The sequence below is a fragment of the Periplaneta americana genome, chromosome 16 (assembly GCF_040183065.1).
Source record: "Periplaneta americana isolate PAMFEO1 chromosome 16, P.americana_PAMFEO1_priV1, whole genome shotgun sequence".
NCBI classification, from domain to species: domain Eukaryota; kingdom Metazoa; phylum Arthropoda; class Insecta; order Blattodea; family Blattidae; genus Periplaneta; species Periplaneta americana.
The window spans coordinates 44828684-44952785 of NC_091132.1; the positions used below are offsets into that span (position 1 = coordinate 44828684).

Genomic DNA, 124102 nt, shown 5'->3' on the forward strand with positions numbered 1-124102 from the left:
TATTAAATTCTTATGTGTAAATAATAGTAATATGTATTTACTCACCAGATGAAAGAGAACACACCGTACTTGATTAATAGTTACAAATACAATTCAGTTTTGTGTTAGAAAACATAAAAGATTGAACGAAATGTTTATTTTTGGTACCAAGAAAATTTTTTCGCCCACAGAACTCACACTTTATAATAAATATGTTAGAATTTATTGAATAAATGAATAACCTTCCAACATAAAGTATGATAAGTAAATAAGTCATTTAGTATGAAGGATCGTGTGATATCTGGAAACAGTTGGCAACACTGATAAGACTCTAATATTTGCTGTTTAGGAACTGTTCTTATGTGACCCTCACTATACATACATAAATTGGAATATAAAATAAAGACGAGTGAAAATAAAACAGGAAAATGGAATTACCCAAAAGAAAATATAATGAGAAATGGAGAACAGAAGATAGAGAAAAGACCTTTGGGGGGCGAGGCGTAGATGGGAGGATAATATTAAAATGGATTTGAGGGAGGTGGGATATGATGATAGGGACTGGATTAATCTTGCACAGGATAGGAACCGATGGCGGGTTTATGTGAGGGCGGCAATGAACCTTCGGTTTCTTTAAAAGCCATTTGTAAGTAAGTAAGTATTAAAGAACAAATGGAAAAGGAGAAAGAAAAAGAAACAATACAAGGATTCAAGAACGAGAAAATGAAGAAAATAAAAAGAATTATTTCTGAAAATGAAGTCATTGACCACAGGTTTATTCTGCGTAGGAGGAAACTCCCCACTGTACAAGTAGTTTGCTCGTTGCAGTGCATTGAGATCGTAATATAGATCCGACAAATGGTTAAATTCACGGTTATTAGATGCAATGACACGTCTATCCTGCCAACCAGACTGGCGCCCACATGCCAGTTGAAGGAGCCAAAACCGACCGGTTACATACGCCGTAGAGGTAGTCAGGTTGGAGAATGGCTAATAATGTATCTCACTGTCTCGAGTAGCTGGTTCACGCTGCCATAACACACAAGTTTGGGACTCATGTTCATTTGCACGCCTGCTGCGTGGTACGTGCAACTGCATGACTTCTGTTTCCGGGTCCGGCAGGACAGGGGTTCTTAGTATCGAAGCCAGACCAGAAATCTGTGTTAAAAGATGTCCTCTCAACTTCACTCGTAAACTCACCTTGAATTTTAATTTTATAAACACATTTACAATCTAGATAATGAACTTAAATTGAAAACATCTGAATTTGCGGGTATACTTTTACTCTTTGAAACTTTTAAGGAAAAAATTATTTGGATGAACGAAAGTCCTCTTTAAGGAACACCATGATAGAGTTCCCATACATCCCATAATACAAACCCTAGTAATGCCGCACAAACCCTAGTAATGCCGCACTTCGATTATTGTGACGTTTTGTTAAGTGATCTAAGTCAAGTCAGTCAAGTTACAGCGAGCTCAGAATATGTGCGTCATATGCGTGTGCAACATCCTACGATATGACCACATATCACCGTCCTTCGCAAGTCTCTCGTGGCTCCGACTTAAAGAACGCAGAACTTTACACTCTTTGTCTTTACTCTTTCGAATTCTGCACACCTTAACACCAAATTACCTTTCGTCTCGTTTCTCTTATCTATACTCTAACCACGACGTAAATACCAGATTACTTATCTGTGGCACGCTAAGTATACCTCTTCATAGAACATCTTGTTATGCATCATCTTTTACAGTATCCACCTCGCGTCAATGGAATTCCTTGTCACAAAGTATTAGGGGCTGCAAGACAATAAACACCTTTAAGAACAGCTTAAAAGAGAACCTTATTAGCATTTCACTCCAATCATACTGATTTAAACTATCACTGACTACATTGTTACTTCTTTCTTTTAGACATCATCCTGATTGTGCTGTACTTTCAAAATTGTCTCATAATAATCTCTTTCTATTATCTAATATTATTTGAAATATATTAACATTCTATGTATTTTAGCTTAATTCTGCTACACAGTTTATTTCAGTGTTCAATTAATAGTTCATAGTATTTTGTTGTTTAATTCGTAAATAACTCTTGTATACATGTAAATCTAATCTAAATCAAATTGTTGAATTCTTTGTAAGTTCATGCATATGTATATACTCTTTTTGCTGGTTGAGTGGAAGAGAAGGCCTTACGGCCTTAACTCTGCCAGCTAAAATAAATCATTATTATATTATAATGTACGGGAATGTCACTTTTTTCGCTAATGTATCCTGCTATACCGAAAGATATCTTCGGAACATGTTTTTGATTCGTTGTATGTCAGATCATGCCCAGTATGTATATGTCTTGGCCCTGGAAACATTTTAATTTCAATTTTTCAGACATAGGACTGTCTATGTATGTGCAGATATCGTTAAAAATGTAACATGTATATTCTTCTCGTCAATAAGTTAAAAAATTAGATCTCCTCATCAGTAAGATAAAATATAAGATTTTCATATCAGTAAATCATTAAATAATATTTTCCTTCAATTAATCCTTAAATTGGCAAAAACTTGATTTCTCACAGTACTGCGTTGAGGATTTGATGCGGGTGTGTTTTTGAGTTCACGAATATTTCGTATTGTTCTAGTGTGTTTAGTTTCTGGTTTTTCGGTTGAAGATGTAGAATTTTCATGTCTGTGTTTATGTTGCTCTAGATGTGGTTGGTGTTTGTGATGTGTCCTGCATATGTGGAAGTGTGAAGTGTTTTGTAATTTTCTTATGGCTGCGATGTGTTCTTTGTAACGTGTTTGAAATGATCTGCCTGTCTGTCATATGTAAAAGTTATTGTAGGTGTTATATTTGAGTTTGTATACGCCTGTGTGTTTGTATTTGTTTGTTTGTGTTGTTTGTGTGTTGAGATGCTTTTGTAGAATATTTTGTGTTCTGTATGCGATGTTGTAATTTAATTTCTTGAATGAGGCTGCAATCTTATGTGTGTTTTTTGTTTTCGTATGTTTTTTGTTTGTTTAGTCAACTGCCCGAAGACACATCTGAACCTCACAAATAATACAAATAAGGCACTACTTATGAGGCAACTAGGCCAAGAGATAATAGGGTAGGGTGGCCCGTTCCTTTCCTCCTCCATTACATACATTGCCATTTATCTAAATTTTCGTATGTTAGTGTGATGTATTTTTTGTGTTCTTGTGTTTGTGTTGTATTCCTATGTCTTTTGTAATTCTCCTTTGTCTTTCTTATTATGTTGTCTATTATTTTAGGGTTGTATCCGTTTTTTGAGCTATGTATTTGATTATGTTTAACTCATCTTTGTAGTCTTGTTGGCTCATTGGTATGTTGAGTAGTCTGTGTACCGTTGTTCGATATGCAGCTTGTTTATTTTGGGTGATTGGATGTCTTGTGTATGTGTGTTGCTGTTGTTGTAGGTTTTCTGTAGATTTTGAATATGTGTTTGTTATCAACTTTTGATATTGCAATGTCTTGAAAATTTATTGATTTGTTGCTTTTAAATGTTTAATCTGTAGTGTAGCTTTGGGTGTATTTTGTTTATGTGTTGATGTAGGTTTTGAATCTTTTGTTTATTTTGTATAGTATTGATATAGCTCGCGCAAGGAACGATTACCGGAAACCAATGGTGGCGTTGCTGTCTGTTTTGACGTGTGTATGTAGGCACGTCGAGGAGGAAGAGGTGCGGGCCTATAGAAGTACTGTCTCTTCCATGAAGATGAACGAATGAGGACATCGCTGTAGAAATAAAGAACGTAGCAAGAGAAAAAGTCGAAGCTAACTAAACGCGCAACATATGTTTACGAATGAAATAATAATACTGTGCGATACAAGACACGCATTCACATGCAATGGAACAAACTAAAGTCGTAATGTAACTATCACAATGCAAGACTGATCCTATCGATGTCATTTCTCTTCCGACTGTACTCTTGAATATCATTCAAGCTATCTCGTGACATTTCCTGTCACCCGCTCTTCCTTATCGCATTGTTTCATTCGCATCCCTTTCGTCGGTATTCCGTGCTTGCGAGACCTATATGTCGTCTTCGTATCTCTGCCAATGCAAAATGGAATTTAAGACGGAGTAGGTGATGCCGACTTAAACCATACGTATAAATAATATTTAAATAGTGATTATTTATTAAAGAAATATATGTGAAAAAAAAACATACATACTCAGTTTATATTTATTTACAAAAGTGATATACACAGTGTACAATGAATGAAACTGTTAACAAGTATGAATTATATGAAGTGATATTTACAATGACCCTGCACGATGCGGTGGATTATGCTTCATGACATATCAAAATGTATAATGAATAATTATGACATAATGATTTGACCAGAGGTTTGGCACTTAATACTTTTTAAGTTTTATGTGATATGTTTGTTACTGTAAATAATATCTTGCCGCGACTACAAGAAATAGAATTCCTATACCGTATGTACTGTATAGAGACCATTCTGACATCCATCACAGACAGAAGAGGTTCAGAGGTCTCTAGACATTGTTACGATAGCGTTTCAGCCATATTTTAATTATATAAAATCATATTGCAAATGTGAGTTCCATGTTGGTTGCCTGACTCAAACGTGCTCTTCATTTACTGCTGGTGACCATAGCCTTCAGATCCGCCTCCGAAGCTGAGGCTGCTGTAACTTGCAGAAGAGCCTTCGGATTGAGTTTCTTGACCTTGAGAATATCCCTGAGAGGGTGCCTCGTAGTTAGAAGCCTGTTGAGAATAAGTATGCTGGGGGGCAGGCTCGTACGAGTGGTACTGGACGGGGTACACCACCTTCTTGACGGGTACCACAACTTTCTTGACGGTAGGCACGATCAGTTTCTTGACAGGGGCTGGATGGCTGGCGTGTCCGGACTTCTGGACCTGGGCGATGAATCCGACATGCTTGTCAGATGTGTACTTGACAGTGCGGATGGTGCCGTCGGGCTCCACCAGGGAGTAATAACCCTCCACCTTGTCCCCGTCACGCTTCTCATACTGCTCCTTAATGTCGTGGGTGTGTTCGTCCTTCACTGCGTACTTGAACTCATAGTGAGCTGGCTCCTGCAAAATAGTTCACATTTATAAATTAATATAATACGAGGATCACGCCAAAAGTAATACACAACATTTTATTTATTTATTTTTTACTAGCCGTACCCGTGCGCTCCGCTGCACCCGTTAGAAATAAGTATAAAGTAATTACATAATTAAAATATGACGTTTGATCCTGGGAACATTCGTGTTTGATAGAAGGATAAATCGTTTAATATGTTACTTAATTTAAATTACATCCAAATAATTAAAATGCGATCATTTTGGTCCAGAGACACGCATTTGGTGCAATGACAATTCCTTTAACATGTTTCTTAATTTTTATTACATGCAACCATAGTTTAATGAACATTGACAGCATTTAGATTTAATGTGTATATTTTATTTTAGTTGTTATAGGTTTCCATTGAATTATGGTAATAACTTAATTTTAACCCTTGTTTTCTACGTATTCAGTAAATGGCGCTTGGCCCACTATGGTTGTGAACCCTTCAAATAACTTAAATTATATTATATAATATTACATTACATATTATATATTATATTATATCACATTATATTATATTATATTATATTATATTATATTATATTATATTATATTATATTATATTATATTATATTATATTATATTATATTATATTATATTATATCATATCAGAAGTTACTGTAATAACATTATAGCATTATGTCCATCTAGAGAAACTACACTTTCCAATGGTGAAATAATAATTAATTATATAAATCGGTTAATTTAGCTTCCGATATTACTTCATACAAACACAGAAACATTCTCTGTAGGCTATCTTTCATAGCTTTCGATTGTTGTTGTCCAAGACCTCTTATAGACGAAGTCATTTGTTTTTTATTTCATTACACCACCTTAGATGGCGTTGTTATTGTAATTTTGAAACTCATTTATCTCATTAAATATCAGCCCTATCAAAATTTTGCACGGAATAAAACTTATCGGAAATTATTAAAAAAAAACTTTTGTTATGTAATATTTTTCATGAAAATTAATAATAAGGGAGATATTTCGATTTATTTAATTCAAGCCCCCTTTTAACCCCCCTTTTAAATCAAATATTTTGAATGCCATATAGCCTAAATTCTAAGTTACAACGACGTTAATTTATATTCAAATTTTCATATAAATCGGTTCAGCCATTATCGCGTGAAAAGGTAACAAACATACAGACAGACAGACAGACAGACAGACATACAAACAAAAATTTCAAAAAAGCGATTTTCGGTTTCAGGGTGGTTAATTATATATGTTAGGACCAATTATTTTTGGAAAATCGAAAATTACCAGAAAAATTTCGGCTACAGATTTATTATTAGTATAGATTCTACACCTTTGCCTTTATGAAAGTAGTGGATACATCCTTCTCGCTCATAGGCGGAGAGAGAACAGTTTCCTTGGGGTGCAAAGCAAAACCATAGAATCCCCATAAAATGGGGTTATGGGGGACATAATTTACCCCCTCCTCCTGTTATAGCTTGACCGTGATACAGTATATTGAAATATGACCATTTAATAAAGGTATTTTCGGAGGCACGTTTCTTACAGTGTAACATCCATATCCGCGATGTTTAGGACCGAGTTGTATAGGGCTTGAATTATAGAGTGGGTTATTTTACGACGCTTTATCAACATCTTTGGTTATTTAGCGTCTGAATGAGATGACGGTGATAATGCCGGTGAAATGAGTCCGGGGTCCAGCACCGAAAGTTACCGAGCATTTACTCATATTGGGTTGAGGGAAAACCACGGAAAAAACCTCAACCAGGTTACTTGCCCCGACCGGGAAGCGAACCCGGGCCATCTGGTTTCGCGACCAGACGCGCTGACCTTACTCCACACGTGTGGACTGAATTATTATAGGTCTACTACAAATTATAATAGGGCATAACTTAAAACAGTCTCCCTCTTTTTTTCTGTCGTACAGTAACACACGCATACATCAATAAAACTACGTAACAATGCTAACAGAAACTCTTTTAGACTATATGAAACTTATCTTCCTGAAGATAACATAGGCCTATGAAACGTAAACTCTTTATTTTATTTAATCTCATCTTTACGTTTACACATTATACCGGGATTAATTTTCTTTTTTCTGCATTATTGTGCAGTATGTTATTCATGTTTCTCCAAGTGGCGGCCTGAACTCTTGCAGACATTTAACACATGAGTACAGGCTGTTGCAAAAGAAACATTACAGTGCTTCCATTCCTCAAATGATGTATAGAAATTCTAATACATTCAGAAATTATAAATAAATATTACAGTCCAGATACATGATTTGAAGACATTAATTCATCAATTTAAGCACAGAAACTTAATCATAAACAAAAGCAAAAAAGATTGTTTGAATTCAATATTTTCTAACGTTAGTCTAATAGAAAAAAAAAAGAGTTGAGACAAGTTTGGGTGGGGGGCAGTGCCCGCCCATGCCCCGCTATAACTCCGCCTATGTTCCCGCTTATATTCAAATTTAATTTAAGTCGCTCCCGTGAGTGGTGCCATGATAGCACTCCTTCAAGATTGCTGTTCTACTTGACATTCGTCAGAAGCAACGTTCTTTTATCGAGTTCCTGTGCTGTAATAATTAGACAGTGGGAAACATTCACAAGAGGTCGAAAAAGGTTTATGGAGATGCAGCTGTCGATCTCAGTACGGCCAGTCGGTGGGCAAGCAGATTATCTGGTGAAAGAGGGCACGCCAATATTCGGGATATTCCTCGCAGCGGCTTTAGTGTTTTTTTTATCAAAACTGGTATAGGAGAATTATCAACACGGATAGAATCATTCTTTCCTACTTTTTCATTAGAAACAGCAATAAATTTTGCAGTAATATAGTGACTTAGGAGATCACATCACTCGTAAGAGAATTGTGACTTTGTTTTTCCCCTGTACTCTTCATAATTTATATTCACTAATACTATTTTCGTCTTATGATATATTTTAATTGATAATCTAATGACGCTGTATCAACTGTTTAGCTATCAAACATAGGTAGAAATGGTAATAAGTAGATCTTTTAAGGGAAAATTAATCCGAAGATACGTCGTGATTTATATATGACATTCTTCAAGACACAACTGCCTGAGTCAATAATTTGAACTTCGTTCCCAGACTAGTTTACTGACTGGATGTTCTCTTAGGCCTAATACGTTAAATAGTTTAAATAATTTGTTAACATCAATTTTTAACTGACAAAATGCTGAGTCATTATCTTTAAATTTTTTTAAGAATTCAGATTTATTAGGACTTAGATAAATTATATATAATAGTATTTTACTACGTGTCTAGAATATTATTATCCCGGATGTTTAGGCATTTATTTTAGTTAAAATAGGCACGCATATAGGCACTAAAATAGTAAAAATAGGCAGTGAAATGAGCATTTATTATTCATGGAAACAGACAAAAAATAGATAAATACTTAATATACTATCCCATACGGTACTCACTTTCCTGGTTACATGTCACAGCAAGATGCTTTTTTAAGTTGTCAACTGTCATAGTTAGCCGCCTGTCAGAGAGAACGTTTTTCATGGTGGGGAAAAAGATCTTTCTACTCCTGCTGAAGTGATTGGAGCAAACTTAAAACAACTTATTTCAGAAGGACTGTCTGTACTTTCTTTCAGAGATCGGGAAAACCGCCGTGTATTGTCTCAAAAAAGGGTGTGAGAAGGGATTAGAGACTTCAAAGTACGCGTGACTTGTGCGTCCAAACGAAAACAGCAACGGGACCTGGAGACTTGCTTTTAATACTTCCCTCATCCCCTTTCTTTCGCTGGTAAACTCCGAAGTGACCTGAGCGCTGAGGGTTATACTGTCCAAGCATCTTTGTTAAGTGTCATAAAAGATGGAATCAGTAGAGGAGAAAAGTTTACGACTTGTTGGAAAAATATGTATTGCTGGAGAATAAGATTCTCAGAAAATATTTGTGTGAGGTGAATATATATTTTTAATAATCCATGTTGAATCTTTCGTACACTACTTTTAACTCTTGAATATAAATAATTGATTAAATGGCGACCTTACTCGTGTTAATTAAGTAAGCATGTGCGGCTTACAGCTGTTTCGGTGCTACTATTGTTCTATGTGTTGAGAATTTCAGAACACACACTATTTGACACAACTCTTCATCACACGAACGCACCCACATAACAGGCAGCGAAGTTATATATATATATATATATATATATATATATAATGTGCGGTTTATTTTAAAGACACTAAAAATGTAGAAAAAGTACAATAACGACGTAAACGACGTAAAAAGGCTCAAAAAATCACTTAACCTTAAAATAGGCAACTGAAGTTAAAATAGGCAAAAAAAAAAAAAGCAAAATAAAAATTGGGCCTATCATCCCCAAATGTGTGGAAACGTGTTTATCTCTAATAGGTCTTTCATACATACACTCGGTTTAAAAAAGGCATTTTGCCTAAAATCTAGTCTCTAATTATAAGTTATGTATTTGTATTAATTGTACACCGGTTCAATGGAAAAGAAGGTCTCTGCGATGTAAAATAAAGTAGTTCTTGTCCAGAAATGACTCGGTGATCCTACCTTTCTTAACAGTATTAATATAACTTCCCCACATAGAATAGACACCAGAGATTAACTGTCAAATTCTCTGTTGAAGTAACTTTATATAAAATTCACATATAGAAAATGCTGTGTTTTAAGAGAATTTAAACCATTATGTTTTACGACTATAAAAATGATCACCAACGGCAATTAATTTTCCACAAATTTGCACAACTTTCAACGCCTGAACACATAAATAATACTCCTCTCACATTGCAGTGATAGGAATGAAATTAACTTGAGCACGCGGTACTACGGGACATTTGTGTGACACGTTGGCGGGAGTTAACAATGCGACATGAGACCACTTGTCTCTAGCCTGACGGCCAAGAAGAGAAATAATCGCTTTGTATCCATACTTACGTAGTGTTCCTGTTCAACTTGCTGGTGCTCCTCATACACGGGAACGGAGAGGGTAGATACAGCCAGCATAGCTACCAAACATACCACCTGTAGCGAAAAAGGTTATTTTGATTTAGACATTGTATCATTCTGTTCATTATTTCTTGCATATATCAGGTTCTTTAACGCTTTTAATTATGAAATGTTAATATTTCTATGTTTAATCCAATTGAATTCTTGGATTTTTTTATTTCGGTTATTTAACGACGCTGTATCAACTAGGACTTACTAGGTTATTTAGCGTCGATGAGATTGATGACAGAGAGATGGTATCTGATGAGAGGAGGCCGAGAATTCAACATATATTACCTGACATTTGCCTTACGGTTTGGAAAAACCTCGGAAAAACCCAACCAGGTATTAAACCAAGCGGTAATCGAACCCACGCCCGAGCGGAACTCCCTGTCGACATTATTTGATATTCGAAATCAGATCTTGTATGACACATCGTTATATGAAAGTTCTAATGAAAGTCGAAGCTTCTCTCAGTATATTAAGTCCTATACATTAGTCTCAATTTAGTTTGAAATGCTTTGATCGTTGTTGCTGTATTTTTACTAGTATACCTGTGTAAAATTTCGAGACTTCGGCACTTAATACAAACCACAAACCATTCATAGAAACTGCTGACAACCAATAATCTCATGGGGGCAGATAAAAAAGTTATTTTTTCTTCCACCATGCTAATGTCAAAACAAGTGCTTATAGCCTACAAGTTTTGGCCAATCGAGCGCAATTATATGGGATGTAAAAAAAAATAATTTTTCCAGAAATAGAACACAATTTCATTGAGCAATTTTATTGGAACAGATACAACAACTTTTGAACTATTTTTCAACATATTCTCCATTGGAATTGAGACATTTGTCATACCATGGGATCGACAGAGAGTTACAGACGACTGGTTCCGATCTCAGGCGGCATTTAAACACTGATAGCTCTAAAATTATGTAACATGTTGACGTGATCAGTATTTTTAAAATTAAACCTTATTTTACCTCTGATTGAGGTTCTGGCTGAAATGTAGCCTACATCTATTACACTGGTCAACAGATTTTAACAAGTTGAATGTATCGGAAGTAAAACCAATCAATTGCAGTGTAATTTGACCTCCTAAATTCGAAAATGATAACGAAAGTGCTTAGTTGGTTCTTGTTTTCAAGATATTTTGAACTTTATAATATATTATAAATTATTTTCTCATTCACCACCAAATTACAAGTAAATGTTTTTTTTTTCTTATCTCCGAGGTCAAGATAGCTGATTCTTATGGAAATTGATGTGCTGATTCCGAAAATTCATTGATTTTTTTTTCTTTCGGGTCCAGTTCAAAAGATATTCAAGAAAAGGTATTCAATAAAAACCGAAATTCTAGAAATGTTATATATTATATCGTATTAAGTACATACCTTCCAGACGTGGTTTTTTAGCCTTTCTCCTGTATTTTACTTATGTGGCATGCCTTATTACTGACCAGCAGTAATCAGAAATCATCGTACTGCTCCATTTACCCTAATATCTTATTTATAGACTAGCGATATCTTGGTGGAAACGTTCCTCATGTTCATCACTTACTTTCCCGAGATTTCAGGTAAGAAATCCAGGTGGGAGTGAAGGGAATGCATTTTAAGAGACATATTGCACCCCATTCTATTGTATGCCATCAGCATATTATCCACTAATTCTCTGTAATTTGTTGCTTTGTTGTTTCCAAGAAAATTATGTACAACTAAGTGGAATAATTCCAAAGCGGTTTCCTCCTTGTCTGTTAGAAGTTCATAAAAATGTTCATCAAGCATTAACTTTCTAATTTGCTGACCTATGAAGATTCCCTCTTTGATTTTAGAATCACTGAGTCGTGGAAATCTATGAAATTTGGAGTATATCCGGGTTATTTAAATTTTGGCCCTTGAAAGTGTCGAATCAAACGTCAACACATTCACAACTCGAATTCGGTTGAATATTTCCGTGCTTCGACAGAGGATATATCGATAACTTACTTACTTACTGGCTTTTAAGGAACCCGGAGGTTCATTGCCGCCCTCACATAAGCCCGCCATTGGTCCCTATCCTGAGCAAGATTAATCCATTCTCTATCATCATATCCCACCTCCCTCAAATCCATTTTAATATTATCTTCCCATCTACGTCTCGGTCTCCGTAAAGGTCTTTTTCCCTCCGGCCTTCCAACTAACACTCTATATGCATTTCTGGATTCGCCCATACGTGCTACACGCTCTGCCCATCTCAAACGTCTGGATTTAATGTTCCTAATTATGTCAGGTGAAGAATACAATGCGTTCAGTTCTGTGTTGTGTAACTTTCTCCATTCTCCTGTAACTTCATCCCTTTTAGCCCCAAATATTTTCCTAAGCACCTTATTCTCAAACATATCGATAACAGCAAAACTAAACTAATAAAATGCCTAAAAATAGATTTTAAACTCCAAAGTGTGCCCTTAAGTAACAATTAAATGACAAGGTCATCTTCTCATATTCAAATCGGAAGGATTTGTATCATTGTATCTGTTCCCACTTCCTAATTTCACAGGTTCCCTTAGATAACGTTATATCTCAGCTCTACTGTAAACTTACCTTCATGTACGCCATTGTTATCCTCTAATGTTCCTTGCAGATCGATACTTTAGACACGAGACTGAACGGAGTTGTGATAGAGGGTCCATACAGTAAAGTGCTTATATATGATACGATCCTTAATGGTATAACAAGTGAAACCAATGGGACACACCTCTCGATCCCATATGGGCTTCTCAGTAATTTGTGGCGTTTTGTTCCGACGTCTCAACGACCTTTCTTTTTTTTTTCCATCCCGGAGGTAAAGCATAGGTGATCCCCTTCACGTGTGCACAAAAACCTTCGGGCGAATTCCATTAGCATAGAGAACACTACCATTCGCTCGAGACAACTTCATTCGCGCTGTGTAGCCATTCCTAATCAAATCACTACACACATTTGCTCATCTTGACATCTCTGTTGATATATGAATAATTAAATATGTTTATTATATTATTGTATTTTTTAGTAGGTTTACTAAAAACTGACCAAACGAGTGTGTGCGAGTCATTTGACTACACGTAACAGTAGGTCTAGGGCAGCGTTCCAATTTTTTTGTGCTCCTGGTAAATAATCGTTGCACTTTCCCTTTCTTTCTGAATCGGGTGTGGCAGATGACTTCAGGCTTATGTCTGTGTGTTGGAGAATTACTCATTTAGCTGCTTTATAGCCGGTTACATAAAATGTCGCCAATTTATCAGATACTGTTTTTGTTCTCGATCAGTTTTATTAATCTTGTTTCACACCTCTTCGCTAGTATGTTCAAGACAATTACTGCCGATTTGTGGGGCGTATTACATGATGATATCATATGCACGAATCTCCTTCCTCGTACACCTTTTCCAACTTAACAAGCACGGGCCGCCTGTCTTGAAGTTAATTGTACAGAATCGTAATAAATAATTGTGCTGGTTTATGTAGTCCTATATAAAAGAGTTTCCATATAAATGTCACGCATTTCAAATCGAACTAAAACAGAGGCCAGCAATTTTACTCTAATTAAACTCGTAAAGTCAAAATGCAGGTGTATATAAAGAAACATAATTGCCTGAATATTTTCGCGAAAGGGCGGAATTATTCCGCTTCATTCCTCACGATCTTTTATGCAGCGATCGGCAAATGTAATAGTCATACATTTAGAACTTGTAGAACGGGACTTCTCAACCCCCATCCTCTATTTCATCTGTACCTGCATGATTTGTTGATATACTTCAATACATAGACTCGCGTACAGTAGTTATCAGCGGAGGCTTCATAAAAAGAATGGATCCTTCAAAGGAAGTAAATGAACCGAAGAAGGCAAGGAAATATTATTTCCATAAGGAATGGGGAGAACAACACTTCTTTGTGAAAAAGGGACGAACATTAGACGATGCTTTGCCAAAAATTGTTACTAGTTTGCTAAAATAAGAAACGTGCAGGGGCATTATGGTAATATGCAATGTGCGCATAACTTCATCAAAGGTAAAATGTTTCATTTCTCAATTAATTAAATTTCATTTATCTTTTTCTGAAACATGCAGCTCTTTTCTTAGATAGTCCACATAGTATAACATCTGTGAATGTGTGTACAGCTCGCGCAAGGAACGATTACCAAAAAGCGTTGCTGTCTGTTTTGACGTGTGTATGTAGGCACGCCGAGGGGACGAGAGAACGAGCCGATGGAAGTACTGTTTCTTCGAAGAAGATGAACAAATGAGGACATTGCTATGGAAATAAAGAACGTAGCAAGAGAAAAATTCGAAGCTAATTAAACGCGCAACATATGTTTACGAATGAAATAATAATACCGTGCGATACAAGACACGTATTCACATGCAATGGAACAAACTAAAGTCGTAATGTAACTATTACAACGCAAGACTGATTCTATCGATGTCATTTCTCTTCCGACTGTACTTTTGAATATTATTCAAGCTATCTCATGACCTTTCCTGTCGCCCGCTCTTCCTTATCGCATTGTTTCATTCACATTCCTTCCATCGGTATTCCCTGCTTGCGAAACTTAATACACATATTTTTTAGCCCCTCTGTATATCATTCCTTCTTACGTTCCCGGAAATATCGCGATTACAAAGTTGGTCGTTCGTCCTAAATTTCACAGATTCAATTCCAGTCGAGGGCGATAAATCCTTCGAATGGCTTCTTTCTCCAAGAATAATAAATCTGGGAGAACAGGGTTATAAATTTATGCCATGCAAAAAACCCTTTCCCTGATAGAGTGTTCCATGAAAATTTTTATGGCCATTTATTACTCTGTTGAATTTCGATGACAAGTAAACTGCAGTTTTAAGCGTCGTTAAATGAAATATTACTGTCTACTTAATTTCAGTAGTCTATTACTGGTATACATTTTGCATAATAAAAATAACCCAACACATCATTGTTTGTTCTGCAGCGAAAAACCACAACGGGTTATAAAGAACCTAATATAATAATAATAATAATAATAATAATAATAATAATAATAATAATAATAATAATAATAATAATAATAATAATAATTTTATGTAGACCTTCTGAACATTTATAGCCCTAATATATTTTCATTCTAGTTTACAAAAAATCATACAAGATGATTCAGGAGGAATATGAAATAGTTTTAGAGGTGGTAGTATGGACTATTCTGAACGAAAGAGTTCGTATAAACATGTGTCCAATTTTCAATGGATGTGGACATACAACTGTTTAATAGTTATGCATAACAAACTTAACAAATGGTGTGAAGGAAAGGCAAATGACTACATGATATTGACTACGTACAAATAAATATTACGTGTCGTTCTTCAGAAATCGTCTGAGGATAGTAATATTCATAATGTTCTTCCAGAATGACGGAGGCTCAGCACATTTTAGCCGTCACTTCATGTCAATATCACATTCCCCGAACGATGAATCGGTCGAGATGGTCACGTACATCAGCCACCAAGGTCCCCAGACCTTAATTCTGTCGATATTTGTCTATGGTTTGGATGAAAGGCGTAATATAAAGACAAGAGAGGAATTGATCGCTCGCCTTACGAAAAGTGCTGCCCTCATAAAAGAACAAGACCACTTCTGAAGAGCAATAATTACTGGTGTCAACAAAGCGGGAAAGTTCATTTAACAATTGAAATGTATTAATACCGTGTAATTAAGCAATAAATGTAGGTAATTATTACATCTCTTACATGTGTTCGAAACCGGAAAGATCTTTTGTAGCAGCCCTGTATATGGTTTTAAGACAAAGTTTTTTCTACTTCTGCATTTAGTATGTCAGTATTTTGTGTTCGTGGACACATTGGTCTACACAGAAAATTCAGTCATAAATGATTAGTATTAGTTTTAGTTTTCGGTGAACAATAATAATAATAATAATAATAATAATAATAGTAATAAATAACAATAATAATAGTAATAATAATAGTAATAATAATAGGCTAATAATAATGAAAGAAATAATAATGATACACCTAACAATTATGACATTTTTGTAGGTAATGTTTCATGTTATTATTCATACGAGTGCATGGGATTCCGCTGAGAGCTTCTGTGGAACACATTTTGAGAAACTCTGAAGTAAAAAGTTAATATTTTCGCCATTTGTTTATCAAACTTTTTCTGTGATGTTGTGGTAAAACTAATTAATAATACTCCAGTTAACCATGAACATTTTTATAAATGTAGGATAGTTTTTAGGTTAAACAGCAATAGATATAAACAATGAACTGTTAGAAATTCAACTTCATGTGATTTTTATTTGTTGAAATAATGGATAACAGATAAGGCACGGGCAGCACAGTGATGGTTGTCAGAATTTTCTTTCATCACAATCATTTTCGTCGTCGATGTCGACCTCATCATCATCGTTTCTTTATAAGTCTTCGTTATCTTTTAACAAATTCCGTAATATTATTTCGTTAGCCTGACTTCTTATCCCTTGCTCTGCTCCCTACCGTTCGTCATGTACAGTAGTGGCAAAAAAACCGGACCGACCCTTGTAGCTGATTTCAGAGCCTTGTTCACTCCAGAGCACGATAGACTGGTAACTAAGGCTTTCGTGGTTCAAATCCTGCCTGAGAAGGAAACTTTTTTTTTTCCTTAATCAAATTTATTCCCAATACTTTTCGATTGCTGGTAAAATTAATGTTCTGGGAATAATAAGTTAAATTAGTAGTAAAATATCGCTTCAGTCGAAAAGTATTGGGAATAAATTTGAATAAGGAACAAAAAAAAGTTTCCTTCCCAGGCAGGATTCGAACCACGAAAGTCTTAGTTACCAGTCTATCGTGCTCTGAGTGAACAAGGCTCTGAAATCAGCTACAAGGGTCGGTCCGGTTTTTTTGGCACTACTGTACAGTCAAGTTTCTATTCTAACTGCATGGAACCTTGACAGTTAATACATTTGCATTAAAGCTTCCGTTTCCAGACCTGCAGGACATCTCTTCTCGTAATTTGTCTCTCGAGTTTCAAGCCGTGCTGACACCAGCTGAGAGGACGGAAGTTCACATCCAGACCTGCTCATTAGAATAGCCCCAGGGATCTGACCTCATGCGTGCCCCTCGTAATAAAAATGACACTGGTTCTTTTTCACTACGAACAGGAAAGGCGTTAATTAATTTTAAGTACTTGATTTATTTCTGGTCAACACTGTCTCTTTTTGCTTCTCTTTGCTTTCTGAACGCAATGAAAGTAAGTAAAAAGAAATATTTAGCAATTTGCAAATTATGAAGTTATATTTTCTATTTAACAAATTGATAATATCTTAAACATTTAATTTCTTTTCACTGTTACATTTTGAATTAGATATCTTATTCTTCTTCTGATTATTTCTACATCCCTACCTAACTTAGACTTAAAGGCTCAGTCTCAATATATATATATATATATATATATATATATTAGTAGGTTATTTTACGACGCTTTATCAACAGCTTAGGTTATTTAGCGTCTGAATGAGATGAAGGTGATAATGCCGGTGAAATGATTCCGGGGTCCAGCACCGAAAGTTACTCAGCATTTGCTCATACTGGGTTGAGGGAAAACCCCGGAAAAAACCTCAACCAGGTAACTTGCCCCGACCGGGAATCGAACCCGGGCCACCTGGTTTCGCGGCTAGACGTGCTAACCGTTACTCCACAGGCGTGGACTATATGTATGTATGTATGTATGTATGTATGTATGTATGTATGTATGTATGTATGTTTTGTATGTATGTATATAGATGGATTCATTCAGAAATATACATACAGATGCACTACAATATCAGAATAACTAATATAATACATATACTTACTACAAAAGGAACGTTAAAAAAAAAAAAAAACATTAAATTTCCATCCGTCATCGTCATTGGTTAAGTGGTTATCGTGCGTAACATCAATAACATAGTCTAGAATCTTTTACCTATTCCTTCAGGAAATATTTTTTTCTTAACAAAAAATTTTAGGCAATTTAATATTGAAGGTAACGATTAAGAAAAAATATGTTTCTAGAAGAAATAAGTAAAAGATCCTAGACTATGTTGTTGATGTAGGCCTAAAACATTCCAGTAAAAGAATCATGCAGATATTTAATTAATTTACGTAAATGCTTTAATAATAATAATAATAATAATATTTTTTATTATTATTTATTTATTTACTAATTTATTTATTTATTTATTTATTTATATACTTATTTATTAGTTTATTTGTTTGTTTGTTTAGTTATTTTTTATTTATTTATTTATTTATTCATTCATTTAATTATTCAGTTATTCATTCATTCATTTATTCCTTCATATATTCATTCATTCATTCATTCATTCATTCATTCATTCATTCATTCAATTAATCTGGCAGAGCTAAGGCCAGTAGGCCTTCTCTTCCGCCCAGCCAGACTTTAATTCTAATTGAATACAATTGGTTATAGAGTTATTACAATAATATTTAAACCGTAAAACAACATGAAAGTGAATAATGAAAGTAAAATTAAATAATGAAAGATAAGTAACGTTAATGAGACAATAGTAAACAATGGTAAGAAATAGTAATAGTAATAAATAATAAATAATAATAATAATAATAATAATAATAATAATAATAATAATAATGAGATAATTTAAATACTTTTTTTCTGTGATATACATAAACATTAAACTTTGAACAACTTGTAACAGATATATTTATTAACGAGAATTGTTCGAAAAATATTTCCTTAGTCTATTCTTAAATTGATTTGATGTCTGACAGTTTCTGACATTACTCGGTAGGGAATTCCAAAGTCGAGGAACATCTATAGTGAAAGAGGATGAATATGAGGATGTTCGGTGGGAGAGATTGTATTGAAGAGTGTTGTGATCGTGTGTCTAGATTATGGTGGGGGGATAAATTTTGAAAACGAGACGCAAGATAGACAGGAGTGGAGAAATGCAATATGTGAAGGACGAGGGAAAGACAGTGGATTTTCCTACCTTCTAGACGGAGCCAGGACAACATTTCGAGCGATGGTGTTACGTGATCAGCCCGGCGAATATCTGTTTGAAAAAAAAAAAAAATATATATATATATACACATTTGATATTATTGTACAGGTAATTATTAGCCATTTTGATATTCTGAATAGTGTTTTATGAAGTGTAATGTATGTATATTAAACATGAAAATTTTGTTCATTTAGCTTTTATAGTAGCTGAGATATAATTTTTTTCTAGTCAATGGTATGCCTCTTCACTTAAACGCTAAAACATCTATTCTGTCTTGCGAAATTCTCTATAGGATTGCGCTTTATTCTTTTATTATTATTAGCAGATAGTGACCTTGTTATAAACTATGCGACTGGATCCGGTTGTAATTTTTTTCTCGCGTGTAAGGAAAGTAGTGATGGTATGCGTCAACGAACTGAATTAACTGGATTTAATAACAGACTTTATGTCCCAGAGGTGGAAACACTTCCTTGACACATAGACTTCGTTTTATTTTGCACTTACGTTAGTCACTTTCTTCATTTATTTTAAGTTATTATGCTAATAATATAACGTTACAGCTTATGGCTTCGAATACCGGCAAGAATAGTTGAAAATGTTTACAGATTGGCATTAGATTTGTCTCTGAAACGAGATAACGAGATTCCTCCGTCTGAATTAAGTATCTTTAAGATAAAATTTAAAAAATTGCAAATTTGTAAGTCAGAAAGGTACCAACTAAATTACTCCAAATGTCTCTTTTTTTTAATTATAGACACACTGTTTTGAAAGTTCGGAACCTCACATAGAAATGAAACTAGAATTATATATTTTATTTATTTAGAATGTGGCACAGATACATGTGTTTGCTAAATGACACAGAGCAATTTACAATTTTTTTCCCCGTAACAGATTGTATTTTATTAACGTATTTCAATCATTTTCCGGCTGCCTTCTTCATAATCGAAGACTAATCGCCGAGTTCGGTCGGTCGTTTTCAAGAGCATCAGAGAGCTAGCTATTGCAAGTGGTTGGAAGTCTGAAAAATTAGAAAAAGTATTAGGGTGAACAGTGGTTATTTCGTGATACTTTTTCTTTGCTCTTTTGTGAACTAACCAATGGTGTTACGAGATCCAAATTTCCGCCAAGGGATTGCATATGTTGTCCAGTTTCCAGAAACATACAGCTAAGCTTTGTGTGACTATTGTAGTTGCTGCAGTGAGCTTTTATGTTTGGAGAGAGCAAGTTTGCGTCGACTTCTCAGGCGTAAAAATTTTGTGGATGTTTGTAATTATATTACAGGCTTATTACTAAAGGTAAGCATATGATATTTGGTACAAAGATTTATAGTGCAAATTAAGCTTTCAGGAATAACTCCCTGTAAAGTTAATTTGAATAATTACGAGGAAAAATTGTTCCGGGGCCGGGTATCGAACCCGGGACCTTTTGATTAAACGTACCAACGCTCTCCCACTGAGCTACCCGGTACTTTTAACCAAAAGGTCCCGGGTTCGATACCCGGCCCCGGAACAATTTTTCCTCGAAATTATTCAAGATTTATAGTATCTTCATGAAATTTTAGGAGATGTTTTTGGAATTTTAGATATATCTGTAGTCGCCATATAGGCTTAGCTTTACTGATAGAAATCTTAGCTGTTTGAGGCGAAATTTTGTTGAGCATTAAGTGTTACATTTTATATTATTTTAAAAATTGTATTACTATAGGAATTTTAGAAATCTGAAGACAAGATGTGATAACAAAAAGAAAACGGAGACGCAATGGGTTCAGTGTAGCTTCTGTTTCAATTGTTATCATGCTAAGTGTCAATGATAAGTGCTAGATGACTTATTTGCAAGAATTGTAACAGAAGATGGAACATGGCTCCACCATTTTGGACCGGAGACAGAGGCAGACAATGGAGTGGCATCATGCAAATTCACCAAAGAAATAGAAATTCAAAAGTACACCTTCGGCAGGAAACGTTATGGCTACTGTGTTTTTCGATTCAGAAGGACTCTTGCTTGTGGACATCATGCCACATGGAACCACCATTAATTCTGACGGGTATGTTGCAAATCTCAAGAAACTTCAAGTTCGACTGAGTCGTGTTCGACGACATCAGGAGAAGCAGGATGTTCTGCTATTGCACGACAACGCACAGCCACTGTCCAGTGTTCGAAAGGAAAAGACACTTTTTAAGATATCATATCTCGGATTGCAATTTAAATTACTCCACACCCCTTTACCATTTTCTTAGAAAAAAATGTTGTTACAAACAATTCACAGAGTTTATACACCACATCCACGCAAGACTGTAGCTGTTAATTGTATATAAATTAATGATGTTATAAAATCCTAATGCACTATGTAAAACAAGGTGTCTATCTTTGGGACATAATAATAGTAATGACAACAATAACTATGTTTGTATTATAGATTTTACTATTGTTCAGTATTTGATGACAGGTATATAGTTTGTAACCATAAGTAATTTTGTTTTTATTTTTTCTTTACTATCGCAAACCAACTATATAATAGGTATTTTATTTGTAACTACGCCAATTCTGTGCATTATCTCATTAATATTGCTTAAAATTATGTATAAGATCACAAATTAATGTAATAATCTTGCAATTTCTCTACACCTTCGATTATAATTTCTAATTTTATTTCATTTTGTTTTAACTGAAAGTAATTATTGCATAACGTATTTAGTATTGTTTACTGTCTCTTAATTAGTGTATTTATATTGTAACTATGATTCACACCTACTATTAATTCTTTAAAATTGTGTATTATCACTACATAATGTATTTCACATGTAACAAACTACAACCCTAATATACCAAAGGTAAAATAGGGTTTCAATATTTGGATAACAATAATAATAACTTGTTTTCTTCGTAATGTCGTATCTATAACTTATGTACTGTAAGTATATTAACATGGGATAATATGTTTCCATCCACATTATATAACGTTTCTTCAGAGATCTTTAAGAGACTTTGAGATAATATTTTAAACTATAATTATCTATTGAATATCTCGTCAGAAGTTTTACGATATCGTTTTAGTTAAATTAAATTATTTATTTAATTCTTTATAAAAACTTCTCAGAGACGATAAAGAAACTTAATTGTAATAATTATTATAGTCATTTTGTTTACGGTATTTTATAAACTAGAACTAGAGACGATGATATATCATACCGAGGATAAAATCGGACAATATTCTTGTTACAATCACAAATAATAACAGCTACAACTCGAAAACTGCCTTCCTTTCGATTTGTCATAGAATATATCTCCGGTACGTCTGGCATCTAAGCCCACACCATGTCATAACCGTAACATACTGTTCGTTGATCAACTGAAGCAAAAATATTAAGAATATACTTTATATTCGATTTTGAAAGCATCAGAATGATAGATAATAAATATACAGCATAATATTCATTAGAAAGAGGCTAAAATCACGTAAGAAGTGTTCAAGCGCCACTCACGGTGTGATTATCAACACGTTTCTGTGAAAGTGCCCAAATGTGTTGACATGATATGAAGGCAAATCAAGTACCCTGTAATTACGTCCAGTGATTATGATAATGGTTCTGGAGTGTCATTAGCTTTGTGATTTACAAGCTGAGGCACATAATCACAAGATATTACATCATTGCATTCTCATCTGTTACGTATTTTTTTTTTCAGTTTCATGTTCAATCTAATATTGTTATGATATGTTCTGTTTTTATAACCATATAATTACGATATAGGCCTATTATACAGATTGGTAGAAGAGCAGTTTGGCTTCAGGAAGGGAAAAGGTATGAGAGATACAATTGAACTGCTACGAGCAGTCAGCGAAAGATACCTAGAGAAGAATAAAGAAGCGGATGTAGTATTTGTAGACTCAGAAAAGGGGTTTGACAGAGCGGATTGGAATAAACTAATGGGAATCCTGAAGAAAATTGGTGTGGTTAGGAGAAAAAGAAAACTTGTTCAGTAATCTTTATATGAAACAACGAGTCAAAGTCAGGACAGGAGAAGAAATGTCAGAAGGAAGTGAAATAGGGAGAGGAATACAAGGATTCCCTTTATCACCTACCCTTTTCAAAATCTACTTGGAGGATTTAGTGAAGAACTGTTTTTAGAACATGGGACGGATGATATTAGAAGGAAGAAGAATAAAGTGCTTAAGACTTTGTGGTAATAGGCCTATGGCGTTGTTAGCAGAAGAGGAGATGATACTAAGGGATATGCTACTGAAACTAAATGACATGCTGTTAGGAAGTCAAAAGGAGGATAGCAATATAAGGAGGTTCCACATTAAGTTTAAGGTTGTGATGTTGTTTACGGGTTCTCCTCCGAAAGAAAAAAAAAAAGAATCATCATCATCATCATCATCGTCCTTGCAGGTATTAGGCCTAGTGGCCTGTTACGGCCTCCGTCCATCTTTCCAGGGGGCGTCCCAAAGATCGTCTTCCTCACCACTGAACTTGCTACTCCTCGGCTAGCAACCGATTACTAGGACATTTATGTGCTTTTAAGTCTCCGAAAAAAAAAGAATCAACATCCTTATTTTAAAACTTTCGTACGTTCTATTGGTTGTGAAAAATACTTAAAAGTAAAAACAGAAAAATAATTACAGCATTCAAATGTAATTTGAAAATCAGGCTTAATTCAACGTCAATTCTTTATTTCTGGCACATGTTTAAATTACTTTAATCAGATTTCTGTATGAAAAGCAGTGAATTTGATTTGTTTGCGAAATATTTCTGACAATGGGTTGAATTAAAACAAAAAATAAAATATATATTGAAAGACTTTATTAAATGCATAGAAACAGTAAAAACACATGAAGTGAGATAAAAAATACAATAGCGACATAAAAAATTAACTGGCGTCTCGATTCGAGACATACAGAAGACCATAAAAACTCAGCATCTGGCTCAGAGAGAGTGCCGACAGATGTTAAGACAAGAAAATTGAAGTATGTTGGCATAAGGAATATTTCATATCCCCTTTCAGTACACCAGTCCGACAGCGTAAATCCATCTGTACAGGAAGTTAAAAATGGCTTTAAGGTCCTCTGTTAAATGTATCACAAATATGTCAATGTATACCGTGCAGTGAGAGTGTGGTAGCATGGAAACTAATGTGGTATGAGGGTGAGATGAAGATGAAGAGTATGTTATTCTATTTAGTGGTGGCCATGGTGTACCACGGGATGTACGGCGTGTCCAGACTTCTGGACCTGGGCGTGGAATCCGGTGTGCTTGTCAGCGCTGTAGTGGACGGTACGGGTGGTGCCGTCAGGTTCAACCAGCTTGTAGTAACCAGATACTTTGTGTCCGTCTCGTTTCTCAGCCTGTTCCTTGATGTCGTGAGTGTGTGGATCCCTCACTCCGTACTTGAACTCGTACTTGGGATGTGCCTGTAAACAGAGCAATAGATCTTAATTTTCATATATTCCTTAACTATTAATTACACATACAAGGTGATTCAAGAGAAATAGGAAATACTGTATTTTATGGGATTGTAGTATGGCGTATTCTGAGTAAAAAAAGTATATAAAATGTGTGTCCAATTTTCAATGAGTTTGTAGATAGATCTGTTTGAATGTTACCCATAACATACGTTACGAGTGGCTTGAAGGAAAGGCAAATGATAGTGATTACATTTATTGCTTGTGTACATGGTATCAATACATTTTAAAAATTCAGTGTACTTTTCCCCTCCCTTTACAACAACAAGTATTGCTATTCTGAGTTCGTTTTTTTCTCCTTTTATGGCCGCAGCACTATTCAAAATGCGACCGACCAATTCGTCCCTTGTGTTTACTGTACTTTGCTTTTCTAAACTTCGTCTCTCATCCAACTCTATAAACAATCATAAGTATGAATAAAGTCTGGGGACCTTGGTGGTCAAAGTCTGGGGAACTTGGTGGTCAGTGCACGTGGCCACAGCGAGCAATCCATCGTTCGGTGAAATTTTAGATTTTGATGAGGTATCACTAAACTGCTAAAATATACATGGGTTCTGATATACTGGAAGAATGTGACCATCCTTGTAATCAAGGGAATTACAATGGGCTGTTTCTCTACACCAATTATGAACCATGCTGTCCTCAGACACGTTCTGTTCATTTTACATAGTAATTTTTTGTTGCTTCTTATATTTTGTAAGGCTTGTTTTCTGAAACATTCAAACAGCTGTATCTCCACATTTTTTTTTTCAAAATTAGATAACTATTGGTAGGAACTTTTTACTCAGAATTGACCATACTACCACTCCCTAACTAATTATAGCTCCTTAATCCTGTGTGAGGGATATTGTGTTAAGTTTAGTCATTTTTCTTCTTTACTGTTTCATGGCACGAAGTGAGAAGGGGAAGTATTTTAATGCCAAAAAATATGAGTATAGATATATTGTTAACATAAATCAATATTTTCGCCACTCCCGACACCGGAAAATTTGTGTTTAACATACTGCTTTCCCTGTACATAGATTTCTCTGAAACTATTTGAAGGCGAAATTTATTAATATTTTGATTAACATTTTTGCTTCTTTATACTTCATCTTTCCATTCCCCAAAGGTTTAACACACTATGAATGTGTATATACAGTAGGCCTATATATATATATATATATATATATATATATATATGGGATGAACCGTAAATAATATCATTAATTTCAGTGAGTTATTCTTTGAGATATTTCAAACAAAATTTAACACAATTTGCTTGTTTTTGCTTTCTATTCGAGATAAAAACTGCTTTATATGAACAATTTTATAGCGTATTTTGGGAAAAACATTGATTGAATTGCCAATATGCTCAGTCAGTTTTAGAGAGCAATGCATTATGATAATAAATGATAGAAATAATTTTAGTTTTGTCTTTTAAATGTGCAGAAATTTGATCCGAACAAAAGTAACATTGAAAAATTTCTTTGCAGAATGAGAAGTTATAAGTAAGGCTTTTAGTATCGCTACCTTAACTATTTACAATAATTCGTTATTGTTGGTTTTAAAATATAATTATTTTTCGGCTCTTCTCAGACGTCGGGGTTTGTTTTTATTCCTTGAACCTAGCAAATAAGATATCTTCATAATGTAGACCGCTCTGAATATGCGAACATCCCGAAGCCTTGACTACACAGGACAATCATAAGACAAAGGACACAGCTAGTCCACATGGTATGATAAAATATTTCTTCAATAACGACGTCGGAATTGAACCTGGACGGCTTAATCACGAAGCGAGAACACTACCACTGATCCATAGGCTAATAGACGACTAATACACAATTCATGCTTTAATATTACAGTCGTGTATTGTAAATTAATCACATAAATATGTGTATAAAACTCGTGTAAATATTTCAGACTCCAATAAGAACATTACAAGAAACTAAACAAAAAATGTAACTGATGGTTTTTTTCTTGTGTCCTGTACATTCCTCAACTGAGCTTCCTGTTTAACCGGATTACAACAAAATGCATCTATTTATGTAGGTTAATTAACACCGATAACGTGATTCAGATATTATTATCTGAAGTGTTTCATTACGTACTAAATTAGTGTTAATTTCCCGGAACTTCTAATTGAACATAATGAAATGGAACGTATCCTATCGATTTCCGGTTTGCATGCGGGGATTCCCGTAAGGCTTACGTGAAGTGTAAGCGTGAAGAAAGAAGTTGTAACCCTTACGTCTATAAAGTAGCGTTCTTGTAATTCCAATACAGAAGCGGAAAGCAAGATATTTTTGTCACATTTACCAGTGTGTCAGTAGGAAGCAACTTGTTCTCAGAAGTAATAATATTTGAGGAATATTACATTTATTATTACACAGACTTTTAATGAAATAGCAGCATCTTCTTATGTCCATAATATAAACTTTTCTTTTCTTTTTATTTCTTCTAGTTCTTGTAATCCCTTTTCACGCTTTGCTTTTGACTTCCTTATCCATGTATTTCGAGAACTCCTTTTCATCTTCTTCCATATGATATTTCCCACCCGTTTTACCTGTCCATACCATTCCAATTGTCCATATTGAATTTTCCATATCCATTTTTGTCTAGTTACGCCATTTTTCATACTTTCTCGTCTAGTATATCTGGCTGAACGTCCAAAAAAAAAAATTCAATTTCCATTTATATCAATTTTGTCAGATAATTTTGTTTTATTTTCCATATGTCACTGCACTTCGAGTTATATGCATATTTTGTCTGTAAATACAATTTTTATCCCGTAATATCCCAATTAACAATGCTGTTGCCGATCCCAACGTATGTTTATTTTTCCTATGTTTAATATCATTTTGACTAGATTCATGATTAATTTCAATACTTAAAAATGTTGAAAATAATTGCGTCTTTAATGAGGCTTTTTCCATCTTGGAAAATTAAATCTGTAGTATTTTCACCACGTTTTATAAATTTTTTAAATCTATTTTCAATCTCCACTTGCCATATTAGTTTGTCAAATTTCTGATCATATATTCTTCATCTTCCTATTGTTCTATTAGTACTTGATATACCGCATACAATTCTTTGTGCGTGGTTTCTTCTCCACTGGGTACTACTATTTTAAAATATATTTTCTTCCATATTTCTAATGATTTCTGTAAAAAAATAGGGAGATATATAAAATAAAGTGGAAGATACCCTACATCTTTAACGCAACCAAAATATCATTCAAATAATTTTCCCATTTTTACTTTCGATATAGCACCATTGTAGAAATTCCTTATTGCAGCAATAATTGTGTCATTAAGTTTTATATCCTTCAGTAATTCCCCATAATTTATTAAACAGTACAAGCTTTTTCCATATCAACGAAAACGATTTGAATTTATCGCCCTAATGTATTCATATTTTTCTTTTAACTGTTTGACTATAAATACATGGTCAGCTGTTGTTTTCCTTGCTATAAATCTGCTTGAATCTCACCTCCTCCATTTTTGTATTCCTCGCCTAAAAATATTTTATGTATTCTCCCATATAAACGATTAAAATCTTCTTAAGAGTGTAAATTCCCCATTATGTTTGTACCATCTCTTTTTCTTATTTTTGTCAGTAAATGTTACGATCAATTATGCCCATTGCTGTAGTAGCTAACATTTTTATGCATTAAAATCTGCATAAACGCTGTAGAAGTTCGATTAAGCAATGGCTGGGAACCAGACTGTTCTAAGTCCAACTTTTTATGAGAAAAAAATCTGTGTTTCATTGTGTTTCAGTTCTTGTCTGCATATATGAATCGAACAAAATTGTACATATTCTTCTCCATATGGTTGCTATGAAGCGTTTTCCAAATTGTTTCATGAAACTTTGAATATCAGGAGCTTAAAATAGCTTTCCTGAAAAAAAAAATAGTAAAATGGACCTAGAACACTCTGGTTCTGAGTCATCGTAATATTAGTGATATTTTTGTCATTATAAAGTTTGTATTAGAATTAAAACATACCTTCAAAGTCAAAAGGATGTAATGAATTTCAGAAAATTCTTCACTTTTTGTATCATAAATCCAATCTGCATCAAGTTCTCTTAATTGTATTTACGAAATTGCGAGTCTTTGACAGAATATCAGATACAATTTTTAATTCACGAAAAAACAACAAACATTAATATAAATGTATGAATATCAATGATGAATTGTTCAAACGAGATGTAGCTTGAACTTCTTCCAAGTTTAGTGACGGAAAGAAAATCAAAATATTTCGAAGACTGAATCTGTCTTTGTCCTCAGACTAACAAAACGATAAAATAATATCCTATTGTTGTAATCGTTAAAGTTTTACAAAATACGTGTGGAATTTTTTCTCTTGGCACCGTGTCATAAACGTAGAAATATAGTCGTTAGGGAGTTTAGTTCCATACATTATTTTTGTAATCTCTTCTCGGACTTTCTTTCCATATGCTCATACTATTTCAATCTTTTCACTTCAGTGGTGTGTAACCTTCCTTTTATGTTACTTATTTGACACCCATCTAATCTTGTTATGCCACAGCATCTTCTCCAAGAAAAGGTGTAAGGTATAAATAATATAGAACCTATAAATCTTGAATGTAATTTAATAGGTATTAATTTGTTACCAACATTCACCTAAGAAATGTCATAATCAAATCACCCCCTAAAACCTTCCATATCTTTTGTTATCATTCTGTCTTTTCTTCTTTTATTCATATCGTATACTTCACCTCCGTAAGTACTTATGCTCTCAACGATACGCTTGTATACTGTGGTTACACTAAACTTTTCTATCTAGAGCAACAAATTATTTATCCTTTCAACGTTACTGATTCTCGAAGTATTTCCCATTAAATCTTATACACTTTTACATTCGGTGGAACCACATATCACAGCATTGTACAAACTTTTATACAGGCATTTCAGATACCAGCTCGCATGGTGCCAGATTTGGACTGTAGGGCGGATGAGTAATTAATTTCACATCCGAAGTGACTAAAAACTCCACTATTTGTTCCTGTATATAGTATGATGCTCTGTCGTGGTACAGGATGTCACGACTTCGAAGTCGTTCTGTACACTACGGTTCAAGAATCCGATCTTCTCGTACCTCGTTGAATATTATGATTATCTTTAATCTTATACACTGTTTAATGTTCAATGGCTGGCCCCTAACTTGCAGATATCTGCCCCGATTCCACGAGTATGGCTCATAGATGTCGCTAGCACCGAGAAGTGATCATCACTTAGTTCGTCATAAACTATTCAGAGTCTGGCAAACTGTAATGAAGTTGTTGTACTAGAAATTTCCAATATATCACAGCATAGCCATGACTCAGCTGATGGTTCCATTACGTCTTCTTGGAAGATCGTATCCGAGAAAGTGCCTTGGAATAATAAGTCTACATAATATCTTCAGAAATTTTCGGTTTACAGTGTCATCCTCAATTTCTTTTTAACTTTTTCTTGTCTTGTAATACTCTCACCCCGGAATAGTATCCGCAGTTCAAAAGATGAGTTAAATGTTTTTAAATACGCCGCTTTCTGTCTGGATCTAGAAGAATAATTAATAGCCTATATTGTCAACTCACGTGGTGGTGAACTTCGACCTCATGCTCTTCATGATGTTGCTGAGGCTCATGGCTGTACTGCACCTGTGGCACGTACTGCACCACCTGCTCGTGGTGTTGGGGAGCCGAGTAATGCACATCTTCGTGCACCTGGATGGGGACTGCGTAGGCGCATGCTGCCAGCAAGACCAGAGCTGCAACGATCTGCAACACACAGATTGTTGGTCGAGAATCAAATAATTTAAATAATTGTTACAGAGATTAATACATAACAAATAGTTTCAAATTTGAAGAAAAGTACTTTATCGCTACAATATCTGAATAATATACACAAAGTGCGTAAAAAATTACTGTTGCAAACTTTTTTGAGCTGATAGGTGGGATCAAAACAGAAATATTTTATGAAGTAACTGTGGGTCGGAAGTGTTTTCTTCTAATTTTTTTAACTATCCTTTAAGGAGACTGGATAGTGATTCTTATACGATTAAAGCATCTCAGTACAATATTTCTAGCTTTTTAATTGATATGGTTATAGAATGAATCATTCTGAATTCAGTGATATAAAATACAAAAAATTAGTTTCTCATGCAAGTACAAAAAAGAGATCCTAACTGATAACTTGTTTTCCTACTGTGGTAAATGTTTCTCAAATTGTAAGCGCACATAATTTTCTCCAATTTTTACTCATATTACTTGTATTTCTCTAAGTTATCGAGTAATGTGTGTTGTAAATTATAAAGTAATCATTAGTTAAACATTTCACCGTTAGTGAAATAGAATAGAAATTATTTATTGACAAAATGTTTGCCATTTTCCAAAATATATACGTTTTTACTTATGTTATACATGTGATAGTCATAAATCTGTAGGTCTACTTTGTGAAACTTAGGCTGCAGAAATTACTGTAAAAAAATCATATAAATAGATTCAGTATATTCAGAGAAAACTTATGTTTCAAAAATCTCAATTTACGGAAAACTTTTTAAGGAAGTATGTATGAATAACATATGCTGCCATTTTAAAGAGATCATTTAAAGGGCTTATCTACCACTATATATATATATTTGTACTTTTCTGACACAGAAAATAAAAAAATTGGAGTTTTCGCCTCAAATTACTACCCAGTTCCATTAAGGAGTATAAATATAAACTTTTGTACTCTACGATAAATCAATATTAATATTTTCACAAAAATATATGTTTTCAGCACTACTCTTACCAAATAAGTAGTTTCTGACATGTCTTCCTGTTTGTAGCTTATGGAGACGTTTCTTAATAAAGTTGTTGAATAATCATTTTAACCCCTTCAGTCCCAAATTTATATTAAAATTAAAAAAAAAAAAAAAAAAAAAGAAACTGGTGACATAATGATTCTGGGAATCCAAAAATCCCAAATCAAGTCTTCACAGCAAATCAAAATTTGGGAGAAATTTTGACCCGTGGGGCCCCACAATTTAAAAATTTATTTTTAATTCAGGTATAGAAATGTTTCAAAAATAATACTTCCCATTTCTATCACATTGAATTTTTCAAAATATTTGAAAGTATAGAAGACATTTAAGAAAATAAGAGAAAAAATGTATAGTATAATGTACATCAGGTCTGAAGGGGTTAAAAAATAACCAGAGTGAAGCATTTTTTCTAAATTGATTCTGATAATAAAAGTTAACAAGAATCGTTTTATTTTCAATATATAGTTTGAAAATAGTAAAAATGTACTTGAATCTTGACTGAATTTCTAGAAGTGTTACCGTCCCTCGGAATTAGAAAAGTATAACACAAAAAAGTCTACGAAATATCATGTACCCATTTGGTGAAAGTAATGAAAGTTGAGGGTGAAATATACCCTCATGGACATTTTCTGTAATTGTTCTCAACGCACGAATCAGCAAAGACACTTAAATGAGAAAAAAAGTAGGCCTATGGCTGAGGTACTTTGTCTCAAGCAGCAGATGTTACATGGAATTCAACACTTGAGCGCAATTACAAGACACTCTCAGATATAAGCGATCTTACTGCGTGTGAAGTGACTGTGACCGACAAAGCCATTAGAGGGATATGTTTGCCGCGATTTTACTACTTTCCCTGCTTTATGATGGATCTGATTCAGCAGTTCTCCCACTGTAAAATGTGATTCAGACACGGAAGTTACCACTTTAATATAAGTGAATTTATATTGTTGTCAGACGTGTAAATTATAAGAAAACAAGATGAGACGTTCTTCACGTTAATTATGTTTCTAATCTCTGGTGCGTAAACTCCAAATGCCATAATTTCTACTTAATCATATGTTGTACATTTGGCGGTAAGTAATACTTTCATATGCTGTGCAATACAAGATGTGGCATTACTGTATAAAATTCGAAGTAAACAATATAGGCCTGTTGTAGGGATTGCGGAAACAGTAAATTACCTATTTTATTTGTTCACTATTTTCTTTTTCAAACTCGGAAGTTACTGTTTATAATAAGAAAAAATATGTAAAACTCGCAAGAAATTATAAGAATATTGTTACCGGTCTTTTTAAATAAAAATTGCTTTATGAATTTGTTTCTGCATACAAGTGTACTATTATAGCTCGCGCAACTAACGATTACCGAAAAACAGTGGTGGCTACTGTCTGTTTTGACGTGTGTATATGTAGACACGAGGGAGCGAGAGATACGGGCCGATGGAAGTACTGACTCTTCCAAGAAGATGAATAGATGGGGACATCGCCTGTGGAAATGAAGAGCGTAGCAAGAGAAAAATTCGAAGCGAATTAAACGCGCAACATTATGTTTACGAATAAAATAATGATACTCTGCGAGGGGAACGCTCCATCACTACATAATAAAATAAACGTACTTGGAACAAGACAGATATTCACATGCAGTGGAACTGAAACTAAAACCGTAATGTAACTATCACAATGCAAGACTGATTCTATCGGTGTCGTTTGTCTTCCGACTGTACTCTTGAATATCATTTAAGTTATCTCGTGACCTTTCCTGTCGCCGGCTCTTCCTTATCGAATTGTTTCGTTCGAATTCCTGTCGTCGGTAATCCCTGCTTGCGAGACCTATATTTCAGTCCTCTTAGATCTTGTGATTCATTAGAATACCGTGATAAGCAGGTGTGACTAATATAAATAAGGTATACGCATAAAGATCAATAGTTCATCTGCTGCTAGGCTTCACCTGCTACTGAGTTACAATACAAGTTTGTATCATGTAGCTGTACCTGATAATGCACATTCCCGACGTACAGTAGACAAAAAATATAGTGTACTATGATCATAGGAAATAAAAAGTAATTTGGCTTGGTTTTTCAAGGCCAGAGCTGAAAAGGAACTATGCACGTATAACACTCATTGGTACATTGTGCACTCCATATGCAGAGTGGAAGGGAAATAATCCTGCAGATTGAAAGGGGCGATAGGGTACACTTAAATAAATAGAAAATCCATAAGTACGTTCTGTGATTAAAGGCACAGCTAATTAGAAAATTAATTTGTAAGTTTCAGCAGACTGGCAACATCGCAACTAACACACTGCTCTTTCTTCTCGTAATACAGACGTAAGGTGTCAACGAACTCAGGTATGTCTCCCTAAGTGAACTATCTCCCAATTCTCTCTCTGCCTACGCTGCAATCTGGGTGCATCGTTCATTGTCTTGAAATTAGTGGTTTTTAAATTAAATTTACACGAAAACCATCCGCGCTATTGAAATACGCCAGAGGGATAAATGATTCTTTATTAGATTTTCTATCGATTGGATAAAAATCACGATCCTATAATCGAAATAGTTACCGAATAAGAGGGTGTTAAACACTTAAAAAAAAAATTCTTTCGAGAGACTTTACGCTTTGTTGTTACATACAACATGAGCTTTTCGCTCTGAAAGTCTGCAGGATTATTTCGCTTACACCTTATATAGATTGCAGATAATTATTAATATCTCTTAGATGAACGCTTTTCTATCGATATAAAGCAATCCGTCTTGGATGTTTCTATTATAATATTATACAATTTCTAACTAGGAAAATAGTTTTGGCGATTTTTGGAAGGGATTTCATTGTCTGCGTCTGCTTTTACATCAAGGCCAAACGTTTTTACTAAAAATTGAAGGATTCAGAGCCATAGTGGGCCAAGCGCCATATATTAAAAGCTAGAAAACAAAGGTTAAAATTAAGAGATTACCGTAATTCAATGAAACATACAGCAAGTAATATAAAGTATGGACATCAAAACTAAATTATATGACAATCTTCATTAAACTATTGTATTCGTTTAACTTTAACCCTCGCTTTCTCCGTTTTTAGTAAATGGCACTTGGCCCACTATGCCTCTGAACCCTTTAATTATTATATTTAATGTACGTCATTTCCTAATGAATTGACTTGTAGATACTGATGGACAATATATCTGAATCACCACCAAGGCTGCGCTCTTACGTAAGTTCATTTCCCATTTTTGTTGCGTTTAGTTTTCTAGACATAATGATATCAACTGTCTAACTTACACACGGACCTACTGAAACATTCCGCGATATGTATTTGTCACTTTCACCGTTCTACATACTTTTACTAGTGCAGTTTATAACTTTTACCAATTTGCTTCTATTTCTATTAGGCCAGCTCGATGTTATGATCGCTTTATGTAACTTATCCCGTACACACTTCACTTTCTCCATTCATTAAATAATACGGTTAATTTACTAGTGTAGTATTTGCACTTATTGAGCGCGATTTGTGTGCATTAGCTGAGTATAAACAAGGGGCACTCTTAGATAATAGCCAAGTTCTAATTTATGACTGCAAGTTTCAATGAATCCCTGATGGGTGTGTTACCATGGTACTAATAACTGTAAACTCTTGTTGAAGACACGTTACTTGTAATTTCACTATATATTGAAGTAATTATTATTAACACAAACTTTAAAGCTAGCAGATTTTTTTTACAACAAGAAGATCTTGTAAAAGTTTTTAATGATACGGAGGATATGAAACATGTTTTTTTTTTTCTAAAACTTCCGTTGCAACTTCGATCATGATACACATTGCTCAAAATTGCATACATTAGTGAATAATGTCTGCAGTTTGAAACCTACGATGACTAGATTCTTCTAATTAAAATCATATCTCTGAACAGCCTCTGTAGTTTGTAATTAAAATTACAATTATCTCAACGTTAAATCAGATATGAAATTTTCACATCAACAAAGTGTGGGATTCTTTATTGTCTTGTCATAGTTAGAGAAGCATTCAACATCAAGATTCCATGTATCACCTTCATCTTTACGGCAGACAAAGAAAGAGGGGCCTGTCTTTTGAATCTAAGTCGGTCGATCTTTTGTACATTTCTCATAACAGATGGGTTCCCAGTTTCCTACTTACCTATAATAACCCTTAAGCAGTCGCGCCTAACTTTGTAACATTAAGAGTCGCGCGGTGTATTGCCGACACGTCAAATATAATGGTTTCTTACGGTTTTTTTTATAGTGAATAACCTCCTGGGTCATATAGTATACTACACTTCATACATGCATTTAGTTTCAAATTTTCCACTAGGCGGAATCGTTATCGATCACATATTTTCAGTACTTGTCAAGCTCCTGATATCTCTTGGGACTTACACGAAACATAAGAAGATCGATTCGATCATTGCAATGCGTGTTTAAACTATTTGTAAATGAAAATGGCGGCAGCAACTCAACGCCAAGGCACCGTAGGACATGCTTTTGAAGTAAACACACAGTAAACGTTATATTTTAAGGGTAAAAAAATTGTGATACAAGATGTAATATGTGCAGAGACCCGAAGTGTAGTATAATATGCCTACATTTGTGCTGTAACCTGCAGAATTTTTTCAGCATTTTTCCTCATTTCAGTGACTTCTTTTTTAATGTAGAATTATATTGAACTTTAAAAATAAAACAAAAATGTCTCAAGACTCAGGAGGATAATGAAAATATCACTCTTTTTTATTTATACAACTATATGAAATACTTTAACGCCTATCACAATGTTATAATTAATGTAAGTAATAGTAATATTTATTTCAATATAGGTTCACATGTAATATTCGAATGTCTGTTCACTTCTAATCATAATTAACGTTGTATTTTCCTTTCCAGACCACTTTCTTGTTTTTTCTGTGCGCACAGTTACTACCTAACATCCGTTGTTAGCTATTATTTGTTACACAAATATGGTCAGCTTAGTCACTGTCACTATTTACAATAGGAGCATTGTTGTAACACTTCGTCACTCCACACCAAAGGCCCAATTGTATAAAACTCCCTGATTAAAGATCAACTTTGATCGAAGATCGGAAAGTGAACTGAGTTCAGACACTTCTTCTATTGTATAAAACTCTTCTGCGATCAAATTACCTTGGTTCAAATGCAATCCAAGTTCACGGGAAAAGGATTTGGCAACATCGCATAAACAGGTGCAGTATGTAATGCGCGGGCCATGTTGTACAGGTTTCTTCAGCGTTGCCAATTTAGAGACTTTAACTCTTTTTCAACGACAATTTCTTTTAACTTTTATATTGCTTAAATAGGGATTTAGCGACCTTTTTAGCACCCCATAGTGACAAAATTTAATCTTTCTTTGTTGATAACGAGAAATCTAGCGACTTTCTAGCTACTTTTTGGCGAATTTCCTACACTCTGTTGGAGACACTGGTTTATTTTGTGCATTGTGAATAATGGCGGACAATAAGAAGGTTGACCGTTCTCCAAATTGTTATGTTATGGTGTTTGATACTGCTAAACACAATAAAGCTTTATAAAACGACCATTTTCGTTTAAAAATATATATAAATGTACCTACCACATCTATTAATATTAATAATAATGGTTATTCTTTTTGCACAATCTGCCACTCGTATATTTCAAACAGAAAAGAAATAAGTGAACTTGGATCATCTAACTTAATCGGAGAAATTTCTTCAGTCAAAGTTGACTTTAGTTTAAGACAAATTAATCTCAGATTAGACTTTATACAACAGAAAATTCCAAGTTCAGCTAGAACGAGGATCAATTTAACCTCTGATCTAAGATTAAATGGTTTATACAATCGGCCCTTAAACCGTTATTATCTAGAGTATGAGAATTCCGATTTCAAACATATTTACGGTTATTGTTGCCATACCAATTCTAAGAAAGGTACTGGAAGTTTCAGTGGTACAGTTTTACTCGATATGTAGTTAACAGCTCCGTATATGTGACTGGAGTGTTGACAACTCCCCGCGCGGCTAGTTAAAGCCTTGGTTTTTCTGAACCGATGTATGCGACGTGCGAGATGCGAGGCCCGCCTCGCACAAATCCGGACTAAACGAGAGATAGTGAGTGGTTTTTATAGCTGCGAGATGCGCAGACCCCGCACGTCGCATGCGTCGGTTCAGAAAAACCAAGGCTTAAGGGTTAAGGAAACAATACGTAGCTCCGCAACGTTAGACTTCCCTGTATATATTATTTACAAAATAATGAAAGTTATAGAATAAATTTAGATGTTTAAAGTAAAAAAAAAGAAAGAAGAAGAATTAATTTAAAAATGTTCATGGTAGAAAATTGTTAAAAGGAGTAGATAAATAGGTTTTAAAGTTTTAATAGTTATCATGCTTGGTTTAAACATGCACTAAAACTATACGTAAGTGCAAGTTCGAACAATTAATTACTGAGATTTGCGATAAATTAATCAGTTTAGGAAATTGTATATTTATTATGCATAACTACTTTTGTATATAGATTTTTTTTTAATTATTAAGTTTGTACTTTTGTGAACTAATATCAATAAATCTATCACTATATATTATTTCCAACGATGCAAACGCTCAAATTCTCTCAACAGTTATCTGTTTGCAGTTTTAAAGGTACATAGGCTCTGCAGTTTAAAAGTACAAATAATAAATAAGCATACAGTACTTCCAACACGCGAAAAAAGTTTACCAGATGCCCAAAAAGTACAAGATTTTAAAGTAATTTACAAGGAACCTAAACAAACGAAGTGTTTAAACAATTTAACGTGTCTAAATCATTTATAAGATGGCTTAAACAATTTAGATTTAATTAACTCAAAATTTTCATGATACGTTTAAATTTCACTATTATTATTGTTATTATTATTAGCATTATTATTATTATTATTATTATTATTATTATTATTATTATTATTATTATTATTACATATCGAAATTCAAGGACTGAACTCGAAAAAAAAAATTAGATAGCCATTCCGAAAATCAGATGTTTAACGCAAAGTGTGTAATATTTGACTATATATTAGCGGGGAAAATCACTTTTGAAACTAGTGCAAAAAATATTATGAACACTGACTTTCTATCGTTTGCGTCGAATGTCAATTGAGGGGCTTAGAATAAAAAGCAGGTAAGTGACGGAAATCTAGTTTTGAGGAAATTACAGTTAAAGTTCTACATGCAGTGAAATATTATACACTAGTTTGGTGAAATGATGCCCATATAGCAGCACTGCACAGTGTGATCACTTACCTGATTTTATCCCAAAGAAACATCCTTTTGGGCTATCACAACACGCACTTACCTCATTTTTTTAATAATGTCACTTACCTGCTTTTTGTTCTAAGTCCACACGTTAGGAATCTCAATCGATCAATAAAACGTGTGAAACAATCGCAGGCCTACTTCTAAGGACTATCTTTTGGACTAAGGATGTTTCTTTTGCTTCATCGGGAGTGCCAACCAAAAGTGTACTATTACTATCTTTCAAATAAAATTATTATTGAAATAAATTATTATATATTTAATTAATCAAGTACAAAATTTGAGAAAACTGCTTCAAGAGTTATTTTTATTGATTACTATATGAAACAATTTGAAATTAAATGAAATTATAGGAAATTAGGAGGCACCCGGACTTGAACCAGAGACTTCTCGATCTCCATTGCAATGCTCTACCACTGGCTTACCAACGAGAGAGAGCTTGTATGAATTGTATAAATATTTCTGTAAGGAAAGAGGTATGGAAGAAACTAAAATAAGAGATGATTTAGATATGCTAGCTGCACATTGCAGATTGAAGAGGGAAGTACAACTTAGGAAGGTGAACAAATACTGATTGTATCTACATTCTAGAACGAGTTGAGTCTTGTACAAAACTAAAAGCAAGTGCAAGATAAAACAAATTTTGTAAATATGTAAACTGTAGAAATTGTATTTAAATAATACTATATCTTTGTGTAAAATTGTTGTAAAGTGTGTAATGTAAGAGTTAAATTGATTTACTTGTATGTACTTTGTCTGTGATCTATTATATAATAAATATCAATTCAAAAAATGCTCTACCACTGAGCAATATAATAATTTTTACAAGGTGGATGTGTGATAATAATAGTCTAGTTTTTCAAATCGAATTGAATTTTCTTGCATGTTCACAGTAAACCCAAATAAAGTAGTTCACAGCAGAACACACGTTCAAACACGAGAGGAATTTTGATGCGCTAAGAAACGGGCGGACAAAGTGAAGGCTAGTTCACAATAAACCGTGAACGGCAACGAGAACGAGAACGGAAATAATGTTAAAATAAATGTATTTAAATGTGAGCATTCACAATAGTTAGTTCTCAAGGCTCACATTTAAATACATTTATTTTAACATTATTCCGTTCCCATTGTCGTTTTTGTTCCCGGTTTATTGTGAACGAGCCTTGATTGATTGACGCTCATGATTAGTAAACGCGAATCGATGTAAAATCGTGGAAGAACAAGGCTAGTTCAGCTTACCTGACTCATCTCTATCTGTTTGTGAGAGCTTTCCCCGGTGGAATCGCTGAGAGAATAACTGCCCCACACGCTCTACCGTCTTATATATATCTGTGCACTTCCTATCCTGACACACGCGAAGCGCAACCTCTACGTTTTGTTCTCTTTTTGTTTACTTTCCGCCTGTTCGGTTTCCGTATTTTCCCCTCATCCCTTATTCCATTTTCCCTTTTTGTTGCTAAAACATCGCCGTTAGCACGGAATCACGGTACTGCAATCTCCATTGATCTTTATGAGAAAGGTACTGTCACAAGAGAAGGGGCGGGCAGAGGAAAAAGTTGCATAGCATATATGCGCATAATAACTGGTCCTTCATCAGAGTCTGCTCAAGTTTATTCCGATGAAATAGTTCACGCTTTCTCTTTCCGTTGGAATGATGTTATGAATGAATGTCTTATATTAGGTTTCAATTAATTATCTCTTGTTTTGATGTCGTTAAGGATAATGTACCAAGTAGGCCGATATGGTATTCAACCACAGTGCCAGCTTCTTTTCAGGGAATAGTTTTGATTCTTCTATATCAGCGACTAATTAGACCTCTCTTACTGTCCGCATACCTCACATGTTCAAAAATGTTTTTCAGAGCCCTTGAAACGTGTTTCATTCAAGTAAATGCGCGCGACTTTCCTAATTTACATATTCTTAAGTGGACACTCAACTTAAAAATTGGAGAAAAAGTGTCATAGAAATGAAAAATTAAAATTTCTACACTAATTTACGAGACAGAACTAAATCAATATGCAGAATTCTTCCCCTATTCATTGAGAAGTCACAGTCAAATGCACAAAGCCAAAAAATAAAAAATGATAATTAAAAGTGATATTTCAATTAATGATTCAAATCAAGATTTTCAGGTATAACTCCCTGTAAGGTTGATTTGAATAATTTCGAGGGAAAAATTGTTCCGGAGCCGGGTATCGAACCCGGGACCTTTGGTTTGACGTACCAACGCTCTACCACTGAGCTACTCGGGAACTCTAACCGACACCGATCCAATTTTTCCCTCTATATCCACAGACCTCAAAGTGGGCTGACAACCGTCAAGCAACCAACTTCGAGTGCACACTAACTCCGTGTGACTTAAATTGTGGTTTTCTGTTAACGAACAGTGACGTGTATTATGCAAATCAAGATTTTCAGGTATAACTCCCTGTAAAGTCACTGTTCGTTAACAGAAAACCACAATTTAAGTCACACGGAGTTAGTGTGCACTCGAAGTTGGTTGCTTGACGGTTGTCAGCCCACTTTGAGGTCTGTGGATATAGAGGGAAAAATTGGATCGGTGTCGGTTAGAGTTCCCGAGTAGCTCAGTGGTAGAGCGTTGGTACGTCAAACCAAAGGTCCCGGGTTCGATACCCGGCTCCGGAACAATTTTTCCCTCGAAATTATTCAATTAATGATTGATTAAAAATTTTATTTTTAAAAGTATTGGATCTAATGTGCTGAGATTTTGCATGTTACTTTCCAAATTTGAAAAAGATTGGTCAAATAGGAAAAAAGTTCCAAAATATAGTTGAGTGTCCGCTTAAGCAATTTAACGATAATTTTATATTATAGTCGCGACGCTGTTATTCCCGGCGTGACTCCTCCTCTTTGCTTATGTCTTAGGAAGTGAAGGCTCTATAAAGTCTAGGTAGGTAGTATCGTTCGCCATTTTTGTTCTTTCGTTGCCGAGCTACCAGACGAGGGATCTATTTGCTAAACCGTTAAACATTATCATGTCGTAGCTCCTATGATAATAAATCAAACGCACTGTAATTCAGCAAATAATTGAGCGGCAAATAACGTCCTCGTGTGCTTTCTGCCAACACCAACTAAAGAGCGAAAATGGCGGGCGATTATATATTAAGTATTTATCCAGCCGTAGGAAATGCTTTACATCTTCATCAGCGAATCACAAGACGCACACGTTTAAATGTAGCCGACCTGCAACGTGATTGGCTGCCGGAAATTAGAGCGACGGGACTATAGTTCCTGTAATGTTCTTCACACCATTAAGACACCCGTGGCGAAAATGTGACTCGCGAGCACATTGTGGCTCGCAATGATAGCTATGCATTTCTCTTGCTTCCTACTTCCCACAACTCCCACCCTCTCACTCACTGGAGTCAAACTCCGTTCCGTTTGTATTTGTCTCTGACCTGCGAGTGGCGTATCGTCGCAATGTCTCTCTCGAAACCATGTACCTCTACAAAAACTAAAGTTTCAAGTAGGATGGAAGTACGCTTTTTTTTTTTTTTTTTTTTTTTTTTTTTTTTTTTTTTTTTTTTTTTTTTTTTTGCTGACAATATGATGAGAATATTAAATGTATGATTTGTTCACAAGTATTACAAAAAAAAAATGTTGTATAACATAAAACTGCACTATACTACACGTCACTCATGAAACATTAAAACGTTGTGTTATTATTATTATTATTATTATTATTATTATTATTATTATTATTATTATTATTATCTGTACGTCGATCCTTTTTCAGCAGATGTACGACTAATGCGGTTACATCTTCAATTTGAACGCACAGATTTACAATATGATGTTAAATGAAAGCTAGATGTAAGGACTTGAGAAATGTTGAACTTTTCAAATCTTTGCCAAAAAAATAAATATTCGAAGATTCGTTCTTCGCGTGAAGCCATGTTCGCTACAACTTACGTTTGTGAAAAATTATTTTCAACAATGAAAATAGTAAAAACCAAATTTAGATGACGACTTACAGAGAAATACCTTCTTGATCAACTACGACTTGCAGTAAGTGACATAATTCCTGATTTTGAAACTCTGTCGCAGAGACATTCTGAAGACAGTTAATTTTAGGTTGTGATAATGTGTCCTATGTTTTCTTATTCATTTCTTTCTTCGTTACACGTACTAAACATTAGTTTGTAACCTTGTACTGTATAAAATTATATTTAAGTGCTTGACGTAAGGAAAATGAAAATCCGTTGTAAGTCAGACAGTTGCTTCACTTCTCCTTCGGGTGCTATGCACGTTGCAGGTTACACAGTGGCACGGCGCACGATCACATTTTCGCCACGACTGCATTAAGACATTCATAGTACCTTATCCATTCCAGTTCCCGATCAGATTTTTTAGATCAATTTTTGGTTTGCATACTCGATGATATAAGAATCACTTACTCCAGTGGTTCCTACCCTTTCTACAGTTGAGGACCCCTTGAATCTCTTATTTCACACTGGCGGACTCCAGAAATATTTTGTATAATTTTAGACTGATATGTTTTACTCATCAAAAATTTGCATAATGTAGTGAACTGAATATGCTAAATAAATGCAAAGGAATGTTAAATTTCAGTTTTAGCTTTTGAATATCATCTCAAAATACATAAATACAAAGTAATTTGAGGTTATATCGTGTCTCTGCTGTGAAAAATGAAACCAGTCCCTTAAACTTACCGTCAGATTTGCTGTGTAAAATTAAAGCTTTCTTTTAGATGTACCACTAGGTTATCAGTGTGGTTGGCTGATGTTGGCTTGCGAAGTCTGGCTCAAAACGCCCAAAAAAAATTATTTTACAAGAAATATTTAATTGCATGTTTTGGGAAAGCCATTAAATTAATTTCCAATATGCTCAGTCAGTTTAACAGAGCAGTATTTTATGACATATGTACATACGCTAAATAGAAATGATCGGACGAAATTCAAATACAAACTTCTGAGCCATTTATACTCGAACCCACACTTTCTGAAGTCGAAATTGCGATAGAAAAGCTGAAAAATTATGTCTCCAGGTATCGATCAAATTTCAGCAGAATTAATAAAAAGGGTGGAAGCGCAATATCTAACGAAATTTATAAGCTTGTACTTGCTATTTGGGAAAAGTAAATTGTACCGGAATAATGGAAGGAGATCATAATTGTACCTATCTTTAAAAAAAGGGGACAAGACTAACTGTAATAACTTTCGAGGAATATCACTTTTGCTGACGTGGTATAAAATTATGTCCAATATTCTTTTGAGAAGATTAACTTCGTATGTAGATGAAATTATTGGGGATCATCAAAGTGGTTTTAGGCGTAATATATCGACTATTGATAAGATTTTTTGTATTCGACAGATATTGGAGAAAAATGGGAGTATAAGGGTACAGTACATCAGTTATTCATAGATTTCAAAAAGGCATATGACTCGGTTAAGATAGAAGTTTTATATAATATACTTACTGAATTTTGTATTCCCAAGAAACTAGTTCGATTAATTATAATGTACATCAAAGTACGTATAAGCCAGTTTCTGTCAGATGCTTTTCCAATTCACTGCGACTAAAGCAAGGAGATGCACTACCACCTTTACTTTTTAACTTCGCTCTAGAATATGCCATTAGGAAAATCGAGGATAACAGAGAGGATTTGGATTGAGCGGGTTACATCAGCTCCTTGTTTATGCGGATGACGTGAATATGTTAGGAGAAAATCCACAAACTATTAGGAAAACACGGAAATTTTACTTGCAACAAGTAAAGCAATAGGTTTGGAAGTAAATCGCGAAAAGACAAAGTATATGATTATGTCTCGTGACCAGAATATTGTACGAAATGGAAATATAAAAATTGGAAATGTAGCTATCCTTTGAAGAGGTGAAAAAATTCAATACAAATTATAGTCAGGAGGAAATTAAATGCAGAATAAATATGGAAAATGCCTGTTATTATTCGGTTGAGAAGCTTTTATCATCCAGTCAGCTCTCAAAAAATCTGAAAGTTAGAATTTATAAAACAGTTATATTACCGGTTGTTCTTTATGGTTGTGAAACTTGGACTCCCACTTTGAGAGAGGAACAGAAGTTAAGGGTATTTGAGAATAAGGTTCCTAGGAAAATATTTGTGGCTAAGAGGGATGAAGTTACAGGAGAATGGAGAAAGTTACACGTCGCAGAACTGCATGGATTTTATTCTTCACCTGACATAATTAGGAGCATTAAATACAGAGGTTTGCGATAGGCAGGGCGAATCCAGAAATGCATATAGAGTGTTAGTTGGGAGGCCGGAGGAAAAAGTTCTTTAGGGAGGCCGAGTCGTAGGTGGGAGGAAAATATTAAAATGGATTTGAGGGAGGTGGGATATGACGATAGAGACTGGATTAATCTTGCACAGGATAGAGACCCATGGCGGGCTTACGTGAAGGCGGCAATGAACCTCCAGGTTCTGTAAAAGCCATAAGTAAATATGTGTATTATTGTATTATGATAATAAATGATTGAAAGAATTTTAGTTTTGTTCTATAAATGTACAGAAATTTCATCCGAGCAAATGTAACATTTTAAAATTCCTCTACAGGACGAAAAGTTAATTTTTAATCTCAAAATTATATATCCTCTCATTAAGGATTAACTTTTTTTTTAAAGAGGAAGAATCGAATCTCGTCTGTGGATTTATTTTGTGAATGAAGAAGATACACTAAATAAAAATTGAAATTAAAATCATCCGGTTTCTGAATAGATTGTGCGGTTGAAAAATTAACGCTGTACCAACTACGCTACCCAGGCCGACGTTTGTTTGTTTGTTAGTTAATCATTGACACTATTTAATGTAACGTTTTGTGTTAGATCCACTACAGTTGGATTCATGCATGCGTAACGGTATTTTGAAGCAGACAGGAAATGAAGTCTGAGAGCAGTACCTGCTGCACTTCCGGTGTCATCTGCGTCGTTCCAGAAGTTCTTGTCTTCCATAGGAATCTCACGTTATTCTAGACGTCGTCACGAAACGTATTATTGCATGTCATGGGCTAGTGTTCCGGCATCTTCGTCTTCATTCTCTTCTTTTATTAAGCGTACTGTTTTATTAATAGTGTAAGGAGATAAATAACTGCCTGTTATAGAGAACGATTAACAAGAATTAGGCGATATTGCGTTAATCTATCTGCAGTAGTTTGAAGTAAAATAGTTCTAACGACGTTGTAAATTGTTTCAACTTGAGTTTTGCCCCAGATTACATTGTATCAGAATGCTTAGCCTTATAGGCTTTAACGGCAACAACTTTTATCAATTTCACTATGCTGCCATCTAGCTACTGCGTAAGAAGTCACGTTATAATTCTTATTTGAATTGCATGGAGCAACTGTACTTCCATCTATACTTGTTTTTTTTTTAAAGATGGGACTTGACAGTTAAGCGGCCGAGCTTGGAACTACAGTGCTATGTTGCCAATATGGACTACCACGCTGCCAGCTGATGGAAGCTAGCAATTGACGTTAAGATGGCTGACGTTAAAAGATTCACTGACAATTGACGCAAATGTAAGAAAACAATATAAAAATCGAAAGAGAATCAAACACGAAACGTATCAATGCTAACACTGAGTGCACAATAAATGTCGCCAAGAGAGCTATTAAGCACTCGCCACGTGGGAATGATAAGTTTGGCAACTCAACCGTTGTCACCATAGCAACAGGCCTATCACGCTATGTGACATTCAATTGTTTTTCCTATCGCAAAGCTCCTGTCATGTCCCATATTTAAAAAAAAGCAAGTATAGTGGTCGTTCTCAATCGACGGTGGCGATCCTGGTGGTTGTTCTTTTCCACATGTTGCCGTTTTAACATGGGGATGGCCAATCTGTTATATATGTGACCAGGGATTTTGCTGTAAAACTTGACACTGCAGATAACATAATATTCATACTATTAACAAGCTGGTTACAGCAAAGTTGCCAAATCTTCATTACAGATGTACTTAATTAAATATTATACAGAATTAAAGTGATTTAACTGTGCAGATTGAAGGAAGCAATAAAATATATTAAAATAAATAAAAATCTATTACGAATTTTGTAATTAAATGCATGGTCTATGCAAAATTTGTGACAATTTCAAATGAGGAAATTTATAATAATGATACAGATTTTGAGATAGATAATGCTTGTATAAAATAAATAAACTATGTCGTCATTGTTTCTGCAGAAGAGGAACGAAGTTTTTCTAGATGTAAGGCTATGTTTTCTAGCAACTAGTAATCATTCTCCTTTGAAAATTTGAAAATGTGGCTTGTAATTCACTGCAACAATACATGAAATGAAAAATTATGTAAACAAAAATGTAATACACCATCATATTAACATAGTGAAATAATAAGGCTGATGCTTATCAATTTTATATTAGGTGTATTTTCTACAGACAGAAAATAAAATATCTTTAAAATAGTGAATTTTTTCTTTAACAAATAAAATGACGTCTTTAAATTTTTATTTAGCAGGTAGTTGTGTTTCGAACTGAAAGGAGTGGCTTTCAACCACCCAAATGCTGAGGACTAACTTACCGTGGTGATAAGCATGAGTTCAAACGAACGAAAGACACTGCTTTAACTCACCCAACTCTGAGACGTACTCAAAGTTAGAGGCGCACGAAGCGCACTGTGTATAACGGCATATATTCCTCAGGCCTAGTTATATTACTTTCGCTCTGTAGTCTACACAAATACTCAAAATGTGGCAACACACCCGTGTGAGATACAGATACACGCGATCTGCGACCAATATATTCGTTAAGATAATGGATGTTCTCTAATGTCGCCTTCATTATTATTATTATTATTATTATTATTATTATTATTATTATTATTATTAACTTACAAATGGCTTTTAAGGAACCCGAAGGTAAATTGCCGCCCTCACATAAGCCCGCCATCGTTCCCTATCCTGTGCAAGACCAATTCAGTCTCCATCATCATATCCCATCTCCCTCAAATCCATTTTAATATTATCCTCCCATCTACGTCTCGGCCTCCCCAAAGGTCTTTTTCCCTCCGGAATTCCAACTGTCACTCTATATGCGTTTCTGGATTCGCCCATACGTGCTACATGCCCTTTCCATCTCAAACGTCTGGATTTAATGTTCCTAATTATGCCAGGTGAAGAATACAATACGTGAAGTTCTGCGTTGTGTAACTTTCTCCATTCTCCTGTAACTTCATCCCTCTTAGCCCCAAATATTTTTCCTAAGAACCTTATTCTCAAACACCCTTAATCTCTGTTCCTCTCTCAAAGTAAGAGTCCAAGTTTCACAACCATACAGAACAACCGGTAATATAATAGTACATTATGCAACGAGCCTATAATGATAGTAATTAAGAAGCGAGTTTGGATGTTTATGAAACTCGCTTGCGCTCGTTTCATAATTTTCATGCGAGCTTCTTAATTACCATTATAGGCGAGTTTCATACGACTTTTTATGCTCGACTATATTTCTAACTTGAAAAATTCAGATGTATACATTTTATTTGTATCTGACAAGATCGGAAGTGACCTTGTTCTAGGTCGTGAATTGTGAGATGTGCGCAGACGCGAAAGTATTGATTTTTTCCGATGAACAATAATGTCTTTGACCTTGATGTAATCCCGTTAAACTTGATACAGCTAACCTTGATTATTGAATTCGACATTAAAAAACGAGATGACAAATTGAATTTATTTGAATATTATTTATAATTAACGCTAATTATTATAGTAACAGAACATAACCTTCTGCGACAGTATTGGATTTCCAGCCTCCGTGACTTTTCGCTAATTCTCTTTCGATTGCATATCCGAGAATAATCGATACTTGCGGTTTTATAACGGTACAAAGCTGACTTGTCATTGGCTGAACACCTGTAAGCTGAGTTGTCATTGGCTGAACACCTGTACTTTAATGAGTAGGTGTACTTTAATGACATGCATTAAAGGACCAGGTGTATAATTACTACATTTCGGCATGGTCGAGCATAAATGTTTTATAAATTCAAACTTTCGGATTTTTTGACAGCAGACTAGATCACAGAAGCTTCTCAACCGAATATTAATGTGCATAGCCCATATTTATTCTGCGTTTAATTTACTCCCGAGTGTCATTTATAGTTGTTACTGTTACTCCAAGATATTTGAATTTTTCCACCTCTTCGAAGGATAAATCTCCAATTTTTATATTTCCATTTCGTACAATATTCTGGTCACGAGACATAACCATTATTAAATTATATTATATTATATTATATTATTATTATTATTATTATTATTATTATTATTATTATTATTATTATTATTATTACTATCATCATCAATAGCATCATCATCATCATCGTCACAGATCAAGAATATACCCGTAAAGTTTTGACATACATTTTAGTTACACTCTGTATAGGGCGCACAATGGAACAAAGCTTGGCTAAGTGTACGGATCGTCCCGAATCCAATCCTCGTAAAGCCCGGCCAAGCCAAGCCAAACCTGTATCAAAGGAGGTGGTGAAATTGACAAAGAAAGAAGTTACGTCGATACACAATTAGCTGTTCTAACGACACAGAGGAAAATGTAACTGCATGTACAATATGTAGCAGAGTTGAAAGTAGCTATTCATTGAGTTACGTGATCTCAACACATAATCATAAAGTGCACGAGTTATAGCAGCATCAGGCATGAATGGAGATGGCATTGCTAACTAGTGTACGTTTTGTAATTCAGATTGCTCGGGGCTGGAGCAGAGTACAGTGATTATAATCACGCGTGGTTCAGATGACTTCAGATAAAATCTGCGGTCTGTGTGGTTACGTTGCATTCCTGTATTACATAAAGATTGCATAGTCGATCAATCGGTAGATCGATTGCGGAAGAGAGTGTGTGTTCGATTATGGGTGGAGGTAGGACTTCCCCAATGCCTATCTATGGGATCAATTTCGCTTGTATTTATTTTTAGTAGTTTATTTTACGACGTTTTATCAACAACTTAGGTTATTTAGCGTCTGAATGAGATGAAGGTGATAATGCCGGTGAAATGAGTCCGGGGTCCAGCACCCAAAGTTACCCAGCATTTACTCATATTGGGTTGAAGGAAAGCCCAGGAAAAACCTCAGCCAGGTAACTTGTCCCGACCGGGAATCGAACTCGGGCCACCTAGTTTCGCGGGCAGACGCGCTGTCCGTTACTCCACAGGTGTGGACATTTCGCTTGTGTAACATTAATTCTTTTGTATGTAATTTCCTCTTAAAATATAAACATGTAGCATTTCTTAATATTTTCCTTCCATTTCTCTTTATTTTTTTTCGTCATTGCGTCATTCCACACAATTCGTCTTGCTCTATTATCTTTAATTACTAGGTATGGTGCACTTATACTACATACAATAGTACTTATTTATTGCTTAAGCCCACCCTTATCTAACTTAAAAGTTACATAATAAGTATTCATCCTCTTTCACAGTGTCAGTTTGTCGCCTATGGAACTCCTTACCTCGTCATGTCAGGGATTGCCGAACGGTTAATCAATTTAAATTAAGAATTAAGAATTACATACTTTTACATGAAATTGGTTTGTGAGTGTAAGCCGATTTTTTATAGATTACTCTGTGTGTATACAAATTGTCATTTAGGTCTATCACAAATTAGAATTAGTATATGAATTGTAAATAACTTAATTATGTATCATGTTAGTTAATATTTCATTATAGCCCATGTAAGCTTGTTAATGTGAATGGGAATTATTTCTATTTTTAAGTATGACTTTCGTATTTTTGTCATTGTTTTATTATGTATTTTACTTCTGGTAGTGTGGAAAAGAAGGCTTCATGGCCTTAACTCTACCAGAATAAATAAATACATAGATAGATAGATAGATAGATAGATAGATAGATAGATAGATAGATAGATAGATAGATAGATAGATAGATAGATAGATAGATAGATAGGTAGGTAGGTAGGTAGGTAGGTAGGTAGGTAGGTAGGTAGGTAGGTAGGTAGGTAGGTAGGTAGGTAGGTAGGTAGGTAGGTAGGTAGGTAGGTAGGTAGGTAGGTAGGTAGGTAGGTAGGTAGGTAGATAGATAGATAGATAGATAGATAGATAGATAGATAGATAGATAGATAGATAGATAGATAGATAGATAGATAGATAGATAGATAGATAGATAGATAGATAGATAGATAGATAGATAGATAGATAGATAGATAGATAGATAGATAGATAGATAGATAGATAGATAGATAGATAGATAGATAAATTAAACAAACAAACAAATAAATAAATACATATATAAATAAATAAAGTTTCACGCAATCCAAAGGACTTTATAGATTCTCTGTCAATTTTTTCATAAAGTCACTTTCCGAACACATTTTACAGTACTAGAAAAGAGTAATAGACCGTTTGAATATTCAAAGTCCCAGATAAAAGACAATGCGCATGCTCAGAGACCTAGAGCACAGATAGACAAGCTATCGCTAACGGAAGTATTAAAATTCGTTCTATTTCAAATGTTGTCGTAACTCGTTCTGAAACACCCTAGAAAAGATTCGAAGAAAATTAATTTGCTGTAAATAATATATGGTTATATGATGATATAATTTGTGAAGTAAAATGGAAATTTGGATCTTTATGAGGATGTTAACATGCCGTGCAGAAGTGAAGCCTTCTGTTTCGTCTCAGTAGCTCAGATGGCTCAGACATCTGCGTGTAATGCGGAGGGGAGCGGGTTTGGGTCTCATCCCAATGATTTTTTTTTCTGAATAACCTTAAAATGTAATTTTACAAAGTCTTGGGACCGATGTTTCAGTTTTTTTAACAAAAAATGGAATAATACTGCCGAACTACTAGTACAACAATATTATTAAGCTTTATCTGGCCAAAAAATAAAACTGTTAACTTCCTCAAACAAAATAAAGATAAAAACAATTTGTGAAAAAAAAAAAAAACAAAAAAAAAAACAAACAAAAACATGTTCTCTGAAACTCCATTTTAACTTCATTTCGATTTTAAACTAATCTGACTAGAGTAAGTTTGTGTCCACTCGTAGGTACTTGCTGATAATGTCTCCACTTTTCGTCTCATAGATTTCTTGCTATTCCCCTCAAACAGGTTCCTAGAACTGCTGTGAACAGGCGTCAGTTCAGGAAAGATACTGATATTTCACAAGGTCTAATAATTGTATTTAACACAATTTTCCGGGAAAGTTACAGTACAACTCAACCACTGATTGTTCTTAGCTAAAATTTTCTAAGACTTCGATTACATTCAGTCCACTTTTAAGTTGCCGCCCCCAAACCTGAATATATATAATCAGGCTTAGGATCCAAGAGAACTTAAGAATGAAATGAAATTAACAGTGTAACAGAGTATAGATGGAATGAGGTGGCGCGATGAGTTTTGTTTACCTGTGCGTTAGAGTACAATCCGGTTCGTGATCAGAGGTACAGTATTCTTCCGTTTCTCCCTACGAAACGAACTCAGACGATCATAGTGCATTTTCAATATATAATGAACAGTTTTTTCGAACTAGTTGCAAGTATGTAGTACATGGTTGTTCATTATAACGACTTCCATGTCGCCGAGAGACATGAGAACTTGTGAGGTATGTATCCTACTTCATTTTCCATCGTCACTAGATTGTACTGTTAACAGTACAATATAACGAAGCACATTGACGTCGTTGTTTGCATTCACAGTATGTCTGTCTACTATGTACTATAGTCAAGTTGTTCATACATTGGTTTCTAAAGTGTCACGGATCCTAAGCCTGTATATTATATATAAATACATAAAATATAAAAGGTATCTCTGTAAATGTATATCCCAAAGTGGCGAAAAGATGCAGCTGAATTTTCTACTGCTATTCCTTGTAACAACAAAATTTGGTATACCAGAAAACATTTGTAGACTAATTAAATTTATGTATGAAAACTATACTTGTAATGTCATACACCAGCGGTGACGAAAATGTAATCGAGCGCCGAGCCACTGTGTAACCTGCAACGTGCATAGCACCTATGGAGGAAGGCGGACACCCGAAGGGGAAGTGAAGCAACGGATTTTCATTTTCCTTACGTCAAGCACTTAAATATAGTACCAAGCTACAAACTAATGTTTAGTATGTGTAACGAAGAAAGAAATGACCTATAAATTAACAATATCACAACCTAAAATTAACTGTCTTCAGAATGTCTCTGCGACAAAGTTTCAAAATAAGGAATTATGTCACTTACTGCCAGTCGTAGTTCATCACGAAGGTATTCGTCTGTCAATCGTGATCTAAATTTGGTTTTTACTATTTTAATTGTTGAAAACAATTTTTCACAATCGTAAGTTGTAGCGAACATGGCTTCAACAGAGCAAGCGAAAGAACGAAGCTTCGGATATTTATTTTTTGGCAAAGATTTGAAAGTTCAACAGTTGTCAAGTCCTTACATCTAGCTTTCATTTGACATCACATAGTAAATCAGTGAGTTCAAATTGAAGAGCTAACCGCATTACTTGTACATCTGCTGAAAAAGGGTCGACGTACAGAGATGATGATGATGATAACAATAACACTTAATCTTTTAATGTTCCATCAGTAACATGTAGTATAATGCCGTTTTATGTTATAAAACCGTTTTCCTCATAATACTTGTGAACAAATCATACATTTAATATTCTCATCATAATGATAGTAAAAAAATGCGTCTTCCCATCCTACTTGGAACTTTCGTACATGGTTTCGAGAGAGACATATGCCACTCGCAGGTCAGAGACAAATACAAATGGAACGGAGTTTGACTCCAGTGAGTGAGAGGGTGGGGGTTGGCGGAGGTTAGAAGCAGCTATCACTGCTAGCCACAATGTCTCGCGAGTCACGTTCTCGCCACGGCTGTCATACACAAAGATATGCTGTCAGAAAATACAACTACATGCGAAGTGAAACAGGGTTGTATTCTCTCTCCGATCATATTTCTGATTATTATGAATGATGTTATGGAAAGGTCTGTTGGCAATGCTAGAAGAGGTATAAGAGAGGGGATTAAACGATGCCTTGGAAGTTCTGGATTTCGCTGATATCTGTTTGCTCTCCCATAGTTTTGGTGATATGCAGAATAAAGTCAATACTTTATTAGAAGTAATAAAAGGGGCTCATATGAAAATAAACGTAAAGAAAACTAAAGAAATGAGATTAAATAGTAAAAAGACAGATAAAGTTATAATAAATAATGATACCATTGATACTGTTCAAGAATTTAAATATTTGGGTAGTATAATTGACACAAATGGTGGAGCCTTTGAGGATGTAAAAAACCGAATAAAAATGCAAATAGTGCATTTGTCCAGTTGTACCCAATATGGAAATCTTATATTAGGGTATATCTAGATCTACAAAAATTAAAATCTTTAACAGTAACGTGAAATCAATCTTAATATATGGCTGTGAGACATGGAAAACAAGTAAAATTATACAAAATAAACTGCAAACATTTTTTAATAGATGTTTACGAAGAATCTTAAAAATTAGATGGCCAGATATAATCACAAACTCAGAACTATGCAAGATAACAAATCAGAAAGAAATCACAATAGAAATCAAAAGACGAAAGTGGAATTGGATAGGGCACACAATCAGGAAAGAAAATGGAGCAGTAGAAAGAATGACTTTGGATTGGAACCCCCAGGGTAGTAGAACAAGATGAAGGCCAAAAAATACATGGAAAAGAACAGTTTTGGAGGAAATTGCTAGGTAGGGGAAAACATGGAGCGAAGTGAAGAAGTTGGCTACAAATAGGGTCCGATGGAGGCACTTTGTGAATGCCCTATGCTCCTCATGAGGAGATACAGGAGTTTCATTGATTCCTTGTAAAATTACTTCAAGGTCACGCCAAATAATAACGCATAAGTTGCACAATAGTCATCCCATCGAAGTCAGATAGGCTATTTGATCAATTTTATGTTACATTCTTTTCTCCGGGGAGATCTTCAATTACAGGATAGAGTTTATCATATTTAGCGATAATCTTAAAGGGATATTATTGATCTGATACTGAATTCTTTAACAATTAATGTTATAGCTCCCATTTCACATTGCATTGCGGAGAATGAAATGCATGCATGCAGCCATTTCAGTTAATGTTTAAATGCATTGGCAACGTATTTACCTCAAAACAGTTTGGTAGTCTCAAAGCTGCTCCAGTTTATGCCACTTCCGATTTCTAATTAGTGATAATCTGGACCGCCTCATGGGTGTTGTTACGCACTGCCGCCTGTCGCGGTCTATTTCCTTAAGAATCATAATTATTCCCATGTGTTTGTAAACTTTATTTCCGCCCATATTGTTGACATTGCTTCAAGTGTTTTACTCTGTTATGGGTAAACATTGAGTAATATCAACTCTATTATGAAATGCTTCCTGCCTCTTCCACCATTCTTGTAATGCTCTGTTCGGTAATCCTAACAACTTATGCTACATTTTTTTGTTTCCCATTAATATATAAAAATTATTCAAATAACATAATATTTTTGGAATTCATAGCTATGGGAATGCTACGAAGTGGGCAAAAAAAGTGCGGGAAAATGAGTTTGAGAGTTTGCATACATTTTACACTTAATGGACGCAGCTTTTTTAAAGTGAGCGTAAATAACAATATGACGCAACTGCAGTAGGGTTCTAAAAAAAACGAAAAATGTTATTTTTTGGTTAAAAATTACAAAATTTTCACCCTTCTCCTATCTTAATAAAACTCGCTAGCTCTCTCAGACTAAGCCTTTTTATTTTTTTCTTTGTGCTCACAAAATATAGTACCTAAGCTAATATAGACGTTTTCATAACGTCATTAAAACTATTTTTATTGAAACTTACTATCCAAACCCGACCTGTACGATCCTCAGTTGGCGAAATAAGCGCTGGCCTTGAAGCTAACATTAAACACAGCGATCCTTGTTTTGTCAAACCAAAAATAAAAGCTGTGACTGAATTTCTGTGTTAGAAAGTACAATTAAAGAGGAATGACAGGATTGAATAATACATTTCGACCTGCAGGTGCTGAGCGGTTCAGCAATCGATATTTACGAGAGAGAGAACCGAGTATCTAATGTTGAACATGCCGAAAAGCTACAAGAATTGGCTTTCCATAAAGAATTGCAACATTGTTCAGAATCTCATTATAAATCTTAGTTACAGTGAATCTGATGCCGATAAATAAACAAAAAGAAGAAGATGATGATGATGATGATGATGATGATAACGTCATTCCGGTGATTTTCTTGTTGCGCCGTTTGTCATTTTGTGTAAATAAGATAATAAATTAATTTGTTCTGATTTCTTTTTCAAGAACATCTCATATTTTATATTGACTATAAACGTATCCGACAAATTTTTTGTTTTTGAATTTTTCTATTCGTCGGATATCTCGCAACATTACGCAGTGGAGTAGTCCAGTTCATACCTTACTACACAGGATGGAAATGAAATAATCTTGGAGATAGAAAGGGACGATAGGATACACTTAAATGAAGAGAAAACTTATATTACGTTCTGTGATTAAATTCACAGTTAATTTGAAAATTAAGTTGGAATTTTCAGCAGTCTGGCAACATCGCCGCTAACACACTGCTTCTTATTCTTGTAATACAGATATAAGAGGTCAACTCAGGTCTGTCTCCTAGGTGAACCTCGCCCTCTCTGACTACAACGTTGCAATCTGTTCACATCGTTCAGTGGCTTGAAATTAATGGTTTTTAAATTAAATTTACACGAAAACCGCCCACGCAATGGAAATACACCAGAAGAATAAAATTATTCATTATTAGATTTCCTGTCGATATGGACAAAAATCATGATCCTACTCGCAATAGTTACTGAATAAAAGAGTGTTAAACATTTGGGGAAAGACTTTTTTTATGAGAAAACTGTGAACTTTCCACCAATATGATATTACACTTTTTTGTTACATACAACATGAGCTATTTGCTCCGAAAATCAGCGGTGTTATTTCACCCTATACAGGGTATTTCCGAGGTGGTGTTACAAACTTTCAGGGATGAATGGCGAAGGTCACATGTATCAATTTGAGATAAGGAACCATGGTCCGGAAATGACTGAGTTGAAAATTATAAGCAAAAATAGTTTTGTGGAAATGGAATTGTAATTTGGTACCACGTGCTCTCCTTCCTTTAACTTTTGGAACAGTCGTGGAAAGATGGCACGGGCCGGATGTCTCCTACGTAGGTACTTCACGCGATATAATCTGTGAGTTTGTCTACTGTTCCCATTGGCTCATCCGTATTCGAAAATCAGGTCTGCTTATTCCGCTCTCGTGTACTCCTCCATTTCACTAGGACTGACCGACTGGACACTGCAACTTGTACACATACACTGCCGTCTACAGATGTGCATATCAGGACCGACCATGTCCGTTACACATTACGCTATCTGTATTGCTTTAGTGTAGTTTCCTGTCCCCATCCCTCAGATAGCGCACTGAATGGGATACTATAAGCAGATAACGTAAACAACGTCAGATGAATATAGTATGTGTAAGATGTATACACATAAATAAGATGTACAGAGGAATAAAATTATTTCATTTCCACACAACTAATTTTGCTTGTAACTTTCGACTCGGACCAGGGTTCCTTATCTCAAATTGATACATGAGCCCTTCGCCATCATCCCTGAAAGTTTGTAACACCACCTCAGAAACACCCTGTATAATTTAAAGGTGCAGTATAAGGCAGAGAGCAGCTACTATCTTCCGTCTCTGTTGCTCTCGCTGTGTTGCTGTCTCTCTATGACATTACACCTCCATCAGAATAGAATTTAATTAACTTATCAGACACATGTTCACATGACATTTTATGCTCAAAGTGGCCTATAGAACTGATTGTTAAAGCTCGGGTTATTAGTGTGAATCACTCTGTATAATATAGAAACAAGAACAGAAAGAAATCGTGTGCGGTATATCGTAATAAATATTAAACAATAAACCTTGCATTAATTAGTCGTCATAACTCTTGTAAATCAATTTTTACGTTCATTTACGCAATGGTATGCAATTGTAAATGCATTTTTCTTGACCTGCAAGCTGCTTGGTTTAATACAACCACAGAAAGTAAAACTGCAAGCGGACAGAAATTTTATTGGAGAATTTCTGTATCTGATTAACATCCCGATCTGTAAAGAAATAAATCATATTCTCTTCGTAACTACATCGAAATGAAGTCTTAATATTGAAATTTGTGATGTAATTTGTGCTCAGGAACGAACTTCCGTAATGTGTTTCTGTTCTTTATTTAAATTCATTTCGATGCATTTCTCTCCAATACATTGCACTCTACAAATACCTTTAAATGATTTATATTAAAGTTTAATAGATGCAATTTTACATTCTCTTTCTCCAAGACGGAGATTTTGTTGGCATTTTAATTAATGCCAGATGTCAATAATGTGAAAGTTTGCAAGTGATGATTTCAACGAATCTCGTAATAATATTGCTTCCGTGCTTAATTTTAACAATTTAATGGTATAAAATGCATATTCCCATACCAAACATGGACTGTAATTATTTTCAAAACAAAACTTTGCAAGTTTGGACACTGTTCCTTGTTAACTATTATTCAAATCTAGTCAATGAGATAATATAAGACCAGAATTTATAATATTAGCACAGTGAAGTAATCATTTCTTCAAATAACTTCAGTTCATCGGTAATTATATATAGTGGAAGCTCTTAAGATCGACAGAAAACAAGTTCGACATCCTATAGTTCGACTGCTTACGTAGGAGAATTAGACACGCCCCTATAAGGGCACTAAGAAATGGGTTTGCCATTTGAATGGGAATTGGTTCTGTCTTGTCGTGATACTTTTGTTAAAGGAAAACAGAATATTTTATTGATTAGGGCATCCATATTGATCACTGATTTTAAATTAATGAACTCTTCTTTTTCTATTTGAAAATTGTGCTGTTTGTGAGACGGAACTGTCGAAACCCACTGTGGTACTAGAAGCGCATACACAAGTCTCGGGGCGGGCAGGAATGCAAGTACAGTACTGTATTCGTTGATGGATAACCAATAAGAATTTGTATTCATTTCACCTGCCACATCTACTACCCTTATTGGACTGAAATTTCAATTCTGTTCAGTCGAACTTAGGAGAGTCCACTGTAAGTGGTAAAAGAGTGTGTACAAGAATGAAGAAATAAGACGATATCAATTTAAATCTTCATTGCAATTTGGAAGTCATAAATAGGTTGTCAAATTAATGTGTACTGGTAACTACCACATAAACTCATAATAGTCCTCAGTTAAATAACATGCTAATATGCTTGTCACTGGGCTCGAGGTACAGGAGTTTATACTCGACGGAGAGTGATGTATTTTTAAGGGCAATAATTTTTTTTTGGAAGGGAATAAAGTTGTCGTAGATTTAAGGCACGTAGAAGAAATCTGTACCTGAATGAGAGAGTTGTAAGTAAAATTTGCCATCCATTTTTCACCCAAGGCAAAATCCAGCTCTGCTGATATCACTGCGACCTCGTATAATTGACCGAAATATATGCGAGTTCGTCAAATGTAATCCTCCAGTCATTGCAAGGTGTTAATGTTAAAAAAATAAATAAAATAAGTAAATAAAGTAATAAACAGTTATTTTGAATGATAGATGCGATTTATTAGATGGAAAAACACACTTTAACATAACAGAAAAATCACAAACATAACAGAGTACATTCTAACACTGAGAGATGAAATAAAGAGTGTAATATTTACACACGCGAGAAATTCAGCATTCCACGTCAAAAATTTCAGTATAGCACTGACAACCTTCACCAAACGCAACCTTGGAGTGCCACAGTGAAGTTTTCATTCTTGCATGAAACGGATTCCTCGGATAGTTTCATACAGGAACAAGATATGAGCGTCATGAAGTCGATGGATGGAGATAAATTATAATGAAAGCAATGGTCGTGAACTTATGGTGCAGTGATGAACGAGTTGAGATGTATTTAATGGTGGTGGTGGACGGGGTGGGTGGCGTGTCCGGACCTCTCAACGTGGGCGTGGAATCCGGTGTGATGGTCAGCGGTGTAGTGGACAGTACGGGTGGTGCCGTCGGCTTCCAGAAGCTTGTAGTATCCCTCAACCTTGTGGCCGTCACGCTTCTCATGCTGTTCCTTGATGTCGTGGGTGTGTTCGTCCTTCACTCCGTACTTGAATTCGTACTTGGGGTGAGCCTGTAAGAAATTAATAATTTATACAATACATTCCATTACATTATGGATGACATCTTTCTAGTCGAATGAAAGGCTAGAAATGGTGCACATATTAACATTTGGTATAAAAACTATCTTTGGAAATATTAATCTATTACAATTAATCAGATCACATCGAATTCTTCATTATAAATGCCAAAAAAGTCTTGCAACTCCATACATCACTAATCTCAGCAGAAATCTTCCATATCCTTTCCGTGGTAACTTCTATTTATCAAAAGTTAAGAATAAAGTTATGTCGATTTCTGACATGATATACTGTTATTATTAAAAATGGATGTTTTACATGAAATCTAAACTGTTTTAATTTCTTATACAATTCAATTCAAACATGGAACTTGTTTCCAGTTACAGAATGCATCGCACTTCTCCATAATCAAACCGCTTATTAGTTTTGTGCCAGGAACTACTGTATAAAAATATTCAGTTCTTCATTTAATGTTACATACTATTCCTTCTGTAATTTTCAAAAACTTTCGGAAAGTAAATATTTTGTTAAAGGTCGTAATATAATGTTCATACATATTAAGAAAAGTTGCCTGAAAATTTGGAAACATTGTATTTTATGAATGTTGAGAAAATGCTCCTTTTCTTAAATGAAAAGCTAAACATAGAATAGTAACTGCTATATCACTGAGTTGAATGATGAACCCGCATGCTAAGCGACCGGTAAAAGTCTGTGTAACGTCATTTATTCCACTTTTGGTAACATTTGGACCAGAAAACTTTCACCAAAATGAAAATTTTGTGTTTATTTTGAACATAAACTATAACTTATACAAACGTGACAGATTTAAATAATAATTTACGCTTTGAATGCAAAGTTTTTTAAACTTAATTTTATAAACTTATAAGTTGAATGTTATATTAATAATACATGAAATGAGAACTGAGGTATTGCATACTCTATTGCAAATTAATCATTTAAGATTTCAAATATTGGAAAGAATCGCTTTATTAAAATTCTTTTGAAAGATTTCAATGGCATCTTTCAGTTACTTATGGCTTCATTTTTTAAACTTCAAATTTTGGAATTATAGACACGTTGAATCAATCATCTAACGTTATTAAAAGTGGTTCGATGTTACAAGAGTATCAAAAGTAATTCAGATTAGAATAATATGTGAATTGCATATATGTACTTCAATTCTTAAATGACTTGCGTGAAAAAAAAAATATATATAAATTTTTAAAAGTTATTGTTCAAGATGGAGAAACGTTTCATATCATCAATAGAAAATTTTATTACGCTAATTTAATATTAGACTGATAGCAGTAAAATGTACTACTCTTAACAAAACTCATCATATTATGACTTAAATACACTTGTGGAAATGTACAAGTGGCCACATTTGTTCAAAATCCACGATATAAAAATAATTGCAATCATTTCATTATACTAGCATCTTCTTTAGTTTGAAAGACTCGTTAACAATATTTTATTTTCTTGATGCCATCGCTCAGTTTCTTCCGTGGAAGTTTCGTTTTCGTACTCTCTCTTTCACTATCGCGTCTCTGGACCGAAAACTATGCGATATCTTTCTTGGGATCTCACTCCCACGTACCAGACAGCGTAACAAGAGATTTCAACATTCTTCCCAAATCACATTGTAAGCTAACAAGTGTGTCTTGTATGTTTTTAGGCGGTAGAAGGGGATGGTTTCTTTTATCTTCTTATTAAATTTCATTACCAAAGATTTTGTTACGCTGTAGTGGAGACTCAAATGCAGCTGATGGCTTGTCAGCAAAAGGAACAGGTTTCGATCCTGAAGGACTCGTGATGAACAAAGCTGTTAAAAGGATATTTCCGATTTTCTTGCGGTAATTAAGATTTTCCTAATACTCATAAGGTAGGACTATGTATTCAGCTATGATTTTAGAAGATTTTTCTCGAGGAGGGGTGGAAATCAAACAGCGATTGGGGGACTGGTGAAATAAATAAGATAATCGATAATTTTTTATGATAATGATTTTCAGTTGCAGTTACGCATTTTTTTTTGTTATTTTGTTTTTTTTTAGTAGTAGTCCAATATTTTAATCAATGATTTAACGACGCTTATCATCTGACAGCAGGTGGATTTGAAGGTAGCGAGATGATAATTTCGTGAGATGAATCCGAGGGTTTGTCATGGGTTACGCTTGGCATTTAACTTACAGATTTGAAAAATCTCTGAACACAAGTCCCTCTGACTGTTAATCCGGCAGCATACTGCATCGGACATTCTGTCTCAGACAGGACGGTTTTGTCTCGGACCGTTCGATGTGACGGTGATTACACTCATTCTTGTGAGGCTGCAGTATACTGCACCGGACATTCTGTCTCAGACAGGACGGTTTTGTCTCGGACCATTCGATGTGACGGTTATGACACGCATTCTTATGAGACTGCAGCATAGTGCATCGGACAAATTTCTTAACTATTGGAGAGAGCTAAGAGTACCGTTTTTGGGGTGTTCTGTATAACATGAATTAAAACAAAAAAGTAATTATGCCTATATATTAATTTAACTCCTTGGTGTTAAAATTAACTAAAGTAGTTTTAAATTAAACGAAAGTATTTATACGTAGGCCCTATCTGAAATTTCCGGATAGAAATTTCACACTTCTTAAAACCCTTCTGTTTTATCACTGAAAATATTTATGTTTTGTCATCTAGACACCATTTAATTGATACAGTATTGACACATTTAACGAAAAAATTGTTACTTACGTGGTGGTGTTCTTCCACATGATGTTCAACAGGGATGGGAGCATAGTGGGGCAGTTCCAGGTGGTGGTGCTGGGCAAAGGCAACCACAGCAAGGGCGGCGAGGACTACTGCAATCTGTAATGAAACATTTCATATATTGCAAATCTTTTGTCATTATACAAGGTGTATCAGCGACCACGTTAACAATTATTTTAAACCAAATATAGGAGGAAATTTTGTGAAAGAACTCCGTGCCCGAAAATGCCTAGGTTTGTGCAGAAGATTTCTCTATATGAAGCTCACCTGAATTCCAATGACATTCCATAAAATTCAATGTCTACATTCCGAAAATAGGGACAAGAGATACACACTGTATATAGTGTATTAGTGAAGATGTTACAATCTATTAGGACTCATATATGAAATCTAAGAGTTCACGCCAGGATTTTTGCAATTACCATCATAAACGTTTTTACTTAAATACCAGAAAGTCAGGCAATTCTTCTAATTTACTTGTAATAAAAATATATAGAGGGTTATACAATCCATATGTTTCGTAATCGTTACTTTATAACTTTGAACAGACCTTAATTAATGTATTTTTTTTTTAATTCTCGATGTAACTTAAAAATAAAGTGTTATAAATACCGTTCAATTGGTTCGGCACCTTAAACTACATTCAAACATTCAAGCATCTAGTCTACTGTACTGTTCTTATATGGAAGCAATTCTGATCGACAGAAATGTTTGTCTCATTCCCATCTAGGTCTCTTACGTCATAAAGCTTGTATAGATTATAAACAGTCCTTCCAACCTAAAAGTTTGGAAATAGCTGGTTTATATCTTTGAACTGGAATTGAATGTATTTTGAACATCTCCAGTAAAACAAGAATAATAGCATACCCACAAGGAATAAAATATGATTAGTACATAATGGTTTTTCGGTATCATAAACTATATTCTAAAATGTAAGCATTTTAACATTCTGTAGTGTTGTTTTTCGACCCATGATTACTTTCTGTAAACGTTTGTCTTGGTCGAATCTGTTACGCCATAAAATTTATGAAGAAAGTTTTTCTCCAACTTATACTTATAAACTATGAATTTCGGTAAGATACGAACTATGTACCATGCTTGTATATCCAGATTACTATATATTTTATGGTTTGAATAAAATTTTATTGAACAACTATCACTTTTTTGTGTGAATAATCTGTACTATTCACGAGCATCTTAGTAATGGGGAACTGCATTTATAAATGAATCATTTATGAATATGAAAACAGTGGTTTTTATGTAGTTTTGTAGTACCGTGGTTATGTAATTATACCAGTAATCATTCATTAAACAAATAGGGAATGAAAACTTAGTTGATGTTACATAATGGCTTTATAATTATGTAATTCATTACATACATTATAAAAACAACTAGTCACCAATTCAATTAAGTAGGACAAAATGGTAAGACATACGATTTCTGCACGACAATGTATAACAATATTCTGTATGAACACTAGCGCGACAACCATGATCTCTGATTGGTGTATATGATATTTGCTGCTTCTATATAGAACCCAAACTTTTAGAATAATGAAAACTGCCAGGATAACACATTTTCAACTAATTTTTAGCCGGGATTCGAACTCCTGACCATGCAATTCTAACCTAATCCTATCAGTTACAACAGATAGAAGTAATAGGCTTGATGGTCGGAGCAAGAGGATCCATCCCGAAACAATTTGTTGATTTTTGCAAGGGTTTTCATTTGCCTTCATCTATAATTACCAATGTTTGTTTACTTGTGTTGAAAGGTCCGATTGCATTGTTAGGAAATGAACTCAGGTAAGACATTGCACTGTAATTTATTTTTTGTGTCTTGCATTGATTTTGTATTCATAACAAATTATCCATGTAAAATGTACTATTCAAAATTTTCTTTTGTAAATGGTATACTTTGTCTTCTAGGCAATCCCTGTTTAGAGAAAGTGTTTGATAATAATAAACTGTAAATTAGCTATTCCACACACCGGAGTGAGCCTATAATAATTTATGAGCAAATTGGAATGTTAATTATTGAAATTTTTGGTTAACTTTGATATGAGTTTAAGGGGTTAGGTACAGCTTACAGCAGTGCAATCTTTGGCCAACATTTTTTTCCTTCATTTTTATCTTGTAAATTGGTATATGTATAAAACACTGTCCTTCTGCTATATAAAACAATATTTTTACGATTAAAATTTTTTTTTTTTTCAAAATTCAAAATGTTGGCAGTTCACTGTGTAGTGATCAAGTGTTTCCCTCATAACTCAAAAACTTAAAAATTTTCCATGTTCTCTCTCTTTTATTTTATTGCTGAAACTCGTGTTTACAATATCATGCTCTTTCAACTACATTCCTTAATAAATAATATTTTATTTTATTTTGTGTAATAGAAAATACTGATATTTGACCATTTTTTGAAATGAATTTATTTTTTATCAGACAATTTATCAAAAGTATTGTAGACATGGCATGCATAAATACACACAAAAAATTTTATCACAGAATGTTTGATAGTTTTTGAGTTATGTGGGAAACGCATCATCACTGCAGAGTGAACTGAATTTTGAAAAATAAAAATTTAAATAATTTGCTTCAATCGTAAAAATATTTTTTTCCTATAGCAGAAGGACAGTGTTTTACACACACTAATTTTCGTTATTGTACAAGATACAGTAATGGAGAAAAAAATGTTGAACATTTCCAAAATTTTACTGCTATAAGCTGTATCTAACCGCTTAAAGAAAACATTTGTATCCATTTAAGCCAGTAGCGAGGAGACCGATTCTTGATATCTGGGGACGATCTGAATGTAACTTGTGGCAAGATAACTATTTTTCACACGACTCTAGTAGCCTTACCTTCAGAGAAGCCATTGTAAGTGTGTGATTGACTGTTGCTAAGAGCGAACTGTGATTCGAAACTCTGTTCTAGCCTCTTTTATACGTGATTGACACTGATTCATAAACCGTAACTTACAACCTCCCCTAACATTGACAATCCAGAATATGTTAATTTTAGCTTTACTTTCAAATTTTCTTGCAGTTTTTCCGCGTTCCCCTCACATTCCACGTATAAAAAATACGAAACGTTGTAACAAAGCGAGCTCTGACGCAGAACCAACTTTCAGCAAGCTGCTGGGGTTGAGTGGGGGAACGTGCAAATCCACCAACTAAAACACGGCAAGACAAGTTTGGCCCCACTAATTAGAGTCCCTATCGATTCGAAAAGTAATGTACTTTCTTTTGTATAATTGTTTTGATTAAAACATTTAAAGATGGTAGGACATTATAGGTATTGGTAAGGCAATTAAAATTAATTTTGTGTTCTAGTTAGTGCATCATCGTATTGTCACTATACTATCACTAATCGTCATTATCATTATCATCATCATCATCATCGATGATTTAAGCATAAGACCTTACAGCCTATATCTCTTAACAGCCAGCAATTTACAATATATTTAAATAAAGTACGGTTGTGAACTATGACGTTAGTCAAATTCGAAAGGTAATTCACATAAAGTACAACATTATACGACAGTGAAAATGAGTTTGAATTTGTGTATTGTTCTAGTAAGAATCATCAGTCATAAATCAAATACTGAATGTTTTAGCAATAAGAGTATTTGTATTGTATGTACAGTCTGATAAGTTTGGGTATGGATAATATTAATTTATTATTATAAAGCTATTATGATAGTAGGAACAATTTCTTGCTGGTTATACTATGATTAAAAGATGAGAGTTTCCATATATTCAAATTCAAATTTATTTACAATTTACATTTGAAATGAATACATATGAATACATACCCGAAATGAGCATATGCTCGTGCTCGGGTACAGTCCACTAGTCTACATAAATTTGACAGAGATCAAATAATAATGTTGATAATAGAAATAATAGTAACAATAATAATAATAATAATAATAATAATAATAATAGAATAATCGTGACGGAGATGCTACAAAGACAGTAATACAAAATAATTAATTAATAATAATAATAATAATAATAATAATAATAATAGTGATAAAACAAAAATATTCACAATAATAAAATAAATACTAAGACGGATAAAATAAAATATAAAACCACTAGCGAGAGTTAACACAACTTAAATAAGCATATAATAACCGGAAAAAAATGACGAACTCGAAAATCAACATAAAAGTTCGTTGTATCGCAGACGACAGCAGCCGCCGTATTGACATTGTGTTGTGCATTAATGGTAGTAGGGGGGAGCCGAAAGTCTACGTAACTGACGTTCTCTTCGAATCTTCTCTTACAATCATGGGACGTTAATGCTGCAAAAACAAAATGTCTACGAGTCAAACTGTTCATTATTACCAGGATAAATACAAATAATACTGAAATATATTAATCAAGTTTCAGTTATAGATCTCCCCTTTTGTGCAAGAGGTATCGTATCAAAATATTTTATCAATGGCGGGGAAAATATAAATTTCAAGAACTCTCTAGTGACAAGTACGAGTACAACCAAGTGTATCTGCGGCGATGCTAAGAAATCAATTATTGGAGATATAGGGAGATAATTAAGAAAATGATCTATTTATATTTATTACAATGTCTTATCTTGTAGGTTACATGCATCAGATAAATACGATAAAAGTTAGTACCATATAATGCTAGTAACACTTAAAAAAAATAATAAAATTTATCAAATATCATACAAATATTTTCACTTTATAAATGACAATCTACAATGCATAATCTGAAAGGACAAATGAAAATCGTAGATGATTAAAATGGCGACTACAAATCAACAGCGGGCACAATATGTTGTTTGGTATGCTAAATTTGAGAGTGTTAAAAGTGTTCAAAGGGAATTTCGACGTGAGTATGGCGTGCGTAATGTACAGTAGTGGCAGAAAAACCGGACCGACCCCTGTAACTGATACAAAAGAATCCTGTACTGTGTATTGTGTCAAACTGTGGTAATTTCAATATGGATAGTGAAGCCAGAGGTATGTACTGCTATTTAATGTAAAAATACGCAGTTATCTTTGCCGAATAGAGATAGAAATGTAATATTGATGCCAGATGAAAATAAAACTTTCAAAGTTTTTTTCGTCTGTAGGTTTTAGGCACTGAAGGAAACAAAAGACGGTAAGAATCGAACAAATGCAAAAATTTCATTGTTGCAATTAATTATACAAGATGGATGTGTTTTGTGACTAGCAAAATTTGAGTCTGTGACTCTGAAATCAGCTACAAGGGTCGGTCCGGTTTTTTTTTTTTTTTTTTTTTTTTTGCCACTACTGTATTTCAATACGATTCCATTCATTCATTCATTCATTCATTTTATTCCATAGATCTTACATGAGCAATGAAGCTTTAAGATGTGGAACATGTCAACATTTTACAATATTACAATTACAATTTTTACAAATTTTTATAGTTTTACAATTTAGTAATTTTCTACAATTTTTACAATTTTGTACAATTTTTTTACATTTTTTTTACATTTTAGCGAGATGTAGTGAGATGAGATGAGGTCCGAGGATTCGCCAAAATATTACCCGGCATTTGCCTTTTCGGTGGGGGAAACCTCGGAAAAACCCAACCAGATAATCAAATCAAAAGGGTTGATGCCAAGGACTCGCCATAGACCATCCGGCTTCAGTCCCACGGCTGGGGAAAACCTCCGAAGAAACCAAAGTCCAAAGGGGGATCCAACCCAAGCCCGAACGCAGCTCCGGATCAGCAGCCCAGCGAGTCTGTCGACTGAGCAACATCGATGGCTCTACTAAAAGTATACAATACATAGCCAATCAGATTATTAAATTTACAAACGCAAACGATCATTCATAAGTTGAGCTATATTATAATACAAAACAATTTAATTAAATTTAAGGCATAAACAATTCAACCAGTTGTGATATACAGAAATTGATAATACATATCATGCAAACTACTTCAAATTACAAACACAAACAATTTATCAGTAGAGCTATATAGATTACTATTCAATTTAAAGCATATACAATTCATCGGCCATCAATGTTGTGGTATCGAACATTTGTAGAAACAGATTCTGTATTAAAAAAACCATGCAGGAGATCGCAGGCGAAACCCAGCACTAGAAGCAGCTATCTGTTACCGTGGCCCCCAAACTCCCCAGACCTAACCCCTCCCGACTTCTTCGTGTAGGGTTTTGTTAAAGACATTGTCTATTCACGGAAACCCAGGAACATTGATGAACTGAGAGTAAAAGCTACTCAAGCTTTTCAACAAATCACGCTCTCATGTTACAACGGACAGGGACTGAATTGAATCACCGTTATGAGTTGTGCAGGGTGCGCAATGGGATTCATGTTGAGCTCTGAGGAATCTCCAGTCTTTCAGTGTTGTATGCACAAAGTTTCAACATATAAAGTTCAGTAGTAAATGTTTTACGGTGTTTTTATTTTATCCATACCCAAACGGATCACCCTGTATAACCATTTAGAGAGAACAAAAAGTATGGAATATTACGACTTATAAATTTTTAATTTGAAATTTTATTCAAAATGTTGAAAAATGTTAAGCAAATAAAAATTATATTTCCTTCCGTATACAGAGTGTGACAAAATACACATTTCTCTTAAATTATAGTCTATATTTTATTTTTACATAATTTAAATCTGCTGAAAATTTCGTCTATGGAAAGTTAATTTTAATTTTTCCATTATTAGTATGCTTCGTCGACCTTGCCAACCCAAACAATGGTTTCTTCCGTAGCAGTGAATTATTTTATTTCATTTCACTGCAGCGAATTAAAAATGTTAAACGAATCTCTCCCTGACAAACAACTCATTACCAATAAGAATATCCTTATTTTCATTCATCATTATTACATACAAATCACGAGACCAAGGTCGTGGATACAATACCTTTGTTTGAATCCAAGTGTTTCACGAGTAATCAGCCATGATAGCAATATTGGTCCTAGGATTTATAAGAATTTAGTTAGAGAGAGAGAAGGATTTGATTGAATCATCAGCCCTCCAGTTAGGGTGACCACAAGGATCCTAAATACAGAAAAGTTATGTTTTTAAGTAGACAGCTAAGGAAGAGACGGCTAAGGACTCAGTAAATAAAGTGATATGTGAATTAGAGGAGTGGAAGAGGAAGTTTAATTGTAAGTAGATAAGACGACTGAGTTAATGAAAATAGGTAAAGAGTACTGTATGGTGGAGGAGGCTAGCTAGGATGGCGAAGTATAATATGTAGAAAATTAGTGAGATCGGAATATGAAAGGTACGTAGGAAACGGACAAAATTCGAGCATATTGACAATGGTGTAATATATTCTAGTAACAATTAGTATTACTTGAAACAGTGTGTCGGCGGTATAGTCTAACTGAACTGAAAATCAAGAACAGCGTGATAAAGTGTCAATTGTGAATGAACTAGAGAAGTGGAATAGGAATTAAGTAAAGCGATAGAGATAAAGAAAATAGGTGAGGAGCATGGCGGGGGAGGCTAGCTAGGATAGTGAAGGATAATATGTAGAAAATAGTGAGATCTGAAAATGTAATGTACACAAGAAACAGACATAATAACGAACTTATTGGAAAATGGTGTAGTACGTTTTAGTAACGAGTATTATTGAAACATGGTGTGTACCATATAAGTGTACTGAAAATCAAGAACAGAGTCGTAAAAGTGTAAATTTTGAATATTAAGTTGTTATGATTTTAAGGGAGAATACTAATCAATTTAAATGGCGTTGGAAGTCAAGTATAAGAGCGTCTACAAAAGGTATATCTGTAACGAATGTAATTGTGGCACCGGATACAAAAATTGTGAGGTCCACATTACATGGATGTAAATATTGACATCAAATATGTCATATATCATATCATATCATATCATATCATATCATATCATATCATATCATATCATATATCACATCACATCATATCATATCATATCATATCATATCATATCATATCATATCATATCATATCATATATCACATCATATCATATATCATATCATATATCATATCATATATCATATCATATCATATCATATCATATCATATCATATCATATCATATCATATCATATCATAACATATCATATCATATATCACATCATATATCATATCATATCATATCATATCATATCATATCATATCATATCATATCATATCATATCATATATCATATCATATCATATCATATGTTTTTAAGTCGATTAATTAAAAAAAATACTACATTTTGGATTCGGGATTCGCTTGATACCAAAATGTCATATTGACAAACTTATTTTTCTTGAAAATATAAATAATATTGTGAAGAGTCCCTAAGAATTTGTAATAAGATGTTTTGTATTTAAAAGAGTTTAAATCTTAATTCCACTAGTAGTTGGTAGGTAGACTGTGGAAGGAAACCTCTCGCTCCAAATAACATACCTTTGACGATCCACTGATTAACAGGTATGTTATGTTTAGAAGAGAGGAAAAGTAGGCATGGTTCATATATTTCTTGTTTTTCCTTGTTGACCTCGTCCGCTTGTGAGAGTTTTCTCTCAAAGCGGATGGTTGGATCTAATACCGTGGCCTTATCCTTAACCCTGTCGATGGCTATGATGTCCGCGCGGCTGTTGGAATCTGCGGCCGAAATGCAATGAACCTCTTCATGAATCTCCCAACCAAGGTGTCTTAGGACTTCTGCAATACTTGTCCTCACTCTATGATGTCTGTTGTTCCGTAGCAGCTCTCTTTTCCTGCAGAATCCCAATACGTAAAATGTATGTAAGCACGTTGTTATTAGTGAATACTCGTATGTATTTTTGTGCGAGATCGTGCGTATTTGCTTCGTTTCCGCAAAAAAACAATCCGCGGAAAGTCTAAAATTCCACATTCAGTATTCCCAACCTAACACACATAACAATTTCCCTCTTCTTACCGCTTAAGTGGCATATTGATTTTACTGCTTTAGGCTTTTAACATATTATTTTTAGAGACGTTCAATATAGTAATAATTATAAATTGGAAACTTAACACTGCAATTTCACCTAAATTGCACTGTTAATTATTGTTTTTAAATATTTGCAAAAATTAAGTAAACTCTACAACTCCATTACAGTTACTGCATTCGTGATGCAAGTAACATTAAGGAAGCCGTGAAAAAATCAACAAGATTCCAGACTCATTATAGACTGGGGGAAAAAAAAGACAGACGTATATCACGGCCTGCTGGAGTATAGTAAACACAGAAAAAATTTTAAAGCAACAATATTGAAGATAGATATTTTTGTTTTGCAAATTTGTCGTCATTGAACAGAAACCAAGATGGAGATTTCATTGCAACTAATTAGAAATTCCTCTTTCAGGTATGTAATAAACGATCTTCGCACAAGATAATGTACGATACACGAGCGGTATGTTTTCTTTCAATTCTCGGAAATTAAAAAAGCTCAACTACGTTTCGCTTTTTCAAACTTTTCCTCGAACATGAAAACAATATACCGCTCTTGTAACGCATATTACTATTAGATGCTATTTATTGTAATTTAACTTTGCAATTTTTTATTATGTATTGAATCCTCCCCTGAGCACAAAATCGCTCTCTTTCAGGAAATGCTAGAATTTTTTTTTTATTTGCAATTTCTTTGTATATCTTCTATACCAATAGACATTATTATTATTATTATTATTATTATTATTATTATTATTATTATTATTATTTATTCCTTCATTCATTCATTCATTCATTCATTCATTCATTCATTCAATGATTATTGATTCGTTGATTCATTGATTCGTCCGTCCATCCATCCATCTATCCATTTGTGTATTTATTTATCTACCTCTTCTTCACAAGGATGATAATTTGCACATAAAATCTGTTTACTCTCGTATGCCACGCAATATTTTGTCCATTTCTGGTAGGTTGAACTGGCCGAGGGGAAGGGAGCCGAGGAAATAAGAGAAAAGTTATTCATTGGTGTTGTAATGAGTAGTATTAACACTGAACGAATGAGGTAATTAGGGGATAATATTATTTTTGGATTTATTGTGTCTTTTTTTTTTCTATTTGTATTTTATTGCGAGCGTATGTGTTTTTATGTATTATCTTTATATTTATTAGTTGGATTATTTCGTGCAGTTTCAATAAGGAATTGAATTGTTTATGTTTCACCGTGTTTTCTCTCTTTTCATATCTTACATTTATTTTATTTTTATTATTTTTGTGAAATTTGGTATGAAGTCAGATTAGTTGTAATTGTGATAATTAATGATAAAGGTAGTAATAATAACTGTTGTTTTACTATTTTATTATTAGTAGTATTATTTTTGTTTTCTTTGAAGATTCAAACTGTGCATAGTTATAGCCCGAATGGCCGTACGGGCTCGTGCGAAGGATCTTGTGTACATGAGTTTGTATAATTTATTATGCATCAATAAATGCACTTATCTATTTACCATTTCTGGTATATAAATTTAATTTTAAATTATAGGCTTTTTTGAAATATGTTGTTTTTGAAGACGTCACAATTGAATAAATATTTGGATTTTATTGTTGCTGATGTATTGGTTTTATGGAGAGTGGTTTAATGATACTCATCCTCTTTCACAATAGCCCTGCCAAAACTCTGGAATTCGCTATCTGCTAGCATCAGGGACTGTCGAAATAAAATTGAATTCAAACGAAAACTTACTAGGCACTTGGTCAGTAACTGAGACTCGTTCAGATATGGCTTCTTATAAATAGTTATCTTATTCTAGCACAAAATATTTCAATGTCCGGTAATTTTATCAAGGAGTGTTAAATCTGGAGATCTGGCCGGCTATTCTACTGGTCCACGCCAACCAATCCAGTGTCCAGGGAACTGTTCGTCCTGTCTGCTGCAACATTTCTGTGGCTTAACCCACCATATAATTTTATTTTTCTAGATTTAATTTGTACTTCAATAAAAAAATCTTCTTTATTCTTAACTTTTATTATAAATTATCTAGCCTTTATTAATCAGGTAACCTTTTCGTACTTTGATTTCTATTGTAATTGTAATTGTAAATTTGATATTATTTGTAATTACAATTGTAATTGTATTCTTCATATTGTAGTTTTAATCCCAGGATAGAGGGCAAGAGAAGGCCTGATGGCCTTATCTCTACCAGGTTAAATAAATAAATAAATAAATACTTGAATACTTACATTTAAAAAATTTTTTAATTCACTGTTATGAATAAATCCATTGCTTGGGTTGCTAAGGACGGTGAAATAAAGACCAGTTTATATTTCGTTCCTTAATATCTGACAGGCGACATAAATATTGCCGGCAAAGGAGGAGAGTTTCGCTTTGAGAATACACATTGTAATAATTGGTACAACAATAGATTTTGTTGACAGTTTGACAGATTAAATACAACTAATCTCAATTTTTCTTTACAGCATCCTTTCTCAACTCATGCTACCATCTACGAACTTCAGATATCCAGCATATCGGTGAGTCAACTTATATTTATATTGGTTTTCCAGTTTTATTACACTTTTTGTTCAGAATTATATCTTTGTTTCCATGTCGAAATTTTGTACTGTCATCCGTTGATGAAAACACGCCGAACTAAATGTACCGCTTCTTTTTAACTGCAAGGTGTTACATCTAATTGTAAGAATCTAATATTTTGGAAGAAACCATCTTGTAACTATCTCTTAAATCACATCTAGTCTTCACCTTTGTTACGTCTGAATTTTTAATGCCTTCAAATTCTTTAGAATACGCATACATATGAGCATCGATAATTTTTTACTAATATAACGATGTTACACAGCTAATCATTGTCATCTTGCGTAACTTCAAATAAATTTAACAAATAAAGATCAACCTCTGCATATTGCGTAAGTGCATAAGCTTCTTATATAAGGGCAACTTTATTTACAAGCAAAACCTAACTAAATTGCTGTTGAATTAATTTCTCTCAGATCGATATCAGGTTTAGAATGATCCGCTCTCTTTCGCCAAACCTCGAACATGCTGAGATATATTAATTGCTGTTTAACATTGTTATTAACCATATGTGTACTAATACCCGACTGGCCACTGCATTGGTTTTCCATAATAGGGAGGAAGCTGGAATACTGAGGTTATACGTAAAGCTTGTAGCGAACACTACTCTTTTGTCTAATCGAGTTTCTCCACTTTTCAAGACATTATTAATCTGGTTTTAAGAATACTAAAATCGATTATAATTTTGTAGAGAGAGACCGGTAATTATTGCACCAAAAGGAATTTGTAGAATAGATGCCTTCAGGCTACATTCATGTGAAATACCTATAAAGTCTAAACCGGTATACTAGTACTTTAATCCTGAAATTACGTGTTATTGAGAGAAGAAAGGTTATGACAACTATATTTCTGTTACTACACTATATTTTACATTTTCTTATAGTTTTATAGGATCTCATTTCATTAGTATACGAATAATAAAGGAGATAGAATTATTGTGGTGCTCCATAGCTTTCGATATTTTATAGAAATTTGTATTAAGAACAGAAATAGCACATGAACTTATTAGATTGTTGCACGTACTACTTGGCTGCATTTATATAATCAGCTGTGAACAAAAGCCGAGGATAAACATAGTTAACATTATTTATAATTGGGGCGGATGTTGATGTAATGTTATCTTTTTATTTTTCACATTAGGACGATGCCTGTTAATATAGAAATCCTATCTATGTTAATATCAACGTAAAAAAGTAATTTCTTATATTGTATTTTTTTGACGTTTTTGAACTAATAGGTCATTTTTATATTTTTTTTCGGAATTTTTGGTCATTTTTAATACTTTGAAGAACTTTTAGATCATTTGGAATGCATTTTACTTTCTTCTTTACCGATAGGTCTGTTAAATCATTTTCTAACCAAATAGGTCAGTAGTAACTACCTACTGAATTAGTAAATAACAGTGAAGTTTGAGTTTTATAGTTCGAAACAGACTCTAAAGTCCATCCCTCATTCCACTGAAGGCTTCACGTCACACAACGGAAGTAATATAAAGTGTAATATAATAGTACATTATGCAACGAGCCTATAATTATAGTAATTAAGAAGCGAGTATGGATGTTTATGAAACGAGCGCAAGCGAGTTTCATAATTTTCATACGAGCTTCTTAATTACCATTATAGGCGAGTTTCATACGACTTTTTATGCTCGACCATATTTCTAACTTGCAATTATTCATTTTATTTGTATCTAACTGACCTTGAGGAATACCTCGTAAATTGTGAGATGTGCGCAGACGCGAAAGTATTGATTTTTTCCGAGGAACAGATGTCCACATTGATCTTGATAGCCTATAAGAACCTACAGAGTAAACTAAATATTAACTTTGATATAAAATTGAAATTAAATTAGACATTGAAAAACGAGATGACAAATTGAATTTATTTGAATATTATTTACAATTAACGCTAATTATTATAGTAACAGAACATAACCTTCTGCGACAGTATTGGATTTCCAGCCTCCGTGACTTTTCGTAATTCTCTTTCGATTGCATATCCGAGAATAATCGATACTTGCGGTTTTATAACGGTACAAAGGTGACTTGTCATTGGCTGAACACCTGTAAGCTGACTTGTCATTGGCTGAACACCTGTACTTTAATGAGTAGGTGTACTTTAATGACATGCATTAAAGGACTGCTACCAGGTGTATAATTACTACATTTTGGCATGGTCGAGTATAAAGTAATATATATATATATATATATATATATATATATAAATAAGTAATATAAAATGTCAGCAGCTTAGTTTAAGTTAGGACTTTGACCGCCACTGTTCTTTTGTCGGTACGAGGCTGTCTTTAGAATTCATATTTGGAAGGGGGGGGGACTTTTACCAATGTCCTGGACAGGACGTTGTGTCCTCAACATGATTTGGAAGGTATGTCTACTGTAATAGATAGTATTTTTAACACAAAGATTTCAAGAATGCACGCTGCGCCCACAATTTGTTTTGTCATTTACACTCCCTCATCTGTAAGATCTGATAACAAAAGTGAAGCGCGGAAGGAGGAGGAGATGGAGAATGAAGGCACTGACGTGGACTACCCCTGATTGAAACACATTGTAAACCCTCATTAAAATCTAAAGTTTTCCTTTAAAACCTTCATTTTGTTGCATGTTCTTTTCCTCTATCTTAGCCAAATTCCAGAAAGTTGCCTTCTCTCTTCGAGTTTTGCAGGGCAGTCATTGAAACAAGGTGATTAATTTTTAAGAAGTTGTGGTGCAAGTACAGTGAATAATATTTAAATGTCATTTTCTTTTAATTTAATATCATTTTCCCTATTAGCTTAAGGGAATTTTAATGATCATTTTAAGTAGATTTTTAGATCATCAATATCCGCCCCCTATTTATAATGTTAGATGCTATAGCTCTACACTTTTATTTACCGTTTTTAGTAAATGTAACAAATTATTTCACAACAGAACAAATTATCCAGATTTGATTTGATTATACTTAGTTGTCTCAAGTTTGAAGTTCACGAAACAAGTTTAATAAATAGTTAAAAGACATGAAACGAGTGAATGGGTAAAATTTCTACACACACTCATACGTAAAATTTTAATGGAGATTCGGAATATTTAAATTTTAATATAAGGCGCGATTTAAAAAATACATATATTGAAGTTTACTTTCACATCCAGTATGTCTGAATAACCAACTTTTTTTCAAACACTGGTATCATTTCGTATGGTTTATCTCCAACAGCTTTTGTATAAAACTTTATTTTCGTAAAATTTAAATATAAAAAGTTATTAGCAATATTCTATACTTATTGTTCACTCGTTATAAATACTGCAGATGTTGTAGTTGCTTAAAGTAATCCCTTGTATAGAAACATTACTGGTAACACACTTCCCACAATTTATGGTATCGTCAGACTTATGTTTCAAGAATCCTATCAATTTATATTAAATTACTATCTTTATTATTCCTGACATATAGAAAATTTTAATCAGAATAATTTTCCCACAGTGTCCAAAATTTCCAAATTTTCGACTATTCTTCAAAATATGCAATTTATACATTTTTTTGTACTTTTTACATTACTTATTTTGCATAATTCCATAAAACTGTTGAATGTTATACTCTATCATATTCCTTGCTTGATTTCGCTGATAATAATTCCTATGTTATTCTCCCTTGAGATTTTTTTATTTCTCTCGGTTTCTTTTCAGAATTGTTCATTTTCGAACGTCTGTTTGAAACTCCAGCCATAATGTTTCATAAATATATACCGCCAGATGGTGTGCGACACCTGTCACTTGAATCAATGCTATAAACTGCAGTTCATAAATTTATCGCAATGTAGCTGATCCAGCAATTTTAACTAACATTTATATAAATAAATTATTAAATTATCCAATGTATTTATAAATATTGAACGACTATGTAAAAATAGTGTTCAACACACATGTCCAAAGTGATTTCATTTTGTTCGTAGGCTTTCCAATTTTGCCTATAGCCCCATTTCGCAAACAAACCTACTCACAAAATAAAATAACCACTTTTCACAGCTATATAGTAAATAACTTTTACAGAATTATATATTTTCTGTATGTTTTGCTATTGAAGAAGGTTTGTTTAAAGAATAAATAGATTCTAAAAATTCGAATTCCAATTTTTATTTCGAACAAAAAACATTCAGTAATAAACACAACTATAATCATACAGTATATAGATAACAAGTGTAGATACGAAGTAAATAAAGATAAATTAAATCATAATTATACAGATTATTGAAAACATGATGTGGTGTGATGTAATTATGGTGTGGATGTAGACGTTGAAATTGTTTACTGCAATTTCAGTTGAGCAAAATAAGAAGTTATATGTAATTGAAAGTGAGATGGTAGAATGAGTCGTAAGGAGTAACAAGTATGAGGGTAAACGAGATATGGAGATGAGGACAATATGGACTTTATGAAATGTGTTCACTAGCTATTGCATGTTAGTGGTGATGGTGGACAGGGTGGACGGCGTGTCCAGATCTGACAACTTGAGCGTGGAATCCGGTGTGCTTGTCAGCGGTGTAGTGGACAGTACGGGTGGTGCCGTCGGGCTCAACCAGCTTGTAGTAACCTTCAACCTTGTCACCATCACGCTTCTCATACTGTTCCTTGATGTCGTGGGTGTGTTCGTCCTTTACTCCGTACTTGAACTCGTACTTAGGGTGAGCCTGTGGAAAGAAAGAAATATTGTGATAAAAAGTCTGTACCGCATCGTATATTATTCTTCATAAGGGCTATTTTTTCTTTAGAACGAGCAAGAAATAGATTATTGTACTTTAGACCGAGCAAGAGGTGTCATTTTGCATTGCTACAATATCCGAAAATGTAGTTCCGAACGACAATTAATATCTAGTATAAAAATTCAGAATGAGAAAAGATAATTTTGATAATTTTTTTGTTTTTGCGTTGTCGGTTTTGGTGATTTGTAATATATTTAAATTCGTAGCTTTGATGTTCAGCCATATTTTTATGTCAGTTTTAGTGGTTTTCTATATAAGCATTGTCAGTTTTGACGGTTTGAGGTATTTATATTCCTAGTTTTTGTGGTCTGAGATATTTATATGTCAGTTTCAGTAGTTTTCGATATTTTCGTCGTCAGTTTTGGCAATTTGCGCTTAGTTTTCATAGTCTGTGATATTTGTATGTCAGTTTTAGTGGTTTTCGATATTTTCATTGCAAGTTTTGACGATTTGCGATATTTATGTTCTTAGTTTTGGTGGTCTGTGATATTTTTATGTCACGTTTAGTGGTTTTCGATATTTGCATTGTCAGTTTTAGTGGTTTTCGATATTTGTATTGTCAGTTTTGACGTTTTCCGATATTTATATTCTTAATTTTGTTGGTCTGCGCTATTTATATGTCAGTTTCAGTGGTTTTCGATATTTTCATCGCCAGTTTTGGCAATTTGCGCTTAGTTTTTATAGTTGCGATATTATGTATGTCAGTTTTAGTGTTTTTCGATATTTGCATTGCCAGTTTTGATGATTTTGAGATATGTGTATCCTTAATTTTTTATTGTCTCCTATATTTTCATGTCAGTTGCAGTGGTTTTGCGATATTTGTATTCTTAGATTTGATGGTGTGCGATATTTGTATGTCAGTTATAGTGGTATTTTATATTTGCAGTGTCAGTTTTCACAGTTTTCGATATTTGTATTCTTTGCTTTAATGATCTGCGACTTGCTGATTTTGGATTATCGTTTTTCAGTTCTGTGTTTTTCGACATTTGTATTGTCTGTTCTCATAGTTTTTTTACATTTGTATGTGGGCTATAAATTTACAAATATTATCGGAAAGATGTGCATACAAATAACTCAGTTAATATTACAGCGTAAATTTAATAGTGCCAAATATACATTCGCATTTGATGAAGTATACCTAAGCATTTAAAATGAGAAGGGTGTAATATATAAGATATAAATTCTTTTTACCCTCGAGCGGTATTGCTGATTGATGAAATTAGTTATGAGCAATGTTCGATTGTGCGCTATTAATGACGCAACATATTTTCTTTGTGTTCTTTTTCTCCTAGTTGGCAGCCAATTTTGATATTGTAAGCATATTTGCAGTGTTGCTAGGTTTCTTTTAAATATAAGAGCGGAAAACAAACTGAAATTTACTGTAGTAGGTTTGTTCTGCATTTGCTTCAATTTTCGTTCCTAATAATCATCAACTATCACGAAATAGACCTAAATATATCTGTATTCACATCATCTTCATTGGTCTTCAGGAACGAATGCCTACCAGTAAGAGTATGAATTACAATAATTTATTGTTCATTCAATATACATGTAATCCATTTTTTGTAGCTTTGAATTTCCTCTGCATGTGATGTTACGTTCAATTGTTTTAAATTTTTCCTTTTTCTTTTTGGAAAACAGTGAATAAACTTGCCTTTAACTACATCATTCCTGTTTTGTAATTGACAGAATTATTTGCTTTATTCTGAATCTTCATCGAACCAAGCATCTAATTTTTCGCCGTTACGGACGTACATATATTAATGTCTTGTAATTAATCGTATTTAGCGGAATGATTCATAGAAATCATATAAAATTATACTTGCATTAAAGTTTCTATTGTAGCCTATATTAGGCCTTAGAGATCTCGGGTATTTTATTTTAATGTGTTCAAATTTGAGTTAAAATTTTGAGGTTCTAACATTTCTGTTAATTTCGTAGCTATATCTTGAACGTGCAACAAGTTTATTATTTTTATTTTTAATGCATTATTTTTCGACGTTGTATCAACATCTCAGGTTATTTATCGTCTGAAGGGAATGAAGGCGATAATGCCGGCGAAATGAGCCCGGGGTCCAGCACCGACAGTTACCTACTATTTTCCCAAATTGGGTTAAGGGAAAACTCGTAAAAAACAGGTAACTTGTCGGATTTGAACCCGGTCCACCTGGTTTCACGGTCAGACGCGCTAACCGTTACTTCGCAGGTGTAGACGCAACAAGTTTAGAGAATTATAGTTTTTGTAACGACTGAAATGTTGAAAATATTACCAATCTGCTTATTGTCATAATCTGACTTCGTAGGCTATGTTTTACCATTACAACTTTTCTGGGAAAGAAAACTTATATTTCTTTAGTTTTTGCTTCGCATTCTTGTTATTAAGTAATAAGAAATCGACTTTCATATTACTATCAAAAGAAACAGTTACCATAGCAACATAATCAGTGTTATGTAAAATCTATTATATAAATCAGCCATGTTAACAAAATTTGTAAAACAAATTCTTTTAATGAATAATTGAAATTGTTACTAATTAAGTACGATATTTCCTTTTATGAAAACTTGTTTTAGTGAAGTAATTAATTCGTTACAAGTAAGGAGTATGAAGATATTTAACATGGTGATAATTGCTACAACGTTTTCCTTAATAGTTTTGAATCGCTGTTTAATTTTACGACAGCTTTCTATTGTAAGTTATCGTACATTGAAAATGCGCATTTCTCTTTTTTCCGTATAAAGATACAGCGCAAGAGGACCTAGATTTGGTCCCTGCTATTTTGTTTCGCCGTTACGCAAAGCAGTCATGAAGAACTATTTCTCTTATCAATCTGATAACCAATATTTTTCGCATTCTACTAAATTTGTTTCATCATGATAACTGTATATTCTTGCTTTATGCTCTCTCTGGCTGGATGAAACGGTAAATAATTGCAATTACAGGTACAAATTATTCGTTTTCGAATAAACGAGTAGTTTAAAAGAAATGCTAAATGCAGAAAAGTGTGATAATAACTTCATTACATCAGAATTGATTTTGTTACTTAAGAGGGACGTTTGGAAAGTAGTTAATAGTTCTTTATGCAACTCGTGTGTAAAGTGGAAATTTTAGCAAGAGTGGAAAGATTCTGAACATGAACCGTAGGCTACTGTTGAATTTACACGAGTGCAAAGAGGTTACGTCATATACTCTTGCATATATAATTTTATTTTTTGTACACCAGCATTATAAACTTTATTCTTGGTCAAAATCGTGCGCAATATACCACATTATTACACCAGTACCATAAAATATTACGAAGTCAATTAAAAAGTAAATTGAGGGGCTGGGTGCAAGAAGGGCATTTTAGAGGATATGCCCTTTTTGAGTAAAACGCTTTATTGTGTTCTCTGATCTGTTATGTACATGATCACCAAGTTTCAGTTCAATACTGTGAACACAGAGGTCAGGAGTAGCCAAAATGTAAAGGCGTGCATAGGTAACATTATTACGGTTTGAATTTTCAACATAAATTTTCTCAAAACTTACATTTGAGAGACGTGCCTTTATTGCACCCAACCCCTCAATTATACCATAAAATTAATAGTATTGAACGTCTTTCCTTGCAAAAGTATTTGCTATCACTGCGACTCATTCTTCAATGGTTATTTCTTTATTAATTTGTTTAATAATGCTCTCATACAAAAAATAGTGTATGAGAGACGTTTTTAATGTTATGCAGTTATTTCATTCATCAAAATTATGAAAATCTCTTCGTTTCATTTCTTAAACATTGACTCATGCAATAAAGTATAATCACAGTCTAGTATTTACAGTCACGAAGCTCAGTACGTAGGGAATATGCATCCATAGATAGTTGCTAACCACTAGGATCGCTACTGTCGCCTTATCACAGACAATGGAAAATAATACCGCCACAGTCTATTGTTCCTAGTACTCTCATCAACTCAACCTTCGTGACTCTATGTACTAGACTATGGTATAACATTATAAACTAATTTTATAATATGCTACTATTATTACAATAACAAAAAGACTTGTCACCTTAGAAACATAATACTCACACGGTTTATGTTATATAATACAGTAGGCCATGAAGCGTGCGATAATAGTTATTATTTACGTTACAAGACCGTTATGTAGAGCTTAACATGCGAGCATGGAATTAAACTAAACGAGCGATAGCGAGTTTAGTTATCCATGTGAGCATGTTGAGTTCTTATAACGGTTGTGAGTTGTGCAACGTTTTATGATATTTTGAAACGTATATCTTAAGAGATAATAAATAAATAATATTGTATTTTGCATGTTGATGGAACAGAAATTATAGATAATTTTTAGATAAAATAACAATTGAGAAACGTCTTAATCAGTTGCTATGATAGGGAACACGTCATAATCGGTTACTGTGGCACGAAAATAAAACAAAAGTGTTTGTGCGAGATCGTGCGTATTTGCTTGGTTTCCGCACAAAACCAATCCGCGGAAAGTCTAAAATTCCACATTCAGTATTCCCAACCTAACACACATAATAATTTCCCTCTTCTTACCGCTTAAGTAACATATTGATTTTACTGCTTTAGGCTTTTAACATATTATTTTCAGAGACGTTCAATATAGTAATAATTATAAATTGGAAACTTACCACTGCAATTTCACCTAAATTGCACTGTTAATTATTGTTTTTAAATATTTGCAAAAATTAAGTAAACTCTACAACTCCACTAAAGTTACTTCATTCGTGATGCAAGTAACATTAAGGAAGCCGTGAAAAAATCAACAAGATTCCAGACTCACCATAGACTGGGGGGAAAAAGACAGATGTATATCACGGCCTGCTGGAGTATAGTAAACACAGAAAACATTTTAAAGCAACAATGTTGAAGATAGATATTTTTGTTTTGCAAATTTGCCGTCATTGAACAGAAACCAAGATGGAGATTTCATTGCAACTAATTAGAAATTCCTCTTTCAGGTATGTAATAAACGATATTCGCACAAAATAATGTACGATACACGAGCGGTATGTTTTCTTTCAATTCTCGGAAATTAAAAAACCTCAACTACGTTTCGCTTTTTCAAACTTTTCCCCGAATATGAAAACTTCAACATACCGCTCTTATAACGCATATTACCATTACTTTACATGTGCGATAAAGCAGTTTATTTCGTATCACGGTGTTCAGATATGACCTAATTTTCATATGCAATGTCTTCATGACATTGTTTAGTCAACAAACGTACAGTAGTGGTTAGTAACGGGCATGTGGAAGAATATTGTTTCGGAGTATACCGCGACGTAATAAGAAGGAAGTGTTAGGTTTTATGACTGCGCGGCCTGACCTGTACGACCCAGCCCGCCAGTTGTGATGAGTAACTCGCTCTAGTCTATCTACTTAATTTTTACAAGGGCCAAATCCCTGAATCAAGCTGTACAATTTTGTTATGGCTGTGATGTGTTCTTTGTAGCGTGTTTCATATGATCTGCCTGTCTGTCCTATGTAGACGTTGTTGCAGGTTTTACATTTGAGTTTGTATACGCCTGTGTGGTTGTATTTGTTTGTTTGTGTTATTTGTGTGTTGAGATGTTTTTGTACATAGGACAGACAGGGAGATCATTTCAGACACGTTACAAAGAACACATCACAGCCATAACAAAATTACAAAACACCTCCACATATGCAGAACAAATCACAAATGCTAACCACACCCACAGAGACATCAACACAGACATGGAAATACTACACATCCAACCAAAAAGCCAGAAACTAAATACACTAGAACAGTATGAAATATACAGACACACGAAAACACACCCCAACGAAATTCTCAACACACAACTCAATTTCAGAACACACACACTCTTTGACTCTACATAAAACCACACGAACACACCCTCACAGGAAACAAAACAAGAGGCGCCAAGACCAACAACGACCAGTTCTGAGGATGACCCATAAATAGGTCGAAACATTTAAACAAGGTACGTTAAAATTTAACACAAGAAAGTTCTCATCATACATATTCCGAAGTGATACAGTGTTAAAAGTTGTGTACTGTTCTCCAACCAGGAGATCAACCGTGAAAGGAATGTGCTTACTATTGCCTCATCTGTTGGAACGAAGTAGATAAATAATATTACCGTTATAACGCCAGTTTAAAAACCATGCGCTCTCCTGCATATGTTATTTCCTGTATGAAGAGATTAAAAGACCAGGAGATTAACTGTGATCTGATTTTGTAACTAGTGTAGTATCAATATGTCTGTATCAATGTTATGGTTTGTGCTGTGAGAGCTAGCCAATAGAGACAAGAGTATCCAAGTAATCAAGATATAAAATAATATTCAATTTAGAGTGATGATTACAATCATTTCGTTGTCTTTCTAATGACCTTTTTAGAATATTTACTTACTTACTTACTTACAAATGGCTTTTAAGGAACCCGGAGGTTCATTGCCGCCCTCACATAAGCCCGCCAGCGGTTCCTATCCTGTGCAAGATTAATCCAGTCTCTATCATTATACCCCACCTCCCTCAAATCCATTTTAATATTATCCTCCCATCTACGTCTCTGCCTCCCTAAAGGTCTTTTTCCCTCCGGTCTCCCAACTAACAATCTATATGCATTTCTGAATTCGCCCATACGTGCTACATGCCCTGCCCATCTCAAACGTCTGGATTTAATGTTCCTAATTATGTCAGGTGAAGAATACAATGCGTGCAGTTCTGTGTTGTGTAACGTTCTCCATCCTCCTGTAACTTCATCCCGCTTAGCCCCAAATCTTTTCCTAAGCACCTTATTCTCAAACACCCTTAACCTATGTTTCTCTCTCAGAGTGAGAGTCCAAATTTCACAACCATAAAGAACAACCGGTAATATAACTGTTTTATAAATTCTAACTTTCAGATTTTTGGACAGCAGACTGGATGATAAGAATTTCTCAACCGAATAATAACACGCATTTCCCATATTTATTCTGCGTTTAATTTCCTCCCGAGTGTCATTTATATGTGTTACTGTTGCTCCAAGATATTTGAATTTTTCCACCTCTTCGAAGGATAAATCTTCAATTTTTATATTTCCATTTCGTACAATATTCTGGTCACGAGACATAATCATATACTTTGTCTTTTCGGGATTTACTTCCAAACCGTTATATTATTAAATGAAAATCAGTGCTTTGTGTCTGAATATGATTATGTAACATAAAAATTGTAATAAAATATCACAATGGCATATATTTCAAGATATTTAACTGATTATTAATTCTAAGTCACTCCTAATGAGTGCACCTCTGTACACAGTGTTGGACATTGTGCCACTGTCATACATTCTGTGACACAGTACATGAGGGTAGGCCACCAAAGGGAAAACTGAGAGATAGAACTTAAACTGAGAAGGATTCAATCCGGATCGGAGCTAGAATCCGGTGTAGCTTAGTAGATAAAGTGTCAGCACGTAGAGCTGAAAAGCCGGGTTCGAGTCCCGGTGCCGGAGAGAATTTTTCTCCGTTCTACCCATTCTTCACTAAAAAGAACGTTAAATAAGTAATTGTATTTATTCCTATATTCTATTAATATCCTTCATAATCTCGAAACGTAGATAAAGAGGAGAGATTATATACTGTTTTACAAAAATATTAAAATTTAATTGTACATACATGATGATGCTCTTCGATGTGGTGTTCCACGGCTGGAAGGTGATGCTCCACAGGGGCGTAGTGCTGGTATTGTGCGACAGACACGGCGACCAGCATCGCCAGGAGCATAGCAACCTGTATCGTAGCAACAGAATCACATTAAATCAGACAATAGGTATAATTTTATTACGATTTATTTCCTGACTAGCCGTACCCGTGCGCTCCGCTGCACCCGTTAGAAATAAATATAAAGTAATTACATAATTAAAATAGGACGTTTGATCCAGGGAATATTCGTGTTTGATAGAAGGATAAATCGTTTAATATGTTACTTAATTTAAATAGCATCCAAATCATTTTGGTCCAGAGACACTCATTTGGCGCAATGACAATTCCTTTAACATGTTTCTAAATTTTTATTACATTCAACCATAGTTTAATGAACATTGACATCATTTAGATTTAATTTGTATGTTTTATTTTACTTGTTATAGGTTTCCATTGAATTATGGTAATAACTTAATTTTAACCCTTGTTTTCTACGTATTCAGTAAATGGCGCTTGGCCCACTATGGTTCTGAACTCTTCAAATAAATTAAATTATATTATATAATATTACATTACATTATATTATATTATATGATATTATATTATATTATATTATATTATATTATATTATATTATATTATATTATATTATATTATATTATATTATATTATATTATATTATATTATATTATATTATATTATATTATATTATATCGGAAGTTACTGTAATAACATTATAGCATTATGTCCATCTAGAGAAACTACACTTTCCAATGGTGAAATAATAATTAATTATACAAATCGGTTAATTTAGCTTCCGATATTACTTCATACAAACACAGAAGCATTCTCTGTAGGCTATCTTTCATAGCTTTCGATTGTTGCTGTCCAAGGCCCCTTATAGACGAAGTCATTTGTTTTGTAATTCATTACACCACCTTAGATGGCAGTTATTTTAATTTTAAAACTCATTTATCTCATTACATATCAGTCCTACCAAATTTTTCAAGGAATGAAACTTATCGCAAATTATTTCTAAAGAAACTTTTGTTATGTAACATTTTTCACAAAAATCAATAATAAGCGAGATATTTCGATTTATTTAATTCAGGCCTCCTTATAACCCCCCTTTTAAATAATGTATTTTGAATGCCATATAGCCTAAAATCTAAGTTATAACGAACTTAATTTATATTCCAATTTTCATCGAAATCCGTTCATCCATTATCGCGTGAAAAGGTAACAAACGTACAGACAGACAGACAAACAAAAATTTCAAAAAAGCTTTTTTCGGTTTCAGGGTGGTTAATTATATGTGTTAGGACCAATTAGTTTTGGAAAATGGAAAATTACCAGAAAAATTTCGGCTACAGATTTATTATTAGTATAGATGTCACTAAATTCATTGCACTGTAACGTTTGTTAATTTTAGAGGTGTCCAAATTCATATTTCTGCTCATAATTCATGCAATCTTATGTACCAGTCAGCTTTATTTAGTTGTGGGGCTCTGAAACAGTAATTTAAATTTGTATTGTCTAATTATTTATTTCGAACTCGACGTCATGAAGTGTAGAATTCGTCATATATAAGGCACGAAGTAGTTGTTGTGATAGCGGGAGTTTAGAATACAACTCTGCAAGTATGGAGACTAAGGCGAGAAAACATTGTAGGGCATAACGATAGGCCAGTTCAAAAAGGAAACAACTCAAAATTTTCAGAAGACAGGTTTTTAAAGCTGTGAAAATTCCAATTAACATCACTCTAAATAGAACCTACAGTATATATAGAACACCATTAACACAATTTGGAGTAATTTTAAGGGGACACTTCACTAAAAATGAAAACTTTTTCCTTATATTTTTTCAACCAAATTTTGAAAGCACGTTTACTATATAAAGAACTAACAAGATCCATATTTTCAACTCCCAAAATTTTGGGTTTGATTTCTTTCTCTGTTTTTTAGAAATATTTTCAAATTTAAGTTTTAGTAAAATATTTCAATTCTTAAACTTTGTTTCTTTTTTTTCTCTTTGCTTACATTCACAAGAGATAGAGAAATATTACTATGCATTCATTTTATGAAAGTCTGATTTATTCACTTTGGAAAAAATTATTTAAATTAAAAAAAAATGTTATTTTTCTATAATCCTTGAAAAAAAAATTAAATTAACTAGCGGTATTTCTCACAAAATAAATGCATAGAAACATGTAGCTACCTTATAAATGAGCCGTTCAGAGCAAAAGTGGTGTAAGTCAAAATTGGGTAATGAGGTTTAAAGTAAAAATTCTGTAAAATACAGCGCAAAGTAGCAATTAATATGTCCTTCTATCTATCCACTGACTACTAATAGTTTAAATAAATTGAATATTAATTGCTACTTTGTTCTGTATTTTACAGAATGTTTACTTTGACCCTCATTACCCATTTTAGACTTACACCACTTCTGCTCTGAACGGCGCAAATATTTCTAGCAAAAATTTAACCCGGATTGATTAATATTTGACATAAATGAATCAAGAAAAATAAACTTACGGATAAATGGATTTCAAAGTAAAATGAATATTGACGCAAATTAAAATTCTCCTTCTCTACATTCATCTAGTAACTTTAGGAGGCCAACTTTATAACAAGAAGTTACTAGATTTGTAATCAGGAATTTATAAAAAAAATAATTCTTTGGTGAAGAAATAATTTTGACAGCTCTTTAAATGCCACGCCCCCTTACAGCCTTAATTAAAATAATTGAACATATTTATAATCAGAGAACTAAATCCATTTGGGGTATGTAAATATAGGCCTGGTTGGTTCCAGTTCTGAGGATAGTCTACAGCAGACTGAAACTAGTCAACAAGGTACTGTACCTAATATTTAACACGCGAAAGCAATAAACTGCATATTCCTAAGTGATATAGTGTTAAAAGTTATGTAATCAAGATGTGTGTTTTATTTCTTGTTTTAATGCATACTACCTCCTTTCTAAATATTGGAACCTTTTTTCAGAACACTCTTTATATAAATCATAACTATGCAAATGTCAAGAAAAATAAAATTTCCTTTCTGTCACGTTTCTAATACAGAAGAAATATGGCGAGGAATTGCTAGGAAAATCCAGAATATTTCACTGGATATTCTATGTGATATATTAGATCAGCGTTGTCAGACATAGCCTAAACGGAGCGGAGCGCTCCACTATAACTCGTTGCGTGCTCCGGTGCTTCCACAGACATAAGCAAGTTCACGCTCCGACTGGACGTCTCTAGCACCACAACCGGTTTCGGAGCTTACAACTCTGACACTACTGTATTAGATTATGGATATAATCTGTAAGAGATTAAAGAACGAAATGGAAGTAATATTGTCATATTATATTTTTATATTAATCCATAAGAACTTAATAACTTTGTGAAGGAAAGCGTTTTTCATTTTCACGCAATTTTTCTTACAATACCTCAACGATTTCTCGGTTAATGTCCTGACATTTCAGCGACACTGTATATAACTTTTCGTAACCAAAATCGGAAACCTAGAATTCGGGTTCATTACAAAGGGAAAGTATAATATTCAAGTAGTCTGTAAGAAGTACTGCATATATCTATGACATGCATGATCTACAAGCAATGCAATATCCAGCTGAGATAACGTATAGATCTGCAGATCACACATTCAACTTCCAGCTGGGACATTATGTATTTTTCACGTTGCATACTACATCATAGCCTTTTACTCTGTTAATAATATGTTTATCTAGTTCATTACAAGTGTAGGTATTTCATTTTACAATGTCGCACAAGCTTCTGTTTACTACTATACGAGCTTGTTGATATGAGAAATGTACTTTTCTTTTATTAAAAGTTTGTAAGAATATTTCATTGTACAATATGCGCTAAAACAAACAATACTGATATTATCTCTCAGTTGCTGACCTTGTTTCCCCAAAAACTAGGTAGCCTCTAGCATAGTTTGACATATTGTATGTTCAGTGTTGGGGTTACTGATGAAATTTATTGTGGTTCTCTCAACGGATGAGAAGGTGTTTATAATCGAGCATTATTTCCGGACACTATCATATACAATGAATAAATATTTGGTTGCTGGGGAAACATGGACAATAGAAGAGCTGTAATTTCAGTATTGTTTGTTTTGCCGCAAACTGTACTAGCCTAGTGGCATAACTGTACAAGATAACACAATAAACACCAATATTAGGTAACAAAAGTATTACTCGACCAAGGCCAGTGGAGTCCTGCAGCCTGGAGCGCCACTTGTATTTATCCTGCGTTCGTATAGCGTCATCGCGCTAGTTCATATTACGCCCGCGTCTTCACTCGCCTCGGTCGAGTTATGAATAGAAACGGATGTGGATGGGGCACACACATAAGAACCAAATGAATGGTTAAAGTGATGCTGTTCGATTGGAATCTTCAAGTTAACAAAACATGATGCGCCCACAAAATGCAATAGACGTAAATTAAATAGAAGCAAAAGACGTGAGATATAAAATTTGAATTGTTTAAAAAATGGTGCCCAAAATAGAGTTAAATGGACACAAATTTTCGAATATGTATGCTCTTAAATAGAAGGTAAAGAAATATATTATTATTATTATTATTATTATTATTATTATTATTATTATTATTATTAATTCGTTATCCGTGTACAATATGTTGATAATGAGAAAAATGTTTAGATAAGAACAATATATTGAAAGTGATTTTTTATTTCAAAAATATTTATTATTCTTACATTTCCTTCCCATTTTGAATGGGATCTCGATATCACCCTTCGATATATCATTCATCTCCTGCAATAGACAAGACATCTCTAAAGTAAAATACTAAATGGTCGAAGACACTGCCATCTATCAGAAGAAGAGTAGGGTAGGCGTGGGACAAATAGCAGAAGTCCATACCTGTGGAGTAACTGTCAGCGCGTCTGGCTGCGAAACCAGGTGGCCCGGGTTCGAATCCCGGTCGGGGCAAGTTACCTGGTTGAGGTTTTTTCCGGGGTTTTCCCTCAACCCAATACGAGCAAATGCTGGGTAACTTTCGGTGCTGGACCCCGGATTCATTTCACCGGCATTATCACCTTCATATCATTCAGACGCTAAATAACCTAGATGTTGATACAGCGTCGTAAAATAACCCAATAAAAAAATAGCAGAAAACATGGATGCGCCGGAAAGAAATGTGTTTATGGAAACTTAACAGTTTGAATCGATTGGACTCTCCTAAGTTCGACTGAACAGAATTGAAAGTTCAGTCCAAAAAGGGTAGTGGGTATGGCAGGTGAAATGAATACAAATTCTTATTGCTTATCCATCAACGAATACAGTACTGTACTTGCATTTCCTGCCCGCCCCGAGACTTGTGTATGCGCTTCTAGTACCTCAGTGGGTTTCGACAGTTCCGTCTCACAAACGGCACAGTTCTCAAATAGAAAAAGAAGTGTTCATTAATTTAAAATAAGTGATCAATATGGATGTCCTAATCAATAAAATATTCTGTTTTCCTTTAAGAAAAGTATCACTACAAAAAACAGACCAATTCCCATTCAAATGGCAAAAACCCATTTCTTAGTGACCGTATAGGTACGTGTCTAATTCTCTTACGTAAGCAGTCGAACTATAGGATGTCGAACTTGTTTTCTATCGAACTTAAGAGCTTCCACTGTAAATAACTTCTATCTTATGAACGAACTTGTCTATGTAATTACTTCCAGTATTAAATTTTTAACCACTAGAAAAAAATACTAATATATTTTAGTTTTAGAAATTCATGTTTTATTAATTTAATTTAATTTATAATTAATTTAGGTCCAATTACATTTTTTATTTTTCGTTCTTAGCTGACTTTTGTATGTCTAAACTTCTAAACTTAACTGTTACCAAACCATTATAATATTTTAACGAGTTAAATACGTAATATATCAAGGGTAGCTCAGTCGGTAGAGCATTCGTTCGCTAAGTGAAGGGTCCCGGGATCGATACCCGGCTCCGGAACAGTTTTTTCCTTGAAATTATTCAATATATCAAGGAGTTTGAAAATTCAGTTCAAGTTCAGTGTAAAAATTCACACTTTCACGTCCAATATCACTCGGAATGCTGTAGGCTACATGTAACTTACATTAATACAACTATTCGATATTCAAATTGCAGTGCATTCAGTTCCTGTAAATAAGTGCAAGTGATTACATCACTCCGTCCTTTGCGTGATAGCCTTGCCTTTCCTAACCTGCAAACTGCTGCGTTCGTGCATAATGAAGTCAATTTTTTCACCGCTGCACGTTACCTAACTGTACTGGTTGTGTGAATCTCAGCTGCAAGTTATTTTCACTTTCACACATAAAATTTGAGGAAGGAAGCATGAACTGTATCGAGGAACGTAGACCTTGATATTACAATATTGAAGTGGCAATTTTATGCCATCATTTTAATTTGTGCACATTTGTGAAAGAAGTTAAATTAAAATTGGTCTTCAAATGGAACATCAACTTTATTTTTCGTTTGAACTAATAATAGAAGTAAATGCTTAAGATTTTAAAGCGTATATATATATATTTATTATTTATTTATTTATTTATTTATTTATATGTTTGTTTGTTTATTTGTTTATTTATTTATTTACTTACTTGTTTATTTATTTATTTATTTATTATTTATTTATTTATTTATTTATTTCTCGTCTACTTTACCTACTCCCATTTATAGCCTATCAACTTAGAAGATAATGTTGTGTAGGGGAGGATATCTACACCTGGTGACTTACTTAAAACAGACCATCTCAATAACACTGACATTTTTAGTGATAGATGAAAATTATCAAGACAAAAGTTGCTTGGCTTCAAGAGGAACAAAAAATATTGATAGTTTTTGATAGGTGAATGTGTAGAGGTGGTATAAAAGTACACTTTATTATTTTTAACGGATTGACATGTTTTATTATTTACCTATTAAGAATGAGTTTGAAGATTCGTGTGTTTGAGGGACATTCGAAGTCTTTGAAAGTCACTGGTGAACAAAACTTTTATCAAACAACAATCAAACATTTTGGTAAAATGGTGACCATGAGCATACTACGAGTTGAATGTTTGTTTACATTCGATTTGTACGGTAGCAACCGTGCAATAGGTAGCAAAGTAGATCTGTTCCTTGAAGTAAACAATTTTCTTTAGTCATTGACTTTCAGCTAGCTGGAATGATCATCAAAACACAGTCGTTGTATCTGCAAACGGACTATTAAATGTTAAATTATAAAAAATGTAAATCCATTTAAAATAACGAACCTGACTTTCATTTCTCCTTTACATCTCCTTACTTACTTAGAAATGTCTTTCAGATAACACGGAGGTTCATTGCCGCCCTCACATAAGCCCTCCATCGGTCCTTATCCTGAGCAAGATTAATCCAGTCTTTAGCATCATATCCCACCTCACTCATATTAATTTTACTCTTATCCTCCCTTTTACGTCTCGGCTTCCCCACAGGTCTTTTTCCCCTCAGGTTTTCCAACTAACACCCTATATGCATACGTTCTACATACTGTTCCCATCTCAAACGTCTGGATTTAATATACCTAATTATGTTAGGTGAACAATAAAAGTCATGCAGTTCTGTGTTATGTAACTTTCTCCATTCTCCTGTAACTTCATCCCTCTTAACCCCAAATATTTTCCTAAGCACCTTATTCTCGAACACCCTTGACCTCTGTTCCTCTCTCAAAGTGAGAATTTAAGTTTGATAACCAGTAATAGAGCTCTCCCTCTATAGGAGGAGGCCTTTGCCCTTAACGGGACACTTTTAGGCTAATCATTTCATTTCATTTCAACCATACAGAACAACTGGTTATATGTAACTCTTTTATAATTTCTAACTTTCAGTTTTTTTAAGCAGACTGGATGGCAAAAGCTTTTCAACCGAATAATAACAGACATTTTCCATATTTATTCTGCTTTTAATTTCGTCTCGAGTGTCATTTTATGTTTGTTACTGTTGCTCCAAGGTATTTGAATTTTTTACCTTTTCAAAGGATAAATTTATAATGTTTTATTTCCATTTCGTACTATGTTCTGGACACGAGACATAATCATACACCTCCACCTATGAAAAATGGTTAATATGACTTCTTCCCCTTGAAACCAAGGGACTTTTGTTTGAAGAATTTTCTTCTAACATCAAAACTGGCTGTGTTGATCAGGTGGTCTGTTTTAAGTGCCTCACTTTTTATAAAGCGCTCATAATGTGGCATAACTTTCGAATGGTTCAAGATAAGTGAATAATTTAGTATGTAATATTCTCCATATATAGGAGAGCATTTTGGCGAAAGAATTTTTACCCTAGGTCAATTTATAATGGAGTTTGTTCCGTCCAAAATGTTGTTATATTTTAAAATGAATTTTTGGGGCCCTCAAATTCGATTTTCAAGTTTGAATTATATGAATTGCTTAGTTTACTCTGAAGAATTATGGTACTAAAGTTTGAAAGACATTAAGGAAAAAATGTGCATTTTTATCCTAAAAATCGATGTATATGGTACCTTAAAATGTCAATTATTTAACGACATTGTATCAACTGCAGCTATCTAATGTCGGTGGAATTAGTCACACCGAAATGAAATTTCTGCCAGTTTGAGTTTCAAGATTCACCACAGGATTGTCTGACATTCACCTTACAGTTGAATAAAACCAGATAAAGATCCGAATTTGGATTCGAACCCATGCCTGGCATATTTTCGGTGCACAAGTCTACCTCGTTACCCCTAGACTATACCGATGACGTGGTAATTTAAATATTTGTAGGTGAAATTGATTATGATAATGATGATTCTTGAAATTGTCCGCTGATAACTGGATTTTTCTTGTCCGTACTGATACGAAATTTGGCACAAAGTTCCAGTGTTAGTTGCTATTTCTTACCTTGTAGCAAGCCATTGCTTTGATTGTAGTGTGTCTCGATACTTCACTGTTGTAAGAGATCTGTTGTATTTCGGCCATGAGACCCTGTCTTTATATATACCGATGTGACACTCCCCTACCAGCCCGAGCGTGGCCATATTGCTTTTACTACACTTATCTTGTTTCCGTATTCTCCACGCCTGACATTAATTTGTTAGCCGAAGAACGCAGGCGATGTAGATGTGATATAAACTCGGAATTTGAAGAGGAGGGAGTCGAAGAAGAAGGAGATTATGGTGGAGCTTAAAGAGGAAAAAAAATTGTTACACTTTAGCACGCTTAATCTGCTTTGGATATTGGTGTCACATTCTATAAAAAAATACGTACTTTCTTTTTCGTGTGTTACCTTATTATTAGGTCTGACACCTCGGACATTTTTTTTTTTTTGTGATTGTAATGTTGTACGTTTTGATAGCGTAAAGGAATGTCTGTTTATGAACGACTATTAAAACCAAATATTTCACCTATAGATGTATTGAGACTTATCCAACCGGATATTCGATTTACAGAACGTTATAAAAATGTAGCAGAACACGTTTTAACAGAAAAAAACAGGTTATTTTAATTATCCAAGAGGATACTTCGTAGAAATTTCAGTTCCAGTCTAGATTTGTGAAGGAATATAAACCCATTAGGTTATATAGACTCTACTGAGAAGTAGTATAATCAGTTCTTTCTATTTATTCTTGCTACATTCAAATCAAGAACATCTCACACAAGTTTACTGTCACGAAGATATATCATCACCATCATCATCATCATCATCATCATCATCATCATTCAAATTTCAATTGGACAGTATAGATAATCCCGTCTAATGCAGTTACTTATTTTATCTCATCTGGTATATCTTTTATTTATTTTATTGAGTTATTTTACGACGCTGTATCAACATCTAGGTTATTTAGCGTCTGAATGAGATGAAGGTGATAATGCCGGTGAAATGAGTCCGGGCTCCAGCACCGAAAGTTACCCAGCATTTGCTCGTCTTGGGTTGAGGGAAAACCCCGGAAAAAACCTCAACCACGTAACTTGCCCCGACCGGGATTCGAACCCGGGCCACCTGATTTCGCGGCGAGACGCGCTGACCGTTACTCCACAGGTGTGGACTCTGGTATATCATCGGCCTACTTTTAAAACCCCGTAATTCCAATTTTTCTCAAAAGTTGAAATCTGCGTGTATTTTCAAAGTAAGACAAAGTATATGATCGTGTCTCGTGACCAGAATATTGTACGAAATGGAAATATAAAAATTAGAGATTTATCCTTCGAAGATGTGGAAAAATTCAATTATCTTGGAGCAACAGTAACAAATATAAATGACACTCGGGATGAAATTAAACGCAGAATAAATGTGGGAAATGCCTGTTATTACAAGTATTCGTTTGAGAAGTTTTTGTCATCTAGTCTGCTGTCAAAAAATCTGAAAGTCAGAATTTATAAAACAGTTATATTACCGGTTGTTCTGTATGGTTGTATAACTTGGACTCTCACTTTGAGAGAGGAATAGAGATTAAGGTTGTTTGAGAATAAGGTCCTTAGTGAAATATATGGGGCTAAGAGGGATGAAGTTACAGGAGAATGGAGAAAGTTACACAACGCACACCTGCACGCATTGTATTCTTCATCTGATATAATAAAATTAGGAACAGTAAATTCAGACGTTTGCGTCTAAGTGAATCTGCTATTCGATCTAGTTACAAGAGTGGTTTAATAGGGAACAGTTTGCGGCCCTTCACGACTTCACTGAAGGAGAGAGAATTCGTGAAGGAATGTTTGTTTCCTTGTGACAATACTCGCTATTATCAGAGAAGTAGCAAAGAATCTTCATACGTGTCTCAGCACTTGATTCGAAGTAGCAGTCGCAGCAGCAGCAATATAATAATGATGATGATGATGATAATAATAATAATAATAATAATGATAATAATAATAATAATAATAATAATAATAATAATCTACACTAAATGTCTACAAAATAATTCTTGGTCTAAAATGTAAATACTGTAAGAGATTATTTTGTTAATAAACTAAAATGATGTAATAAAATCTGTCACCAGCACTATTACTACTACGATAATAATAATAATAATAATAATAATAATAATAATAATAATAATAATAACAATAATAATAATAATAATAATCTACACTAAATGTCTACAAAATAATTCTTGGTCTAAAATGTAAATACTGTAAGAGATTATTTTGTTAATAAACTAAAATGATGTAATAAAATCTGTCACCAGCACTATTACTACTACGATAATAATAATAATAATAATAATAATAATAATAATAATAATAATAATAATCTACACTAAATGTCTACAAAATAATTCTTGGTCTAAAATGTAAATACTGTAAGAGATTATTTTGTTAATAAACTAAAATGATGTAATAAAATCTGTCACCAGCACTATTACTACTACGATAATAATAATAATAATAATAATAATAATAATAATAATAATCTACACTAAATGTCTACAAAATAATTCTTGGTCTAAAATGTAAATACTGTAAGAGATTATTTTGTTATTAAACTAAAATGATGTAATAAAATCTGTCACCAGCACTATTACTACTACGATAATAATAATAATAATAATAATAATAATAATAATAATAATAATAATAATCTACACTAAATGTCTACAAAATAATTCTTGGTCTAAAATGTAAATACTGTAAGAGATTATTTTGTTAATAAACTAAAATGATGTAATAAAATCTGTCACCAGCACTATTACTACTACGATAATAATAATAATAATAATAATAATAATAATAATAATAATAATCTACACTAAATGTCTACAAAATAATTCTTGGTCTAAAATGTAAATACTGTAAGAGATTATTTTGTTAATAAACTAAAATGATGTAATAAAATCTGTCACCAGCACTATTACTACTACGATAATAATAATAATAATAATAATAATAATAATAATAATCTACACTAAATGTCTACAAAATAATTCTTGGTCTAAAATGTAAATACTGTAAGAGATTATTTTGTTAATAAACTAAAATGATGTAATAAAATCTGTCACCAGCACTATTACTACTACGATAATAATAATAATAATAATAATAATAATAATAATAATAATAATAATAATAATAATCTACACTAAATGTCTACAAAATAATTCTTGGTCTAAAATGTAAATACTGTAAGAGATTATTTTGTTATTAAACTAAAATGATGTAATAAAATCTGTCACCAGCACTATTACTACTACGATAATAATAATAATAATAATAATAATAATAATAATATTAATAATAATAATAATATTATTATTATTATTATTATTATTATTATTATTATTATTATTAAAATATATTATAATACTAGCCGTACCCGTGCGCTCCGCTGCGCCCGTTAGAAATAAATATAAAGCAATTATATAATTAAAATAGGACATTTGATTCAGGGAACATTCGTGTTTGATATAAGGATAAATCGTTTATTATGTTACTTAATTTAAATTGTATTTGCATAATTAAAATGTGATTATTTTGATCCAGAGACCACTCATTTGGTCATAAAAAAAATTTTAGAAAATACAGGAAACGAATGTACAGAATAGCCTATCAAGTTTCCTGTGCATAAGAAGCTATTTTAATCTTACCTGTCCTCGATTCACTCAGAAGTTACTGTAATAACATTATAGCATTATGTCCATCTAGAGAAACTACACTTTCCAATGGTGAATTAATAATTAATTATACAAATCGGTTAATTTAGCTTCTGATATTACTTCATACAAACACAGAAACATTATCTGTAGGCTCTCTTTAATAGCTTTCGATTGTTGCTGTCCAAGGCCCCTTATAGACGAAGTCATTTGTTTTTTAATTCATTACACGGCCTTAGATAGCAGTTATTTTAATTTTAAAACTCATTTATCTCATTAAATATCAGTCCTATCAAACTTTTTCAAGGAATACAACTTATCGGAAATTATTTTTAAAGAAACTTTTGTTATGTAACATTTTTTACAAAAATCAATAATAAGGGAGATATTTCGATTTATTTAATTCAGGCCTCCTTATAACCCCCTTTTAAATAATGTATTTTGAATGCCATATAGCCTACAATCTACGTTACAACGAACTTAATTTATATTCCAATTTTCATCGAAATCCGTTCAGCCATTATCGCGTGAAAAGGTAACAAACATACAGACAGACAGACAGACATACAAACAAAAATTTCAAAAGAGCAATTTTCGGTTTCAGGGTGGTTAATTGTATATGTTAGGACCAATTATTTTTGGATAATCGAAAATTACCAGAAAATTTTCGGCTACAGATTTATTATCAGTGTAGAAGATACGCAAAAATCAATTTGTATTAGCAGCGTCATTGTTTGTGTCTAAAATTAAGATACGATACAGGTGAAAGCACTTCTCCACTGTCTAAACCACGCAACATAAATAGTAGAGGAGTATATAGTGCTTGCTCCTTAGTGCTTCGCATTGATGACCCCTGTTTATAAGTCATTTTTTCAGCAACACTTTTCAGTCGATCTTGTATCCCATCCCAAATTCTTCATTTCAACTCTTCTAGATCTCATGATCGATCCTGATACACCCTCCACTTTAAATATCCGCTTAAGAAAAAAATTAATAGGTTGAAATCACCTTAGTTGCTATTCAATACTTCAATTTTTGCATTGCATAGTCTAGTAAATTTTTTGTTTTAGTAATTCATCGCTTTCCTTCCATAATGTGTAGGAGCACCATCTTGCTGGAATAAGATAGAGCCTATAGTCTTGAATTCCTCTTCGTTCTCAAGGAAGTAAACTGCAAAAATTGTTATTCAAATGTTTTTATTAGATTTTATACGGGGTGTTAAGAAAAAAGTATCCAATATTTTAGGAGGTGATAGTATGCATCAAAACAAGAAAATAATGTCTAATAAACATGAATCTTAAAACACATACTTTCTTAGATCTGAACACTTGCTCATAGGAGGTGCTCAATATGACGTCCATTCATGATAATGCATTTCTCTGCCCTACAATACAGTAGAATACCAGATATTCATACCGTAGTTGACACCCCTGGCATGGAATAACGATGCGTCACAAGGAATACTGAAAAGAAAAGTCTGGTTGCGGATATGAGCGAGGTTCAGCAGAGATGGTGTTGTTAATTTTCGTAATCAGCATGTGTGGGCTGATGAAAATTCCCATGCAGTTGAAGAAACAAGGCATCAGCGCCGATTCTCAATCAACTTGTGGGCAGGCGTTCTTGGTGATAGATTAATAGGGTCATACGTGCTATCACAGACATTAACTGGGGATCGTTATCAGGACTTTATTATTAACGTTTTAAAACAAAGTTCAAAGAGTGCGTGATTCCTTACGCCGAAGGGCAAAGGAATGCATAGCCATGAATGGACGTCACATTGAGTACTTCCTATGAACAAGTGTTCAGATCTCTGAAAGTATGTGTTGTAGGACCCATGTTTATTAGACATTATTTTATAGTTTTGATGGATAATAGCACCTCCTAACATATTGGATATTTTTTAACACTCTGTATATGAATGATAAATAAGAATTTATATGTTTTGAGACCTAGAGAATCCTAAAAGGAAAAAAGAAGTGCATTGTGCGTAATAAAACAGATTTATTGATACAATCTTTATTAATGAAAAATATAGTTTTTCAAACGTTCAAAATATTTCTTTTTTTCACACTAAATAACTTTTATATAGAGAGTTTCTTAATGAAATTAATATAGGAAAATTAAAAACATTGTTCCTTACTTTTCATTCATCCTATATGAACTGATATCCAAAGAAATTTTGAACAAAGACTGCTGTGTACAGATATGTATTTCAGTTGCACGCGTTTTGTAAAGGGACATCATTTTATTTTTACTAACATTTATAATATTAACCTGGCTATACCTGTGGATTAACGGTTGAGAACCGTTTGCTATCCCCTTCCACGACCAGAGTTTGATGATACTGACCTAAAATACAAACAAATCACTTTACTAGGTATAGGAGGGAAGAAAAGCAGTTCGTCCATTTACGTGAACTAGGAAATATCGCGATTTTGAGTTTGATCATTTTCATTAGGTTTTTGTTTAATCAAAATACAGTACAGTATTAACAAGAAGTGTTTTACTGACGAACTGAGCTATTCATTCGGACGTGTTCATTATGTAGTGTCTATTAGGCCTATACTGTCTACAGCACATTAGCGTACAATATAGAGAATGAAGTTAAATTGAAAAATAAACATAATATGGATATTTAAGCACTTTTTTTTTTAAATGGTGGCCGTTGATTTCGATACAAACTTCAATTCTTTTGTGTATATTATCGCACTATAGAAAATTGTACCTAATTCCAATTACCAGTTTCGTCCTTCATACTAGTAACTCATGCTGAAATAATGCTGTACCTAATCTATAAAAGAATAAGTACCTTACGTACTGTAAATTTAATCTTCACTTCTGCAAGATCCGAAAAGATAAAATTACTCAGACATGCTATCTACTGTCCGTCCAATTGGTTTTGTCGCAGGGTCGTAGAAAGGGGGGAAATCACGTGACAGTTAATTACTTAACGAGACTCTTTTAATTAAGTTCTTTTAAACAGGTGTATAATGTTACGTATACATCCAATTCCTAACAGAAAATGTTTTCAGAAAAGAGCTAAGACAATCCAGCCACTAGCCTTTACAGAGAGGCGAGCAGAAGCGGGTGGGAGAAACCGGGATACGACGTAGGCAAACGGACGACTGTACCTATGCGAAAATATGATTTAATATTGTAAGCTCTTTCGTCACTGGGAAACGCGAATATATTTCTGGAACGTACTATACTCACTAACTCAGTAGTTTACTATGACCGTAAAGCGAATCTGACTGCATACGCTGCCTTGGTTCTGTGTAGAGAATGGTTGGAAGTTTACTAGTAGAGGGGGTGAGAGTGAAGTACATTAAAAAACTCAGGTACAATAAAAATTGAAGTAAAAATAAAGTAATGTCCCCGTACAAATCTATTGCATGTAGCTTTTAGCCAGTAAAGCTGTGGAGGAAGTGTGGTGGCTTAGTGTTTTGTTTTGATTTTAAACGTGTGTTAGGTAATCCACTTTAACATGCATCTGGATATCGAGGTAAACAGAAGCGGGCCAATGTTAACCTTTCACTTAGGTCTACTATTCAGCTTCCATAACAGGATCGTATGTCCATCATGTGGAGCTCTCGTGTAGGCGCACGAGCTACAAAAAGTGAAATTACGGACTGAACTTCGTTTTAGTAAAGTTTCGTTATTTACTAATGGATTTAAACCCAATTTTACACATTGCATGCAGGTTGAATTTCATTATATTTTATGAGAGGACTTCATTATAAAAATGGTTTTACGAGTAATATTCTGTTCGCAGTATAATGTAATTTTAGTGAAAACCAGTTGTGATCTCTCACAAAATAGTCTTACTTTCTCTGCTTCAATAAAGAAAACAGAGTTTTATGTTCATAATATGAAAATGTATATTATTATAATGTACCGATGTGCCCCTGGTAGAGGGGCAGAGAAGGCCTGACGGCCTTATCTCTACCAGGTTAAATAAATAAATCTAATCTAATCTAATCTAATCTAAATCTAATCTAATATGATATTTCCATGCATATATTCTGCGTCAACACACGATGAAAGAGTAATGGAACGTATTCGTCGGATCCTGGCCAACTAGTCACTCATAACGAGTGCACCTCAGGACATGTGTGGACTTCAGTCCTACGTTCATAGACATCTATGACGTAGTGCAGAGGGCGGCCACTAGAGGGAACCCAAGAGTTGGAGCTTAATCTGAGACGATTCTGTCCGACGCCGGGGTGGTATCCGTGTGGCTTAGTGGATAAAGCATCAGCACGTAGAGCTGAAAACCCGGGTTCAAATCCCGGCGCCGGAGAGAATTTTTCTCCGTTCCATTACTCTTTCATCGTATGATGACGTAGAATATCTGCATGGAAATATCATATGTGCTTCTGTACATTAAAATAATATATATGATAAGCGTAAATTACTTCGTGATTTAAGACGACGCTTATTCCGTCGATCCCGGCCAACTAGTCACTCATAACGAGTGCACCTCAGCACATGTGTGGACTTCAGTCCTACGTTCATAGACATCTATGACGTAGTGCAGAGGGCGGCCACTAGAGGGAACCCAAGAGTTGGAGCTTAATCTGAGACGATTCTGTCCGACGCCGGGGTGGTATCCGGTGTGGCTTAGTGGATAAAGCATCAGCACATAGAGCTGAAAACCTGGGTTCAAATCCCGGCGCCGGAGAGAATTTTTCTCCGTTCCATTACTCTATCATCGTATGAAAATGTGTTTAATAGAACTTTGCTAACACATATTAAATCATCTTGAATTTCGAGATTATTGTGAATATTCCATTTTCGTCATGTTGTTTTCTGCATCAAAACAGACCGTTTATTCATCTCGTCATTTGTCGTCCTACGCATGTATGACCAGTTGGTTGTTAGTGATTTACGATCAGAAAATTGTGTTTGAATATTACTGTATGTCCTATGGGTTAAGTAAGGAACAGAAATCACATCATTCGACGCCATTGATGTAAATGTGTGAGCACACTCCAAAAGTATAATAAAAACAATAGAAAGTTGCACTAAAAATGTGTGAAGTAGGAACAGTTATTTCGGCGATACCTTACTATGGCGGCGAAATTTGTGAAAGATACCGTGCAACAGCGGGATGCCATGGAAGCCTGAAGGGTGACCTGAAAAGTAGAAAGACAAGTAGAACTATCGCGTATGAACGTATGTTGCTGTTAAGTTGTTGAAGGAGCAAAAACTGCGATGTTACATAAACAATATAATCACTATAACACATAATCCACACTGTGGAGCATGTACAGACAGCTGAAAAAAAATGTTTGTAATTCTTCCTTTCCTGTTGCACGTTTTTATAAATTCTCTTGTACTTATTTTAATAGATACTCTTCCTGCTGTTGCCACATCTATATAGGCCTATACATTTGCTCCTGTAATTTTGATGTCGCTAATTATTTCTGCTGTTTAATACTTCATTTGATTCTGCTACTGCTGTTTTCGTTCCATTTCTGCTTTGATAACTGCAGCTATAGCAGTTTTTCCTATTATCCATCGTATTTTATGTATAACTGCAATTTCCATATTTAGGAATACAGTATATGGTGATTACTTCCATATTTCCATATTTAGGAATACAATATAATATGGTGATTACTTACATATTTCCATATTTAGGAATACAATATAATATGGTGATTACTTACATATTTCCATATTTAGGAATACAATATAATATGGTGATTACTCCCATATTTCCATATTTGGGAATACAATAATACTGTGATTACTTCCATATTTCCATATTTAGGAATACAATATAATATGGTGATTACTTCCATATTTCCATATTTAGGAATACAATAATACTGTGATTACTTCCATATTTCCATATTTAGGAATACAATGTAATATGGTGATTACTTCCATATTTCCATATTTGGGAATACAATATAATACTGTGATTACTTCCATATTTCCATATTTAGGAATACAATATATGGTGATTACTTCCATATTTCCATATTTAGGAATACAATATATGGTGATTACTTCCATATTTCCATATTTAGGAATACAATAATACTGTGATTACTTCCATATTTCCATATTTAGGAATACAATGTAATATGGTGATTACTTCCATATTTCCATATTTGGGAATACAATATAATACTGTGATTACTTCCATATTTCCATATTTAGGAATACAATATATGGTGATTACTTCCATATTTCCATATTTAGGAATACAATATATGGTGATAACTTCCATATTTAGGAAAATAATAATATTGTGATTACTTCCATATTTCCATATTTAGGAATACAATGTAATATGGTGATTACTTCCATATTTCCATATTTGGGAATACAATATAAAACTGTGATTACTTCCATATTTCCATATTTGGGAATACAATATAATACTGTGATTACTTCCATATTTCCATATTTAGGAATACAATATATGGTGATTACTTCCATATTTCCATATTTGCGAATACAATATAATGCTGTGATTACTTCAATATTTCCATATTTAGGAATACAATATATGGTGATTATTTCCATATTTCCATATTTGGGAATACAGTATAATGCTGTGATTTCTTCCATATTTAGGAATACAATATACGGTTATTACTTCCATATTTTCATATTTAGGAATACTATATATGGTGATTACTTCCATATTTCCATATTTGGGAATACAATATAATACTGTGATTACTTCCATATTTCCATATTTAGGAATACAGTATATGGTGATTACTTCCATATTTTCATATTTATGAATACAATGTAATATGGTGATTAATTCCATATTTCCATATTTAGGAATACAATATATGGTGATTACTTCCGTATTTCCATATTTAGGAATACGATATAATATGGTGATTACTTCCATATTTCCATATTTAGGAATACAATATAATATGGTGATTACTTTCACGTGTTAATTTCAAGTAACTTTATAAATGGGCCTACCTAGTTGACTAGTTTCGGCTTGGGTGCCATTTTCAGAACTGCTGTGATCCTTGCTTCTTCCGGTGGGGTGCCTTTGTTTGTGTAGTGTGGAGTCAAATAGTGTGTGTGTTCTGAAATTTAGTTGAGTGTTGAGGATATGTTGTGGGTGTGTTATTGTGTATCTGTATATTCTGTATTGCTCTAGTGTGTTTAGTTTCTGGTTTCTCGGTTCGATATGTAGAATTTCAATATCTGTGTCTATGTTGCTGTAGGTGTGGTTGGCATTTGTGATGTGTTCTACGTATGTGGAAGTGTAGTGTAATTTGGTTATGGCTGTAACACAGAATGGGTTGTTTTCGATCTCTGATAATAAATTTGAGTGACATCATGTGCGTCAGAAGTCACACGACAGCTGAACTGTGGCGCGAGGTGACAGACCAGTAGTGAGTGATCTCATAGTCAGAGTGCACGGCGACTCACAGCAGAAATTCCCAAGAAAATCTTGCCTTTTTGGTAGGGATTCATTACAATCCTTTCCAATGCCAAGTACAGTTAAGTGAAAATAAAAGAAGCCTGTAATAAACGAGGTTTCGTTATTTCTAAGAAAGACATCTTCCGTGTATTTAATAAGATTGGTAAAGCTCGAATGGAATTAATTTGTATCATCTCATATAAACTGAATGAAAAGTAAAATTAGTTATAATGAAGAACAAAATCTGTCAGAATGACAGCTGAATGTCAGTTTAAAGGACTGCAGCTCCACGCACGGGCTGGTCCCTTTAAATTTTTCGTGAGGGGCTTTAAATTATCATAGGACCAAAATAAGTAAAGATTTAGAAAACTGAAACATTATTTTATTTTTTAGAGTTAAAAACATATGGTGCTATTCACAGACTTTCGCTAGCCCACACTACGAGCGTGCTAAACTAGCCCCGGCTATCGACTGATTACTTGTACAGGATTCATATCATATCATATCATATCATATCATATCATATCATATCATATCATATCATATCATGTAGGAAAGAGAAAACGGATGTAGGTAAATTCTCATTTTTAAATAGAACTGTAAGTGATTGGAATGACCTACCTGCAGCGGTTTTGAGGGCTGTTCTTCCTTAAGGAGATTCAAGAATAACTCAAAAGGTTGTGCATAAAGTGCAAATTATAATTAAAGTGACATTTAACATTTAATTTTTTAAGGTGACATGTATTTATTTAGCCTGAAGAGTTACTCCCTTGGTTTGAATTGTAAATTATTTAAAAAAAAATAGCGTGTAAGAGGGCCTTAGACTAGAAATGTTTAGCTTAAATGTAGTTCTGTTTATAAGTATGCATAAGGGTGTAATTATCTGTCTTATTTGAACTGTTGTATCAGTGAAGCGAGGTGAGTCAGTGAAGTTATGGTTTTACAGTGCAGTGAATAGTTCCGATCAGTGATAATTTATAGCGTCAATGAAATACGTGTATGTTCTATAGTGTCAGTGAAATGTGTTACAGAGTGTCAGTGAAATGTGCCCTAAAGTGTCAGTGAAATGCGTCATAGTGCCACTACAGTGAGTGAGATGAGAGTAAAGTGAAAGACTATTGAAACTTATGTAGGGCCTAAACATAATTATGTAGGTTGTATTGTAAAATTAGATTATTTTATGTTTTATTATTAATTGTAATTATTGTGTTCCTATTGTGTATTCTTATTGTAATGTGTATATATTTGTATTGTGTATTGTATAATTGTATTGTGTATTGTTTATATTGTGTATAGCACTGCCACCGGGTGCTTGCCCACTTGCAATGTCAATAAATACATATATCATATCATATATCATATCATATCACATCACATCACATCATATCATATCATATCATATCGTATATCACATCACATCATATCATATATCGTATCATATCATATCATATATCATATCATATCATATCGTATATCACATCACATCATATCATATATCGTATCGTATCGTATCATATCATATCATATCATATCATATCATATCGTATATCACATCACATCTTATCATATATCGTATCGTATCATATCATATCATATATCATATCATATCACATCACATCACATCACATCATATCGTATCGTATCGTATCGTATCGTATCATATATCATATCATATCATATATCATATCATATCATATCATATCATATCATATCATATCATATCATCATATCATATCATATCATATCATATCACATCATATATCATAGTATATCATATCATATAGCATATCATATATCGTATCATATCGCTAACACTGGTTTATGAATACGAAAAATGTTAGTTCGCTGATCATCCAACGGAAGCCCGCGCTAAGAATGTCTATGAATACGGCCCAAAGTGTCTTTTTTTAATATATATATTTTTTCGTTATTTTCACCAATGTGTACACCGCGAAGGAAGGCTGAATTTTTTCCTTATTTTTCGATTTATGTTTATCTTACTTTTAATAATTGAGTGATATTAATTCTTCTGTGCCAGAGCAGGTGCGACTTTTTTTAACAGGAAATTGGAGACCTGTTAATTTTCAAAGGACATATCCGGATTTGCTACATATAATCACGAGCCGATATTTACGTGCCGCTTGATGGCACTAGTTTTTGTGATCTCCGTTGCACAACACGGTCCCCAAATTAAATGTCTGAAAAATGTTAGCGTCAGGCAGTTGTATAACTGCGTCCTGAATGTCACTGAGTGAACAACGCGCAGCAGGATGGCGTCTTTTTTGTACAGATTCTGCATCACCCACTTGAATTTCTGTTGGCTGAGCATTGGAGTCACTCTTACGAGATGTTGCGTAATAATATGTAGGGAACGAGCTTGTTAAGTGGATCGGGCGGCAGGTGAAATGAATTAGTTTTCTTCTTTCGCTGCAGGAAGACGCGATTCTCCTTGCGAATTTGTTGCGGATTGTAGTTGGAGAATGTTAATGAGCACGTTTCTTGCTTATAGCTTGGTCTTGTCTGATGTTAATGCGAGTGGCAGGCTTAACCAAGTTATGCGCAATTACCTTGCACAGCGTCGTTCCTAATTCGAGTTAAGAAAATATATGTAAAAGTGTGAAATATTTGTTATGTGCCCAGTAGAGGAAAACAAACAATTCCTAACGGTTCGCATGCGCTTTGCTTAGCCAGCTGGTCACATGTAACGATTTGATTGTGTTTCGAGAGTGCGGGGTTCGATTCTAGAGGTCATCACTTTCATAGAAATGTGTTCTTGTTCCTTGTTGCTGGAAAATTTCTGAGTTTTCTCCTTCACTTCATGGTATAGGCAGCCACCTACTGTACATGTTCCGCCTCCAAAGCTCTTCCAGCCATCTCACCCTTAGTCTGCCTGCACATCTGTTTCCGCTAGGTTTTTATTTGCGTATTTGTGTGGTCTATCATGTTTCTAGAATTCTTTCTGATTGTTCTTTTCATTGTCGTTTATAATCTTTCAATCTATCATTCATGTTAAAAATTTGTAATTTTTCTCTTATGTGTTCACTTTTTATTTGAGTACTTTTCTACATCTTTAACTCCTCTCAAAACCTTAATTTTCAGGCTTGTAGTTTATTTCGTGTTATTTTTTTTTTGTCGTCCGTACTTCTCTTCCGTAAGATAGTAGGCCTACCTATAGTTGCAGTTATAATTTGTTTCTAGAAAATTTCTGATTATTGTAGTGAATTGGACGACGGTATCTTTTAAATCTCCCCCACACCAGTTAGAAATAATAATTTAATCAGTCAGTGCAGAAAAAAACTAAGTCCATTTGTACAACTTTTCAGGAGACGCAGAAAACTGTTTTACTTGAAAACTATTTATTTTGATGCAATTATATTTTTTACACCGATTCTCTGAGCTTTTTTCTATGCTACCATGCACTATTTACATTTAAAAATTTAACATGGTGCCCGACAAAAAACATTTAAAAAATTGACTTAGTTCCTTTCTGCTCAGTAAGATTTATTTGCATGCATATTTTATTAATATTTTAATATATTATAATGTTATAATAAAACAAACAAAATTTGCAAAAGTACACTTCCAAGAAAATATAACGTTTAAACATCAGCATGCTATTGACAAACATGAAAAAATAACATTCCATACGCTGTGTGCAACTGAAGTTTTTTTTACGTAACAGGAACTACATACATAAGTGTTCTGCCCATGGACAGGTCTTTCACTCCAAACCCAGCATTCTCCAATCCTTCCTATTTTCTGCCTTCCTCTTACTCACTGCATATGATTCACCTGTCTTAATGTCGTCAATCATCTGATATCTTCTTCTCCCCGAACTCTTCTCCCTTTCACCATTCCTTTCCTTCCAGTTCATTGTTCATTGGGCAGTTTCTTCTCAGCCAGTGACTCAACCGTTCCTTTTCCTCTTCCTGATCAGTTTCAGCATCTCTCTTTCTTCACCCACTCTTTCCAACACAAATTCATTTCTTATTCTGTCTGTCCACTTCACGCGCTCCATTCTCCTCCACATTTCAAATGCTTCTATTCTTCTCCTTTTATTTCGTGGTAATGTCCATGTTTCTGCTCAATACAATGCCACATTCCTTGCAAAGCACTTCACTAGTCTCTTCCTTAGTTCTTTTTCCAGAGGTCCGCAGAAGATACTCCTTTTTCTAATAAAAGCTTCCTTTGCCATTGCTATCCTTCTTTTGACTTCCTGGTTACAACTGATGTTACTGCTTATAGTACATACCAAGTATCTGAAGCTCTCCACTTGCTCTACTGCCTCATTTAGAGTTCGCAAGTTTATCTTCTTTATTTTTCTTGCGACAACCATAGTCTTCGTCTTGTTTGCATTTATCTTCATGCCATAATGCTCACAGTTGTCATTTAGCTCCAGTAGCATATCCCTTAGTATCTTCTCTTCTTCTGCTAACAACGCCATATCATCAGGAAATCTTATGCACTTTTTTCTTCTTCCTCCTACTTTTACTAATGAGAGGTAAATGGAACTGACAAACATTTTCTTAAAGCAAAACATTTTTCAATCTCAACATTACTTTAAAGTAACACTTTAACACTGAAAAAAATTTTATCATCTTCATCGTGATAGAAATTTTTTATATATCACATATTTTCTTTTTATTTATTGGTACTCTACCACCAGGAAAAGCTTCCTGGAGGTTCATGGAGAATCGTGTGGCATTGTGTATCTTTCAAAGGTCAAAAGTATGACAAATATCACTGTCAATTAGTGATGAGTCGTTCGCGAACGAACTGACTCTTTTGAACGACTCTTTCCTTCGAAATAGTAACGAGCTAGCTCGCTCGTTGAGAGCTAGTCGTTCGCGAGACACTTCCAGCTCCTTCAGCTCGCGACTCTGAACCAGCTCACAGCTCGTCTCACGACTCCCGCTCTCGAATAACCAATGGCATTCAATGCATGATCACGTGACATCTGCAGTTACTTTGAGAAAGACAGAGAAGGTGAGTAGCGGACGGATGTGGTACTAATATTACGCGGCTTTCTATCAGCTGATGTGTGTGTAGAAAAATATACGTATAACATTGTATAACGTTTATGTTGCAGGCTTTCTTTTTTCGTCTATTTTTTTAACATAATACGATTGTCCCTGTTATCCTTCTGACTCCTAATGTCATAGATTACACTATTATTGACAGTTTCGATATGTCACGCAACCAGCTCTTTGAACGATGTCGTTCGCGAGTTGTCTAGCCTCTCGTGGACGACCGAGCTGGCAACCAGCTCGCGAACGAAGGAGCTATCAACCAGCTCGTGAACGAACTGACTCTTTTGAACGACTCTCTCTTGGGAGCGCGAGGCAACGAGCTAGCTCGCGCCTGAGAGCCGGTTGGACCCATCACTATTGTCATTGTATAAGTGAGCTTTAAGTATACCGCGACTCTGATAAATCAAACATTTTGAACTGGGACACTGTGAAACTGTTTTTCTGTCTTTCAAGTCTTGCAGATTCATGTGATAAAACCTATTTCTTATAATAGGATGGCCACCAACTGTCAAAATCCATGATCATATCAGTGTTTACCATGACAACGCTGATTTTATTCTGCTTAAGTGCACACTCCAAATATGATGTCACGTCAATACAGTCTATGAACCACTAACCTTATCTCCGTACGTCCTGGATCAGAATACTGTGTCTAGTGATGACTTTGGGACGTTCCCTTATCAAATGTCCGTTCATGATGATGATAATGAAGATGATATTAATGATTAATACAGTAATTGAAGGACTATTTATTATAAACGGTATAACGAGGAACAGTCATCATACTAGCAGTATGATGGATGTACTTTCTTTTTAAAACTGAAGTTGCTAGATATTATGGCCCTTCATTAACATTACATTCAGCCACTGTTTTCTCTCACCCTTGACACTTGTACTATTCTTCATGTACGGTACAAGCTGCACAATCAAGATCAGGGTTGCTTCTCAAGTATTTGGAGCACAACGAGGAAAAGGGAAAGGGCAGGAATTTTAAGATTTACTTGTAAGCTGCTTTCTAAACCTCAACAGTGTACAAAAATCTCGTTTGGAAATATGAATGAAATAAATTTACACTTGGTCAGATAATTTAAAAGTGATGGATTAAGACAATATTAGTCACTTTCTCCCAATAATTTTTTTATTTTTTATTTTTTATTTTTAAATCCACCACCAACAGAAGCAGGCTTCCAATTACAGGTGGCTTACACAGATACATACACAAAATACATAATAAGAAAAAAAAACAAAACAAACAACACAAACGAAAGAAAGAAAACACATAATGGTAATAGATGCTAGAATATAATATTACAGTTAATATAGTGCCAAATGTCAATATAATGATGCAAAATTATTTAAAAACTAGAGTAAAAACATTATAATACACTTCTTCATAATTTAAATATCTAAGGAAATACAATACTTTTTAATATTGTATGAAATTTTTCAATTGTTAAACTGAAATCCAATTGAGAATCATAGTTTAAAGACAGAGAGTTGTAAGTATTACACATAACAAACAATAGAGAATTCTTGAAGAAAACAGTTCTAGGAATAGGAATAATAAAAGGTTGCCTATGACGTAATTCTGTTCTTTTCACATTGAACTGAAGGAATTTAAGAAAATCACAGTTATTCAGTATACCGTTAACAGTCTTATAGAGTAAAATTTGGCTATTTATTAATCGTCGAGATTTTAAAGTTTTATAATTAAATTCAAAAAGTAACTGATTATATGAAATTTGCTTGTCATAAGACGACACGTGATGTTTTTTTTTTAATATAAAAATCTTTTCTGTATCCTTTCTATTTGCATCTGAGGTTATTTTAAATTAAATTAGCTACGGCTTCATCATAAATGTTAAATATATTTTTAAAGAGATAATAATTGAGAAAATGTAGGTAGCCTATTATAAGGAGAAACGGTATTCGGACTAGAAGTCTGATAGCGAAGGTAGATCTAAGCTATTTTCTATATCAGTAACTTTATGCATGTTCATCACTTTTACTCGCAAGTAGCATTATCATCCGCAATTTTCTTACAAGGAGAACGAGGGAAAACAAGGAGAATAAGGGAAGACAAGAAGAACTAGGGAAGACAAAAAGAACTAGGGAAGGCAAGGAGAACTAAGAAAGACGAGGAGAACTAAGGAAGGCAAGGAGAACTAAGGAAGACAAAAAGAACTAGGGAAGGCAAGGAGAACTAAGAAAGACGAGGAGAACTAAGAAAGACAAGGAGAACTAAGGAAGACAAAAAGAACTAGGGAAGGCAAGGAGAACTAAGAAAGACAAAAAGAACTAGGGAAGGCAAGGAGAACTAAGAAAGACGAGGAGAACTAAGGAAGACAAGGAGAACTAGGAAGACGAGGAGAACTAAGGAAGACAAGGAGAACTAAGGAATACAAAAAGAACTAGGGAAGGCAAGGAGAACTAAGGAAGACAAGGAGAACTAAGGAATACAAAAAGAACTAGGGAAGGCAAGGAGAACTAAGAAAGACGAGGAGAACTAGGGAAGGCAAGGAGAACTAAGAAAGACGAGGAGAACTAAGGAAGACAAAAAGAACTAAGGAAGGCAAGGAGAACTAAGAAAGACGAGGAGAACTAAGGAAGACAAGGAGAACTAAGGAAGACGAGGAGAACTAAGGAAGACAAGGAGAACTAAGGAAGACAAAAAGAACTAGGGAAGGTAAGGAGAACTAAGAAAGACGAGGAGAACTAGGGAAGGCAAGGAGAACTAAGAAAGACGAGGAGAACTAAAGAAGACAAGGAGAACTAAGGAAGACAAAAAGAACTAAGGAAGGCAAGGAGAACTAAGAAAGACGAGGAGAACTAAGGAAGACAAGGAGAACTAAGGAAGACAAAAAGAACTAGGGAAGGCAAGGAGAACTAAGAAAGACGAGGAGAACTAAGGAAGACAAAAAGAACTAGGGAAGGCAAGGAGAACTAAGAAAGACGAGGAGAACTAAGGAAGACAAAAAGAACTAGGGAAGTCAAGGAGAACTAAGGAAGACAAAAAGAACTAGGGAAGGCAAGGAGAACTAAGAAAGACGAGGAGAACTAAGCAAGACAAGGAGAACTAAGGAAGACAAGGAGATGACAATGAGAAAAGGAGGAATATAAGAACTACAACGGGAGTACAATACAAGGAGAACGAGAAAAGGACGAAGAATACGAGAGGGAAACAAAGAAAACAATGAAAAGGAAAGGAAAACAAAAGGAAGATAAGGAGAACAAGAGAAATGCAAGGATAACAAAGAGGGTTGCTCTTTTATGTGGCGGTTAATTTCTAAGTTTCACCCCCTCCCATACCTAGTGAAGAGAAAGACGTACTTTTACGTCTGAAGTTAAAAGGTGTAGTTTTATTACACATTATAATAATTTCTGTTTGTGATTCACTGACAGAATTTGGCAGCAGTTCAAATATTAATAACAATGAAATTATTTTGTTTATATTGTGTGTACCTGCTTATCCAGGAATTCATATCTCACGGATAACTATGTAACGAGGATTCAAATAAAAGTTCCCCTCAGCAGTAAGAAAACACTTGAAATTGCAGGAGATAGAAGACAACGATTGATGATGGTGATGATGTTGATTATTATTACTATTATTATTATTATTATTATTATTATTATTATTATTATTATTATTATTATTATTATTATTGAAATTACGATTAATACAGTAATTGAAGGACTATTTATTATAAATGGTATAGCGAGGAACAGTCATCATACTAGCAGTGATAATTAGGGCTTGGATTTCTATGACGTCATATATTTTTTTTAATTTGCCTTTAAGGGGAAACTCAACTTAAAAATTGGAGAAAAAGTGTCATAGAAATGAAAAATTAAATTTCTACACTAATTTACGTGACAGAACTAAATCAATACGCAGAATTCTTCCCCTATTCTTTGAGAAGTCACAGTCAAATACACAAAGCCAAAAAATAAAAAATGATAATTAAAAGTGATATTTCAATTAATGATTGATTAAAAATTGAAATATTTTTCATTTTGAAAAGTATTGGATCTAATGAGCTGAGATTTTGCATGTTACTTTCCATGTGTATATTAAACTTTTTCTCCAAATTTGAAAAAGATTGGTCAAATAGGAAAAAAGTTCCAAAATATAGTTGAGTGTCCCCTTAAGTTAAACGCATTTCCAGCGTTTCTGAACACCATATCACGATTTTCAGTGACCATCTAGGCCTAAATATATTTAACGCGAAGTCATAGTTGACCAAAAAAAAAGTATAAAAGCATATTTTTGGTCATGCAATATCACAATTTAATCGTTTCCACAGTTCTGCAAGTATTATTCACACGTTTTGTGTCAATAATTACAAGAGATTTTGCTTGCATTTGATTCTTTATTTCATTTCTTTTCTTAGAAATTATTATTATTTTGCAGTTAAATAGAGTTTTGGAGGTAACCGCATTCGCCAGCAGTAAGTTGTAAAACCATAAAGGACGAAAAAATGCTAGGAATATGGCCAGATTGTTCAGGGTCGGTCTCGCCTTCATCCCCTTCACCACTTCCACATATGTGATGCTTCCAACTCCGTTATTGCCAGGTAATAATTGATAAACAGTCAGTGATCCTATTAACATAGCTGTAAAAGAATTAGTCACGCAAAGAACAGACTTTGGGCATTTTTTATCTCTCTTTTGCCTTTTTCTATTTTCGTAGGGTGAACAATTCGCATGGCCAATACAAGGAGTTAATGTTAAAAAAATTCTAGAATGGTAGTATAGTTTTTGGAAAGTATTTAATTTGCTTTGCGTGATATTTTGAACGTTTGTGTTATATTTTGTTATGTTATCGGACATAGGCTAATTACTTGCAAATTTCAAGAGTCTTTGGTCATCGAAATTCAAGCTTTAGTGATATAATATGACGGAATATTTTATGACGCTACGTTCATAGTATTTGCAAACAATTTTTTGCCACTTTGGAAGGAAGTGACCTTGTTGTAGACATGTTTTCATTCCTCCATAGGTTGATAAACAAAGCGAAAGTTGATCTGCAACCTAATAAAATTAAAAGCTAAGTAAGACTCATCCGGTTCTGATGATAATTGGAGTAGTCATGACCGCTCGTGCAAGCCGTCCTTTTACTCATTACGTTATCTTCAATTAATTGTATAACAGCAACAGCCCAACTGTAGGCTATATGCAAAAACTTGAATATGACAGCGTTAACAGCATGCTTGTTTCTGCAAATCCAATCCCCACATAATAGTTCTTGTATATACAGAATGAACCGTAAGTAATGTCATTAATTTAAGGGGGTTATTCTTTGAGATATTTAAAATAAAAAAAAAAGTTTAATAAAAATTTGCTCGTTTTTGCTTCCATTTCGAGATAAAAATTATTTCATATGAAACATTTCACATTTTATTTATCATTGACAAGCTTCTGTATGGCTAAGATGTGTCTATGATATGAGAAATAAGAAATTATTTTCGTTTAATCTTCTCTAAATTTTCGTGACCAGAATATTGTACGAAATGGAAACATAAAAATTGGGGATTTATCCTTCGAAGAGGTGGAAAAATTCAAATATCTTGGAGCAACAGCAACAAATATAAATGACACTCGGGAGGAAATTAAACGCAGAATAAATGCGGGAAATGCCTGTTATTATTCGGTTGAGAAGCTTTTGTCATATAGTCTGCTGTCAAGAAATATGAAAGTTAGATTTTATAAAACAGTTATATTGCCGGTTGCTCTGTTTGGTTGTGAAACTTGGACTCTCACTTCGAGAGAGGAAAAAGATTAAGGGTGTTTGAGAATAAGGTTCTTAGGAAAATATTTGGGGCTAAGAGGGATGAAGTTACAGGAGAATGAAGAAAGTTTCACAACGCAGAACTGCACGCATTGTATTCTTCACCTCACATAATTAGGAACATTAAATCCAGACGTTTGAGATGGGCAGGACATGTAGGACGTATGGGCGAATCCAGACATGCATATAGAGTGTTAATTGGGAGAGCGGAGGGAAAAAGACCTTTGGGGAGGCCGAGACGTAGATGGCAGGATAATATTAAAATGGGTATGAGGGAGTTGGGATATGATGATAGGGACTGGGTTAATCTTGGACAGGATAGGGACCGATGGCGGGCTTATGTGAGGGCGGCAATGAACCCTGGGTTCCTTAAAAGCCATTTCTTTTTTCTCTAAATTTTAGAATTTGTATTCTAGGAGAACTTGTAATTCTGAATCGAATGAGAACAAAACGAAAGATTTACGGTGTGTCGTTCTTGTGTTAGGGCCGTTTACTGACATGTGACACTTGATATTAGATATAACAAAGAATAGAAAGAGCAATTGACTGTAGATGCACCAAATATAAAATATTAAATAAAACAAATGTTAGAATATTATTTTAGCAAGGTAATCTATGGCGAATCCTCGGCCTCATCTCGCCAAATATCATCCCGCGATCACCAATCTCATCGACGCTAAATAACCTAGTAGTTGGTACAGCGTCGTTATATAACCAACTAAAATAAAAAAAATGTATTATTTTATTAATTTCCATAAGACTCACTTTTATGACCGCGGCATAAATCTTCGTATCGCTTGTGAGGTTCAGACCTGTCTTCGGATAATTGACTAAACAACATATTGTCATCACTGATTAATCTTTCTTATCTATAGTATTTACAATTAATTGATTTCTCCTGTTAAATTCCTACTTACAATACACGCATTTGTTTCCCTAAATATAAATAGAAGTTTAATTTATTTTAAGTTGTCAAAGTTGTATTGCATTTGAGTATGGTACTGTAATAATGTTGGTCAACATGTGGCTGTACTGGCTGGACGCAAGCCACCAATTTGTACCAATGCATTGAGACAGGAAACGCCCTTTGTCTTTAATTAATTGAATTGTAGGTGGACGTATGCGGAAGAAAACAAGAAGATAGTGTAGCGCATGAGAGCAGAAACCGTTACATTCCAAGATAATATCAATTTCAATGCTAATTGTTTATCAGAATTATCTAACAATAAACAGGGAAGTTGTTTCTTAATGCAATATAGTGTTGCTATAACTTAATTTTGTATTAATGAACGTTCGTAATATCTAAACTCGTTTATTTTTATAACGTTGTTGTTCAGTCAAGTGTCCGAAGATAGGTTGAAACCTCTAAAGTAACATCACTTATGAGCCAACTAAGCCAGAAGATAATTGAGCAGGATAGCCAGTCTTTTTTCTCTTCCATTGCATACATCGCTGACTAGTAAATATGACACTGATGAGACTTCAACGATTCAGCAGTAAACAAAAGATAGTAGACCTATTATTCGATGTAATCGCGTTTTGATTCTTTCCAAAGTTCCTGTTGATTCTTCCAAACATAGATATTCATAATATGTTTCTAATTGAATAGAGCATTGTAAACAGTGCGTCGTTTCCCAAGGAATTTACGTCAGCTAAGTGAATCCAAGTCAACGCAACCAGATTACAGTACGTGGAGGAATACATCTATCTGGGCCAACTGGTCGGATTCAAAAGCTGCATGACGAGAGAACTAAAAAGAAGAATTGCATCAGCATGGAGAGCTTTCTGGTCACTGCAATTCATACTCCTTGACAAGAAACTGAACCGCAAACTAAAGCTGGAGGTGCTGCAATCCTGTATCTTCCCAACCTTACTGTACGGCTGTCAGACCTGGAAACTGACCGTGAACCAGAAGACACAGATTCTGGTCTGCCAACGCAAAATGGAGAGGAAAATCCTAGGACTCTCCCTCAGAGACAAGATTTCCAACACCAGACTCAAGCAGATGACAAACACCAGAGACATGGCACACCAAGGGGAGCGCCTGAAATGGAAATGGGGAGGCCACGTGTCGAGATTTCAAGGCTGCAGATGGGCGCATATTTCCACCACGTGGGACCCACGCATCGGGAGGCGAAACCGAGGAAGACCTGGGACCAGATGGGCGGACTTCTTCAAGAGCCTAGCTGGACCCCTGTGGTCCAGAACAGCCAAGAACCGAGAAGAATGGAGATCGCTACAGTTTGCCAGTATCGAGTGAGAGTGCAAGTGTACACACACAAACGACGAACAAAACTTATATAGAACAGAATCTACCGTCATGCGGATTAGCTCACCGCATGATCTCTAAAGAGCTCCCCTTTTAGGAGGCCATAGCCCTTCACGGGAAATCCAAAGGCTATTTCATTCATTCATTCAAGTGAATCCTGAAAATTTTTTCAATTATTCTGTATTCAAGCATTGCAATTGCCAAAGAGATAACGAAAACTGAATCTGTGCAATGAAAACCATTCTTCGCTACGTAGCCTACTTCTCACTCACCTGCTGCTGTCCATAATAACAATGAAAATAGATAGCGGTTCCTTAGTCTAACATGCTAGTGACATGATCTACATATTAATAAAAAGATGAAAGTATATTGGACAGTTATTTAATAACTTTTAGCACGTTGGCTGCGAGCGTATTTTATGTACATTAGTCCTTAATGTTACCTCTGATTGAGGTTCCGGCTGATATGTACCTACATCTATTATCAGGCAGTACATCTCACTAGACGATATGTGTCAGAGGACTAACAATTGTTTGTATACATCTGATTTCTGATTAGTGTAATACGTTACTAATCGGCGATGTATGCAATGAAGGGGGAAGGGAACTGGCCACCCTACCCCATTATCTAGTTACCTCATAGTTCTGAAAACTTGTGAAGACATGTAATATAGTATAGTGTTTATCCATACATATATATATATATATATATATATATATATTTATTTAACCTGGTAGAGATAAAGCCATCAGGCCTTCTCTTCTCCTCTACCAGTGGATTACAACTACAATATTAAGAATACAATTACAATTACAGTTAATAGAAAATTTACAAATACAATAAAAATCAAAGTACTAAAAGATTAACTGATTAATAAAGGCTAGACAGTTTATTGTAGAAGTTAAGAACAAAGAAAGAAATGAAACCTAGAATAATAAAATTATATAGTGATGAAATTATCGGACATTAAAACATTTTGTGCTATAAAAAGAGAACTGTTTACAAGACGGAGCTTATTCCGTCGGATCCCGGCCACTCAGTCACTCATAACGAGTGCACCTCTACACATGTGTGGGCATTGTGCCACTGTCATACATCTATGACGCAGTGCATGAGGGTAGGCCACTAGAGGGAACCAAAGAGGTGGAACTTAAACTGAGAGGATTCGATCCGACATCAGGATGGGAATCCGGGTTGGCTTAGTGGATAGAGCGTCAGCACGTAGAGCTGAAAACCCGCGTTCAAATCCCGGTGCCGGAGAGAATTTTTTTTTCTCCGTTCCACTCATCTTTCATCATATGATGACGCAGAATTTCTGCACGGAAATATCATATGTACTTCGGTACATCATAATATTTAAAAGAAGCCATGTCTGAACGAGTCTCAATTACCGACAAAGTGCCCAGTAAGTTTGCGTTTGAATTGGTATCCTCTCTGATAGTCACGTGTTAAATACTATTTCACAGGCCTGCCACTCTGTCACTTGGCAGACGACGTTCGGATGCCAGACGGAACCAACTTCACTTCTTGCTGAATTTTGCTTTGGGCCAGAACTGTCATCGCATGTTCGATGGAGAAACTGAAGCCCATGTGAAAATCAGTCACGTGACGAAAGATTCATCCTGACAACATTTCGAGTTTCATCTCCCGAGGAAGTACGCAGATACTGCATGCAAGTCTCTTCCTCATCCATTAGCTGGAGGACAGAAATCTCATCTCTTTATATATACGACGCAGGCAGCTTCCTTATACACGTATTAATTGTTATCCACATGAGAATAGCAACTGAAGTTCATCAAATAAGTTAACGTTATAGACTCATAGCAAGTTGTCAGACTTCCCATGAGGAAAACCTTCCAAAGTTTTTCATCATAAACATCAACCAAAGCGTTGTTAAATAACATAAAGCGCTGTTAAATAAGATATTTACCTGTGCTCAAATTTCAAATGGTTGTTTCGACATGTCACCACGACATGGCGCGTCTTCAGGTTGCGGATAGAGGAGACGGCCTCCAGATATGGAGGGTAGCTGCGAATCCTATACAGTCAACTCCGGTTATAGTGAACCTCTATGGACCAGCATATGAAGTGTCTGTTTTTATACTACTGACGTTGCTATACAAACAGTATTAGTGCCCGTTTGGAACAGACCACGTTCAATATCAGTACTAATGTAGGCTTTATCTTCCAACTTAAACACTTTACATCCTGATGTTAACAGTTCGAAACTTTAATCTAATCTGGCCATGTAGGTAATAGGCACTGACTGATTTCGCATCTCTTCCCACTAGAGTTATGCTAGTGTGTATTAGGCCTTGGAATTTCTCTGAGTTCACTTTAACAAAGATGCAGGAGGAAGGGTTGAGGGCCATTATACTGTAATCCTTCTTGTATTTACTCTTTGGTCATCACTCTACTACCTTTTACAAAAGAAAACACTTTTTCTTCCTATTCTTCTAATAACCTCTTTTAAAGGAGTCGGAACTAATCCTTCCTTTATCTTTCACTGCGTACACTATTCTCTTTAACATGTTTCCAGCTGAAATAATCTTTTGTCTTTCAATGCACTTAAGGAATGGAAGGTTTGAAATTTTGTTCTGAACATATTCTTGGAAATATGTAGGAGAAAGGGTTTCCTAAATTACCATTTTGGCGATTTTAAAATTACATTTCCTTGAGGAAGTTCTAGTTTTAGGTTCACTATAACCGAAGTGAGGGTTCACTATAAACGAAAGTATTAATGTACTTTTTAATGCATGCGGGTCGGGACCAATGATTTAGGTTCACTATAGCCAGAGCTAACTGTATTGAATAAGCAGTCGCAGACAGCCGATAATGGGTTGTCCTCCAGATTGGGGGTAGGACGAATTGCTAACAACCCACAACCGTAAATAGAGTTTATTACGAAACCCCAACATAGTACGAAAAGGAAATATAAAAATTGAAAATTTGTCTTTGGAAAAGTTGGAAAAATTCAAATAATTTGGAGTAACAGTAACAAATAAATTAAACGGGGTAAATATGGGAAATGTCTGTTATTTTTCGCTTGAGAAGCTTTTATCGTATGGGTGTTCGAGTATCAGGTGCTTAGGAAAATATTTGGGGTTAAGAGGGATGAAGTTACATGAGAATGGAGGACGTTACACTACGCAGAACTGCACCTAACATAGAAACATTAAATCCATAGATGACCAGGACATATAGTACGTATCGATTAATTTAGAAAATCATATAGATTGTTAATTGGGAGAATTGAGGGGAAAAAGGCCTTGGAGGAGGCCGAGAAGTAGATGGGAGGACAATATTAAAATATATTGAGGGATGTGCAATATGATGCTAGGGACTGGATTAATCTTGCTCAGGGTTGGGACTGATGGCGATCTTATGTGAAGGCAGCAATGAGCCCCGGGTTCTCTGAAAACCATTTGTAAATTAGTAAGTAATAAATTTCTACCTTATGTATAGAATAGCCCTTATTTATATTGGATTTCTGCTTCACTGCTTAATACTTCCAGATACAGCAGTATCGTTACGGCTATCAACACACTGAGGAACTGTACTGCATTAAGTCAGAAGAGAAGCAAATCTTTTCTTTACGGTTAGAGGTACTTAGATTACTTTAGCGATAAGAAGTAATAAAAAGTCAAAATTCTTTAAGTAATAATTTATTTTCAACAACTAAAACGACAATACAGAAGATCACGTACACACAAATGAAAATAGAACATAAAACAAGAAATATAGTCAACCATGATGGAAGCACAGAATGGATTGTGTATTATCAAGTATAGAAATAAATGAGTCAGTCTTGTAAGTAAAATTCCTATAATATAAATCTGTTCAATGCTATGAAAAATTTGAAAAAATCTTTTAGTAATAGAGAATATAGACAGCCTGAAACTATACATAGCCAACGAAACGATTTTGGCTACATATTTGTTCTATTCTGCTCAAAATGAAATAAGTGGTATGAAATGTAGTAGCTCACTGCAGGCCTACATGTGATAGTATGTGAAACAGAGTGGAAAGGCTGTAACTATCACTGCTAATGTTGTGGTGGCGCTGGCTATATTCCTACAGATTTATCCTAAATTAGTTCCTCAGAAATAAACTTCAATAACCCTAGAAATTTAAGTCACAAATTCCTTCAACAAGTTTCAACTGCTGAGTGATTTAAATGTTCGTTTTCCTATGTTCATTTTTAATTATTTCGGTCTGTTTCTGTAGAACTAACTTCGAGTAAGTACAGTATGTATATAGAGTATATTTACAGTAAAAGTCTCCGTTACTGGAATCGGTAGAGTATAGGAAACGAATCAAGTCCTTTGCGCAAGTGGTGAGTGGAGGAGGGACAGTCCAATGACCGCTCTGGGGGAAAGCATTGCTTGAAGACGAGCATCTGAAATGCCACCCCTACCTATCA

The 124102-nt window shown here is 34.2% G+C and overlaps 4 protein-coding genes and 2 non-coding genes across 6 annotated transcripts; 1 reads left to right on the top strand and 5 right to left on the bottom strand.

The window, feature by feature from the left end:
• Positions 1-4165: 4165 nt before the first annotated feature.
• Positions 4166-12790, bottom strand: LOC138716182 (cuticle protein 7-like). The gene is made up of 3 exons (XM_069849021.1): positions 12655-12790; positions 10022-10108; positions 4166-5061 (listed from the first exon to the last, which is right to left on the bottom strand). The coding sequence occupies exons 1-3, from the start codon at positions 12667-12669 to the stop codon at positions 4600-4602; spliced, it is 564 nt and encodes a 187-aa protein (XP_069705122.1). The 5' UTR covers positions 12670-12790; the 3' UTR covers positions 4166-4599.
• An 11068-nt stretch (positions 12791-23858) lies between these two features.
• On the bottom strand, positions 23859-39973 carry LOC138716189 (cuticle protein 8-like). Its single transcript, XM_069849027.1, has 3 exons — positions 39854-39973; positions 30126-30308; positions 23859-24488 (listed from the first exon to the last, which is right to left on the bottom strand). Exons 1-3 carry the CDS (start codon positions 39860-39862, stop codon positions 24255-24257), a joined length of 426 nt encoding a protein of 141 aa, XP_069705128.1. The 5' UTR covers positions 39863-39973; the 3' UTR covers positions 23859-24254.
• An 821-nt stretch (positions 39974-40794) lies between these two features.
• TRNAD-GUC (transfer RNA aspartic acid (anticodon GUC)) lies at positions 40795-40866 on the bottom strand. The gene has a single exon. It is a non-coding gene; the product is annotated as a tRNA-Asp (tRNA).
• A 322-nt stretch (positions 40867-41188) lies between these two features.
• On the top strand, positions 41189-41260 carry TRNAD-GUC (transfer RNA aspartic acid (anticodon GUC)). The gene has a single exon. It is a non-coding gene; the product is annotated as a tRNA-Asp (tRNA).
• A 17994-nt stretch (positions 41261-59254) lies between these two features.
• On the bottom strand, positions 59255-65567 carry LOC138716194 (cuticle protein 19-like). The gene is made up of 3 exons (XM_069849032.1): positions 65470-65567; positions 62591-62704; positions 59255-59841 (listed from the first exon to the last, which is right to left on the bottom strand). The coding sequence occupies exons 1-3, from the start codon at positions 65482-65484 to the stop codon at positions 59614-59616; spliced, it is 357 nt and encodes a 118-aa protein (XP_069705133.1). The 5' UTR covers positions 65485-65567; the 3' UTR covers positions 59255-59613.
• Positions 65568-78239: 12672 nt separating this feature from the next.
• LOC138716190 (cuticle protein 19-like) lies at positions 78240-95604 on the bottom strand. The gene is made up of 3 exons (XM_069849028.1): positions 95490-95604; positions 86552-86665; positions 78240-78818 (listed from the first exon to the last, which is right to left on the bottom strand). The coding sequence occupies exons 1-3, from the start codon at positions 95565-95567 to the stop codon at positions 78591-78593; spliced, it is 420 nt and encodes a 139-aa protein (XP_069705129.1). The 5' UTR covers positions 95568-95604; the 3' UTR covers positions 78240-78590.
• Between the last annotated feature and the right edge of the window lie 28498 nt (positions 95605-124102).

Bases quoted from the DNA above. Each gene is read 5' to 3' on its own strand.
- LOC138716182 (XM_069849021.1), bottom strand. The intron at 5,062-10,021 runs GTAAGTATGGAT...ACTATTTTGCAG, and splicing joins AAGTTGAACAGGAACACTAC to GAGCCAGCTCACTATGAGTT.
- LOC138716189 (XM_069849027.1), bottom strand. The intron at 24,489-30,125 runs GTGAGTTGACAA...CTCTGTTTACAG, and splicing joins AGGTCGAAGTTCACCACCAC to GCACATCCCAAGTACGAGTT.
- LOC138716194 (XM_069849032.1), bottom strand. The intron at 59,842-62,590 runs GTAAGTAACAAT...AATTTCTTACAG, and splicing joins ATGTGGAAGAACACCACCAC to GCTCACCCCAAGTACGAATT.
- LOC138716190 (XM_069849028.1), bottom strand. From the start codon at position 95,567: ATGGCCGAAATACAACAGATCTCTTACAACAGTGAAGTATCGAGACAC. The intron at 86,666-95,489 runs GTAAGAAATAGC...GCTACGATACAG, and splicing joins AAGCAATGGCTTGCTACAAG to GTTGCTATGCTCCTGGCGAT. The intron at 78,819-86,551 runs GTATGTACAATT...TTCTTTCCACAG, and splicing joins ACATCGAAGAGCATCATCAT to GCTCACCCTAAGTACGAGTT.